The sequence below is a fragment of the Aplidium turbinatum genome, chromosome 11, assembly GCF_918807975.1.
Source record: "Aplidium turbinatum chromosome 11, kaAplTurb1.1, whole genome shotgun sequence".
Classification (NCBI taxonomy): domain Eukaryota; kingdom Metazoa; phylum Chordata; class Ascidiacea; order Aplousobranchia; family Polyclinidae; genus Aplidium; species Aplidium turbinatum.
The window spans coordinates 5,733,337-5,874,644 of NC_137482.1; the positions used below are offsets into that span (position 1 = coordinate 5,733,337).

The 141,308-nt window shown below is 38.2% G+C and overlaps 5 protein-coding genes across 5 annotated transcripts; 3 read left to right on the forward strand and 2 right to left on the reverse strand.

Moving 5' to 3' along the window:
- Nucleotides 1-2,106: 2,106 nt before the first annotated feature.
- LOC145779601 (hematopoietic prostaglandin D synthase-like) lies at nt 2,107-16,663 on the forward strand. Its single transcript, XM_082591232.1, has 4 exons — nt 2,107-2,308; nt 5,203-5,405; nt 12,775-12,870; nt 16,317-16,663. The coding sequence occupies exons 1-4, from the start codon at nt 2,176-2,178 to the stop codon at nt 16,476-16,478; spliced, it is 594 nt and encodes a 197-aa protein (XP_082447358.1). The 5' UTR covers nt 2,107-2,175; the 3' UTR covers nt 16,479-16,663.
- A 3,363-nt stretch (nt 16,664-20,026) lies between these two features.
- LOC145779761 (Fanconi anemia group J protein homolog) lies at nt 20,027-23,446 on the reverse strand. The gene has a single exon (XM_082591402.1). It carries the CDS (start codon nt 23,444-23,446, stop codon nt 20,027-20,029), a length of 3,420 nt encoding a protein of 1,139 aa, XP_082447528.1.
- A 38,146-nt stretch (nt 23,447-61,592) lies between these two features.
- Nucleotides 61,593-74,857, forward strand: LOC145779379 (testin-like). The gene is made up of 8 exons (XM_082590956.1): nt 61,593-61,727; nt 64,188-64,273; nt 65,515-66,193; nt 66,857-66,958; nt 67,153-67,383; nt 67,758-67,973; nt 70,087-70,266; nt 73,201-74,857. Exons 1-8 carry the CDS (start codon nt 61,695-61,697, stop codon nt 73,384-73,386), a joined length of 1,713 nt encoding a protein of 570 aa, XP_082447082.1. The 5' UTR covers nt 61,593-61,694; the 3' UTR covers nt 73,387-74,857.
- A 7,134-nt stretch (nt 74,858-81,991) lies between these two features.
- LOC145779730 (uncharacterized) lies at nt 81,992-105,195 on the forward strand. Its single transcript, XM_082591367.1, has 14 exons — nt 81,992-82,121; nt 84,512-84,640; nt 84,899-85,018; nt 88,756-88,887; nt 89,382-89,513; nt 90,755-90,874; nt 91,663-91,794; nt 92,098-92,217; nt 93,099-93,341; nt 93,554-93,685; nt 102,588-102,707; nt 102,933-103,064; nt 103,705-103,824; nt 104,499-105,195. The coding sequence occupies exons 1-14, from the start codon at nt 82,028-82,030 to the stop codon at nt 104,618-104,620; spliced, it is 1,848 nt and encodes a 615-aa protein (XP_082447493.1). The 5' UTR covers nt 81,992-82,027; the 3' UTR covers nt 104,621-105,195.
- A 1,015-nt stretch (nt 105,196-106,210) lies between these two features.
- LOC145779493 (spermine oxidase-like) lies at nt 106,211-118,336 on the reverse strand. Its single transcript, XM_082591096.1, has 6 exons — nt 118,124-118,336; nt 110,573-110,672; nt 109,594-110,304; nt 109,136-109,319; nt 108,197-108,290; nt 106,211-107,834 (listed from the first exon to the last, which is right to left on the reverse strand). The coding sequence occupies exons 1-6, from the start codon at nt 118,290-118,292 to the stop codon at nt 107,554-107,556; spliced, it is 1,539 nt and encodes a 512-aa protein (XP_082447222.1). The 5' UTR covers nt 118,293-118,336; the 3' UTR covers nt 106,211-107,553.
- Between the last annotated feature and the right edge of the window lie 22,972 nt (nt 118,337-141,308).

A 141,308-nucleotide genomic window follows, 5' to 3' on the forward strand; every position in this document is an offset into this window, starting at 1 on the left:
ACTCATCCAAAATGTCTTGAAAAATATCATTGTTGTAGCCTACAAATGGTTTAAATTTGTCTCACATGCCCGCAACTGCACAACAGACATACGATGAAATTTTTATGGAACTTCAAACTCATCGACGATATGTTTGAGTTTGTTGATACATTTGTCAATTCCAACAACTATCGAATCCTTTGCAATGTAGGACGGTAGAATACATTTCCTTCGAATGATTCAGCTAGTTAAGTGGAGTTATAAAAGCGTTCTGTCCTCAGGAAAAGAAAATCATTTTATTTTAAATTTATAATTGCCACTGCAACTTTAGCTTGCGAGTAGTAGCCTACTCTTCTCAGCTTTCTCTTACTTAGATTACATCTTCCTTTAATTTCATTAAACTCATCAATGAATCTTGTTTAGGACCGTAATCCACATAATGCAAAGCAGTCACAAATTTAAAACTGCTAGTTGTAGGCTACTTTAGCATTGACTCAGCTTCCGATCAAGCTCTTGTTGGTTCCAACTTGATGCATTTAAGAAACGTCTTTAGAGCTTCAATTGCAAAAGGGTAATGTAAAGCATTGGGTATGACTGCACCACGCCTTGATTACCCTCTCGAAGTCAATTTTCTTTGCAAGATGATAGGACAGCTTACTTTAGATTTTTCAGAATTTTTCCTCTGACTGGGCTATAACTTTAAAGATGTCACAAGCTTACAGATAATCAATTACTCCAAAAATGATAAGACATTGGAACAACGCTGTCTGTAGGCAACATTATGCATTCCAACTAGACTTAGCCTAAGCAACAACATCCATATACAAAAAAACTCAAATAAAGCAAAACTCACTACCTTCCAAAATCACATCATGAGAAGCATGACTAACAAAAGTTTTAAAACTGTTCGGCCACACTAAAAGATCATAATTCGGAATCAGCAAAGTTTGCACAGAAGGAAAAGTAGAAGGAAAAAGAAAAACGTGGCAGACAACCAAAACGATGGCAAGACAACATCCAATCATGGACCGGACTTAACTTGGCGACACTGGGCGAGCTGGCTCAAAATCGCCACTCTTGGAAGCAAATAACTCATGTTGATGCGCAATCTGCTGCAGGCGGAGATGATGACTGATGATGATCCATAAACAAAAAAATACGGGATTTACTTTCTTTAATCGTGCTTGGACCGATACCTTTAACTTTCCCTGATAACTTATGTTGGATACAACATCCTATGCCTGGTCAAAGCAGATTTTGAAGTTAAGGTTCAGTTGTCGAGCAAAAATAGTTCTCGCTTAGCTAAAACAGCACCAGTTTTCAAGTTGAAACTATCAGCACAATCGAAACCGTTCAGTGATGCAGAAATTATTTCAGCTTCAGATTTTACGTCTTGAAGCTGTTCAACATCGCCTACCTTAACACGAAAATGATTTGTTCTTGATGAGAAGCATTGGGAGTGACATTTACAATGATTGAGAAATACTTGGAACTACGCACTTCATTTAAGAATTTGTTGATTATTTAGTTGGTACATTTTTACTTTAGTACTAAAAATGGGCCCCCCTCAAAAGTGCAAAAACAAAAAACTACTCGTTTTTTCCTTTACAATGTTTTGCTAGGGGGGAAACTGGCCCGACTTCCCCCCCCTCTCAGAGCCACTGGCCAGGAGCAGCAAAAAGACCATTTGGTTATCTAATCAGCAGCTGCTGCTTCCAACTGGTCATATTATTCAAACAAAAATAGAAAGAAGAAAGCACTCGAATTTATTGTGACGAAAAAAATAAGAAAATTGTGAACCGTGAAGGGCTATTTTGCAGCGCATTGACGTAACATTTAAATAAGATTGTTTTATGATTTTGCAATAACTTTTAGCCTACTCTAACCGAAGTACGGTAACAAAAACAATTGATAATTGGCCCGCCCTTACGTGCACTGCTCCGCTCCAAGCCATTTGCAATAAATCAAATGGTTCGTGTCCATGACAGAATGAAAAAAAAGCGTTTCGGCAGCACAAGCTAAAGCACACAAAAAATTATTTTGTACATGTAAAATGACGTAATGTTGGTTTACAGCTAGGCTACTGATTGTCGTACGACCGTATGTTTCCTTTAGTCAGCAGTTAGATTTGTTGCATAAGGGAGCAGACTTGATTTCATTACAACGCTGGTAAAAGTACACATAGCCTACTTAAGAATGCCATCTTATAAATTGTATTATTTTGATGCTAAAGGCCGGGCAGAAGTGGCTCGCATTCTGTTTGCTTACGCCGGTGTTGAATTTGAAGATGTTCGATTTCCAAAAGAAAAATGGCCTGAACATAAAAATGGTAAGCTATGTTATAAGCGGAATAGGGCTGATTAGCTATGGCAAAAAGCAAGGACTCCGAGAAATTTGACCTAATAACCTAGGCTATATCACATTTCACAGACTGTTTGTATCGATCTGACTAAAATGATTTAAAAATAAGTTTTCTGTACATTGTTCAAAACCAGGTAGGCCTACCGTATCAGCAATTCATGAAATTTTATTAGTAAACTTGTAGCCATTGGTTTTGTCTTGATTCTTATGTTTAGTTTGTTGGTGCATCAACAGCTGATCGTTTAAGACATTAGGCCAGGGCTAATCAACTGGCGGACCGCGGTCCGAATCCGGACCTTCTGGGTGTTGAAAGTGGACCTCGGGCTTCCAGAAGCATAACTTCATTGCCACATTTTAGGGCCTCTTAAAACAGATTTCCATTAGGGAAAAGCAATTTTTTGTGATTATTCAAGGAGCTGGAGGCTTCGCCCCCAGATCCCCAATGCTTTGCCGTCTTCTCTGATGTGCGATCCACACAGCTACAGTAGCCTACAAGAAAACACAATACATTTTTCTCTTTTTTATTTGTTTGTGTCAGACAAAAATCCAAGTTCGTGTTACATACTACCTGAAAAGTGTTCGGTGCTCGTACTAGTTGTTTAGTTTTTGTGGTTGCATGTGAAATATGCACCAAATTAAGCCGCAAAGCATGGAGCATCACCAACAACCTCTCTGGGCGCTCAGCAAACTCCCCTTGTCAGTGCCCCATTTCTGCTAATGCTATAGCTTCCCAGCTAGTGCAGAACGGGGTCTACAAGACAAAGGACCGCAAGGCATCCCGCCTTGTTGCTAAGGAAGTATCTGCCCTTTGGCGAGTGGAAACACCACAAGAGGAAGCAATCTCTGGAGACTTCACTCCAGAGGACTTCGCCACCGCCCTCCTCCTAGTGAAACCACACAAGTCTCCAGGGCCGGATAAGATCTGCCCTAAGCTTGTGCTCCATGCTGGCCATGCCCTAAAGTTCTGGTTACGTAGATTCCTCTCTTCCTGCCTGCACCACCTCACAATCCCAAAAATCTGGAGAAGAGCTTTAGTAGTTGCGATCCCTAAGCCTCACAAGCCACCAGAGGACCCAAGGAGTTATCGTCCGATATCCCTCCTCTGTGTTCCTTTCAAGATCCTCGAAAGACTGATCTACGCAATCATCGACCCGCTCCTTCCAAAAGAGCAAGCTGGGTTTCGGCGCGGAAAATCCACCGTAGATCAGGTCACACTCTTAACCCAAGACATCGAGGATTGCTTTAAGGCAAAAAAGAAGGCTGGCGCTGTCTTTCTAGATCTTACAGCTGCCTATGACACCGTATGGCATCGCGGCCTGACTTGCAAGCTGCTTCGCCTGCTTCCTGACCGACATATGGTTTATATGATTATGGAACTTGTCAGGAATCGAAGCTTCACTCTCACCACCGGTAGCTCACAGCGAAGCAGACTGAGACGCCTGAAAAACGGCGTCCCACAGGGATCGGTCCTGGTTCCACTTCATTTCAACATCTACACCCACGACCTGCCAACTACGGTCTCCGCAAAATATGCTTATGCGGACGACCTGGCAATTCTCCACTCCACAACGTCGTGGGAAAATCTAGAAAACACCTTGAGCCAGGACATGAAAACTTTCTCAGCCTATCTCCAGAACTGGCGACTGAAACTCAGCGAAACCAAAACTGTGGCAGCAGCTTTCCACCTTCATAATCGGGAAGCTGATCGTGAGCTACACGTCCAGAACAACGGAAAATCTCTGTCCTTCTGCCCGGAACCAAGATATCTTGGGGTGACATTGGACAGATCGCTCACATACCGCCACCATTCGGTGTCACTGCGCAAGAAACTCACATCCCGCGCTGCGCTACTCAAGCGCCTGGCAGGCTCTAGCTGGGGGGCGAGGGCTGACATTTTGCGTATGGCAGCCTTAGCCCTTTTCTACTCTTCAGCAGAGTACTGTGGACCGATTTGGTGCCGCAGTGCTCACTGCCATAACATCGACAATGCCATAAACAGCGCACTGCGCACAGTGACCGGATGCCTGCGTCCCACACCATTGGACAATCTCCCCATTCTCGCTGGCATCCAACCCGCTGAGCTTCGTCGCGAAGAAGCCACTCTGTCCCTCGGTCGACGGGCGCTGGAGCCTAACCACCTTCTCTACCACAAGATCTCTGCTCTCCCAAACGAGCACCCCGGTCGACTGAAATCAAGACACCCATTCGTGCCAGCCGCCCAACTTCTGATCAACAAAGCTGATGTACAAGACATCTCTGCGGCTGTTTGGGCGCACCATAAATGGAGTTCTGAATGGAAGTCAACCGCCACCAGACTCTATTCGTTCATCCCCGACGCCGACACTCGCCCCATCGGTCTAACACTACCAAGACAGGCATGGGTGCGCCTCAACCGTCTCCGTACGGGCGTCGGGCTTTTTCGCTCAACCATGCACCAACGGGGAATGGCCTCTTTCTCCTCCTGTGAATGTGGTGCCGAGGAACAGACCGCAGACCACATCATCAATGACTGCTCCATCTTCAAGCCACCTAACGGAGTGGAAAGTCTGCGTGTCATGGATGATGAAACCAAAGACTGGCTGATCTCTACTAGCCTTCCAGTGTAGTCCGGGAACATCGTAAATCTGGAGTGGTAAAAGGATAGACCCTCGGCCCCAGACGCTCACACGACGACGACGACGACCGGACTGCAAAAATATTCAACTTGTCAAAATGGACCTTTGCTAACATTAGTTGAGTAGCCTTGCATTAGGCTAACCATCATCTTATTAGATAGTTAATCGAAAATCAGTTGATGCGACAAAAGGTTTCATTGCTAACGTTTTTTGCTAAAATGAACGATAGCCTACTCTTGTTTTTCAGAAATGCCTTACAAACAAGTTCCTGTTCTTGAAATCGACGGCAAAAAGTTGTGCCAGTCCGGTACAATCGTTAGATATTTGGCTCGAGAATTTGATCTTTACGGGAAATCTAACTTTGAAGCTGCCAAAGCCGACGAATTTGCCGACACATGCTATGATATTATGACGCAGATTCCTTTCGGTGAAAAAGACGAAGAAAAATTTGTAAGTTAATTTGATTTATTTCTCAGGTTGCTCACCAAAATGTGCACAGCAGACCCTGGTTGAGACTGCTGAAGGACCACTCTAGTCAAGTCATTTTATTTTGTTTCAACAGCACCATATATTAACAAACAATCAGAGTAAATGTAATTGTCAAAACAATGCATTGTACAACAGAACTGTTGGTTTGATTATGGCGCAATCAGGATGGTAGCGAAAGACCATAAGCAGTCATCTAGTCAGCCAACACCCCATCACAGTAAATCTAACTACACACACATTGGTGTGCAGAGGCTAGTGTTAACCACCATCTCCATCAAATTAGAAAATAATCTAAAAAAATCTTCGTTTTGTTTTTATAACCTATAGGCAGGGTTGCCATCGACATGGACCCAAAAATAAGGACAGCCGAATGTATTTATACGAGCCGTGTCATATCATATTCCATACTTTTTGCCTGAAACAATCTGCTCCAGCAACTCCTTGTTATTAGAAATTGCTTTATGGATCTCACGGCAACTCAGGTATAGGTTTATCTTTACTTGTAGCTGGGATTTGACTGTCATTTCACTAAGTCTGTTCCCTTCCTTGGTCCACTGCGCCGAAACAAGAGAGAACACTCTTTCCACAAACGCATTGCTGACCGGAAACGAGAAAATGATGCTAACCGGCATGCAGAGCAGCGGAAACGAGTTATTTCCGGTAAAGATCTGCATCCACTTGACCTCAGGTTCATCCTTGCTGAACAGATCATCTGGAATCTTCTTGAGCAGAGCGTAAACAGCCGAGACCTCATCGAAAGCTCATCTTTCATTGCTATTAGTGGATCAACTTGCTTCGCCAACCCCTTGACTTCCTCGTACTCGATTGCTTGATCTTTCAGCAGGGTCCAGTTGATGTGCGTTGGATGCTTCTCAAATCGATACCACTTGTTGATATATTCCTAGGTAATGGTGTAGAACTCCTGGAAGCTCACTTTGAGAACCTTAGCATGCTCTTCATCGACTGTTCTTGGTAGTTCGTCTGTTGTTGCCACTTGTAACATAACTTGTAACCAAAATGCCTATGGCATTTGCTTACATGACATCTCTGATCATTTACCTATTTTCTTATGTGTTAAAAATAAAAATGTAGTGTGTAATTCACCCACTAAAAAAATTCGAAGCTTAAAAAACTTTTGTCTTGACAGCTTCTTATGCGATTTAGAGTCTAATTTGAATGAAGTAAATACTGATTGTGATAACGCAGACAACTTGATGCACTCTTTTATTATGCGATTTCAAGCAACACTAGATAAACATGCACCACTTAGAAACATGTCGAGAACTGAAATTAAGCTCTCTAACAAACCATGGATAACAAAAGGCACTCATAAATCTATTAAAACAAAAAACAGACTATTTAGATATTGGATAAAAAATAAAAATGAATCAGCAAAGAGGAAATACAAAGCATATTGCAATAAGCTGAATCATTTGAAACAATCACTGAAAAATCAACATTATAAAAAAAAGTTTGAAGAAACAAAAAGTGACTCCAAGAAAACATGGAAGATCATTCATGAGATGATAGAGGGGAAAAGAAATTCGAATAATAAAAAGCTTCCTTCAACTATGACTATAAATGATAAAAGCTATAAAACAGATTCTATTGAATTCATTAATTTATTAAATAATTACTTCACAAATATTGGAACTTCAATGGCAGCTAAAATTCCAAATTCAAATGTAAATTTTGAATCTTTCATATTAAACAGAAAATGTTCTTCTTTTGGCTTTCCTGATATAAATGAGATAGAAGTATCTGATGCTATAAGGAGCCTCAAAGCAAATAAAGCTTCAGGCATTTTTGAAATACCTTCTAAATTTATTAAAATGGCTAATGTAATTATATGCCCTTTTTTAACAAAAGTACTGAATAAATGTGTCTTGCAAGAAATTTTTCCTGATGTACTCAAAAAGAGTCTGATAATACCTGTACCAAAAATTAGTTCACCTTTACACTTTACAGATTTGCGACCAATTTCTTTATTGCCAACTTTTGCCAAAATTTTCGAAAAAATTCTATATAAACGGATGATGAATTTTATTGACAAATATAATATTTTAACCCCAGCTCAACATGGTTTTCGTGAAAATGATTCAACAAGCTTAGCATTGACAAAAATTTATGATGATTTACTTTCTAACTTGAATGATCATAAATACACATGCTCGGTTTTTGTTGATTTAAGTAAAGCTTTCGATACAGTTGATCATGGCATACTTTTAAAAAAACTTCACCATTATGGCTTTCGTGGCAAGTTTTTAAACGTTTTAACATCTTATCTAACAAATAGAATTCAAAGTACAAAGATTAACGGTAAGAATTCTAATTTCAATGTTGTTAAATGTGGTGTCCCACAGGGGTCAATCCTTGGTCCCTTGCTTTTTCTTCTTTATGTGAATGATCTTCCAAATGCATCTTCTTTTTCAACTACACTTTTTGCTGATGACTCAAACTTTCATATGTCAGATAAATGCCTGTCATCTCTCCAAAAAAATGTCAATAGAGAAATAGAAAAAATTGATGTGTGGATGAAATCCAATAAACTTTCATTAAATTATAGTAAAACTACTTATATGATCCTCTGCAACAGAAAAAGTGCAGCAGAAAATTTTAGTCTGTCCATTAGTGGCCGATCCATCGAAAGGAAGAAATGTATAAACTATCTAGGTGTAACTTTGGATGAGCGATTGACATGGGATAGTCATATTATTAATCTTAGAAAGCAGCTTGCAAAGGTCGGCGGCATAGCATTTAAGCTGAGATACATTGCCCCTTTAACAGTATTACGGGCTTTATATTATGCTTTGTTTCAATCCAAGATCCAATACTCGATTATAAATTGGGGACGAGCTAACTCTACATTGCTTGCTCCACTACAAGTGTTACAAAACAAGTTCATTCGATCCTGCTTATTTTTGCCGAGGTCAACAAATACAACTGTTCTTTATCACCAATTTAATGTGCTCAGAATTGACGATATTATTAAATTAGAAACTGCAAAATTTATGTACAAATATGTGCACAAAATGCTGCCCCGGGCCTTTGCTGGCTGCTTTATTTTTGTAAATGAAATTCACCATCATAAAACCCGTCAGAACCAAAAAAATGATTTATATTTGCCTTCTACAACGTCAAACTCTGGTAAAAAGATGCTATGTTTTAATGGAGTGAAACTATGGAATCAAGTACCAAAAGAAATAAAAGAAAAGTCTTACAATGTTTTTAAATTTAAATATAAATGTTTATTAAAGAATTTTGTACAATGATCACTCCTGAAACGTATCATCCGCTTATTTCTCTTCACAATATTTTTTTATGTTGCCCTGTGTTATTCCATTGTTAATGTATTGTTAATTCCATTGTTAATTTTTACAAATTAAAGTGCTGGTATTGTGCTATTTATTATATACCGTATGTGTTAATGTTCTTAATTTTGGGTCTTTTGTTTAAATGTTTGGGTGGCAGCTGACTTTGGTGACCTTTTGGTCTTTCGCTGCCATCCTTGTTGCGCGACTTATTTGTGTTTATTGTGTTTTTGCTTTTTGTGTCTTTCTTTTTCGCCAACAAAACAAAAAATAAACTGAACTGAACTGTTGCTCCGAAAAACCCTGAACGCTGGCGTTGCAATATTTTGATCTTGAAAGGTTCAATTATCTCAGCTGGTTCTGGAAACAATGCAGTTGACTTTGCGGGAGTAACAGTAGTTTATTGAAGAGCAAGAGTGCGCTGTGGAGGAATGATACGATGATCAGTGACTCTTCTGATTTAAAGAAGTCCTCCAATATTCTTGGTGGATGTTTCAGCGAAAGAAAATGCGCTTTGAGTGGTTCCCAGAGATCGATCATTTGCTCGAGTACAGCATCAAGTGTGGTCTATCGAGTCGGCGTGTGTGTTGGTAGAGTCGAGTAGTTGCTATCAAGCTCCTCACAGAAAAGCTTGAGCCTCAACTTTCTACCAGTTTGGCTTTTGAAGTGGCTACCAATCTTCAGTACGATTGTTTCTACTGTATCATGTCAAGTGTGAGGCGCTCTGATCCCTTCTCTGCTGCATTATGCAAAATATGAGCAGGGCAGCCGACTGGGATCAGATGCAATGTTTGCTCTTTGAGAAGAGAGAAGACGTGGTTTTTTCCACTATACTTTGATCCTCCAAAATTCACTGGTGCATTATCGGCACAAAGGGATGACAGCTGTTTCATGTCTAGGCCATTCTCTTGAATAGAGGAGAGAATAAATTTCGTGATCTGTGCCGAGGTCTAGCTTGGCATCGATCGCAGGTCAAGAAGATGCACTCGCACTCCAACTTTGGCGTTGAAAAATTCTGATGACTAGACTAAAGGAAACTAATTAGACTAAATTTAGATTAATGCAACACCGGATACCAGAAAAAAACGATCGAAGTTCTGTAATTGTTGAAAATAAGACAAAATGAGGACGCAAGTCGAAAATAAGGACATTTCTTAGAAATAAGGACATTTAAGTTTTCCAAGACCGGACCTTTCAAAATAAGGACAAATCTTAGAAATAAGGATGGTATGGCAACCCTGCCTATGGGTTACTACGAGGCATTGTTACTTTTGTATTTTTTTGATCTCAGAAAACCGTTTTCAGCAGGTGAATATTAATAGAAAGGAGGTGACTAACACAGCCGTTTTGAAGTTAAACATTAATTCTTTCAAAACCACCCTAGTTTCTTGAACAGCCTAAAGCAGTGGTTCTTAACCGGGGGGGGGGGCGTGAAGCATTTCTCAAGGGGGGCGCGAGTTCTACAACAATTTTAATTTTTTTAATTAGGCCTACTTTAATGTTCTAGGGCCTATGATGTTCGTCATATTTTGTATTTTGTCTTATTTTATATTGTATTCAGTAATTCTTGCTTTATTAGTTAGACTAGAACTTCACAAAACTATTTTGCGCTAAACTCCTTCAGATTTATATCATTTTCAACGCTGCTTCATTTTTACTTTTTTGTTCAAATTGCTTTTTTACAGCTTTATTTACTTAATACTTAATGCTTAAACTTTAAGGGAAAAAAAATCAACATCATTAAGCATTATGACAACATTCGAACTTTTATAGCCAAACTCGATCTCTGGAAGAGTCGAAGTGAACAAGGAAATCCAGCGAGCTTCAGTGTCACAATCAATGTGCAAAGCCTCGCGTCGGGCTGCTTTGCGTCTTGACAGAATGTGCTGTTTTCATTATGGAATCTTGAGCGATGTGTTATTATCGGGTATTGACCTAAAGTAACCTCTGATGACGAAATCTGTATTATGTAACATGTTTTCTACAACCTTCGGTCCTACGTGACATTCTAGAGACTTCTGTTGTTTACATTTAAATGCTGCTTGATAGAACAATGGTTCTTTATGATGTAACCTCACGTAACCTTCTCGAAGTTACTGGACTGAACAACCAACTATAAATAGTGGTGTAGTTTGTGTAATTATTATTCTGAGAATTATGATGATTATTATTGAGTTGGTTATGAGAGTTGTGCTATGAGTTGTGGATTGGTAGTTGATGCAGAAATTAGAGTTATTTGAGGAGCCGTTCGTTAAAGTTTTTCAAGAAGTCAGATTATCATTTCACTAGTAGAATTATTCGACATTTAATTGACTGCTTTTCGGTTTGACCCATTAAACTATGTCATTGAACCTTTCCAAGTCTTTTTCCTGGTAAGAGATAGAAAGAAATCGTGACATTCAATAACTTGGATTCTGCCGCAGTTCATCAAATACTTTCCAGATCTGGATGAGAAGCGTGAAACCTTGAAGTTCATCAGAAACCCGTTTCAATGCGAAGTAGTTGATATTTTCGAAGAAGGACAAGAGGAGTTTCTTGAGATGAAGTTCAACTCCACACTCCACAGCTAAAGAAGATTTCAAAGAACTGGAACTTGAGACGTTCTGGGCCAATTACTTTCCTGTTTACCCTCTTATCGCAACTCGGGCTCTTCGAATTCTAACAATGTTTGGATCCACGTATCTTTTGTGAAGCTGCATTTTCTGCTCTCTTTGCTATCAAGACCAAGTACAGAAACAGGCTGAGAGTTGAAGGAGACTTACGTGGTTCACTCTCTGGAGTTAAACCTCGCATTAAAAATCTAGCCGATAAAAAGCAGTGTCAAGTATCTCACTGATGTGTACAATAAAGAGACAAAAATGCAATTTTTTTGGTATGATACTTATTTAAAATCTAGGGGGGCGCGAGCAGTGCTGGTCTTTGGGGTGTGCAAACCGTGCGATCGCACAGGGCCCGCAAATTAGGGGGCCCGCAATTTACTCAGAAAATGCAGTAATTTTGTCATTTCCAATTGAAAAATTCAACAAGTGAATTCAACAAAGGAATTAGCAACAAGAAAACATAGAAACTCAACGGTTGCAACCTATTTCGTCCCCTGAACATTTCGTACCCTGAAAAGATCGAGAAAAAAAAAACTACATAGCCGAAGTTGCTGATCGGAGTTGCCGCAAACGTTTCAAATTTCTCTCGATCTTTTCAGGGGACGAAATAGGTCGAAGTTTGATTTTGTTACTCCGATTTCAGGGTATGAAATCGGGGTACGAAGTTTTTAGGGGACGAAATAGGTTGCATCCAGACTCAGCATAGCTTTATTTCCGAAAAATGCCAAAGAATGCATGACCTTATCCTTATGCTATGCCACCAGACAGCACCATTTTACAGAATATTCATACCCAAATTTTGAACATGCTCTCAAAATGGCCCAAATTTAAAGTAATTTTTCAAAATTTTCTGGGAGAGGCCCCCCACACCCCCCGCCGCTGGGTGTCGCCTTCGGCGACCACGCCATCAGGCTTCACCTGCCGACCGTCAAACCACTCCCTCCCCTTTCAAAATACCTAGCTACGCAACTGAATTGGATCACTGTCATTGGGGCCCGCAAAGCATATTCCGCACAGGGCCCGAAATACCCTAAGACCGGCACTGGGCGCGAGACACATGACCATTATTGAAGGGGGGCTTGATAGAAAAAAGGTTAAGAACCACTGGCCTAAAGCATCTTTACTCTGTTTAGACATTTACATTGCGACGACATTTTGAATGATCTGCAGTAGCCTACTTCTTTCTTACTGGAACAAACCAAAGACTTTACCAGTAGGCCTATGCCTTTATAGGCTGCTGCGCTATTACAACTTCTACGTAAGGGCAATGAAAACTCATGTTGATATTTATCAGGGTGGTTCAACAAATTCGTTTAGAATGATTTTTCACATAGTTTAAATAAGCTATGATGATGCACGTAGCATCACCCCAAGCATCATCTATTTTATACCGGTAGCCTAAACAATCTTTTTTTCCAGAAAGAGTTAGTCTCCATTACTATCAAAGAGAAAATAATTTCCGGATTAGGACTGCTCGAAGCTAACATGGGAGGGAATTATTGCGCAGGTGACAAGGTGAGTCATGCCCACTGGACATAATCAATGGGTGAGCCAGGCTCAGAGGTGTTTTTGCTGTTGTGCGAAAAGCTTACACTAGCCCAGGGCTACTCAATTAATGTTAGTAAAGGTCCATTTTGACAAGTTAAATATTTTTGCTGTCCGGTGAATATTTTATATGCAACCACGAAAATTAAACAACCAGTAGCCTACGAGCACCGAAATACTTTTCGGGTAGTAGTCTATGTAACGCGACTTGAATTTTTGTCTGACACAAATAAAGAAATAAAAAAGGAAAAAATGGATTGTATTTCTTTGTAGTGTAGCTGTGTGGATCGCACATCAGAGAAGACAGCAAAGCGTTGGGGGTCTGGGGGCAAAGACCCCAGTCCCTTGGATAATAACAAAAAATTGCTTTTCCCTAATGGAAATCTGTTTAAAGAGGCCCTAAAATGTGGCAATGAAGTTATTCTTCCAAAAGCCCGAGGTCCACATTCAACACCCAGAAGGTCCGGATTCGGACCGCGGTCCGCCAGTTGAGTAGCCCTGCACTAGCTTCTAAACTAAAGTAGGCCATAAGTCCCCATAACACATTCCAGTTTCACGTAACTTTATTAGGCCTACCGTAGTCTATGTTGAATAATGGTGCGCGGAATTGTATGCGATACAGTACCGGACGTTTTTCTTTTCCTACTAACAGCTACAAGGGCAAACGCAACTTCAAACTTGTGAGCCGGGTCTGTGCCTCTGTTGAAGGCTTGGGCATTGGATAAATACTGGGCATATTGCACCATTAGGCTTAATACTTCCTACCTTCGAAGACTACCTATGTTTCTTCAATAAATGTTTTGTTTCGTGTCCACGTGACAAGTCGTGTAGGCTCCCATTGGCCTATATTTCTTTTTAAAGTGCCTGCAGCAGCCCAATATCAAATAATATTCAATTCACCTACTGGATGGAACACGACAACTAGAACTAGTGGTTGGGATTAGTCTAGTTAAGAACAAAAACAACACCAAAAAATTCAAGCGGGTGAAGCGAATGATATTTGATATTGGGCTGCTGCTACTTAAGTAGCCTGTGACACTGCTAGGATGAATTTCTAAAGAGGCTTTCTCAGCTCTCTATCCGAGGATAAAGGCTCCTACAGTGAATCTATACTAGGGATTTTAGATCATAGGGATGCGAAACTTCATCCGCTTTTGACTTATCCGCAACACTAGAAGGGTTACGTTTTTTTGTAATTTACAAAATACTTTACTTTTTATGGGTTATATAAGAAGATGAACGAATAGAGTCTGGTGGCGGTTGACTTCCATTCAGAACTTCATTTATGGTCCGTCCAAGCAGCTGCAGAGATGTCTTGTACATCAGCTTCGTTGATAAGAAGTTGAGCGGCTGGCACGAATGGGTGTCTTGATTTCAGTCGACGGGAGTGCTCGTTTGGGAGAGCAGAGATCTTGTGGTGGAGAACAGGGCCGGATTTAGCTGATGGGGGGCCCGGGGCACTTTTAGATCCGGAGGCCCCCTGCAAAAAAAATTTTCGCGCCACGGAGCGCGAAAAACCACCTCTGCGTCTACAGTAGCATCAATCCAGCACTGCACAGCATTTTGCAGAAATTTCAAAGGCTGAAAGGAAGAAAAAAATAACACAAAATCACATTTTTTCCACGTAGGGGGGCTCTTCAAAAGTCGGGGGCCCGGGGAACCTGCCCCCTCTGCCCCCCCTAAATCCGGGCCTGGAGGAGAAGGTGGTTAGGCTCCAGCGCCCGTCGACCGAGGGACAGAGTGGCTTCTTCGCGACGAAGCTCAGCGGGTTGGATGCCAGCGAGAATTGGGAGATTGTCCAATGGTGTGGGACGCAGGCATCCGGTCACTGTGCGCAGGGCGCTGTTTATGGCAGTGTCATTGTTATGGCAGTGAGCACTGCGGCACCAAACAGGTGTACAGCACTCTGTTGAAGAGTAGACAAGGGCTAAGGCTGCCATACGCAAAGTGTCAGCCCTCGCCCCCCAGCTAGAGCCTGCCAGGCGCTTGAGTAGCGCAGCGCGGGATGTGAGTTTCTTGCGCAGTGACACCGAATGGTGGCGGTATGTGAGCGATCTGTCGAGTGTCACCCCAAGATATCTTGGTTCCGGGCAGAAGGACAGAGATTTTCCGTTGTTCTGGACGTGTAGCTCACGATCAGCTTCCTGATTATGGAGGTGGAAAGCTGCTGCCACAGTTTTGGTTTCGCTGAGTTTCAGTCGCCAGTTCTGGAGATAGGCTGAGAGAGTTTTCATGTCCTGGCTCAAGGTGTTTTCTAAATTTTTCCACGACTTTGTGGAATGGAGAATTGCCAGGTCGTTCGCAAAAGCATATTTTGCGGAGACCGTAGTTGGCAGGTCGTGGGTGTAGATGTTGAAATGAAGTGGAACCAGGACCGATCCCTGTGGGACGCCGTTTTTCAGGCGTCTCAGTCTGCTTCGCCGTGAGCTACCGGTGGTGAGGGTGAAGCTTCGATTCCTGACAAGTTCCATAATCATATGAACCATATGTCGGTCAGGAAGCAGGCGAAGCAGCTTGCAAGTAAGGCCGCGATGCTATACGGTGTCATAGGCAGCTGTAAGATCTAGAAAGACAGCGCCGGCCTTCTTTTTTGCCTCAAAGCAATCCTCGATGTCTTGGGTTAAGAGTGTGACCTGATCTACGGTGGATTTTCCGCGCCGAAACCCAGCTTGCACTTTTGGAAGGAGCGGGTCGATGATTGGGTTGACACGTGCGTAGATCAGTCTTTCGAGGATCTTGAAAGGAACACAGAGGAGGGATATCGGACGATAACTCCTTGGGTCCTCTGGTGGCTTGTGAGGCTTAGGGATCGCAACTACTAAAGCTCTTCTCCAGATTTTTGGGATTGTGGGGTGGTGCAGGCAGGAAGAGAGGAATCTACGTAACCAGAACTTTAGGGCATGGCCAGCATGGAGCACAAGCTCAGGGCAGATCTTATCCGGACCTGAAGACTTGTGTGGTTTCACTAGGAGGAGGGCGGTGGCGAAGTCCTCTGGAGTTAAGTCTCCAGAGATTGCTTCCTCTTGTTGTGTTTCCACTCGCCAAAGGGCAGATACTTCCTTAGCAACAAGGCGGAATGCCTTGCGGTCCTTTGTCTTGTAGACCCCGTTCTACACTAGCTGGGAAGCTATGGCATTAGCAGAAATGGGGCACTGACGAGGGGAGTTTGCTGAGCGCCCAGAGAGGTTGTTGATGATGCTCCATGCTTTGCGGCTTGAGTGTGAGAAGTCGATGGTTTGGACAGCTTCGTTCCATCGGGGAGTCTCTAAGTCATCCATAGGGGAGTCTTAAAATCTTATTTGAGCAAAGAATCTCTGTTCTTTAATCTAGGTACCGTACTGTATAATAGGCCTATCTGTAACAGGGTAGTTTAATTTTTTTGTGCTCACTTCATAATAGCCTTTGGTTTTCTGCAGTTGACGTACGCCGATATTGGCTTTTCTGTGGCAGCGGAATTTTTATTGGGGTTTTCTCCTACAATACTGGACGCAACTCCGAAATTGAAAGCAAACTTCGAGAAACTGATCGCACTTCCAAACATCGCCAAGTACCTGCAGAAAAGTAAAACAGCTTTGTAACCACTTTGCAAGCGGAGGAACACGTCAATTTCTCTTACCGTTATTAGTTTTAACAACCGTAGTTTATTAATCTCATGTTTCATTATATTTAGCAGACATTTTCAGATACTTTAGGTGGACTAGCCTACTGTATTTTGATTGTACTGAACAACAATCTGGCTTACAGTTGCAATAAAAACTAAATACCGTACGGAAGCAATTTATTGTTTTTTGGTGGTGACAATGTAAGTAATCTTGCGGCCTGCTTTACATTCTAAGGATATTTAGTCGAGTTACTAAGCCCGGCGTTTCACTTAAGGCAGACACTAAACCAAAAGTAGCCTATCCAACACAAAGGCGGCCCCGTTAGCTTAGTGGTTAAGCGCCCGACTTAAGATCACGCGATGTTGGTTCGGCTCTCGAGGTGTTAGCTTGAGCAACGTATTTCACGACTGCTTTCCCTTCAGTTGCAGTTAATGGATGGAATAATTCTCCAGCAACAACACTTCAACAAGAAAATACTTCACTCGCGATAGGCTTACAAGTTTACAGACAAATGAGTAGGCTATGCGTTATTCTCGTGATTAAAAGTCGTTTTATTATTGCACAAGTTAAAAATTGCAGGGATAACCAGTAGCCTACGTTTGTAAGAGAGTGAGATTATTGTGTGTTTGGCCTGATGTGAGTTACTTAACTAAATTAAAATGACATCATGAAAGCTAGGGCGATCGCATTTACTTTTCACACAGGGCTCTCTGATGGTGTGCAAAACCTGCGAGGTTATGAAGCCATTTACAGAAGACACTCGCGAGTGCTGTCACGCAGGCCACCTTGAGATAGGCGACTATTGTCATCTTACTCACAATCAACTAGTCGACAAGCAGTAACGTTGGCAGGGGATAGACTACTTTTGTACTCCGTGTGATTTCAGGGGTCTGAAGTATTTCGGAGGGTTGTGTAGTTGAATGGAATTAAGCCACACGTTGTTTTGATGCACAATAATAGAGCATTTGCATCAAGTCTACTTTATTCTAAAGAACTTCGGACTTTTGAGAGAAAACTATCTGCTTCCTCAAAGATTTTACTGGTGTTTCCCTTTTTCACTTGTTTTTTTTTAGCCGTGTCTTGTTTTGAGAGCATGGCTTTAGAGATGGATCATATTACTATCCGGACACATTTGCTGCTGTAGGAAAGAGCTGCTGTCGTGAATTATTAAACAACAGTGGTCTAAAGACGTCAAAGCATCCAGATTTTGTAAGGTTGTACCAGGTTTTGGGAAGCATTTTACCCAAGTAGGCCTATAAGCAAAATGATCGATCTCATAATCTACACACTATAGGAGGGATTCTTAACCAGGGTTCACGCGCCACTATGGGGTACGACTACGAGACCTGATCTTTGGGGATGCGCGGATGCTGAATCATTAGGATTAGTTATAATATGACGCAAGAAGCAATGTTTTTTGTCAGGTTTTAACAAAAATGTTGAACTATAGGCGATTACTTTTCAGCCATTCTAAGAGGGGGTGCGAGAACCCGTTCGTGATTTTAAGGGTTGCCAACAAGGTTAAGACCCACTGCATAGGCAAGATTATCAAATGTTTTATTTAACAATTTTAATCTGAAACTTGGGAAATCGATCAATAACACGATGACATAACAATATTAGACTATTTCGATGCAGTGCGAGCATCTTTGAAGTTGCAAATATAGCAAACACATCAAATATATTCTAAAAAAGCTAACATCAAATGAATTACAAACGCAAGTGCAACGAACTCAAGACTATGCTTTACAGAGAAAATATAAACTGCATCAAGATACTAGAAATGGAAACAGCGACGTTTGAATCAGTGAGTCGCAGATTGGACATAGTTTGGTTGACCGTGGGAATCTTTAATTCAGGATAGCAGTGACATCAACACAATTAGACTACCAGGTAGCGATAATACATGATGGCTGAAAACTGAACAATGTAAACAGCTGTTTAACATTATATGCACGCTACAAACATTGCACATAAACTGAAGTAAACAAAGATTCAAGTAAAAAGGTCTATATAGGTCATTATACTTTTATAACACCATGATATAGCCCACTTTAGGCCTACAATTTGAATATAACATATAAACAAAAGTAAGCAGCCTACTCAGGTGGGTTATGAATCGACACCCAACATAAAAAATTTACGCGAAGATTGCCATTGTACAGTATGTCTTAGGCAATTACAAAAATAAGCTGGTCGCAGTTTTTATTGAACTTTTTTATTTCATACCACCGTTGAAGAAAAACTTCATATTTGGGAGTAAAAAAGCAATGATATGACGTCATGGCATTTGAACAGCTCAAAGTTTATTTGGATTTACTTTTGTGACAATGGAAATTGTAAGTAGACGTATTTCAAGTGTGGTCGTAATAGCAGCAAATATATTCTCACAGATGATAAGAATTACATCGAATACAACAGCTGCACTTGCAAATGTTCAACCTAAAAATAACCACTGGGAAATTTTCAGAGAACATTTTCGTTTTCATAAAACACTTTTTAAAACAAAACAGTATGAGATAGCTGCATCATGGAAGCCTGCAAAGCGATTTACACTTACAGAGAAGTAAACTGACATAATTTGGTTGAATATCGACGTTTTTCATCAGGTGTAGTATTTGAGTGACATCCAGTTTTTGGTTTCATGATATTAGGCTGGTCTCAAGCTACAAGACAAAAGTGTATTTTAAGAATATCATTTGCAATCACAAAACCCGCATAATTTGTTGCAACCATTTTATGAACAGCATAGCCGGTTGCATAGCCGAGTGGTGAGAGCCCTGGAACGGCATTCGAAAGGGCGGCGGTTCGATACCGCTTAAGAGCATGCGGCTGTGTCTTTGGCAGGACACTTTATGGCATGCTTAAAGGAGGACACGAAGATTGGCTTCCTTGCCTTCCCGTCTACTAAATCTTCAACTACCAGGTTTAAGCCTGGATACGACAACAACAACATAGCCTGTGTAAGTGCGTGTGTGTTAAGTCATAGTCCAAATTTCACAACACAATGGCATATTGTATCATGTGACTACTAAGATCATTTGAAAGTTCGCTTTGGTAAAAACAAACAAGATCTTTTTTTTGTGTACATAGCAACTTGATATACATATACATTACTACATGTTCAGTCATTTTTGTACACAATATTTACGACGAAATAAAACTCATTTTAATATAAACATGATAGTACATTGCAAATAGGCCGATTTCAATACAAAGTCACCATATGGCATGAAAAAAATGTGGCGAAATATAAAATGGCACAGAAGAATCATTCTCATACATTTGATAAGAGCTCAATGTCTCTTTTAAAGCTTAAAAGTAGCAAACTGTTTCTGGGGACAAAAACAAACCACCAGTAACAATTGTACAACAAAACAGTAACAAGAAATTATAGAAGGAGAAGGATGGATAAAAAAGCGTGTGCAGTACACCACTATAATATCTCAAAAATACGCCTAAGTGACACCTTCGACACAAACCAATATCTAGCCGAGTGGCAAGAGTCGTTTCATTTATTACTCTTAAAGCTGAACTTGCTGAACATTTTCCGAATGTTCATTGGTTTTCGCAGCCACACGGTCAACTGAAATTCCAGATGATAATACAAAAAACTCGGAAGAAATATTGAAATTCAGTGGATGAAATGCAATTGGAGATTTACATTTTGTACAATGATAAAACTGAAGAGCGATGTTATCACTATTACTCCACACTGCATCAAGCGTTATCCCATATTCAGTTTTTACTGTTTTCTCAAGTTTACAATGCTTTGGTAATTCTGACAAAACAAGTAAAGCACGGGCATTTGGAAAAGCAGTATTTATGTAAACAAAGTTCCAGTCAAATATCCATGTTGCTTTCTTAACGCAAAACAACTGTCCCGCACACGATTCACAGCTCACAACGTGAATCATTTCATTTTCTGCTACATCAATAGCTTGAGGATCTTGTAACAAATCTTCTAGAATTAGTAATTCGTGTGATTCATCAGCGAAATAGTTCTGGTCTATTTCTTTCTTCGATCGGCCTGAGACTTGCTCAGCCAGTGGGGTATAGTCTAAAGATTTTTTCAACTTTTTTGAAAAGTTTTGATCAAATGTAGGGTTTTCCTTTGACACATTGTTGACTTTACGCTTTGATGGAGTAACTACTTCATCATCAACATCCGAGGTTTCTGGAGTATCAGAGATACGGATTACATCTGACACTGCATCCGATACCAATAACACGGAGGCATCATCTGATACAATGCCAGTCTTCTGCATGGCTGTACCCTGCTCTACTACAGATGCCAAGTCTGTAGAAGCAGTTGTGTTTGCTGCAAGTTCGTGACTTTTAGTTGTTCTTCTTTCAAGAATAGTTCGGTTTGGAGAAGCATTAAAGAACACATCTGCTGAAGATAAATTATCGTTATGGGATGTACACAACAAATCATTTAGAAAAGACTCGTTTTCATCTTCTGGCCATCCCATCTCGTTACTTTCACTGGTCTGGGGTTTTGAAATATTGACAGAGCTGTTAAACGATGACGACGAAATACTTTCAGGTGTTAAAACTGTGAGGTCAGAATTTGATTGGGACAATTTAAAAGAGACGTCAGAAGTGGATGTTGTATTCATCTGTTCTGGAAGAGGTAAAGTTCCATGAGCATCTGTTTCGGTGATACATTTCTGATTTCCAATCTTCTGAAAAAATAAGTTCAAAGAGTCAACGACTGGCTGAAAACCAAAATGTGACGTCACTTTCTGCCGTACCCATTTTGAAAGACCTTTGCAGTACCTTTTTGGGTTTTTACAAAAACGGTCATCAACAATGATTAAAGCACCCCAATCATTTTTATGTCTGATGCAGCGACCCAAAGCTTGATTTAGTGCACGAAAAGCTTGAATGTTATACCAGTCACTTCCCGATAACAAGCCACGATCTCTGCAGTGCTTATCATTATACTGACGTTTCAACTCCACCTGTGGGTCTTTGTAATTGGGAAAAGGAATTCCAACTGTTAAGACTGCTCTGGCATTGTTGTCTGAAAAGTCAAGACCTTCACTTACTTTCCCCCGACATACAGCCAATAGGATTGCACCATTTGGGGATTCATCATGTTTGTTGGAAACACATTCATAAAAAGCTTGCAAAACTCCTTCAAAATTTGATTTGTTTTTCCCGTGTGGTTCACGAAAAATTGTTTTCTTTCTATTAATGTCATTCCATGAACCAGTGGATTTCCAGCGTTGACACATTTTTTCCATCATTTTGTAACTTGAAAAAAAGCATAATACTCCAAATGGGATTATGTTACATACCGACAGTATGACATGACCTAATTCATCTTGAAAATCATGCGCATTGGTGTTCTGGTAAGTTGCTTGTAAAGTTTGGTCATTAGGTCCACACCCAACAGTTCCAACCCAAACTTGTGAATCCGAAACCACGTGAGAGGCTTCAAGCTGAATTGGAAAAGGTAAGCCCAGCTCAGATGAAAATGATGTCATTGGCGACAGTGTTCCAGATGTTAAAATAATGCTATGAGAAGATGATAAATCTGAAAATGCCACTGCAGGATTTAAGCACCAAAAGTGAAGATTAACCAAAAAGTACTTAGATGCTCCTTTGTTTATTGCCACCCGGCCATTTTTTGTTCTATTCTGAGGAGGAACGCCATATTCTGACTTACGAATTATTACAACACGATAATCATCGCTATACTTCTGTTTACCAAACAACAAATTGCTTAAAACATGAAACAAACCTCCAAGAAGCTCTTGACTTGCAGAGTGCAAATTTTTTTGATTTTCTTTTCTTTCACCAACTTTGTCATTATCTACAGCTTCATTGTAGCATTTTTGCAAAATCTGCAGTGAATCTGCAGTTACTCCCCATTCATTCAAACATGCAATGAACTCTTTGCCAGACCAAACCTTCGTCCATGTTTCCTTTTCAGTCTCAATGAGATTAGCAGACGATTGTTGCAACCAACGTCCCATTTTAGTGCACAGAAGATGAAGTTGCTGATGTTGGTGCGTTTTAACACCTTCTGCTATTAAATGGTCCAAGTCGGCAACAGTATTCATCAGCTCAACTTCATTCACAGTATCACTTGCAGCTTCACGAGCACTGTCTTCAATATTATGAGCTTCATCAAAGATAATAACTTGTCCACGCACATCTATGCCCATTTGATTTCTTATTCCACGATCTATCAAATAGTTGTAAGGACAAAATATTATAGAAGCTCCTTGCTTCAGCTCTCTGGCACCATAATATGGGCACGCCTTCAGTTTTTTACCAAGATTTACCAAATCTTCTAAATCCCATGCTGAAGTAAGGTCATGGGAATGAAGACTGCCATGAGTTCGCATATTCTGTACATTTTGGTAAAAAATGCACTGACTACCTAAAAGATCTGGGTGTGTACCTTTAAGGAGATCACGACACCCATCAGTTTTTGTTTTTGATCTTTCATTGATGGGGTGTATGCAAGAGTGTTCTCGGCTAGAAAGAATGGTCATATTCACATTTTTATATTCAGTTCTGGCTAATTCATGGGTAATTTGATATATCTGCTTGTGAGTCCTAGTTCCAAACCAGATTGTAGGAGCTTGAATATCATTTAAAGTACCAATATCAAAGTCACCACAAATAGAACTGTCTTCAACTGTATGATCAGTGCTTTTGCATTGATGATCGGCTATGTCAAAAGGCACAGCAGCACCTTGCTGAATTTTTCTTTGTACTTCTTCCTGCCAAGCTAATGTCGAACACAACAAGGCAAGAGTCTTTCCACTTCCAGTAGGGCTTTCCAACAAGCAATGACTACCACTCTGCAATCCCTTTATTATTCTGCTCATCATTGATAGCTGAGACGGATAAGGTTTGCATGGGAACTTTACATTAATTCCACCAATCATGAGGTTTTTTCCAGACTCTGTTGGTGCTTCCATACTGGTAATAACTCGATACAAACTGCGCGGATAGGTGTAGTAAAATGGGTAATATCATATAAACATAAAATTAAAAGAATGCTGTCTGCTCGCACCTACATGCTTGAATCTGATGAAAACAAATATGCAATGTTAACCCATTAGTGCCCGCGCGTCCTTACAAGGACGTGAAAAGTGGGTATTTTAAATTCCGAATTGCTTTCTTCAAATTGCTGATTTTTTTCAACTTTTTTTTTCTTCGGTTAGAATAACATTATAGCTATAGAAACAGCGCAAGAGGATTTTCGTAAATAAGTTTTAGTGTTCACTATGCAACGTTCAATGTGGACCTTTTGTGAAATATGGAGCCAGCACATGGTACACGAACTGTGACCTGCAAAATCGAGGTATATAACATTGTTTTTAATCACCTTTGTTTTTTGATAAATTTATTAATATGTATAGCTATGTGCCCAAAGCGAAATATTTTATTTTTCTCTTATTACTTTTTCTGAATATAAGTTAGAAGTTAGGTGAGTCCTTGTAGGGACGCTTGGGCACTGGCGCGGACGCTTTATTGCCAAACTGTAGACATATACCGTATATAGGCAGGTTCGCCTAATGCTATATAGGATTTCGTATGTTTTCATGTTTGGGCGAAAACGAATGTTATTTGTAACGCGCTAATATTCAATTTGAAAAACTGGACGTTTTAGTTGGGGTAGTAGGTTAGGTCATCACTATCGTGTGCGGACGGTGGTGCTTCAGAATCTAGGAGTAGGCGCTTTCACTGTTTTTGTACTGTAAATTGAGGTCTTGTTATGAATGTTCATGTATCTTTAATTTATCTTTATTTTTAAAAGGAGTTCATGTATAATTAAACTTTTGCACTTTTTATAGGGAAATTCGTTTCACTGTTCAAGAAATTTTGGAAGAGTCTCCACCCAAGGAGCCCACAGATATTGTAATTTTTCCTCCTGATGAATCCGGCAACGTGAGCGATGAGGACAGTGCAAATGAAGATGAGGGTGTCAAAGACGTTAACAATGTTGGAAAAGGAATCCTGAACCAGAAAGGCGAAATAGTGATTCTTCACAAAGATAGGCTACTCAGGACATGGATTTTGTTAGAAGCCTACATTTGATAACGATAAGCCTACATTTGATAACGATGAGACAGAGGCGCTACCGGACCATTCAAAGCCAACCCATTGCGTTGGAACCCAAGAAGAAACGTAAAAAAATTACTGGCAATACAAGAAAGTGGGTCAACGCCCGTTGCCTTACATGACCTAGAAGAAGAATTATCGTACAACAAACCTGCCAAGAGACAGTTTACAGAATTACCCAGACTAATTGGAAAAGTCACACTTGCAACTAAAAAAAGGAAGTGCCGTCCTTGAAAAAGTTCTGTGTTTCCTAACTCATCATCAAGTAAAGAAGAGTTAACAGAAGAAAAGATACCACCTGTATGCGTCAGAAACAAAGATAAGATCCAGTCTACAGCCAAAAATCAACTGGGGAAAAAATTCCTCCTTTTCCTGAAGCTGAGAAGCCATGATAATTTACCCATTCATCCTGATAACGTGAAAACGTCATATGATGTTATGAAACCAGGCCTCGAAATTCGTTTTTGTTGACGGTGGACAAACGTGTCCGGTTTGAGCAGCTATCTCGGCGGACAAATTAAGTCTCACGGCGGACACACCAGTTTTAGAGTCGATCGTCATGCTTAATCACTTTATCTTGATAATTCTTCACCATTTGAGAACTATAGCTACGGTTTAGAAGGCTTGTTAAAATTGCAGTGAAGTCACTCTGAAAGGCTTTCATCAGACCAACGACGTGCGCTGGAAGAATCAAAGCGCCCTGTAGCTGCTTGATACCCGCATAACTGATTAACTTCCACGAAACGAGGTCCTGTGGCTTCTTGCGTCACAATGCTTTGGGCACGAGTAGGAAAACATCTACACTAACGCTACTATTTTCTGCTGTGCAAGGTTTCACTAGGCTTTATTCTTTAGGTTTATTTTTGCGCGTCATGTTAACAAAAGAGAATTTTCCCTGGGCCTTTTCTTTCTTACAGTAATATCAAAGCTTAACAAATTTTGTAACCAACCTTGCCTTATCAATATTACTCGGAGATCATAGCCAGACATTGTGACGTAAGACTTAAACTAAGTTGCGCGTGAATAGTGTAGAAGTACCCATACTCCCATCGATTCTTGGCGAAGAATTCACCTATGTTACGCTGATTCAATGTCATCAATCAAAGCAACGTAAAAATCGAAAGTTTTCCTGCTTGAATGGAAACTAAGCGATACGATACAATATTAACATTTTCTATATGCGTGCTAGAATGCGCGGGAAATTACATTCTCGCAAAAATTGTTCGTGCCATGACGATTTGTATCGCTAGTTCCTGTGTTATTTCTCGGCGGACAAATATGACCGATCTAGGTGGTACTTCCCGCGGACAACAAATGTTGTGACGGCGGACATGTCCGCAGTGAATTTCGAGGCCTGTGAAACTCTTCATCTCTGACTGATGGTTTTGTGAACAAAGTAGTGAGAGAGACCCAGAGGTATGCAGCACAACAAAACCAATTGGCCTTCCAGTCAAAGATGGATAATTCCTTAATAAGAGCAAGTCATGCAATAATGTTTATGGCAGGATACATCACCCCTTTCACACGCAGGAAGTATTGGGAGAGGAGAGATGATACAAGCAATGTGATGGCAAGAAAAGCCATGTCGAAGAATCTTTTTGATGAGGTAATGCGCTATAGCCATTTTTCCAACTTAAACTACCTCAAAGACGACCCACTTGAGGCATTCTATTATAATTCAACAAATTTTAGTAAGAAATGTAACCACTAGGTTTCAAAAGGTGTTGGTTTTGATATATTTTGTTGTTTACAAAATTTCAACTTCAGCAAAAAAAAATTTGAAAATCGGACAAGCGGTTTTCGAGATATCGCGTTTTGAAATTTTGTGGCTGTCACTAGGTGGCGCTGTTGATGTTTCCAATGTTTTTTTATTTTAGGGTTATATTTCAGGTAGAAAGTCGGTTGAAGTGTCTATTCCACCATTCTTCATGATGCAGAATTCAAAAATGGTGTCAATTTTAGTCTGCAAAAATCAGCTAAGGAGTTATGGGGCATTTAAAAAAATTGGGGGACCAAATGCCAACCCTCAAATTGTCATGTAGGTAACGAGATATCTTTTCTTATGAGACTTTTGTCCTTTTTGCACAATGCAACCTTTTATCAAAGACATGCAAAAGAAGTTATATGATCTATTAATGCAATATTTGAATGATGTTTGCTTATGATGTTACAATATCAAATTACAGATTTCACCAAAAAACATTTTTTTTCATTGTGACATCATCATGATTCCAACCTACATTCAGATTAATGCAATGTTTGAATGATTTTGTTTATCATTGCCTTTGACTGCCGTGTTCCGCATATAATTTATTTTCTTTGCCGTAATTTGTCACAACGCTACATTGGCAGGCTTTGCTCATCGCTCTTTCATCATTTCTAGTTTATAATTTATATTTGATACGTAATTTACTTTACTGCCGGCTTGGTTTGGTTTTCATTCAGCATTTTTTCAATATTTACGCTTTTGCTTTTTCAATTTTTTACGCTCATGTTTTGGCATTATTGCGTCACTGTAATGTTGTTTAAAACATTACTTGTAGGTTTTAACTGCCCTTTATCAGAACTGACGATGCACTGAATAAGTGCGAAATATATTTTCTGTAACATCTACTGACAACTGATCCCTGTTACCTTAGCAATTGAGGTTTTAGCTTTCTAGATATGGAACAGGGATCGTTTCAGAATAAGACTAGGTCAGAAAGCGAGGCAGACTCCGAAGAAGCTCAGCATCAGCCAAGAGCAGTTAGCTATGTTTGAATGATGCTTGCTTATGATGTCACAATAACATATTATAAATTTCCCAAAAAAACTTTTTTTTCATTATGACATCATTATGTTTCCAACCTACTCATGTTTTATAAAAGTTGTGGCAGTTTAAGGTTGTTCAATTGTTTAAGAAGGTTAGATAGCTTTTCAAACAAATGCCCTTCTGACAATCATACCTGGTTATTTTAACGCAGGACATTATTTTGGGGTTGCAACTTGCAAGTGGGTTTTATAATGCTTGACTCAATAGGTTATTATCGTACTTAAATATGTATCATACAGTTATGGTATCGCAGATATACACCACGACTAACTTTTAAAATTAAATAAAAAATACAAAAGTCTCATAAAAAAATGTTATATTATCATGAAGTATAGGCAAGAAACTTTCAAGAACAAAAAAAAATTTTGGGATATCTGGTTACCTACATGGAAATTTGAGGGTTGGCATTTGGTCCTCCAAGTTTTTAAAAAATGCTTCACAACTCCTTAGCTAATGCTTGTAGACTAAAATTGATACCATTTTTGAATAGACACTTTAACCGAATTTCTAACTCAAATATAACCCTAAAATCAAAAAACATTGGAAACATCAACAGCGCCACCTAGTGACAGCCATAAAATTTCAAAACGCGATATCTCGAAAACCGCTTGTCTGATTTTTAAAATTTTTTTTTGTCGAGATGCATTTTTCACATACTATAACATATTATGCTTTAGGCATCAAAATTGAAAACTTCGTGGTTATTTGGATTAGTTGAGTTATAATGAAATGCCTCATTTTGGAAAGTTGCCCTTCTTTTAGAGACTTTGAATGAGACAGCAGCCAAATTTGTTGAGTACGCAGCTGTAGACGAATCAATGATCTGTTATTTTGGTCCTCACCCTCTCAAGTAATTCATGAAGGGCAAACCAACAAGTTTCGAGTTTAAAATTTTGTCTATGTGCATCCCCTCTGGAGAGCTAATCCAATGTGTCCCCTATGCTGGAGCAAAAACAAACATCTTCAAGTATGGATAGAGTCAGGGGCCTAAAGTTATTTATGGCCTTGTGGAAAGTGCTCGACTGATTCTTGGTTCAAAGGTTGTGTGCGACAATCTTTTCAAGAGCCTGGATTTGATAGATCATTTGCGTAAGAAAGGGATAGGTGTTTTGGGGACAATGAGGTGAAATCAAATGAACAATCTATCTTTACTACCAAAGAAAGAGAGCAATGACATGAAGAAGGGAGATATGAAGCAACTTTACCTTGGAGATGATCAAACCATTGTTGTGTGGAAAGATTCTTGAACACGGTACTGTTTTTCAGTTATAGTAGGTAATCATTTTATCAAATTTTAGATACTCTCGTGATTCAATAAAGGAACTGGACATGGATCAGCCTTACTCACTCAAGGTCTACAATAACAACATGGGAGATGTGGAGTGTGGACCTGTTGGACAATCTCAGTACCTGTTATTCCATCCGCTCAAGAAACCGCAACTGGTACAGGGGTGTGTACAATTGGATTCTAAATATCAGTATGGTGCAAGCTTGGAGGTTTTATAGAAAAAATTGGGGCAATCACGGAGGAGAGAGAGATATGGAAAAGATTAGTCTCCTTGAATTTATCCGATCATGTGTAGAAATGACAATTATGATCAATGGGAACAAGACATTTTCTCTCTTACCATCGACGCATGCACTTGCCAACCGTGAAGAGATCAGAAGGGACCAGGGTAATCACCTGATCATCAAAACGAACAAAAAGGTGTCTGCAAATACTGTCACAAAATGCACGTCATACAGATACGGTCGGTGTTATGTTCGACTGCACCCAGATTGCTTCGAAATGTATCATAACTGAAAGGAATTTGTAATATTATCTGTTTAGATCGAGTTTCGTTTCTCAATAAATCTAATGAAAAAGCGCTGCATTTTTATTAGACATTTATTTTTAACGCATCTTAGACTTAGAGCAGTAGTATTGCTTTTTACGACTTCAAAAATACCATTACTGGAAAATGCTAATTTTGTTTATTTTACATCAAGCCTTCGTACGAATGCCCAAGCGTCCATAGAGGGATGTACCATTTTCTGTATTCCTGGTACAGATATCAGAAAAATTTCTTTTGAATATTCATATTCAACTCATAAGGACCTTACATGAAACTTTTTGTAAAAATATTCCGACTAGAACGATGACCGGGCACTAATGGGTTAAACTAAAATTAGAATTTTAGCTTGATAGCTAAGTGGAGAAACATACCGTAGTGAGTGATGCTTTAGTAAGGTCTAATAACAATGGTTTAAATCTAAACATTAGCAGTCAAGTAGTCAACTAATGCATGGTAAGAACAGCTGTGACACTATCAGTGAAAAGTTTAGAATGCCAGCCTCAATGAGGTTTGTATCAGTACGGTACCATAGTTCAAAATCTCAAAAGCTTGTGGTTGGGTCACAATCACAAGGAAACATTCAATAGGCTAGTATATTGAGTTCATATCTGAGGTGATAACCTTGGTGCAACACTCAAAAGGAGTTGGTTTAACACCAGTTAGGAGCGTACAACTGTGTCTTTGTCATGCCACTAAGTATTTAGTCCAAAGCTTAGACATCTTCGGAAACAAAGGTCAAGCATCATAACAAATGACATGCCTGAAGAATGAAGATGGACATGGAAAATGGCTGCCTTGTTTTTCAACCTAGAGATGTAATCCTCAATGTGTGTAATTTTATCATGTCAACTATATATAAACTTTAAGTTTGCAAAATTAATCAAAAAAAGTTCATACTAAAACTAATATTCAAAGTACTTGGAATTACTATTTGAAAAAAATTTTCAAAGCTTGAAGAATAAAGATGCGTTTACGAAATAGCTTATGATGAATAAATGCAAATTGATTAGATGTCTTGGTCAATGGTTTTAATTGATTTCAGTTTGCATTCACTACTGAGTAGCCTTCTGAGAGCATCAGCCCAAGACTCAAAAGTGTGGTTTGATGTGAACACGTTATTGTATCGTATGCACTTAAAGCTTGGCTTAAATTAGACATGAAATTGCCTTAGCTCATTTAGGCAACCAAAGTTATTTGACTACCATGCAAAAACCTAGTTATGAAAAAAGAAAGTCAAAATTTTTCAAACTCTCTGATAATTTTCAATTACAAAACCAAGGTGGTTGATGAGATAGTCATGGACGCTGAGCTACTAAGTATAAATCTAATAAGACATACGGTATACACTGAAAAAGGGGATGGCAGCTTTAAGAGGTACTGTAGTCTCTGCTTATTAAGCCCGGACGGTTAATAGGTCCAACACTTATTAAACCCAATTTGGTCTGGTCCGGAATAACTGAATGTGTACAGTATGAGTGGCTGTGTAAAAGTGTACAGTATGAGTGGCTGTGTAGCGGCATCCAATGAATAGAATAATTTCCCAGCAACAACACTTCAACAACCCAAAACTCAACCTGTCAATCTCGGTGTACAGGTCTGCGTCAGTGATTCAAAGCATCTACATTCTACAAATATGCACAACTGCCAAGATTAAGCTCTCTAAAAAGCTTTCCCAGTTCGAGGATAAAGATTCATCAATCAATCTGTGAAAAGCAATATCTCTACAATGACAGCAACAAAACAAATACAATAAACTAAACATAAACAGCATCAAGCTCAGGGTACTCATTAATTTGACATTCTAATGAGTTAAAATGTTCAATCGTTTTATACTTTTGATGGTATATACAAATGTAGATTATTATTATTTGAAGGCATTGCAACTGTGAAGCTGTTGCAACCATGCCAATTTTTTAACTTATAATAATTATCATTGTCACGATTTCTTTCTATCTCTTACCAGGAAAAAGACTTGGAAAGGTTCAATGACGTAGTTTAATGGGTCAAACCGAAAAGCAGTCAATTAAATGTCGAATAATTCTACTAGTGAAATGATAATCTGACTTCTTGAAGAACTTTAACGAACGGCTTCTCAAATAACTCTAATTTCGAACACAATTTATATCAGCACCAATTCTCATCTACTTGTATTCAATTACTTCAAGTCTCAATCACCAATAATTTCTGCATCAACTACCAATCCACAACTCATAACACAACTCTCATAACCAACTCAATAATAATCATCATAATCATTACACAAACTACACCACTATTTATAGTTGGTTGTTCAGTCCAGTAACTTCGAGAAGGTTACGTAAGGTTACATCATAAAGAACCATTGTTCTATCAAGCAGCATTTAAATGTAAACAACAGAAGTCTCTAGAATGTCACGTAGGAAAAATGATTCCAGAAAACACATTTTACATAATACAGATTTCGTAATCAGAGGTTACTTAAGGTCATAACCGATAATAACACATCGCACCAGAATTCTACAACCAAAACAACACGCTCGTTGAAGATACAAAGCAAGCCATCGCGAGGCATTGCACCTTGATTGTGACAATCATCATCATCATTAAGTTCCTTTTTCTCATCAAAGGTTAGAAGCAATAAATCGCCAAGTTTTCTGTTCTGAGGTTTTTCTTTTGCAGTTTTATAATCAGGTTTTGACTAGCCTATTCTTTAAGGCTGTGGCTATATTTACACTATATAGTGTAATATAACCTCAATGGTGTTGCCAGATAAGGAATTCTGCCCTGATTTGAGAAAAGTTTAAAGTTGATGAAAACAAAAACTTGTATTTTTAATTTTTTTTTTAGTCCTAAGATCAAAACCCTAATCTTATTCCTAACTCTAACCATTACCTTAACCCTTCCTAACTTTAATCCTAACTCTGGCAACACCTGATTGTAACCATGGCATTAAGTGTGAAAAAATAGCCACTTCCATTCTTAATATCATTAATCCAAATTCTTGGTGGTCTGCCTCTATTTTGTTTCCCATTCACTTTTCCTCCGAGTAGTTGTCTGCTTGTCTTTGATTAGAATTATTGCGAATCATTTCATATATATGGCCAAAATACTTCATTTTTTTGTTTTAATTGTTTGTAGAATAAAATTAATAACAGAAACAAAACAACTGAATTAAATTAAAAAGGAAGTGGCTATTTTTCCACACTTAATGCCATGTTAACAATCAGATGTTACAATGAAAATCAATTGCAATCAGACTCTAAATGAAAATCTTTCATGGAAACCACACGTATGCAATATTTGCTGCAAAAGGTTCGAAGAAATTTTGGCATAATTACCAAGATTAGACCCTGTCTTAATTTGTCAAATTTGATCTGCTTATATGTACCATCCTTTAATTGAAAGCAACCTGAGGTATTGCATTATAATAATAATAACAATAATAAATATGTGATGTTGAAAGCACCGAGGTGCTTTTTCATCATTCTGATATACATAACGCATTTGCTGTTAATTAGGTTAACAGCTCGTTTAATAACTAATAACTCTAACCGTCAATAACATCTGATAAGTGATAACATATATAAACTTTTAGAAGACTTTTAGAAGACATTATGACTTGGAAATATGGCAACGAAGGACTTATACAAAAACTTCACAAAATCTGTGACAAATTTTATCATATTTTCCGTCCCAACAATGATAGTTGTAGCAAAATCCTAATATCAATTGAGCAATTGTTCAAACTGGAAATTGGTGTTTTCGTGTTTAAATTTCACAACAATTTACTACCAGGTTGCTTCTCCAACCTTTTTAAATATATAAGTCAAAGAGGTTCACAGCCTGTCTACAAGAAACCAGGGTAATGATTCTCTAAACATTCCACACTTCTCAAAAATGCTTACTTAGGATTCAATAGAATTCACAGGTGCAAAAACATGGAACGAATTTCCTTTTTCAATTAGAAAGACTGATACAAAGTCACTTTTTATTCACAAACTAAAACAACAGAATAGAAAGACAACATAGAAAGGCTTTCTTGCATTCTTGTGAAGATTTTAGTGGAATTCCGAAATAATTTACAAAAGATTAAGCCTACCCAACAATAATATCGATTGCTTGTGCTGTACTTTTATGTTTGTAGATATTAACAGCTAATGCAACACTCCATAATCAACACGACATGTCGCAAAAGGGGAGGAGAGCTTCATCAACACCATTAGAACATCATCATCCACCAGCTCATCCATTCCATCACCCACCAGGACAAGAAACAATAACTTAAACTGGAGCTCAAACCTCAATCGTCTTAGGCTACTGTGTGATGTGCAGTCTGACCATAGAAAGAGCTCAACACATGCTCTCCTGGGCCACATCGAAACGTGCTTTTGCCTGAGGATGGGTTTCTTTTATGTCCTGTTTTCTTTCTCCATCCTATTATTATTATTATGACTGCTCATCCACATCAATATTGCAACTGGCAAATTCAATCCACAACACTTTTCATTAGGCTGTCATTCATTACTACATGTGTGCTTCTTTCTGTTTTTGTTTTATTTTTTGCTATATATTTGTTTTTTGGGTTTTGTGGCCGTGCTAACTACCGTACTGATATATATATAGCCTAGGCCTACTACATAATTTTTCATTCAGGCACGTTTTAAACCTTTCAAGGTTTTGCCACCTTTTCCCGTTCATTAACGTACTGGTTGGTCTATATCGATTTTTGTAGTTAATATCTTTTTCATCCAGGACGCATTAATGACGAAAAATAAAATCATTGATGATTGATTGATTGCCAGAGTTAGGATTAAAGTTAGGAAGGGTTAAGGAACTTAAGGTAAGGATTAGAGTTAATAAGATTAGGGTTTTGATCTTAGCCCTGGACTAAAAAAATTTCCAAAATACAAGTTTTTATTTTCATGAGCTTTAAACTTTTCTCAAATTAGGGTAGAATTCCTTATCTGGCAACACCATTGAGGCTATTGTTACACTATATAGTGTAAATATAGCTACAGCCAATTAAAAAACTACGGTACTAAATAATTATTGATTATTTGACCAGCGCCGCCTGATCTTGAAGCTGGGTTTTTTTTCGGTCATTTATCGGTCATTGACCAATTTTTTAGCCAAATGTCCGAAAAAATATAGTCAATTCGGTCAAAATGTCCGAAAAATTATATAGCCAATTTGGTCAAAATGTCCGAAAAATTTTTGGTTTGTATTTGCTACTTGATGGAAATATTTTCATCGGAAAAAATGACCAAAATAAAAAAAAAATGACCAAATTTTTTCAAGTTATTTCGGACAAATGATCGAAAGGTTTCAGCGAAAAAAAAAACAGTCTTGAAGCCTCTTCGTTCCAGAAGTGACGCGCTAACCAATTGAACTAGCTAAGACTAGAACAATCGCCCCGGTAGCTCAATTGGTTAGCACGTCACTTCTGGAACGAAGAAGCTTCAAAATCAACCGGCGCTAGTTCGACTCTCGGGGTATGCGCTTGAGCAACGCACGTTAAGGACTGCTCTCCATTCAGCGGCATCTAATGGATGGAATAGTTCCCCGGCAACAAGACGTCAACAATCGGAAACTTCACTCTGTCAATCTCGGTGACTGGGCCTGCGTCAGTGATTCAAAGCCTCTACTCTACAAGTACGGTATGCGAAACTGCCAGGATTAAGCTCTGCAAGAAGCTTTCCCAGTCTGAGGATAAAGATTCAATCAAACAATCTAAAGTAAAAACAAACACCTCACTATCTCCTCAGCAAGCCAAAGCAAAGTTTTCAAATGTTGACCGGCCGCAGTGATTAAAATGTTGAAAGCCACTAACTGATCTAGAATAAGTCGGGCGGGTTAGCTCCTTGTTGGATATTATTCAGAATAAAATGGAAATGAAATTTCTACTTAGGGATTTTTGTGATTTTGTGTTTCTAAAAATAATTAAAAAATTGCGGGAATCTATTTCGCTGGACTGAAAGCTTTTTTGAAAGCTTTATGGCAGTTTCGTTTTCGTGTAGGCCTAGGGGAGATAGCCCAACAGTGCCCAGTTTTTCTGAATATTTGAAATTTTTCCTCAAAAGCTTGTCAATAATATTCACTTTTCTACGCTATGTCTTGGTACTATCTTTATGCTATTTATTGATAGTTTAGTTTAAATTCTACGATAAGCAGTATTTGCATAATAGCAATATAAAAATGCTTAAAAAAAGTGGGCACTGTAGGACACGAATGCCTAACACTGCCCATGTAGGGTTCCCACAGTGCGCACTTTCTGTAAACACATTGAAGAACACGTCAATAGCAATTCCAATACTGTCGAAACCGATCTTTCTTTTTGTGAGCAGTCTACTAACTACTAACTAGCATGAAAAACCGGAACCATTGCTTTCCAGAAGTTTTATTTTCGTTCCAGCAACATTTCGGCATTTTTTTATTATATTTTACAGCAAGTTCGAATGCCAGTAACCTATTTTAGCTGTCTTGGTCCTGTAGCCAAAGTGATGCTTTGCGCGTCTTGAAGATATTCACAAAGCTTCCTCTCTTCTTCGTTGGAGAATATTTTGTTAACAGTAGGCCTATAGGCCTAGTTCGGTTGAACGTTTTTCAGTGCTAAAGTTTCTAACTCATTGTTGATGCACGTTTCTAAATAACGCCTCAGTGTCCTGCGAGGAATGCCGAATTCTTTGGAAACAGAACTGATAGACTTTCTATCGGTACGGACTTCTTTGCAAGCTCTTTTCATGATTTCCGGAGAATGTTGGACCATTTTCTTAGCCATTTTTCTAGATCACTCTGCAACAATAGGCAATTAAGTTATACGTAGCCAGTAGCCTATACACATATGTAGTCAAGGGAGAAAACTGAAAATGGAGAACCGTAAAACGTTTGATAATGTAGTTTTGATCAAGCTAATAGCCTACAGACTATCTATCCTACCGAGTTGTCAGCTGACAATTTTATTCTGCAAGGTTCCAACAGTGCCCACCCTGAGTACTGTTGGAACTATCGTTGGTGGGCACTGTTGGCACCGACATCATTTTGAACAAAACAAGCTGTAACTTCCTAATTGCTGCAGTTATGTCTTGCCAAAACGTAGGCTAACATATAAGACTATAGGTTACCTATTCACAATGGCATTGTTAAATATCTGATATAGTTAATGATGATTTGATGAGCACGGTTTTCCTTTTTATGTAAAATAATAATAATTTCCTTCAAATTTGACATCCTTTCGCAGCTAGCTGCCTGTCTTTAGGTAAGTTTTCAAGTTGTGACTGGGATATCATTGGTCACGTGGCAATATCTCAAACTCGTTAAAGCGTTAAATCAGAATGCATTGCCGCCAAAAACGGAGGTTGAGCACTGTAGGACACTGGGCACTGTTGGACAGTGGCGTAGCTAGGGGGGGCGGGGGGCGGACCGCCCCGGGCGGCACGTCTGAGGGGCGGCACTTTCAGACAGGACGTTTTTTTTTATAATGCAAAAGTACACAAAAAATAAAAGCAAACAGAATAGCAACGTTCAAAACACAGGGCCGGATTTAGCCTAAGCGCTGCCCTAGGCAGATACGAAAAGTGCCGCCCCCTAAAAAAAATTTTCGATGGTGCGCTACGATTTATATTTTCAATTCCTTACAAAAAAGTTATTTGCACAGTTTATTTGAATACATCAATGAATGTCATTGCATAATGAACTAATTGTTCAAAATCGCTTGCGGCGGGCTTTCTCTCTTGCAAACAAATCACTAATTTCTTCAAAGTCTGTAGAAACAAGTAAAGATGAGTTAATCCTCAAAAATGTGAGATCATTCAAGCGATCATTCATGGTTTACATACTTTAAGCATCAAGGTAAGTACACAAAATAGCCTGCAACTTTTCCATCAACCTAACATTGACTAAAAACATTTTTTCTAGGCTCCTTTAAATTTACTAACAGTGAAACAAACCGAACAAAGATTAATAAAAATTGCACAGACAAACCCTATAGTCCTCCATACTAAGCGAGACAGAAAAATAAAACAAGCGCTAAGCAGCACATATTGTTGAAAACCAATCAAACGTGAAGTAGCCTACTCTAGGTACGATAACTTGCCATAGCCTACATGACTTGCCGCACTGTTTATAAATGTGTGTGATGTGATAAAATATTTATTAATTCCTATATATCTGTTGTTAATTATTATATTCACGTACAGTATTATCATTTATCAATGTAATATATTCGTATATTTTGCCGCCCCCAATAGTTTGCCGCCCTAAGCAGCTGCCTACTCTGCCTACTGCTAAATCCGGCCCTGTCAAAACATCTTAAATATCTAAAAACGTTTCAAATTTTCATGAATTTTTCTGCCGTTATGTTTTTAATACGTTACAAAATTCCTATACTAGCCTTTATTAAGCAGAGGCGGAAACATGCTCATCAAATTTGGGTAGCCTTGTAAAAGGTTACAAATTGATTATTTTAATTCTGCAGCAGTTTTTGTGCTTTTGCATTCAGTATATTACTAAATTATAGCGGTCAGTGGCGTAACCAAAGGGGGGGGAGGGTTGGGGGTTTCAACCCCCCCTTTTGAGAAAAACTAAATGGAGAAAACTGAATCACTTTTTGAATTTTACGAAGCAGATCTGCCGTGTATAAACGCCCTTGCTATTATATCTGAACTGCGTATATGTGGTATCCAGGGGCGGCTCGCTAGTGTGTGCTGCGGTGCTGCAGCTAGAGATGTAAATGCAAAAAAAACGAACCGTTTTTTTTAAAAAAAAACGTGTTTTTTTTCAAAAAAAACTTGAGCCAAAAAAAACACTCGTTTTTTGGTTTTTTTTGGTTTTTTTGTTTTTTTTCATATTTTTCTGGAAAAGTTGCAATTTTTTTGCAATTTACAGCTTAGTTTCATTATAGTGCTCTTGAAACACATTAAATTACTAAAAATAGTTTTATTGGTGTGCTGAAATTCCTAAGTGTTTGTGTTTGGCAGCATATGTTCTTGCATAGTCCTATGAGGACCTATGTTGTTTCGCTTTCTTCTTCATTCTCTGGCATGTTTGTGGCAGTAGACCTGACAAACATTGAATTAATGAAATTTGATACATGACATAATGTAGATGAGTTAATTTCTTTTTCCTTTTATGGAAGTTAGCCTATGATGTTAGTATACTGTGGTACTGGTTATTCTTGTACACACTCAATGGGTTGACGAAATTTTGACAAAACAAGGTGGCAGTATTCAGTACACACATTTACCTTGTTTGTGGACATGGTAATTTACTAATGCAAGCTATTGCCAATAGCTTGTTTAAACATGTTTTGTAACTGATAGCTTGCCAACGATGTATATGCTTTATAAATGTTGAAACAGAAGTATTCTTTTCGTGTGTTGTAAGATCTTGGATTGGACACTTCGTCATTGATGCTTCTTGCAGATTATTCGGGACATATAATGCAAGAGACCTTATCACTGATATTTTTAGCTGTCAAAAGTTAGTGCATTTGTCAGAAAAGGTTTAGGTTAATGTTCCTTTCAAATGCCCACCACCCATGTTGACTATTGCTAGTAACTACCATTCTACCAACCTTGAATGAAGAAATTTTTCCTTTAAAGTGGAGTTTTTCAGCACTGCTCAATGCTCAGTGTTCACATAGTGAATAAATGCTTTATAATGCTTTTCCTGACAAGAATAAAGTTTTACCCATATTCCCACAATGCAGGATAAAGATACAAAACAAACATCAAAGATGAAAACTTATTTTATTTGAGAACTAGGCCTACTGTTTTTTGAGATAAAAAGAAATTGACCTCTTGTCGTTACGCACCAATAAAACCATGATGCAAACTTTAATTTTTTTTATTGGGCAGAGGAAAGATTGACGAAAAGTTAGGCAAAAACAAAAAAAGTGCTAAAGTCTCAAAGTTCTGCAAACTAGTTCAAATTGGATGGATTAAGTGCAACCAATAACCATACTTCTTTTAAACATGTCTATGACAGCACAATGGTGTGATTAAGGGAAAACAAACATGACTATGACGTCACAAAGGATTATAGAATCTCTTCAGGGAAAATAAAAAAACATCAAAACGTTTCCATCTTTCACTACATTTAAATGTGATTTGGACTAAAAGTTGGGACTTTAGCACTACACTGCTTTTGCCAAACTTGTCATCAATCTTTCTTCTACCCAATTATTTATTTTTTTAATTTACGCACCATGGTTTTATTGGTGCGTAACGACAAGAGGTTAATTTCTTTTTAGCTCAAAAAGTAGTAGCCAAAACTTGTTTTAATATTCATAAACAGATAGCCCACCCCATAAAACATGGGGGTAGAGCTAAAACTTATGTAAATATGTTGAGCGGTTCTTGAGATATGGCCGTTTTTCTATTGCTCCTTATCTATAAAGCCACTTAGTGGCTAAGGTTATTTCACTTATAACTCGAGAACCGCTTGTGTGATTTTCATCACGTTTGCACCAAATGCACATCAACTGGAACAATCTCTTGACGTTGTACTGGTAATGGTGTGGTGTGCTGGTGAAAAGTGCCTTTGTGAAGTAGAGAAACAGGACACTGACCACCTGGTCTTAACGTAACATGCCCATTAACCAAAATCCCAGGTGGCTTCGAAACTGTACACGAGTGTGGTACTGCATTTAACAACTGGCTGAACCAAATTACAGACAATACTGGAGATGTGCCAACCATAGGACACTGTGTTACTATTTGAGACGATGAGAAACCTTTATGGCTCGTGTGTTGAGACTTGAGAGACATATTGTCTCATTTGAAAGATGTTATACGAGTTATGAGACTATTTTTTTGTTGAAAGAGACGCTATTGCAATGAGTTTACCCTAATTGCTGCATATTGTGACATTTAATAAAAAAATAGGTAAAAAAAACAAAAAAAACAAAAAAAACGAATAAAAAACAAAAAAAACGATAAAAAACAAAAAAAACGAGCTCGTTTTTTTTAAAAACAAAAAAAACCGTTTTTTTACATCTCTAGCTGCAGCACTCCCATAAAAGTTTTCACAAAAAGTTTCTCAAATATCTTAGCGTTTTTTCTGCCCAAAATGTATTTTTTGTTCTCTGTTCACAGAATTGCTGACTGTTATAAGTGTAAATTATATTTCGAAACTCTGCGTGCTAGGAAATATGTGCTGTTTTGAAACAGCACACCAGCATAACGTCGTAGAGGCATCGACTGTGACGTCGTAGAGCCGCCTGTTTTCTTGAATTGCCTGTACAAGCGAATTGCAAAGCGGTGTGCTGTCTTCGGAACAGCACACACGGCAGAACGAGAAAAAAGGAAAAAAGACACAGAGTGAAAAGTCGATCCACTTTGTCTGGCTTCGTGGTGACGTCAAAAGTGGTTTACAACGCAATAGGCAATAGTGACACCAGTTTGAATCCACCTTCACGTTGTGAAATTACGCATTGTTAAATATTACGCAATGAACCAATTAGTAGTTTACATTTTCGCTGATTAGTATTACGGTAGTCTTAGTTAAAGAAGAACGCAAATACGGAGGCACTAGAAAAACTGATACTTTTTAGGATAGGTCTACTTCCCATCCTTAGCAAAAACTGCTTAAATTTAATATGTCATGCAACAAGCAACGTATCTACATCCAAAATGTAAAGTGACATAGGCCACGGGAGAATTTTTTGTCGAGTAGGTAATGAAAATAAACAAGCGTTTTCTCTTTAAATCATTAAGAACGTGATATTCACATATGTTTGTTGATCGTCCCATTCAAAATATTACACATTTGCAAAGCTTATAAGCCAAGTTTTACATTAAACATTTATCACAATTTAGAGCTAAAATATGCTCAGAATGCACCAAATCAAATGTAATTTTCTGAAGGAGACCCCCCTCCCCCCACTGTTGTATTCGCCTTCGCGGCCACAGCACCCCCATTTCTAGGACTCACCAGCCGCCACTGGTGGTATCGATGTCTTTTCAATTCTTCCCAAACCAGTTTGCCAAAAAGTGCTGTAAGTGCATTGCCATTTTGCTCGCAGTCAACGTTTCCAAACATTAATATTTTACTCCGCATTCTGGCTACTCTTCCAGTTAGCCTACCACTTGCACCAATGAAAGATCTTTTTCTGCTCTTCGAAGACTTAAACTTATTTAAGAAATTCAACCTCTGAAAACCGATTAAACGGTTTGGCTTTGGTTAATCTGTATAGAAAATTGGTCCCAACTGTTGAGGATGTCATTAACAAGATGTGTGAAAAGGTTCGTCGACTTCCTTTTTCTTTTTGGTTTCATCAGTAGGCCTATCAATGATTTTTTGCATTCTTATTGCTTGTGTTGATGATTTTTTCATAGCTGTTAGCTGTAAGCATGATTCTACTAATTCGACATGTTAAAGCAATTCTGGTGCTTTATCTTTTAAAATGAGTAAGAACTTGTGTGTCATATTATGCTTTATAATTCGAATGACCTTTCATAATTCATATAGCAGGGTGCAGTGACGTGCGGTGAGGTTCCTAGATGGTGAGGCACTAATTTTTTCAAGTCACTTTTACAATAAAATTTTTTAACAACAAAAATGGTATCATAACTTACTAATCAAAAAAATTAGCAGCATGCATTCACATTTATTAAAAATAAAATCCATGCTCCTATCCTTTTGGACTTAAACATTTGTGACTTTGTTGTATACTTCTTTTTTGAGCAGCAATCTCTTTGAAAGTTGCAAGTTATTTTTTTTTTTGTTCAGTCGTCTGATCCAAACCTTATAAATTTAGAGCCGGTCTTCCTTTACTTCAACTTCAGACTTCAACTTTGGATTGAAAGTTTATTGTTTTAAAATCTCTCAGATTTGATACTAAGTCTTCCTCCATTTTTTAGTTAAATTTTATAACAAACAATCCTTTACAGTTTAGTTTATACTGCAAGAAGTCACATACCACGTACTATGCGGCATTCCAGCTTGATGAAAAAGGTTTCATAGCAGTGACGTCACACTTGAGGCAAGCCTCAAATCGTAGCTAAATCGTTCATGATGATTGCTGGGCGACTTTGCGAAAGAAAAAGGCACGCATAATGCAGTGTATGGAAGTTTTTTGATCTGAAGTGAGGCAAGGCTTGGCGTCGCCTCTCCTCGCGTATTTCAACGATTTTGACCACGTGAACGCTCGATATGAATATCGCCACAGAAAAAGAAAAAATTAAAGCACAGTTTGGGTGTAGAAACGTAAAATTTGAGGGAAAGGGGCAGTAGCGCACCCAGCATGAGGCTAAGGGGGCTCAAGCCCCCCCCAAACTCGCCACAAAAAATAAAGTTTTTGTAAGTTCCCTATATGTATACCTTTTGCTTACAGGTTAGATATGAATAAGACACAACAATACAACAGGGCCGAGCATTATAACAATATATTTTACATATTTGCAAATAGTTTTCACAGTCGAGCGTTTTCGGCTTAATTTTAAGCCCTAATCAAGAATCAGAAAATAATTAATAAATGCCATAAATTTTAACTTCTTGAAGGTAAATTTACATTAGGAAAAGGCAACTACATAAATAACTACAAAAAAATTTGCACCACAGGGAACGTGATACATCAAGTAAATGTTGAGGAGAATGGACGCACCTCCAGCAAATAATTATTTGTTTAAATTTGGGTTTAGCGTTAACAGTGCTTGTAAACAGTTAACAGTGCAGTAACAGTGCGTTAACAGTGCAGTAACAGTTGTAGCGTATAGCGTTAACAGTGCTTCCTGAATTTTGGTGTCAAATTGGGATGGCTTTTGCTTAAAATTATAAATGAATCAGCAGAGAATTTTTGATCTGTGCATAAAGAACGCTCCATGATATGGTCTTTGATGGCACCTTTCTTTAACTCCCTATAAAGTTCAAATGCTCCCGTACTCTCGTGGTCAAATGCCTGGTGGACAACTGGACATACCAATGTACCATACCGTCATACGTCAATGCCGAATCACCCGGACATGTAAAACTGTATATGCCTACGACATTTGAGCAGAGAAACGAAAGCATCTGGGACTTTAATTGAAAATACGAACTAATTTTGAATGTTTTGTAAATAGGAAAAACGTCCACATCAAATTTAGTCTACTGTTTACAAAATTAGTGTTTTGTTTCAAACTGTTTTCGTGCTAGTTGTTGGTTTCGCACTTATCTGTGTTGGCAAACGGAAAGCTAATTTTATCTTGTCATGACGAAAAGTCGAGATCTATAGAAGATTGCGAGAGTGGTCGTAGGGATGAGAGTGTTGATGGTTCTAATAGCTTAGGGTTCACTAGGCCAACTTCTAATCTGATTTGAGAGAACAAAAATTTTGAAAAATTGCTTTGACTTTGGGGCAATTTGAGAGCATGTTTAACAAAAGTTTAGGTATGAATATTACTGTAATATGGTGCTGTCCGGTGGCATAGCAAAAGAATAAGATCATGCTTTCCTCAGCACTTTTCGGAAATATAAAGCTATGTCTCTATGTTGATTTGGATGCAACTTATTTCGTCCCCTAAAAAATTCTTACCCCGATTCCGTACCCTGAAATTGGAGTAACAAAATCAAATTTCGACCAAATTCGTCCCCTGAAAAGATCAAGAGAAATTTTGAAATGTTTGCTGCAACTCCGATCAGCGACTTCGGCTCTGTTGTTTTTTTTCTCGATCTTTTCAGGGTACGAAATGTTCAGGGGACAAAATAGGTTGCACCCGTTGAGTCTCTATGTTTTCTTGTTGCTAATTCCTTTGTTGAATTCACTTTGTTGAATTTTTCCATTGGAAATAACAAAATTACTGCATTTTTTGAGTAAATTGCGGGCCCTGTGCGATCGCACGGTTTGCACACCCCAAAGACCGGCACTGATGGCCGGTGATGGGCATTGGCCTACTGTCACTATTGTCGCAAATCACTCGGCCGAAATTTCTGAATTAGCCCCCCCCTAAAAAATTTTCTGGGTGCGCTACTGGAAAGGGGGCACGACTACAGCAATTCACACAAATGAAAGCACCTAAAAACGTGCAATATTTACTACTTTTTAACAAATAATATTTATTCTGTGATAACCATATCTTTGATATAAATTTTGCTTTGCCAGATGTTGGCAGGTGAGGCATTGCCTTACCTGCCTCCCCTGACTGCACGTCTCTGGCAGGGTGTGACCGCTCTACAACGGTTCATTATCCATGGTATCCAGCTAACTCGTGCAGTCGATGGAAACACCGCAATATCTACAGCTGTGAAAAATTGCACTAACCTTTTATAGCCTATACCCGATTCCAGTGAATCGTTATACAAAACTTGAATATATCAGAAATAAAGTAACTTTTTTGTCTCAAAGCTTTTTGTCTGACACTCATTAAGATGTATGACGTTACATTTTTTAAACTTCGGGTCAACTTTAAAACATAAAAGTTAATGACTTACCGGAATAAGATCGTTTTTTGGATCAACTAAGGAGAAAATTGATATATAATAAAACTGTAATAATCTCGCAAAAAAAAGCAATCAACCTATGTCTCTAAAAAAAGGTTTGCCTAATTTTAAACGAAACTGCATTAAAAGAGCTAGTTTTGCCAATACCAAACATTCAAATATCTCAGTCAGGAATTAGCAACAAGAAAACATAAAGACTTCAGCTTTATTTTCGAAAAATGCCGAAGAAAACATGACCATTTTACAGGAATATTCATACCCACATTTTTGTTGAAAATGCTCTCAGAATGCACCAAATTCAAAGTAGTTTTTCAAAATTTTCTGGGGGAGGCTCCCCAGACCCCCCGCCGATAAGTGTCGTCTTCGGCGAGTACGCCGTCGGGCTTCGCCCGCCGGCCGTCAAAACCTCTCCCTTTCACAATTTCTGGCTACGCTACTGATAATGGTACGTTTGTCTGACTGTACACCGCAAATTCAAAATAGCACGTTGCGTATTGCAGTGCTGATAAAAAAACGCATTTCATTTTCACATGCTTTTTCTTGAAGGGGCGGCAAAATCTGAATCCGCCCCGGGCGGCACATTCCCTAGCTACGCCACTGCTGTTGGAGGATCTCCCCTATTTGTAAAAACTTTAAACCAGTGCCACAGACCCGGGAAGCGAGATTAGGGGCTCCGAAAGGGGGAAAGTCGGGCAATTTAACCAATTTTCCGTAACATTGTAAAGGAAAGACGAGTAGTTTTTCGTTTTTTCACGTTTGAGGGAGCCCATTTTTGCCACTATAATAATAGTGTAAGCCTATCAACTTAAACAAATATTTTTGAATGAAATAGGCAATTCCAAGTATTTTTCAATCATGGTAGATGCTACTTCAAATGTTTCTCATCAAGAACAAATCATTCTCGTATTAAGGTAGGCTATGTTAAATTGCTTCAAGACATAAAATTTGATGCTGTTAAGCCTACTGATTTCTACATCATTAAAGGGTTTTTATTGTTTTAACCTAATACCATATACTGATCAATTGTTTTAACCTTTAACCATATACTGATCACATCACAAATGCAGAAGTTTTGAACCAAGTACATCAAGATAAGGAACTATTGAACAACATAACTCAAAGGCAACTCAAATTTCTGGGTCACATTATCAGAAAGGAAGATTTCGAAAATCTCTGTCTAAGCGGCCGCCTTCTCGGGAAACGTGCTCGTGGCAGACAAAGAACAACATTTATATCCAATTTCAATACATCAATCAGCCAACCAAGAACACTTTGGGACACTGCGCGACAAAGGGAACACTGGAAAAATTTACGAACTGAGCATCTAGTTCATCAAAGGCCGCATCGGCTATGATACTGTTGATGATGATGATTGTTTTAACTTAAAAACTGGCGCTGCTTCGTTTGGACAAGCGTGTAGCCTACTATTTTTGCTTGACCAACTGAACCTTGACTTCAAAAACCACGTTGGCCAGGCATAAGTCCGCCCCGTTATCTCAGTGTTTACGCGCCCGGCTCAAGATCATGCAGCGCTGGTTTGACTCTCGGAGTTGTACCATTTTGGAGTAATTGATAGCAGGCCCGGATTTAGGGGGGGGGCAGAGGGGGCAGTTGCCCCGGGACCCCCGACTTTTGAAGGGCCCCCCTATGTGGAAAAAAATGTGATTTTATGTTATTTTATTCCTTTTGACCTTTAAAGTCTCTGCAAAATGCTGTGCAGTAATGGACTGATGCTACTGTAGACGTAGAGATGGTTTTTACGCGCCGTAGGCTTGAAAAATTTTTTTGCACGGGGCCCCCCGATCTAAAAGTGCCCCGGGCCCCCCATCAGCTAAATCCGGCCCTGATTGATAGTCTGTAAGCTTGTGTCATTTTTAAGTGTAACCCGGCCATAATAGGAAATTCTAACATAAAATAACGCTGTCTCATTCAAGCAGCCTACTTGAGCAGTTTCGAATCCATGCTTCTCTGCATTTGTCCAGGCAACAATTCTAAACAATATTTACCTGAATAATCTATTCATACAGCGATAAAGAACTGTTCAATGGATAGTTAGCCTACATGTTCAATGGATAGATGATGTCCGCCCGGATAACTCAGTTGGTTAGCGCGTGTGACTTCGTGAACGAAGAAGTTTCAAGATCATGCGGCGCTATAGCCTAGGCCTAGTCCAACTCTCTGAGTGTGCGCTTCAACAACTCATTCAATCAATCAATCAATTTATTTTTCGTCATTAACGCGTCCGGGACGAAAAAAATACTAACTACGAAAATCGATATAGACCTACCAGCAAGTAGCCTACGTTAAAAGTAACGGGAAAAGGTGGCAAAACCTTGAAAAGTTTAAAACGTGCCTGAATGAAAAATCATGTACCGTGCTAACTACTGATAGCCTACTATAGTAGGCTATCAGTAGTTAGCACGGTCACAAAACCCAATTCTGAGGTCTGCTCTCCATTCAGCGGCACCTAATGGATGGAATAATTCCCCGCCAACAACACTTCACTAATCGGAAACTTCACTCTATCAATCTCGGTAACCGGCCCTGCGTCAAAAGCCTCTACAACTACAAGTGTGCGAAACTACCAGTAATAGGCCTAACATATTCAAGGTTTTGTAAGTCCAAGGATAAAGATTCAAAACCAAACTAACCACTCAATAATTAGCTTATAAAAATGTAGGCTAATCAAAGTTAAGGGAAGCTAGGAAGAGTGGGTTAAGCCAGTGGTTCCCAACTCATAGGTCGCGACCCTGATAATTTTTTTGGGTCGCTTGTTTTTCAGGCATATTGTGTCTTGGGCGAAAAAAATAACAATAAAAAAAATTTAAAACGTGAAGAGATCGATCACAAAACTGGAAAATATAAACACCAGTCATGAAGCGTTTCATGTCGAGACATCGGAAAGCTTTGTAGCATGATCGTGGTGCAAGAAGTTTTAACAATTATCGCTTTTATTATTGTTTGTTTGTTTATCTTTATCCTGCATTGCGGGAAAGCGGACTTGAGCGCTATGCATCGGTGTACGCCTTCCGACATACACCTGACCCACGCTGCAGCCGACGGCAATGTATGTTTCCGGTTGTCTACTCTACTTATGACGTGAATTTGGTACTACCCATTACTCGAAATCGATCACTAGGTAGAGGCAATTATCGTAAAGTTTCTTGCCCAGAGAAACAACAGCAAGTGCGGGTGGCTGGAGTCGAACATGCAGGCTCTCGACTGCGAGCCCAACGCGCTAACCACTCAACGCGCTAACCAACTTATTATTATTATTAGGCTAAATGTAAACCCAACAAAAATTTCAGTCTCAAACATAAATTAACTTGACAAAGTTACGGGATATATATTGTAACGTGCACTAGCCTATATGTCACGAATACTCACGAACGCTATGTCGGACAAACTATGACAAAGTTTTCCACGTTGGACCACGCATAGTCTGGTGTGGTAAAACGCATCAAAGACAAAGCCCCAAGTGCTGTATGGACTTATTGCTTTCTCCACAGAGAGGCCTTTGCTGCAAAAAAGCTGTCTCAAGAGCTGCACGAAGTGTTGAATGATGTGAAGTGTGTAAACTTCATCAAAACAAGTCCACTAAATCGGCATTTGTTTTCGTCTTTGTGGATTCTGATTATTATCAAGCATTGCTGTTGCACACAGAAGTGCGATAGTTGTCACGAGGTCGTGTCCTGAAGCGAGTTTGTAATTTGCGGGAGGAGATTGCTATCTTCCTGAGGCAACAGAACTGTGTGAGATTAGCCGAGAAGTTTTTGCAAGGTTTCAAGGCAACAGTTGCTTACCTTGCCGATATATTTGACTCTCTGAATTCTCTAAATTTATATATGCAAGGCAACGGTTTTACGGTGATTGATCGCGCCGCAAAAGTTTCTGCTTAACACAAAAACTCATATTCTGGAAAAGTAATGTCACCAGAGATGAGTACGATATATTTCCTCAGTTAACGTAATATATCTGTGGAAATGAAGTTGATATTAAGCAAACGATAATTAGACACCTGGAACAGTTTGCCAAAAATTTTGTGCACTACTATGGAGAATCTCTAACACTTAATAACCAAAATGATTGGATAATTGATCCATTTGTTGAAAAAGATCTGCCTCAACTTTTCATCCATGTTGCTGAACAGTTTATGGACATAACGACAGAAGTAGCAAACCGTATCTCTTTTGCGTCCTTCAAAGACAAATACCCCAAAGATTCTGCAAACATCCACTTTTGGGCTTCCATGTACAAAGTGTATCCCACAGTTTCACAATTAGGAATTCAAAAACAAATTCCATTTGCAACAACTTGGCTTTGTAAGATTGGATTTAGCGCCATGTATGTATTGAAAACTGAACAGCGAAACCGGCTGGAAGTTAAAGCCGACATGCGCTATGCCTAAGCAAAATAACGCCTCGATTTCAAAAACTTACTGACACCAAGCCAACACAGCTATCTCATTAGTGATTTGATAAACATATTATTTTCGAAAAAAGTTACTGCTTTTGTAGTGCTGTTTGTTTGCAACACAATCTTGTATGGCTTTTAATATATTACGACAATTTGCTTGGGTCGCAAGATTTTACCAAACTGAATTTTTTAAAAACATGGGTCGCCTTAAAAACGAGTTGGCAACCACTGGGTTAAGCTATTCGCAAGCCTAAGTTGTTATTACAGGAAATATGAGTTGAAAATAAAAATATAGGCCTATGGTTTTTCTAGGGATCGACAACTCCGCTTCACCAGCTCAATTATGCAAACAAAATTTATTCAACTGTATGTTGTAACATATTCGCTGGTTGTTGATAGTCAACAACTATGTAGGCTAAACAAACTCAAAACATATCATCGATAAGTTTGACGATCTATGGAAATTTCATCGTACCGATATGTTTGATGTGCAGCTGCGGGCATGTGGAACAAATTTAAACAAGACAGTTGCGGCTACAATAATGACATTTTGGATGAGTTGGTACTTTTGATGAAAAGCTGCACAACAAAAGTATGTCATACTGCTGTATATCCAACACTAGCTTTGGTGACTGGGCAATCCTTGACCAGCCGATCGACGTCCTGAATGATGGATTCGCAGTGTGGGCATCCAGGACTGTTGAAAGTACCCTGCCTATGTAGTGTTTAAGCAGTGCGGGCGTGTTTGCTGATGATCCTGATATACACTTTTGCCAGTTTGTTGAGTGGAATCTTGGAAGAGCCGTTGTTGGGTCGGTGATGACGTTTCCTCTCTTTGACAAGTCTTCATGCTATAGTAACCTATTCGTTCCAATCATGATGCGAATCGACCTTATTGTAGCTGGTTGTGTAGATGTTGATATATGACAGATTGACAGTAGGCCTATATAGCCTATGTATTTATGTGACAACATTTTTAAACACTGGTCGAATGTACCAAAGGCACCGCGTATGAGATGCGCAAAACATACGAGTCTATAATTTTTTTAAACAAAATAGCGAACAACCGTAGCAATATTGCTGCAAATGCAGTTGAGTGATTTTTGTTGATTTTCATATTATTGAAATTAGTTCTTTTTTCATATTGATACGTTGTTAAAATCTAAACTTAAAAGTAATTTAATTTCACGCTGAGGAAAGTAGGCCAAGTTCAGCTTTAAACATATGATGCAACGCATGATACAAATTCGTTGCTTTTACTTTTGTTGAAAAAAAAATCTGGGGCTCATTTTACGTATTGTTTCCCGACCGGTCCTGATTTCTCTACCTGGCCCTGACCGAGATCAACAGATAAGTTTCAGTTGTCTTTTTGTTCTCCGTAAATTATTTCATGCAATAGTTGCCGGCTCCCGCTACATGGAAAACTGTGCTTGAAAATTTCAATTTTTTGTTGCTGAAAGTGACAGCCAAAAGTGAACCAGAGTCATGCTGATCTAGAGCCTGTGACAAAAGTGAAAGGACACTTCCCAAAAACCAAAAATGTAGCTGCTTGTATCTCGATAAGTAATGGGTACTTTTGCTTCACATGCATAATTATTTTATTAGTTTAATGTAGAATCTGTGTAACTTTTGCACTGTGTATATTACTGTACGGTACTTGCATTTTTCAAACATGTACCTATTTTCCTGTTACTGACAAATAAAACATTGATTGATTGATTTGTACATAAAATTACAAAGCAGGTGTAGTTTAGCAAAACTGCTGTTGGTTGGTTTTGAATCTTTATTCTCGGACACAAAGCCTTGATTCACACAAAGCGCAGGGCCGGTTACCGAGAATAGGTTTTCGGTTACACGGCCGGTTGCCAGTTACAGGGCCGGTTGCACATATTCTTTTCGAAGTTCGAGTGTTCTGTAGGCTTCCACAGTTTTTTTTTAAGATATCTGTTTAGAGGCTTGTTGAATCAACCTATGAACAAAACTACACCACCTAACTGCAAAACATGCAGCTTAGGTAGCTAGCCTAAATAATTTGAGAAGTAGATATAGGCTAATGTTCTCAATGGGGACAGCTAGACTTTTTTTTCGCCAAAGAGCTACCAGGAATGATAAAAATATGTAAATTTGTTAAAGAGCAAGCTTGCACTGCATAGGAGAGTCAATAACTGTAAAATTTTCATGAATGATGGTGCTTCATGCCATCGAAGCAAGATGGCAAAGAAAATCTTGGAGCAAAAACTATCCAAATGTTGGAGTGGATCAAGGAACACTCCGGATTTCTATCGCGTAGAAAAACTCACGGAACCCTATCAAAAAGAAAGTTTCAAGAAAGCATCCCTGAAGCCTTGATGCACTTTCAACAGCAATAAACGAAGTTTGGAAAAGAGAAATCTCTTCAAATTGTTGCTACAAACATAGCCTACTGAGAGAATGCTGCGTTGCTTGCAACAAGTAGGCTAATCAAAAACAAGGGCGGTCACTTTTTCAATTCTATGTAAGCTTATTGTATTTTTATTTACTCTAAGTAACTAATAAACCACGAAAAAGTTATGTGAAAATAGTGGGTGAAATAAAAGTTATGGCGGTTTGCACACAGAAATTGTGACCTTCTTCTTTTGTCATAAACTCTAGATTCTGGAATGATCTGGATCTTACTATTTCTATTCTGTTTGAATTTCCCATTATATAAATATTTAGAAACGCATAAATGAAATGAAATATATAAATGAAAATTGAAATTATTTCCTGAAAATACTTAGGCTACATTTAATTTGATAGGCTACAAACGTTATTTGGGTCTTTAAAATCTAAAACATTGCTATAATTTAAAAAGCTTCACCAAGTTAAAATGAAAAAATCTCTAGTCTACGAGTAGGCCTATGCCATAAAATCGCACAAGAAAGATGTTCAATTTGTTTTTATTTCTGACCATCACAACGAAAAACAATATAACAAACATAATAAAGGTCTAGAAAAGGTACATTTTCCAACATCAAAAGCATTCGATGATAAATTAAAATTGCTTTATTTAAAAACGATAACAAAATAAACTCCCTACATGAAAACTAATCACTTCTGGTCAGATACAGGCTGTTAAAGACAATTAAATCGCACAACCGTCAGTCGGTCACCGATAGTCTACGATGAAATACAACCATCCGTTAAATTGTGCTAGCACCGCTTTTGGAAAACTTCGCTCACGAATATTGGACAACCATAACATACGAAAAAGTACAAAGCTCGCCGTCTACAATGTAGTAGTTATCACAACACTACTACATGCTTCCGAAACCTGGACCACCTACCGAAACCACATTACAACTCTTGAAAGATTTCAACAATGCTGCCTGCCCAAAATTCTGAGTATTAACAAGGAAGAGAAAAGAACAAATTTGAGCGTGCTAGAAGAGGCTGAAACAACAAGCATTGAGTGCCGCATAATTCAAAACCAACTCAGATGGTGCGGGCATGTAGTGCGAACGCCAGATCAGCGTCTCCCTAAGCAAATGTTTTATTCGGAATTGGCTAAAGGTAAACGTTCAGTAGGTGGACAAAAGAAGCGGTATAAAAACTCACTGAAGAGTAATCTTAAAATGTGTAACATCAATTACATAAACTGGGAGGAAACCGCAGAGGATAGGCTGCTTTGGAGATCTGCCACTCATGAAAGTGTTGCCACATAGGCAAGAGAAGGTGCTGCCAAATACAAAGAAGGTGTTGGCAAAGGTGTTGATACAGACAAGACAAGTTGTTGATACAAGACAAGTTGTTGATACAGACAAGGTGTTGCCAAATACAGAGAAGAGCAGATCTCAAAGGTCAAAAGAAAAAAGAATGCAAAGAAAAGAACGACAATCACACCCACAACCAACTCTTCCTAAGGATCTTGAATGTACCAAATGTAACCAAACTTTTAAAGCCAGGATTGGACTCATTAGCCGTGAACTCACCGTTAGCTTTTATTTTATTGCGAAGGCCATCATTCTCGAAGACGAGGGATAGCCGCCACATCGTAGCCTATTAGCCTATTTGTTGCGACCAGCTAATAGGCCTACTAGTGTTTTTTTCTCACCATTTTTTGTATTTACATACGTTGCTAATTCCTGTATTAGAATAGTAGCCTATGACCAGTTGAGAGCAGCTGATTAGACGATCAAAAAGTTCCCTTCTAATCACATTGAATTGTTTAACACTCAGCGTAGGCTAGGTTAAGGCTACCAAAGTGTTTCTCAAGGCTACTAAAGTGAATTGAATGTTATTGTGATGTAAGATTACTGTATTGTGTAGGCCTGCTAATATAGAATCTGGTCGGCAATATCTAATTGCTTCACACTCACAAAGCACTGACAATGGTAGATAACTTTAACAGGCTGTTTCGTTCTTTTTGGAATCATCAAAAGGTTCTTATTCAAATAGAAGCTTCAAATTAAACATTTTTTTAATAAAAATAATAAAAAAAAATAGTAAAAATAAATAATCAAATATCGAATATTTTATATCAAAAATCTTCTTATTCGAATCAAATAAGCTCTAGACGCCGAGGCAGTCCTCCTATATTCAATGTTAGTCTATAAAGTTATATAAGCTTACTATATATTTATAAAATTAACCAATGAATAGTGACAAAACTACAGGTAAAATTGCGTAGAGAGGTTACTTTTTTAAACAGAAACAGACCGAACTAAGCAACAACACTACATTTAACACTTTAAAACAAAAAACAATAAGCGAACGGTTTTGCTTATTCATATAACCCTTTTAAAGCCTATAAAAGAAAAGATTGTTAAAACAATACTAAAGAATAAAAGAATCATACTGTATCAACCAAAAATATGGTTAAATTTAAACATTTGAGAAACTGCTTAACTTTCTTCACAAATTATTCCTTATGAAATCTATCCAGACAAGAATTCATTTGTGTTAAGTATTTTGGATACAGCATATTTTCAAATTGATTCGATGTTTACAAATGTCGATTCAACGTAAACAAATATTTTTATGATCTCGGCTATTGGGATAATGGGAGGCCTTATCAAGTTTACACGGTCCGACAGAGGGATGTTTATAACGTTTTTTCTTTTCTTTTTGTGTTAGAAACGAAACAAAATTCTTTATAGCCAAAACATTAGAATTCGAAAGAAAATCAGGCAAAAAAATTTGTGCTAAACATTTTTACACTTGTGACCTTCAGATACGGTAACTGATAATTTTTTTTTTTTTTGAAATTTTTGAAATGTTTTGTTTCTTCCGAAATAAAACCAAGAGGCCTACGAAGAATTTTATGTTGAAACAAATCAAAAAATTTCACAAACTTTAAAATATCTTTGAAATATATTTTAACAGCCGTACTCGCTTGAGATGTTTATATCTAGTTTGTTTATGTTACACACCAGTTTGGTACAAATAAAACTTATAAGCAATAGATTTAGCGGCGTTAGCAAAACCGTTAAATCTATTGCTTTTGCATTGTACCAAACTGGGAATCAAACCCAAGTAGAACCGAAGCGGTGTTGATAATCCTTCAGTCACTAAGCGAGTTCAATAATAACAATCTGTATAACAGTAGTTGGGTGCTTGTGTGATGATCGAGATGCGGGCAATCGTAAACAATTCGTGATACCAGCGCGCGGTTTCAAAGCAGCCGAAGCACAGGAAAAAGGTTCGTGTATGTGCCGTACAAAATGTCTATATATGGCATCTGTAAAAGCAGATTACCTCAGCAGTTCACGGCATACCGCCGTCTATGTCTAGGCATACTAGCGCAATGTGTTCAAGAAGTTGTCTGCAGTAATTTTTGGGCGGTTTTCGCATAACAGTTTTACGTTTGGCTACCTGCTTTATATGAACAAGCAAATCGAGCAGAAATTGAATGATTTTTTATGAATAATTAGAGAATATTTTCCAACTGCCATGTTGCAAGACAATTCATTCAAGAAACAACACATTAAACAGTCCTAACCAGCAAAAGTTTCCTTTTTCGCATGCTTTCAACGTAAAATGATGTGAAAAACGGCTTTTTTTGCTGGCTGGGTGATGACTTCAGTGAGTGTTGAAGTATTACTTATGTTTTCTCATCACAACTACACCGAATCGAGTTTTGTAGTGTAGTCAAACAGTAGCAGGCTGTTTCATCAAGTTTATCGATTTCAACGATCTATGAGATTTCAGTCATGTCGAAAGGTTTAATGCACTGCAAACGTAGCCGAAGGTTAGCTTAATGAGTTAAAAATCGTTGAAACTACTTTTAATTACACTTTATACTTGTGAATATCAGATGAAAGAAAAACCATTTGATCTTAGCCGGTAAATGGAATTGTTTAAAAGATAGGTATTGTTAGCTTCTGCGGTACCATCATGTAGAGTTGCAGTAGAGAAAACTTTAATCTTCACTTCAATTCATACGGTACTGGCATTTCTAAAACTCGTTTTTTTTCGACTGATGAAAACCAAGCAGTAGGAGTAACTGTGAGATTTGTGTGAATACGAAAGCGCAAGGTGTTGCCAAAATACTGTAACTTCGGCTACAGTAAGTAGCCCACAGCCTGTTATACTGTTGGCTGGTCAACAAGTCACGATAATTAATACAATTAATCTACGTAATTACGATTCAATTATCGTGACGTCACACACTTGTCAAAGAGGATTATTTAGAATGATAGAGCTCACAGCCCTCCTGACAACGCTACTATTACATGTTTTAAAGTTTCTGCTTTGATTAAAAAGTAAGATGACGAGAAATCAAGACATAGAAAGAAAGTGGCAGGTGGCTTTGATAGCATAGCCACCTTTTGTTTTTCACCTTTTGCTGTCTGATATTGTATCCAAACCTTTACGTCGCCTGCAGAGAGACTTCGAAGCAGAAGTTCGAACTAACAAAATGTAATTCTTGTAAAAAGTGACAAATCAACATTTATAACAAAGATGAAGAAGTAGGATGTGGCAATATGATTCTTCTTGCATGAAGATGTCAGTTTTGTGACTAATAAAACACGTACAAGTATGTCGTTGGCTAGCACAGGTCAGTTTTGCCTTTTGTTTTCTTGTCATATTTGCAGGAGTTTAACTGGTAGGAGTGTTTTCCATCCCCAATAGAACCCAAATCGGATATGTTTATTCCTTTGATAGCCTACAGAATTGAAACTTTATCACTGTGCATTTCAGAATTATAAACTGCTGCTACGTTCTCAAGAAGCCAGCAAACAGCACAGAAAAGTCAGCAAAAATTTCAATTGGAAAGCTTTTCTCCTTTGGTCTGGAGTCTGAACCACAGGCACTTGCAGTCGACAATGGATTTTCTCCACATGTAGGCGTTGACGGTATTTAATTGACATATTTATGCCATGATGTTTGTCGAACACACACGGTGCTTTGAATAGGACGTATGACAAGGCTGACGAATCTCTCTCACTTGACTAAGTGTTCAAAAGGTGACGTCACTACTTCCGCTTTCAAAAACCCTATTTGAACATTAGGTTTGAGCATTGCGAAGACCAATACGAGACAAATACTTGTCTAAAAGTATTGATAAAGAATAAATCCGAAATAAAACGCGTATGCTTTATAAACGCTTTCATTCATTTGCCACCTGTTACCACATAGGCTATAAATTTTGGCATATATTTACAATACAACTCAACAAACCGTAGCCTATATATTTCCATATCACTTCAAGATTAGGCTGTTGTAAAAAAGGCAGTGAAGAAATGTATGTTGTTACAGTAACGTGAAGGCTTTAGTCTCTATGAAGCAAATTTTTGGTGACAAAATGTTACAAACGAGATTGGTGAAGGGACAGACAATCAGACATGATGTACATTCTACTGTAGCACAACTTAAGAGAGTTACAGCACAAATTAAGAGAGTTAACATCTACATTAGTGACATGCCAGAGACTACGTCACGCCAGTACGGCTATGCTGATGATCTGGCACTACTCAATTCTGACAAGTCCTGGCATGTGGTAGAGGAAGCACTTACAGATGATATGGCCCAAATCCAGAGGTGGGCAGTAACTAGTTACAAAAGTAACTAGTTACTGTAACTAGTTACTTTTTGAGTAACTGTAACGGTAACTTCGTTACTATTTTCCAAAAGTAACGAAACGCGGTAACTAGTTCCTAGTTTAACACTTTTTCAACAGTTACAAGTTACTTTTGTATTGAAATTTTAGTTTTTAATTGCCGTTTATTTCTCTGCACGTGTTTGTGTCTTGCTTAGTGCGTGTTTGCTGCGTTTTGCGCAATAATGCATTTTTTTCGCAGATGTATCGGCGCAGCACTGCGCATGCGCGGTTCTACTTTTGTTTTGTTGTCTGGTGGAGAAGGGTTGCCATATTGGCGAATTGATCGCCAAAGTCCAGAAATCTGGCGATTTTTTAAGACGTTTAGCTTCATATTTATGATTTAGCTCTTTTTTGGCGATTTTTTTATAACTGATTTGGCTAAATTAGTTGTTTTTGGCGATTAATCAATATGTACCAAAGACAGGCAAGACACAACAATGCAACAGGGTTGAGCATTATACTAATAAATTTTACATATTTACAAATGAATTTAACAGTCAAACGTTTTCGGTTTAACTTAAGCCCTCATCAGGAACCTGAAAATATTTATAAAAATGCAGTAAATTTCAACTTCTTGAAGGTAACTAACTAACTGACTTTAAGCATCAAGAAACACGCAGCGATTAAAAGAAATTTGTTGATGCTTATAGTCAGTTAGTTATAGTTACCTTCAAGAAGTTGAAACTTATTGCATTTAGTGTAACGCTTGCAATGCCTCTAAAAAGATTGTCGGACATTAAAACCAGCAACAGCATTGCTGTTTGCTTGCCGTTGGTGGACGTTCTTGTGGAAGCAATACAAACCAGATTTGGTCATTGGTTCGAGGACAGCGACTGCATTCCACCTGCAATTTAGACTTATCTGTGTTTAATGCCTGATCATTAAGCGACACTGCTGAATTGAAGACAAAAATAAAACAGAACATGCTTCAAGCAATTGAAGAAGCAAACTGGTCTGCTGAAGAGGGGAGCAGCAGCGACGCTGAAGTGGATGGTGGTAGGTAGAGCCACGGAGGACTTTTGCACCACTTTACGCAAATACCTAGAAAAGAAAGCAATGCGCGTTGAATCTGTTACAGGAGTATTTGGAAGCGGACCCTGAGGACAAGTTAAGCGGATCCAGATTCACAATTGGACCGATGAAAAAACTGTTTTAAAAACATAACACTCCCATTCCGTCAAGTGCTGCAGTAGAAATATTGTTTTCATTGCAGCACTTGTTCATCACCAGACTATTCGTTCATCCCCGACGCCGACACACGCTCCATCGACCTGACACTACCAAGACAGGCATGGGTGCGCCTCAACCGTCTCCGTACGGGCGTCGGGCTTTTCCGCTCAACCATGCACCAATGGGAAATGGCCTCTTCCTCCTGTGAATGTGGTGCCGAGGAACAGACCGCAGACCACATCATTGATTGATTGATTAAATCTTTATCCTCGGACTGGGAAAGCTTCTTGCAGAACTTAATCCTGGCAGTTTCGCATACTTGTAGAGGCTTTAAATCACTGACGCAGGCCCGGTCACCGAGATTGACAGAGTGAAGTTTCCGATTGTTGAAGTCTTGTTGCCGGGAAATTATTCCATCTATTAGATGCCGCTAAATAGAGAGGAGTCCTTAACGTGTGTTGCTCAAGCGCATGCCCTGAGAGTCGAACCAGTGCCGCTTGATCTTGAAGCTTTTTCGTTCCAGAAGTGACGCGCTAACCAATTGAACTATCGGGGCGGACATCATCGATGACTGTAACATCTTCAAGCCACCTAACGGAGTGGAAGGTCTGCGTCATGGATGATGAAACCAAAGACTGGCTGCTCTCTAGTAGCCTTCCAGTGTAGTCCGGGAACATCGTGAATCTGGGGCGGTAAAAGGATAGACTTTCGGCCCCAGGGGCTCACACAACGACGACGATTGGGCAAGGATGGACATTTTAAAGCCCAAAAGGGCAGGCCTGAGTGACGAGCACTTTGAAATGCTCGTATTTCTCAAAGGAAATAAACATATAAGCCACTGAGTATTTTTTTTAAATAAAACCTTGTTGGTTTTGTACTTGTGCTGTTATGTTAGCATGGATGGCTCTAACACTATATATCAAACATTGCGGTTAAACTGGGCTTGCATGCAGAGCTGGCCAGGTGCAGAATTTTATGTTCAGATTTGTGAGTAACTGAAAGTAACTAGTAACTGTAACTAGTAACGGTAACTAGTTACTTTTTAAAATTGGTAACTGTAACGGTAACTCAGTTACTATTTTGGCCAAGTAACTGTAACTGTAACTCAGTTACTTTTGAAAGTAACTTTGCCCACCTCTGCCAAATCGCAGACTACCTGAAGCTGTGGATGTTGAAACTGAGCCTGGCAAAGACCACCGTCACACCTTTTCACCTTTGCAACATGGAATCTATGCGCCAATTGTCAGTCTCTCTCAATGGAAACCTACTCCCACACAACCCGTGTCCCACCTACCTAGGAGTGAAGCTCGACCGACAATTAACCTACAAACACCATGCTGAGTGAAGCCCTCCATGCTAAGCTATCAGCACGCAACAACTTGCTGAGATGCCTAGCTGGAACATCCTGGGGTGCTAGTACATCCACACTCCGTACAAGTGCTCTTGCACTTGTTTACAGCACCTCCGAATATGCTTCCCTCACTTGGTGCCGCAGCGTACACACTTCCAAAATTGACACTGCCCTCAACACCACCATGAGAATAATCACCGGTTGCCTGCTTCCAACTCCCACTGACTTTCTGCCGGTACTATCAGGCATCGCCCCAGGTAGACTTCGTAGGGAAAACCACGTACATAGTCTGGTCCTACAAGCTATGTCAAGGGATGACCACCTCCTCAACCAGATTGTCCTGAACTCGCACTCCCAAAAGCCCCAGCGCTTGAAATCTCGACGCCGGTTCTCCCGACATGCTGCAGCTATCTGCAAATCGAACTTCCACATTTCCGAAGTTTGGAACCGTGAATGGAGAGTAGTTGCGAGACCAACCCAATTCACAGTCCTTCCCAATACCAACACCCCACCTGGAGCAGAACTACCCCGGAAGGAATGGGTGAAGCTCAATCGCCTGCGGACTGGAGTGGGCCGTTTCAGCAGCAACATGTTCCAGTGGGGCCTCGCCGATTCACCATCATGCGTGTAGCTCAGATTTTCAAACTGCACACCACATTATCTATCAATGTCCTGTATACCGACCACAAGATAGACATGTGGACCTAACAACGCTCGATGAATACACAATCCATTGGCTGCTGCGCCTGGATGTAACAACGTGATCTGTGGCGGCCTCAAACGCAAGAAGAAGAAGAAGAAGAAGAGTTTAAGTTGTTTGATTTGTTTGTTTGAGTTGATGTTTGAGTTGATTTGTTTGTTTGAGTTTGAGTTGTTTGAGTTGTTTGTTTGATTAAGAAGAAGAAGAAGAGTTTAAGTTTTTTCAAACTGCCCTGGTTTAAGTTAAGCAAAAGTTGTTTCGCAAAATTGTTCTCAACTAGACCAGCAGATGCAGTTAGTGAGACCCGATAAAGATTACGTTTTGAAAGGGGACACTTTGTTTGTTTGTTTACGTGTTCTACGGAGACTACTACGGTAGGAATGATTTTTTTTTCTTTTCGTGATATTAACAGTTTGTTGTTCCATTTTTGATGTCATATAAGAAACATAATTAGACCACTTTTTTACATTTAGCCTACATTAGTTGGAGGCTACAGCACATAGTCCAGTTGTCACCCTCAAGGATAGTAGTTAACTTGTCACTTTTTTACAAAAATATATTGTAGTCTACAAAATATGTTCAATTGTTCAAGCAGCCTATTTCAAGACAAAAGAAATTTGTCCTTGCATGCATAATCAGTTAATTACTCACAGCTAATCGGGATTCGACATTTCTGTGAATAGGAAACTTGTCTCCATTGATAATTTGGTGACAAATGTTTGCGACGACAAAGCTAAGCACACAAACTATCCTCAGTAAAATCAGTTGTGCAAATATTGGTGACGATTAGTGTACGGCTATTGACGAAACATTCCATCAAAAGTGAAGACGTTTTCAAAACACATTTATTGGCTGATGTGAATCTTTATCCTCAGACTGCAAGCCTCTCTGATATCGAAAGGTTAATTCTGGAAGTTTCGCATACTTGTAGATGTAAAGGCTTTGATTTTTGAATTACTGACGTAAACCCAGTTGCAGAGATTGGCAGGGGGAACTTTGCACTGCACTGTTCATTGAGCGTATGTACTTTAGGCTATGGCAGTAATACAGTGTATACAAAGTTACAAACAATTGTAATGTGTCTTGATAACTATTTTAAAAAGCAAGTAAGATTTGTATGGTTAGATTCTGTACTTTGCAAAGAGTTCCCAACAAGTTTTGTGGGATATGTACTATGTACTTTTGTAGCCTACAATATTTTGAGTTGACGCTTTTACAAAGTAACCCTATAGAAGACTGATGTTTTCTATTGTCAACAGGTCAATAGCTGAAACTTTAAGATTCTAAACATTGACTGGTGTTGATTGAATTACAAGGACCAACCACACAACGCTCAGGCTGACTTCTGCAGTCAACGAAATGTCAAGCCAAATCGTATCAGGCGTGACAGAGGTGAGCTCCCAAACAGCAAGCCATCTTTGTTACATTGATTCAACGTGTGCAGACGTTAAATCAACAAAAAAAGGCTGGTTTGCTCGCTAGGTTTCTTATTATAAGGGATATGTACCCAGTCAACAAAATCTGTCATTTTTACATTGATTCAATCTCTGCAGACACGGAATCAATGTAAAAATGACGGATTTACTGTCTGGGAACAGTCAGTTTAGAAGGAACTTTTGAACTCAGGCCCGAATTTATTGGGTCTGGAGCCTTTTCAGCCGACCCAAAATGCTATATATACCGCACAGGCGCACACCGTTTTGTTATAATGCAGTTGTAGTAAGTTGATTTTTTCATTGGGCAACTCTTGGATTTTGAAAGTAAAAAACTTTATCTGCGTGATTTTACTGATATTTCTCCTCCTTCTGGTGTGCCTTAAGTTAACTTAAGAAGTGTTGTGTTTTTATAGCAGTGCCCAAATTAGCTTCACAACGTTATTACATTTTGCCGCTCCTTTAAAAATTGTGTAAGCTGTACAATACATTTTATACAAGGTCAAAATTCACAGTCAACGTATAATCAAACGAACAAGCTAGAACTAAGCTAATACAACGATAACAATGAAGATTTTATTTTTATCTGCCAATATAATCTGTCAACCCGGAGGTTAATTGCAGTGTCATTGATCTAATTTATTGCCTAGAACTTCTAATTATGCTTCAGGCGCTTGCCAGCGAATCGCAAAATTTACTTTAAAAGCTAGAATCATCTTGGATTGAACTAACGCTGACCTTTGTCTTACCCAAACTAAATAGAAACGCGATTTTAGCAAGGTTTTCAGACAAAATATGCACTTCTGCATTTCTTTTGATTTTAAAATATAAAAGCATTAACCATCAACTTGAAAACTTTACATTTTTAATGCAAGAAAACTGCTTTTAGCTATCTGTTACATGATTCCATTAAAAGTCTGTAACGTTTCGCAGAATTCTCAAGCCGATAAAAACTAAAGATTGTAAATTGTCAGTAAAGGATTATGTAATATGTATTGCCATGAAAGGACCAAATGGTACGCATGGTTGCTTTCAATTGCAATGCTTGACATCAGGGCCGGATTTAGCTGATGGGGGGCCCGGGGCACTTTTAGATCGGGGGGCCCCCCTTGCAAAAAAAATTTTCAAGCCTACGGCGCGAAAAACCATCTCTACGTTTACAGTAGCATCAGTCCAGTACTGCACAGCATTTTGCAGAAACTTTAAAGGCCAAAAGGAAAAACATAACACAAAATCACATTTTTTCCACATAGGGGGGCCCTTCAAAAGTCGGGGGGCCCGGAGCAACTGCCTCCTTTGCCCCCCCCCCCCCCCCTAAATCCGGGCCTGCTTGACATGATACCATGTTAAGAGTAGCTCATCGAGAGAGGTATCAAAACTATTATGAAAAATATCAACTGCTCTAGGTTTTGAGCAATTTTAGATCTATAAGCATTAAGCACCACTTTCACTGAAGAAAGTTTTAAAACATACACTTCGTGTATTGATTTCAAAGGTGTTTTGTTTATATCATTCTTAGTCTTTGCGCTTCAAATAGTTATTCCGTATTTGGAACTGTCTGCACTGCGCCGTCACCGCTGCGCTTGACTGGTTTTGTCAAATCACCTGGTTATTGTTATTCGTCACTTCCTGTTTCTTTGCTCAAATCTAACTCCGCAACGGTGTGGGGATTATTCATACAGCTCTTCGTGCTTATCTTGATAAAATTTGACCCCAAAACTACTAAAACGTTTTACTACGAGAATTACCATTGGTGTTAATTGGCCTTTGGCTTCAGTTGGCCATCACGGGAAATGTTAGAAATAGCAGCAATGTTTTTTTATCTCTTTCATAGAAATTCTTTCGGAAAGATTAGTTTTGTCTCCAGTGACTTCACACCTTTTTGATTGCTTTTATTGCGCATGCGCGGTAGTACTGACCTTCTGTGTAGTCACTTGATCCTAGTTTCAAATCGCTGAAAAATTGTATCTTGAAGTAAGGTGATAAAGATAGTCCCATACTGAGTTTCGGAGAATGAAAAAATAAAGTTCTCATCATACTAAGCTTTCGGTACAAACGAGAGCAGGGTGGACAATTCCATTCTCCCGGATGCTTTTTCTTTGTAAAGTGCATCATTGAAATATTTGTAGACTAATACCGGTACAGTAGGCTATATTTCTTATTTTGATGATGATTATGTGCCTGATATGATACAGACGTTGGCGATCATGGTCTTCCAAACTTCTCTGGCATTTGCCATTTCTTAAACTATTGTAGCTTATAAAGGTGTTCCAAGTATACCTTTTTTGTCCCATCTTTACTTGCGTTCTTGTCTGTTACGTTTAATGCCAGTAAAATGTTACAATTTACGATGTACGTAAAACGTTTTATAATTTACGATTCAAGTCCAAAAGTCAAATAAACTTGCTGTATGTTTTAGAAAGTCTTAACTCACGAGGTTGGTGCGGGAGCTCCCTGTTTGAAATGCGGTGACAAGTGCCCTGGTCTTGATTTACATTTCTGGAGGTTAGTTTCTGACATTTTGAGTAATTGATGGAAAGTAAGTAAAACATTGCAACAGACCGTCGACCAGGTTCAAGTCGTGTTCTCGTGCAAATGACGTCATTTCCGCTTTCGTAAACTGTTGTCTCTGTGATGAGAGACAACAACCTAAGTTGCGAGCAAATTTGACGAACAGCAAACTGCGGTATGCGAAGCCAATGACATTTTGCTGCCGATGAGGAAGCAGATATAACACTAATGTTGGAAGACTAGTTGCTTGGTATCAGATACACCACTTGCATACAATAACAAGTTTGTCACGCTCAGATGAGTAGGCCAGCATGTGATGAAACACTTGCCGTTACTTGTGTAATGATTCTAATCGAACAAACTAAAATGTAACCGTTTGAATGCATGAAATTCAGAACGCTTTCCAGTAGATGATATTCTAACCAAGTTATCTTTCAGATACTCAGTGTGTTCATGCAGGGGCGCCGGAACGACTTTTGACTGGGGGGCAGGATTATGAAAAAAGGGCACTTTTATTGCTGAAAGGCCATTTTTTAAAGTTTTAAGATAAAATAAGTTATAGCTATAATGCTCATCTATCAGCTCATTATCGAGTAATGATACAAGTGTCCGTTATACAAAAAACAATGGCACGGAAAGGCATCAAGCTATGTTATAATGATATAACGGTAACCTACTGTGATACAGAATTTTGTGTCGTGAATAGGCCTATTTTTTGAAGTCAAAAATGAAAAATTATAATTAGGCTAAAATCCAATAGCAGAAATATTGCAAAATGTCCAGTAGCTTACATAACCTTAAAAGGGCATCACTGCCCCCTCATCCACAGAAAAATTGAGGGCAAGAGGGGCATTCGCCCCCCCTGCCCCCCCGCTTCCGGCGCCCCTGTGTTCATGTCTAGCTAAAACACAAAAGGTTGCAATCTTTATGGCTGCATAACTAAACTGTAAGAGCTCTGGTACGGCATTCGAAAGGGCGCCGGTTTTACGCCATTCAAGAGCATGCGGTTATGTCTTTGGCAAACCACTTATAGACATGCCTGAAGGTGGACACGAACATTAACTTCCCTTCTTTTCCGTCCACTTAATCTAACTCTCCAACTACCAGGCGTGGCCTTGACACGACAAAAATAGCTACAAAGTTACGAACCAAATGCAATATGACATTGCAGTAAAGTGCAGCCCAAAAGTTTCAGTCACAAATTAGAAATAAGCAGCTTCTTTTATATTTTGCAGGAAAATATGCCGCAATTGCAAATGCAAACAGGAGAATCATGACGTAACAGCGAGTGTGTCGAGCAAAGGTATTGACAACATTGGAAAACTATTGATGCAAGATAGCGGAGACACATTACCGAGACCAGAAAAGAAAAAAGAGTCCCCCAGACGGTCACCAGCAAAGCAACCAGCGAAACAAATCACTACAAAAATATCTACAGCTCCACCAGCAGCACCTAAGCCAGAAAAGCATGTATCAAGCATCACGCATACGGTAAATCAAACATCTACGCCAAGCGAGCCTAAATACAATGGCAATGCTACGGTGGACAAAAACACTGATTTCAATGTTACTGTTGACATCGGAGGGAAGCAACATAAACTTGATTTTGGAATTGATAAAGCACATGGCGACCAGGACTCTTTTCCGGCTCCTCCTCCTACTACGGACGATCTTCCCCCTCCGTCTTTTGATGACTTGCCATCTCCTCCACCTTCATCAAATCAACAATCTTCCAGTGATGAGTTTCCTCCTTCCATTCCCCCTCTTCCACAAGAATTTCAAGAGACCGTCATGATATCAGAAGAACCTACAAAATCATCTTATGTATCTCCTCCTGCTCATGAATCTCCGAAGAAAGCCGCCCAGACTGCTAATGATTCAGCATACGACATAGATACATTTCCTCCACCAGCGGTTAGTGACTGTTGTTGTTTTACTTTCTTGTTTAGGCTTTAAAAGTGTAATTTGTAAACACTACATTATTTTCTTAAATTTTTATCCTGGCGTTCTACTGTTAATGTGGAACTTCTGTTATCTAATTACTTCATATCCAATGCTTAGTATTTTTAACCATTGACAGATTGTTTTTTAGACAAACTAGGCTACATCTTCAAAACTTATACGTGGTTTGTTCCTGTGTTTTCGTATGCCAGACAGGTACTCACTACCTGGTCGAGCTCCCTGAAGGAGTCGGTCGTGCCTGATTGACGAAACGTCAGAATAAAAGCAGATTGTCACTTTATACATCTTGTGATAACAGCTTAATTTGCACCAGTAGAACGCATCATGATATTGAACTAAATGCCTGGTAAACAGTGTCATTCAATTTTCAAAACTTATGCTTAGTATTACTTAGCAAGTTAGTTCAATGTATGGTTCAACAAGGAAACCTCTTCACTAAAATGATTTTGTAGCCTACAACGTTCTTCTAATCACGATTAAATTGTAGTGAGAGCATAAAATATGAATATGCCCGATTGACCGATTATTGCAAGGTAACTCTGAAGATACTGCTATTAACCACTCTTTATCTAATTACCGTTAGTTGATTGGTTTCATTTTGCAATTTTCTAATAGAATGTAGATAACCGTTACAAGACTGGAGATACGCCGCCATCATCCAGTGATGAAGAGAGCACGGAGTATGAATGGAATCCTTCTGTATCGGACTCCAAATTGGTAAACACTTGACAAATTTTGTAATTCTCTTTTAACTTGAGATAACCGTGATCTTGATTAAAGTAATCATTAGGTACTTGCTGTGGTATTGATCAGAAATTTAAAATTTTGGTCGTTTAGCTGTTGTGGGCCACTGATGCTTTGTAAATCATCTTTTGCGTAATTTATCGAATTATTTAAGCATGTCTTACCAGATTCAAGACTACATTGGAGCATTGCCAAAAGAGAAACAGCCAATTGTTGGAACAGAGGGAGCAAAGTATAGAAAGAAGCAGTTAATGCGACAACTTCCTGCACACGACCAAGAGCCAAGTGAATGTCATGACCTCACACCACAAGAGACTAATGAAATGCAACTGTTCGTCAAACAGTATCGTGAGAAGGCCTTAGGAGAAGCAAAAGTGGAAGAAGGAGGAAAAGCAAAAGTAAAGCAGCATTTCTCATTGAATTGCAAGTTGCTCCTTAGCGAAAATAATGTTTTGTATTTGATAGTATGCATCTTACTTTGATAAATGCAACTGGGTGTAGCTAGGTTACCTTTTCATTTTTACTCTTCGACTTGCTGCTATTAAGATTACTTGTATTGTGGATAAATTTCAATGTGGTGTAAGAGGGCTGAGGAAAATATCATTAATTTAACCGATTAAGAAAGATGCTGTTTTATATCACAAGAAAAAATACATGATGAAATTGCTTAGAAAGGATTAGTAAAGTTAAGTGTTAAACTAAAGCTAAAATCATCATACCTCTGAACTTAAATCACATTTCAATATTTCACTCAATTTTAATTTTTTACCAGTCATGTGCGGAATGTCGAGAGCCAATAAAGGTTGGTGACCCTATCGTGTGGGCAGAAAGGGCGGGAAGTGAAAAGCACTGGCATCCGGGATGTTTCATTTGTGCGGAATGCAAGGAGTTGTTGGTTGATCTTATATACTTCTACAATGAAGACAAAATTTACTGTGGCAGACACTACTGCGAACTCCACAAACCAAGATGTGCTGCTTGTGATGAGGTTAGCATCTTACTGTGTGTTCGGCGTGCTTCTCTTTGTCGGTTAACTCAGTGTTTTTCAACCTTTTTTGAGCCACGAAACACTTTATGCATTGAATCTTGCGTAACACTAAATAAAATTTAATGATGATATAATAAAATAAACGACACAACAACAATTTATTCACTTTTAGTTTTTCTCAGTGAGATATCCTTGTTTGTTTGGATTTGGCCTGTTACAAGCACAAAGTTGATATTCGGGGAGAAAGACAAACGTGAAGCTCTAGTGATTTTAACTTTCAACTGGTGTTCCATGGAACACTAGTCAAACTAACAAATTTCCTGCGGAACATCTTCATAAAACGCTAGTGTTCCGCGGAACACCGGTGGTAATTCACCGAACCAACTGCTTGTTTAATTCACCGAACCAACACCGAACCAACTTGTTGTTTTGACGCCTGCCAAGAGCACGTGCTTGTATATTGTGGAAGACATTTACCAGCATACTTGAAAGTGGGCACAGATTGTCCTCTTAGCACTGAAATCTTACCATTAACCACAAACCTAGACTCATAGTCACCTCAAAAACATGCTAGTTCAAATATATCGCAGTACCGTATCTTGGTTAGGCTTAGAAAATAAGCAAAAAGGTAAAATAGTTTACGTACTTTTTATTTCCATTATCTAGTGAGCGTTGCAAAAAAGATTGTTATCCACCCTTTGATAAGCCTAAATGATGCAAAGATCAGGTTTACATTTACTAATATTTATTCACCCGTTCCAACCCCGTAAAAGCTGATGACATGACCAGCCTCAACACTCAGCAATTAATTCTTGTCATTGGACGTTAATTACCAAAATTGCTACGTGTAAAGTCAAAATAACAGCTCAGTGCTTCTCAACGGAAGCCTGTTGACATGACAGCCTTCTGCAGGTTATCTTGCAAATCACGTTTTCTGTTACATTGCCTTGGTTCATTTGAAAAAACAGTTTTGTTCTTACGTTGATAAGTGGATACGTTGATAAGAAGTTTTCTCAACCGTAAATCCCATACCCTTAGGTCTTTTCGTATTGGCTAATGCACATGCGTTTACGTTTACACAATGTTTGAAATTTTCAAGCATCAGCTGTATTTTATACAGTGTTGCACATTTGCAGCTATTTTATGGCTTTTGATATGCGGGTAAACTCGTTGCTCTTGCTTTAAGTATTAAAAGTGGTTGATAGATTTTGAAGTTTCGTAGTTTTCAAGTCACCATACTTGCAAAGTTGCCTTTCATGATGGCAGTTGTTTAGCTAGCTTAAGCCTGGCTTCAAGTTTACTGCCACTATGCAAGTGCATTATTATCCTCTTAGAGACTTTGACAAATCGGTAAAAAATTATTTGTACAAATGCGTTATATGACGATAAAAATCAGCAGCTTTGTGCCTCAAAAACGATCTTGGTTGAATAAATATCGCCAATTAGGCTGCAAGGCTATAGATGCAATACATTTATGCCGCCATTACACAATGTCAGCTAGTAAGTTGGCTGTAGCCTACAGGATAAATGGCACGTCCAGTTTTAAAACACGTTTCATTACTCATTTTGTTATCCGCATGTCATGAGTGCAATTTCATTGAAGGCTCTATGATAGAAGCCGCTTGTCTCTTTCAAGTTTTGACGGTATGTGCGGGAAGCTTATATGACCTCATTTCCGGTACGGCAACACTGCAAAGAAACCAGTAGCAGTAGTACTGTAGTAACTGGTTTTACCCAAATTAAGTTTCAAAGTTTGACAAGAAAGTGTTTCAAATGTTTCTTGTCTGGAGTTCAGCTTATGAAATGTATTCCTCTAATCATCATTCTAACGTTAAGATTTGGAAAAGGTCAACGGATCACTTTTAGCAATGTTTTCTCTTCCAATACCAACATGAGGTAATGTTCAAACTGATTCTTTTTCGCTTCCACCTTTTTTAAACACTTTTTCCTACCAAATCCATCACACTTATACTAACCAAGCTAAACTACAAGTGAAAACAATATCAGTCTCATGGGCGATCATTACTAGCCTACTCCAATATGTCTTTTTTTTTAATAAGAACTCGTAATAATGATTTAAGACCTTAACTTAACAATGCACATTCATTTTCAGCTTATTTTCGCTCCGGAGTATACACAAGCAGAAGATTCGTATTGGCACTTAAAGCATTTCTGTTGCTGGCATTGCGATCAACCTCTTGGTGGGAAGAATTACGTTCCTCATGACAACCAGCCAGTCTGCATCCCTTGCTATGAAAAGTCGTTTGCTCACACTTGCTCAACCTGCAAAGAAGTAAGAAAGGTCTTGTGTTCAATTGCCAGCTCTTGTAAAAATATTTTAGTTCGAATCTTCTGCGTTTATCCTGAAAACTTATCATGTCAGTTTCCAGTCATTTGCACATTCCGGAGGATGGAAGTTATCCTAATCTATCGTCATCTTGTTTTTATTTGACGATTGAACGATTTTAACTAAATCATGCGTTCCTCCTAGTCCTATGCTACTGCTTCAAATGGAAAATAGCACCCAATACCGTTTTTACACTAATGCCACAGAAGTGCACTACTTGAAGGAGCAAATACATTTTAAAGGCCTGCTAAATCTACTCCTTGCCTAAATAGAGGCCATTAAATTCGGTATCATTCAAGATTACGAATAGGTTACTAATAGAAATGGAAAGTTCAGGGCCAGAAACAACAATAGAAATAAGCTACGCATCAGTTTGTCATTGACCTAATCCTAGAGAATCTAAATTAAAATGCTGTTGGCCAGGTTGCTTCTTTGGGATGTCATTGTTTATGAAAGCTGTATGCAAGCCACTAACGCAAAATAGAATATTCGCCTCCCGACAGAAAGATACGTCTACGCCACATGCAGAATTTGTAGTTTCAACAAAAGCGGCTTGACTGCATAAAAATAGCATGCAACACAACTTGTGATCACACTTTTATGGGCGTGTACGGTTGATTGATAAAAAGGTTATTTTGGTGTGCATGATTTAATAACCACGATTTCGTTTTTCTCTTCTCTGCAGGCTTTTTGTTGGTGTAGTAGAATAAGCAAATCAAAAACCAGCTCTCTTCAGCTTCAATTGCACTTTATTTGGATTAGTGGTTACTTTACCAAATTGGTATGTAATTGCAGAAAGGGTATCTCGGTGTGGGGCGTTTTCTTCCACTTAATTTTTTGTTTTTCGATCTTTTTCCACTAATGTCTCACCATCACCCATTTGTCTCATCTTTAGTAGATGAGACGTACAGCTTGTTCCATTACGGGGGTACGCCAGTTTTTGCAGCCTTTTTTCCATGCTTTCCGGGTGTTGGAGTTGCCTCTATCCAGGTTCTTTAAAGGGCGGGGAAACCCAAATTCACTTTTTGCGAGTTTTTTGTTTCAGCGTGATGTCATTGTGTACAACATGCGTTTTAGCAAAAAAAAAATCCAAATTTTGTTGCCCTCGTCTCGCTAAGGCCGCTTTTGTTTGATACCCGTTTGCGAGGTCTCGCGCGCATCAAGCTGTGATTCTGTTCGCTGTGACGTCACAAGGTACATATAGTTGTGGCCAAAAGTTTAAGACCAGACTTGATTTATGACGATTTTTGCATTACTTCAAAATACTGCATCATATATTGTTTCAGTTGCATCATCTTTATGCATCATCTTATATCTGATGCAGTATTTTGAAGTAATGCAAAAATCGTCATAAATCAAGTCTGGTCTTAAACTTTTGGTCACAACTATATGTACCTTGTGACGTCACAGCGAACAGAATCACAGCTTGATGCGCAACGAGACCTCGCAAACGGGTATCAAACAAAAGCGGCCTTAGCGAGACGAGGGCAACAAAATTTGGATTTTTTTATTGCTAAAACTCATGTTGTACACAATGACATCACGCTGAAACAAAAAATTCGCAAAGTTAATTTGGGTTTCCCCGCCCTTTAAACTCACGTCTTTTCTCACCAACTCTAGTCTTACTTTTTGGTCTATTTTTTTTTTAATCTGGTTGCTGCACCATACCAATGTTTTCATGCTGAAGTTATTTAGAAATGAGACAACGTTTTGCAATGCGTTTTTTTTTTTGAAAAAACTTTATTTTCTCAGCATTGGTTTATGTATTCTTAAAGGATACCAATGGCCAAATAGCAAATAACTGTCAATTATTTATGAACTGCTATTGTAAATGTGTATATCGCTTTGTTGAAAGGAAATAGTTAAGTAAGTCTCTTTAGCTTGACCTTCTTGACATCCATCTATTTGGCTTCATTTGTAGAAAACTGAAATACCAAGCATTGGCGTAGGCACGAAAGAACAAAGGAAACACCATTTAAATAAAATGACATTGTCATTGACTCAAAACAAAAATTGTCTGTAAAATTTAGTATAGTGCTTAATTTTCTAAAAAAAATCCAGAAGGTCAGGTCATGCCTGTTGTGTTTTTGTCCATTCTACTGGAAGCACTGGCTGATGCTGCATAGCAGGGATCGGGAACCCATGACTTGCGAGCCATATACTGTATTAATTTGTATATGGCTCTTACGATGACGTCATTTGGCTCGCAGATAAATCTAACCTTAGAATGCGAAAGTTTTATTTTAACTTTCCATTACAATTCAGGGCTGAAAATACGCTCAGAATGCACCAAGTTAAAGTAATTTTTTCAAATTTTTGCAACAGCTGTTATATAGCAACACCCGCTGTGTTTCACCAGGATTTGTGGATTTTTTTTTTTAATAGCAAGCTGTATTTTCTGACCTAAAAGTGTGAAAATATGAAAGATAAATGCAAAACAGAAAACTTATGAGCTTTTTTTAAGCAGTTGAGTAACCGCTATAAAGCGGTATTTTAAAACTAAAACTTTGGGTATTACCAATAAAAAAAGACATTCGTTTTTCTTATTTTACAAAAAAGAAAAAAATCCCCTTGTTTCTTACTTCCTTTTATCTCGTTTTTTTTTCCAAAAATGTTATGAAAATAAGCGACTTGAAACACGTAGGCCTACAGGGTATACAGTAGTACATTTTATGTAAATGTCCTGTTCTAATGCACAATGCAAGCAGGTGAGATAACAATTTCATATTTTAGCTTCATTAGTAGCCGAGTAGTGCCAGGCTTACACCTTTTTCTTCGTTATTTAAGGTCTTGATTGTGAGGACAATGTTTCAGTTGTCTACAATCTACACTGCTTCTCGCAAAATCACAACCAAATCTTAATTGCATTGTTTTATTCAGATTATCGCTCCAAACACTGAGTGGGTCACATTTGAAGAACACCACTGGCACGCCAACCCAGAATGTTTCAAGTGCACGCAGTGTGATCAATCGCTGGTTGGAAAACCCTGCATTCCAAAGGGGGATATGGTGTTTTGCTGCAGCAAGTGCAAGAGAGAAAGATTTCCGCCTGCCACAGCCCAGTAAACCACTAGACTGCCTTATTCCAGCGAATCTGTTCCGTATTCTGATAGATGCAGAAAAAATTAAAGCATGCAGTACAACATACATTTTGAAGCGTGGGATATGTCGTTTGAATGCATGGTTCTCCTAAATATCACGTTTTTCCACAGATTTTGTGTGAAATTTTTGCATAGCGATCTGATCTAAATTTTAAAACTGCATTAAAATGAACAGCTCTACACTAGACACAAATCCGCACCGTTATTACAGTAGGCCTACACATTGGTTTGTTTGGGCTGGTAATTTTAGAATGAACGTGGCCTTAGTTGTTTTATTTTTGTCAATCAGAGCTGTAAGCGAATCTTGTTTCACAGGCTTGATTCCCAACAAAATTTTTGAAATTAGCACCAATGACTTTCTGAATGAATCAAAACAGTCAAAGCAAGCTGACTTGTTTGAAGATCTACGAAATGTAAAAACATCCAAGTCCAAATGCCCGCCAAACCTGGTTCGAACCCGAAAAAACTTGGCTTGCTAATCTGTAGAAAATCATTGATAAAATGTAATATTATCATCAGCTAACAGTGAAACAATTCTGTCTGTATTTCATAGTTTGCCAACATTGTTTATGGCGTGAGTTGTTTTTTTTAATCGGCCAGTTGACTGCATCTATTTTGTTTTTCTCCTCCACTAATTTATCAATTTTTTTTTCATATGCTATAACCAAACATCTGTGCGATAAATTCGAAAACAGTATTTGTACAGGACTTTATTCCGAAGATGAGTGTTTACTGTTTATTGTATTCCACGAATCGTTGGCAAAGCAATAGCGCTCTACCATTTATTGTCACTAGCAATTTTTCATCACCAAGTAAGCATTCCTACAAAAGAAATTATGCCAATAAACTTCCAGTGTGTTCAGTGTTCGTTTTACTGTATTTGATTACATCGCCGTATAGTAGATGGCGATTTTTCCTGATACACCCATATCATGCGTGATAAGCTTATGTGTGCAGTATTACATTTGTGAAGATTATGACAAGTACAATATACGAGATATTATTATTACTGATGGACTGTAGCCTAGTACATCAATCGTATTTTAAAAAATGATCTTTAAACTTTTGTAAAACCAAAGAAGTACGTAGAGCATAAGTTTTCAGGTTGTAACAGTTGACCGCTTAGGTGTTTTTGTTTTGCAAAATAATTCGTAACTCGTACACATATTCTACGATTTTATTTTCTTAGCTGTTTTGCTGTTGCCAGTGCAACAATTCCATGTAGCCTACGGTTGATCCCGCTTTGTGTTGATGTAGGCTGCTTTTTCTTGAGTGAGCTTTTTACACGTCAGAATGTCGCTGAAATTTGTAACAAACGTTGAAAAAGATGCCTGTTTCAATTATGTTTTCGTATTATAATCCATGCTATGTACCCAACCGACTAATGATGGTAAACGATTTGATGTAACTTAATAAACTAACGAGACTAAAGTGTATGTAAACGCAAATGCTGTTATAACTAACAACCAAAATCTGGACACCATTCTTTAGTCTCTATGACATATTTTGTTTCTAATTGGTTAACCAATAAGCTAGGCTGCATGTAACAGCAAGGCGACCGACAATAATACAGCATGTTGAAAGTGAATGAAAGTCTAGAAACTTCTTTGTTATACAGGTTTTTTAGATGGAGATATATCATAAATTTTTAAATAGGACATTCACAAAACTCCGAATATTTCAAGCCACAACAGGAGTGAAAAAAAAACATTCTTAGAAAAACTCAGACGTAGAACAGCTGGACATAATCTGCATCGAGCGTCTGTGCAATCGGTAGTGATATTGACATGGTGGCCTATTGAAGTTATTCAACGGTCGTTACTTAACTCAACAAAAAATTAAACACTTCCTCCTGGTATACACGGATTTTTCCCAGCGCATCACTCAAGCACTGGCTCTTTTGTTGAACACGGCCACATCTTGACTGACTGAAGGAGTTTTTACCCTCGGGTTAATAAAGCTTCTTTGAGAGCTTAATCCTGGCAGTTACCAGCAGGGCCACTGCAGGGTCGGTTACCGAGTTTGACAGAGTGAAGTTTCCTTTTGTTGAAGTGTTGTTGTGTGTGAACCATTCCATCAGCGGCATCTCCTAGACGCCGCTGAATGGACAGTTGTCCTCGAAAATGCGTTGCTCAAACGCAAACCGTGAGATTCGAACCATTTTTGCTTAATCTTGCATTTTTTTTTCTTTCCTAAAGTCGGGCGCTCAACCAACTGAGCCAACGGAACGGGCGTCTTCTGGAATAGGCAAGACACAAACATACAACAGGATTGAGCATTATAACAATATATTTTACATATTGACAAATAGTTTTAACAATCGAACGTTTTCGGCTTAACTGATGCCCTTGTCAGAAATCTGAAAATATTTATAAAAATGCAATAAATTTCAACTTTTTGAAGGTAGCTTAATTAGCTAACTGACTGTAAGCATTAAGAAATACGCAGCGATTAAAACCAACAGTGTGGAAAACAGACGGAAAACAAATTACCGGTACATTAGGAAAAGGCAACTACGTAGCTACAAAAGAATTTGCACCACCACAGGATATGTGATACATCTAGTAAATGTTGAGGAGAATGGAGGCGCCTCCCGCAAATAATTATTGGTTTAAATTTGGGTTGTCGCGTTTGATTAACAGCGCTTCCTGAATTTTTGTGTCAAATTGGGATTTGCCTTTGCGTAAAATTTTAAATGAGTCAGTAGAGAATTTTCCATCTGTACAAAACAAACAATCCATGATATGGTCTTTGACGGCACTTCTTTAAGTCTCTAAAGTACGGGAGCATCTCAAGCCTGAGCAACGTCTTTCGAGCCTGCTTTACATTCAGCGGCACCTAGTGGATGGAATAAATCACAGACATCAGCAAGTGGAAACTTCGCTCAGTCAATCTTGGTAACCCCCTGCGCCAATAGTTCAGAGCCTCTACAAGTATGGGAAACTACCAGGAATAGCCAATAAGGTGCTTTGTTAGTCCGAAACAAACCAACATGTAGCCTACGCATGAAAAGCTCAAAATGAGAAAGGTGATCGTTCGTTTCACAAAACCTAGTGGAAAATATTAACTATTTTTCCTCCAACTGGTGTCACTGCTGTGCGGTTAGCACCTTATTTAGGTTTAGCATGTTTAGCCTTCACAATTTCACATTTAAAATTTACCAAGAAGAAGAAGTTCTTTTATTTTGTAACACCAAATGATCAAACCTCATGTGTTATTTAAAATGAAGAAAATCACAACATTCAACGTTGCGAGTGTGCAAGCTATAGCCTACCCAAAATGTTTATTGTTAATATAATACTTTTCAACCGTATTCCGTAAAAAAGCATGTGGTGTTTTATGACAAAAGAAATGTGAATAATTTATAGTTTAAACTTAGCCGGGTTGTAGGTTAAACGTTAACAATCTACGCTTTACTTTAGCAACGACAAAAAAAGTCTTACTTCCTACAGGAAAAACAACACAAAATTACAAAATTGTGGTTAAGTTTATTGTTTTACTACAACAGTTCAATTTTTTTTAGTTTTATTCTGTGTTTCGCAAGATCTTTTAAACACAAAAATATTTTTTAGTTACTCCAAACAGCTTGAAAAACACATTGGTAAACGGCAATATTTTTCAGGATAAATTCCATCATTTCGTCTTTGGGCTACTGCAAACAACGCTTGGTCAGTAGCAACGGAATTTAAACATTACGCAGCACCGATAGCTCAGTTGGTTAGCACGTGACTTTGTGAACGAAGAAGCTTCAAGATCAAGCGCCACTGGTTCGACTCTCGGGGTGTGCGCTTGAGCAACGCACGTTAAGGACTGCTGTCCACTCAGTGGCATCTTATGGATGGAATAATTTCTCGGCAACAAGACTTCAACAATAGAGACTTCACTTTGTCAATCTCGTAACGGGCCCTGCGTCAAAAGCCTCTACAGTCTACAAGTAGGCCTATGCAAAACTACCAGAAATAACCCATCGAGGATTCGTCAGTCCGAAGATAAAGATTCAAACCAAACCATTATTGAGCATATTTGACAAGATTATAGAATGGAAAACCGGGGACGTGGAAAACATTAACAACATCACCACGCTACCTCAGGAAAATGTCCGTCGATGCAAACATGACTACTTTTATCAGTTTGTAGCCTGCCAAATCAATAAAATATAGATGAGAAGTTTTTGTTTATTTTTACAGTTGGTTTAAAAATAAAACCACTATAATTATTGTCTTCTCGATATGAGTAAAACCATTAAGCAATGCACAGCAAATGTTTAGTTCTGGCACTGGACGTGCAGCTTGTCATTTCTATTTCAGACTTGTAGCCTACTCAGGATTAGCCTAACCAGTTCTCCAATCATCACACCACAAGTTTGTCAGACTTTGACTTGCTTGAAAATTTCTAACCGCTCTGGTCCTGTGGCTACACTTTCAAAATTATACACAAGTAGGCTAAACAGGAAATGCAACATTATGAAAAAGTGTCATGATACGACTAGGAACTGTTTAAAACATTTTGCTTTCACAAAAACATCTAATTTTTGTATGATTGGTTGGTTTTGAATCTTTATGCTCGGACTGACATAGCCTAATAGGTTATTCCTGGTAGTTTCGCATACTTGTAGATGCTTTTGACGCAGGGCCGGTTACTGAGGTTAACAAAGTGAAGTTTCCGATTGTTGAAATGTTGTTGCCGAGGAATTATTCCATTCACTTGTGCCGCTGAATGGAGAGCATTCCTAAAATGCGTTGCTCAAGCGCACACCCCGAGAGCCGAACCAGCGCCGCGTGGTCTTGAGTTGAGCGCGTAACCATTGAGTGATTGAAGGCTTAGGTTGAATAATGAATATACGGGAAGGTAAGTTAGTTTATTTTTGTGTATACCTTTAAGCCTACTCTGCAATTCAACCTTGTCTTGCCAAACGCAGCAGCATGTCACAAAACGCAGCAACACGAAGTGCCTGAAGCATATGTTATTTTAAACGGCATTTGGTGATGCAATCTTAGGCAGACATTGTTATTAATCGCATATGCGTTTTCTCCTACTTGCTTACGTGAGATATCTGCAAACAAGCTGTGCCTGAAGTAAGGATATTATTAAAAAAATTTCCGATTACTCTAGTGTACAAAACAAAACTAAAAATTTTTCTTACAGAAATATATTTGTTACTTTCACAAACAATACTCATATTTAAAGCGTTATCGGCCGGGAAGTTTTCGCAAAGTTAAGCCTACAGCCCATGCAACGGAAAACCCAGGTCAGAATTCTGTCATTCATTGACAGCACGATGGCGTCATCCATTCAGTTGGTGAAAGTGTGTATTCATGTAGCACTCTATCTATCGCAGATTTATGTTGTTCAAAACGTTTTACAAAGCAGACAATCAGAATATAATGCGACAAAAAAAAGAGAAATTTGTTGCTTTTTTCATATAACCTCTTATTAATATATTATTATGAAAAATACACACCAGAAGATATGTTAACAGTGAAGCTGAAAAGCTAAAGCAAATATTTGGGGAAAAACACCCTCTCTATGGATAAACTGCTGCACAGACCAGGTTGAAATCAAGAAAAAGCTTCTAACACACGTTCAGCCACAAATCTCAACAAAAAATGAAACAAGTTTTGTGCAATGGAAACAACAATTCAAAAGTGACCCATCATACGCGGAAATGACGGCTACACCATCAGAGTCTCTTCTCCCAGGAGCAAACGACCCTGGGCAAAGTGAAAAACCTTGAATCGGCTCTTCACTATTTCAAGAAGGCAAAAGGGGTCTGCCAGAAAGGAAAGTTTGAGAACCACAGCTCTGAATTTTAAAATTATAGAGTAAGCAAGCTTTTGCAACACCTCATCGATTCACAGGTGACGAAGTAACGGATATTCAGTGATATTACTTATAGGACGTAACACGTCGTACCTGCACTTGAACATTTACAAATAGCGCAAAACTTATATATCAGAAAACATGATTTAGGTCAATATCGGATTGGCCAAAGTTGCCTGCAAAGCATCAAATTATTTGCTACAGAGGTTAAACATCGGCTACGAGTTGCTACAAAGAAGAAACAAACAAAATGTGCAATTTTTGATTCCGCCTACATGCAGCCTGCTGCCAATCTTTATTTACATGGACTACTTTTTTGCATTTACTGTAAAAATATCAAAACCTCACATAAAAGCCAAAACAACAGTTTTGCAAAACCATAAAGTTTATATCTTTTGCTTAAAGATTTAGCCTATACATAAAAAAATTGAATCGAGCATGAAAACATATATCAGTTCCTTCCAAATGTATGTGAGCATGCTTCCGATTTGCTTTCAGTTGCAGTGTGAGCTGTTCCCGCTCATTTTCACCTACCATGAAGCAACAAGATGTTGTCCCTTGAAAGTTACGAACCGTTTTATTTCGATCCAGTTTCCAGTGAAATATTTTTTTATTCACATGCAAATACGGTCACGAAGTGTACGTTCTATGTTTTTGAAACCACAAAAACATGTTGTTCAAGCGAGTAGGTATATCATGACACTGCTGCAGATAAATCTCTTCTCTGCCGAAGATCAACTTCAACCTCACGACAGTGTGGGTAATCTGTACATCTCTTGTTAGAGCTTATCACGATACGTTTTGTGAGTTGTGTGAAAGTTCAAAACTGTTAGATGGAAATCCCTGGTTATATGTTAGTAGGCTATCTGTACAAAATATCACCAACTATAGATAGATGAAGATATTAGTGATCAAATGGATAGCATTTCTAACAGTATTTATGGTGGGTCTTAAAAGTGATATTAACATCTTACTTGTCTGAAGATACGTGGACAAAGCGAGATGGAAATGTGCAAAGGTAGCTACAGCTAAAGGGCATTATGAGATAGAAAGCGTTTGAGTGCTGCTTTCCCTGGACTGCTAAAACGGTCTTACTTTTATTTTTTAGTTAATGGGCAATAAATAAACTATGACAAATGTTGAATGCTGGCAATAGGAAACAACAAAATCTTGCTTGTCAGGCTTTGGCGGACAGACAACGGCACAGTCATGAAGAAACCAATATGACGTTTTTTGGTCGATATTTATTGGAAGTCATATGAAGAGAAGAACATGATAAATTACAGTCTAAACTCATTTGATTATGCAAACCACGGAATTTGTTGCCACTGGTGAAACTTAAAAGTTGGTGTTTGCTACTCTGGCAATATTGGTGGATATGAAGATCTAAAATGCAAATCTGAGGCAAGAATTTAATTAAAAGTTGGTATTCCATGATGGTTTGTATTGTATCCTATAGCCAATGTTTGTGGTAGTACAACTAACCTTAATCATAGAGAAATAAAACATAGTAACTTTAGCGGGTTTAGCATACTTTATTTCACACAAAATATAACATAATTAAAAAAAAATAAACTCAAACGTTTTCGACACGTACGTGTGTCCGCATCAGGAATTAAATCTGCAATACATAAAATGAAAAATTGTAAGATAAATTTGACTATGCACTATAACTGTAATGACACTCTGGACTGAAAGCACAAACTGAACAAATGATACGAGAATGATTGCGAGTAACTTATGCGGTGGGAAACAGATCAGTTACAATGTTTTATTTCTCTATGGTTCAACAAAGCAAACTCTCTACCAAAGCTTTAACCTTAATCAAGCTCACAAAAACATCACAAGTTACAAATATTCTAATAAAAAGATACGCTGCACTACGATAGGATGCATTTTGATATGATTTCCTCATATTTATCTGTCCAACTTGTAGGCTACTGAATCAACTCAACGAAATCAAACCTCGAGTTTCTCCAGTCTCAATTCATTTTGTGGTTTAGCATTGTTGCCTGCAGCTTACAAAAATTAATAACGCTAAACTTTTCTTGAACTATTTTAAGAGCGAATCTTTTAAATTCGTGCACGAGGCAAATTCGATCTTCTATTGTGACGCATGGAGATTATTTCCATAATTTGAAAAAGAGAGTCAACATATTTCATCAGAAGTCCTCGCTTTTGAACAATGTCGTGTTAGTTAAAACATTATAAATAGACAAATGATACGATATGTAGAAGTGCGACTTCTTGCTATTTTAAGTTCTGCTTGGTAAATGTGCAATTTAAATGAGATACTTCTTAGTATTTGCATGTCTGGTTTGACATCTGTAGTCTTGTGTAAAACGCTTTTTACGGAGTTTTTAGACTGAGTCTAGAAAATTAACTCATGCTCTTGTATTTCATTGTCTTCAGTATTATGTTAACTGCCAATCAAACGCGCAACAATTGTAGCCTACATACAAAACTAGATCTTTTGAACTTTAAATTCAGCTTTGACTATATCCAGTGTAACCCATCGTTGCCTCAGGTCGGTTTTATGCAGACGGTTTCAGTGCAACTGCATTGAGGGCTAAGCTTAATCATATCCAAAATTTATCAGATGCTGAGCGCAAACTAGGAATAATATTCTCTTTTCTGCAGAACGAACGAAAAGGTTAGAACAGAAAAAGTTACAACGGGCAGGTAGATTATTGTTATTTTCACAGTAGGCTTATAAAAGAATCTTACGCAGTGGTTTTGGATTAAACTTTCATGTGCTTCAGCAGTGACTAGTTCAAAGTTTTACGATGTTTTGCGGATACTTAAGACTTACACTTTTAAGCTTGGCATTTACTTGCATTGCTTGTACACCAAGGAATAGCAATTTACTTCAATCTGAAGGTAAGACAGTACAAACTGTAGCATATAGACTGGCAAAAGCGAGGATGAAAGAAAATGTATGAATAGTCTACAACTTAAATAAAGACTTTTTTGATAAAGTGTGCACCTAATCGTCATTTGCAAAGTCACTATATAGTTCTAAAAGATATTATTTGGTTAACATTCTACTTAAAAATCATTTAACTTACACCTGCACATCATAGGCTATGCTACGATTTAAAAGCCTACTGCTAAACCAGAGTTCTTTGCATGGACTAAATATTTCTTTTGTGTTTAACATGATTTGTGTAACTTAGATTATTTAAGCAATGGGACAAACTAATGATTTAATAAAATTACATGCCATTCTTCGCAGCTGAATGTCTAAAATCTACCTTTCTAGAATGTCCCAACCAAGGGCTTGTCCAAATATTACATCAGACATTGTCTTTCTTTTCGTCACCCCCCTTATCCCTACCCAATGAGATGCCATTACAGCGTTTGTCTCATAAAACTTTTATGAAGCTAAATCTAACTTTCAAAACAAATTTTCACAACATTATGTTGTTGTTTTAAATTCACGTCAGTCGATTTTGACGTAGATTGAACGCCGCAGATCATGAGTTGGAAAGAAAGAAAAACATGATTTGCAGGCTAGGACATATCCCTCCGCGTTACGAAGCGCAGTAGGCTACTGATTTGAGACACTGATGTGAAGTGGTAGTCAATTTAAACAACACTCAACAGTCTCAACACTATTTCTTATTGTAGCGTAGCTGTTACCTTTATCCCTATCTGTAGCGACACGGGGCTTTTTGAGGACCCCCCACTCTAGTGGTAAAAAATTTCACAGAAGGAAATATGCTTGAAATGTGAAATTGCTTAACTTTTAGTTTTTATTCTTTGCGTATTTTCTAAACCTAAACTGGTCATTTTTCTACCTTCCTGCCCTTCACAATAAGCATTTTGTCTCAGGTGGCTAGACATTTTCGTGCAATGCTAGATATATATAATTTAATGTTAGTGCAATATAAATGTTAGTGCAATTACTTTGGAATGCAAAAACGCCCAAAAATGCCTTATAGGCTATTGATGAGAAAAAGTAATTTTTTGTTTAGTTTAGCATTACTCTATGTTATATTTCAAACATTTCAATTTTGAAGCTATTTTTGGGAATTTAGAATAAAAACCGACTTTCTGACGTTTTTTGATCTCAAACAATTTATTTCAATAAATTTGTTGGGTAAAAATTTAATTCATACATGCACAATACACATGGCTATTATCTTGTAAAATATTTTGGCTCTGTGATTCCCGTTATTACCGATTAATTGGCACGGGGCTAAGATAGCCGTGACGTGCTTTCCGCGTACGAAAACAGCTTGTATTAAGATAGGGTTATTGATGATTATATCTTAGCTAAAATATTGGAAAATAAATTTTCTATTTGCTGTTTTTGGTTATAATCTAAAGCTGATTTTTCATAATTATAACACTTTTCGATTGGGTAGTTTCAAAAAATTAATTGCCTAAGACTTTCCAAAACGTAATCAATCTTCAAGTGGTTTTTCATGAAAAGTAACCTCAAAACCAGTTTTGTTGTGTAACCTACTGTAGGAAAGTTTCTTTCAGGAGGAGAGAAAGGTTCAAAAGGAGCAATGAACAAACAAGAAAGATTGGTTTGTGCTTAACCGCTGCATAAACACGAAAGGTTGTCTGCCAGTTTTTATGGAGCCAAATGACAACCTAGTATTTGGCGGTTTTGTGAATAAAATCCGCGGTTTTACTAAAATTGTCGAGCAGCACTGATGCTAAGTACAGATAGAATAATTGAAAAAAAGTTTTGATGTCGCCTTCACCCAAGTGTCCGGTATAAGAATTCTTACATGTCCATGATGTAAAGTTTTTTAAACCATCTTGACGTACATGGTCCCTGTAGGCCAGGGGTGAGCAACGTGCGGCCCGAGGGCCGCATACGGCCCATTTCTATTTTTTGTGCGGCCCTTCATCTTCTTCCAGCTATTTTTCCCCAAATAAGGCTATCGTATTTAAATTAAGGCTATTTTTATCTCGATTCACCCAATTTCGAAGCTTAAGAAGTGATATGGCCTTCTTTTTACTCCCCTGTACCTGTGAAATAAGTTTTGCGCCTGAAGAAATCCAGTTTGAATTGAATTCACTGCAGGAGGATGACATTCTTGTACAAAATTTCAATAAGATAAACTCCATTGCTGAAAGTATGAATTAGAATTAGTGTTTATTTGATGTGCGGCCCTTCTGTAAGCATCATTTTCCTAACTGGCCCTTGTGTTAAAAACGTCGCCTACCCTTGCTGTAAGCTATAATAGACAATCGGCAGCATCTTTCAAGAAACATACCATCGACGCAATCTTATTATAAATTATTTCCAGAAAATACCCTGTCATGCGATGGAAGATGCTTTGAGAGCTATAACTCCAACAAAACTTGTCAGTGCGACAGTTTGTGCCGAAGGTATGGAAACTGCTGTGATGGATTCATTCCAACCTGTGCCAATGAAAGTAAGTTTTTCTTTGGAACCTAATAAGTAAAAGCATTTGAACCAAAAGTGTGTCGAAACTATTTTTAAACAAGTGGGTTTGTTTCAACACAAAATAGTTTATTAATTTTATTTTGATTTAAAATTTATTTCGGTTTCAATTTCAGGGGAGAACCTATGTCCATAGATTAACATTTAATTTTGTAAATTTAATATGAAGTTCTGTTGTTTCAAATCTGAATCAAAGTTTGTTAAAATTACCTAAAATAATTCCCCACAGGTTCCTGCATGAACCGATGTGAAGAAAGACTTGACAACACCTTGCCTTGCCAATGCAACGTCGCTTGTCTTCGGTATGGCGATTGCTGTGTTGATTTCAAAGCTTTTTGCCCGGAGATAGGTGAGTAATGCAAGATATTGACAAGCGTGACCATTCAAGATCACATTTCATGTAAACAAAACTCATCAGAAACTCATCAAGATAAAGGATTTTTTTTTCACGTAGTGTAGTCCGGTATTGCTTTTAGTTTGCGCTTCTGCATCTATGGGTGTAATGGCAGATTGGCAGATGCATCATAAATCTTAGGTAGGCTACTGGAAGTCATTGGAGTTTTTTCTTCAAATTTTGTTTATTACGTAAACACAAGACCCAAAGCGATACATAATCGCACTCGTGGTGATTGTGTAAGGCGTCGTCTTTCATATTCATTGAAATAGTTTTATCTCCACATTAAAGCCATCACTCTGCTTTTATCGGACAAAGAAAAACACATATAACGTTGTTTTTTTTTTTACCGAATGTTTTTGTAATGTTTTTTGTTTCAATAACTGTTTGGATTATTATGACAAAATCAGGCCACGTTGAGTTGATTCATCATAAACTGTTGACAAAATAATAAAATTATCTTCTGAAAGACGTAACAACAGGTTAAAAACATAAGACCGCTATCTAATTCACCAAATGTGGAAGTGGACTTTTTACTTGGTGTGCGTCATAGGTCAAGTTAGCACGTTATAAGAAAAATCGTTTTACTTAAATTCCTGTAGAGATAATGAATAAAAATGTTTTCTTGAAATGTGCCGATTTAGCCTAATACGTAAATCAACCAGTCACGTGACTCGACCGGGCACGATCTGTAAGCACTTAGAAATTTGCAAAACAATTCATTCGCTGTTTAACCTATCATGTGCACAGTTAGATTCCTCTGTTTGTCCTTTTATAATCGTGGCAGTGCTTCACTGGAACAATAACTTTTCTTAAACATAAAAGTACTACAGGCCTGATATCTTTTACAGTATATCAAAACGAAATCATTCAATGACCATCAAATAACTTTCAGTCAATCCATGTGCTTTAATTAAGCGGAAGTAACTAGCATACTGTAGTGCGAGGCCAAGGCATTAGTTAATAAGCTAACTCAACTAGAAAAAAACACTGGGAGCACCACGATTTGTTTAAAGCAATATCACATCAAGGGAAATAAGAAACATAATCCACAGCTTGTCTCATGAAAACGGATCTTAAGGGGAGTCTGGAAAGTGTAGATCCTGCTTCACTAAATTGGAGCAAACTTGAAAAAATATTTATTTCTTGGAGATTAAAGGAGTGCCTTTAAAAAACTTTAAGTGAGTGAAATAATCAAGCACCCGTCTCAGTCTTCTATCAAGCTTACTTTCAATCTTGTTGCAAAGGCTAGCCTACTGTTTTATTTTCTTATGCCGCCTTCTTACAAGTTCAAAAGAAAGTAAAGATTCGCATTTCTTGATTGCTTTCAATACTTTTAATGTTTGATTGTAATATGGACCATCTTGAGTCTGATGCAAATAAATAAATAAAAAAGTAGACTGGTTATTATCAATGTACAGCGGTAGACTCCGAACTGTGAAGGCGTATTTGTTTCAATGGTACAACTTCAAATACTACGTTTTCTATTTGTTATTGAATTTATCATATGTTCATATTTTGTTGATCATGGCACAAGGTACGGTATGTTTTTAAAAAGGAAATAGACTAACACAACAAGCTGTTCTGTAATTCTTCATGATTATTGTGATTATTATCATTAAAGTTTCAAGAAATCTCAATAGTGTCTACTATAAATATATAGTAGTAGTACAAACAAATATATACTTTTTGACTAGCAAAAAAATATAGTAGCAGTGAAACTATAAGACACAATAGGCCATCCATAAGCTACATAGCTAGCTTACTATACCAGTTGAAGTTAAGCGATTTTAGCGTTTGTGCTACTATAATAGCCATTCAAAGCACATAGCCTACTGTCTGGAAAAGCTGAGTAACAGTTTGTCCCCATTTTATTTTCATTGCGTTGATTGTTTTTCTAAGAAAAAAGTGAGAAAATTTGTAATTGCGTTAATTGTTTCTCTAAGAAAATAATGTCAAATAATCTTAGCAGTCGAACTGTGTAGGACGTAGGTCTATCACAAATAACAGGGGAAATTAAGTAAAGGTCGGACTTCTTTGTTACAATGTTTGAACGATGGTGCTGATAGGCCAAAGGTTTTCAACCGGTGTTTCGAGGAACACTAGTGTATCGTGAAAGATCGTCAGGTGTTCCGCAGGAAAGTTGTTAGCTTGACTTGTGTTCCATGAAACACCAGTCGAAATGAAAATCACAAAAGCTTCGCCTTTTGTCTTTCTGAAATTCCTGTCAAAATATTGTATTTGTGCTCATCCAAACAGGCCCAGATATCGCACCGAGAAAAACTTTGAGGAAGTAAATAATCAAGCACCCGTAATCTTCTATCGTACCCATAGCCGTACGAGACCAAACCATTTTGGGGGGGCAGAACTTAAATTTGCCCAAATCTGCACGCTTTCATAAAAATTGCCCAAATATAATGTATGCGGTGCATGATAACAGTGAAAAACTAACATAACAAGATCACCAGCTAGCTAGAATTTCTTACCCAAGTAATCAAGATAGAACAACTGAATTCATCTTTGAATATAGCCTACCTTGCTTGCGCATTGCTCGATGCTTCTGCACTTTGGCATGGTTAGTAGGAGTAACATTTAGGAGTATTATATACTTCAGCAGTAGCATTTTAAATGTTGGTGAAATTAACATGACACAGTTGCACCTACAATCTAAATATTTATTTTTTATTTTGGGGCGCAACTGCATCATTTTAATTTGGGTAGTTTTATAAAAGTAAACAAGCTAAGCAACACCACAACATTAACATTACATTTAACAGGTACAGTATAACATTTTTTCGTTACATGTTGTGGTGTTGCTTAGCTATGTCCGTGTATGGTTGAAAAAGTACTGTAACCTCTCCATCCGAATTGTTTTATAAAAGTATTCACCAGATTTATATAAATTCATATTTTGTAGTTGCCCAAATCAAGATGATGCATTTATAGATACTGATAGGCCTATGAAAAAAATTAAAGACTTTGTAAAGTTTGATGCCGAGGCAACTGCCATCATGCCAATTTGGGCAGTTTTATAAAGAGACTATGATCAGATAATTTCATATTTTTTAGTTGCCCAAATCTAAACGATACAGTTATGTAAATGGGAAAAATTAATGAATTTGTTCATTTTGGGGAAACTGCCTCACGCTAATTTGGGCAGTTGCATAAACAGACTAATCAGATAACGTCATGTTTTCAGCTGCCCAAATCAACACGATGCATTTGTGAAAATTAATAAAATTAGCTATATAGCAAATTTTGTGTTTTGATTTGGGCAGATTCATAAAAGTATTAGAGACATATTTGGGTGGCTGCCCAAATTGGCATGATGCAGTTGGTTAAATGCATTTCGTACTACAGTTTGATCACCATACAGTAGCCTACATCAATACGGGTGTGCCAAATGAAAATTTTGTGGCATATTTCTTGTGCAAATAAGAGGCTGTACCGTACTTAGTTTGATAGGTAAAAGATATTAATTTGTAGTTTTTCTTAATTCATGCAATTTTGAAGCTTTTCATATAGCAATTTTTGCCCTAATAATTGCAAGATTTTGCCCGAATTCGCGACGTTTTGAAACAACAGGAGAGGCAGCTGCCCCCCCTGCCCCCCTGGCTCGTACGGCTATGATCGTACCGATATAATTGTTTGTTTCATAGTGCATATATCTATGACTAGCTTTTTACTTTCAGCAAATCAAACTCTGTCGTGCCAGAACAGATGCCAGGAAAGTTACAACCGAAACAAAGCGTGCCAATGCAATGACAGATGCTTGGAATACGGAAATTGTTGCGATGATTTTGCTGAACAGTGCCCCGCTTTGGGTAAACATAGGAGTGAAGCTGCGTAGCCGTAGGCTATGTCTATAGCCTACACCAGGGCTTCCCAACCCTTTACGAGGTCGTACAACAAATTTTAAAAGCTGCAAATAACGATTTTAAAACTTAAAAGGGATGGCAAATCAAACATTTTGGAAGCCCCAGCCTATACAACAAAAAATTTCACTTATTCATATTTTGCTTTGTAGTTGTGTCAGAAAATACAATGTAGCCTAACTACTGTATATTATTCTTAACTGGTTTTGTACAAATCTTGCGAGCTAAAGTTTCCATAAAAGACCTTGCAACTTTCATGAACTTTGCTTGAGGCATTAAAGAAAATGAAAGCCTTAGTCTACAATTTACGGAAACATTTTACCTGAAATCAATGTAGCTTATGAGTTGCTTAAGAATTGTTTTATTTAGTCAGAACTGAGTTTTGTTCCAGCAGCGTTTTTTAGTTATTTTGAATTTTCTAACTATTTATCTATCATCTTCAGCTGCCTTGTCTGTATCTTGTGATGGAAGATGTGGTGAAGCATATAACTCAACTAATTTATGCCACTGCAACAGCTTATGTAAAAATTATGGAAACTGCTGTGAAGATTTTACACCACTGTGCATCGAAGAAGGTAGACTAGCATGCTAGTTTTACGGTATAACATGTTTATGACCGGTAATTTTCTAAAAACCGTAAGCCTAATGGAGTAGCCTATGTGTAGCTTACCTTTGTTCAGCTTGTGAAAGCAAAGTTTTAAAGTGGTCAATGAATTATGTAGCTTAAAGTGTTTATGTTTCAAAAAAGAAGAGTTTATGAAAAACATTAAGCGCAACAAATTGTTTTCTAAATCTTTTTTATTACTTCATGGTAGTGTTTTTACAACAATACCATAGAAAAAAAAAAGATTGTAAAACTCAATCCGTTTGAATTTCGCACTGTGCATCGAAGAAGGTAGACTAACATGCTAGTTTTACGGTATAACATGTTCATGATTGACAATTTTCTAAAAACCGTAAGCCTAGTGGAGTAGCCTATGCGTCGCTTACCGTTGTTCAGCTTGTGAAATCAAAGTTTAAAAATGGTTTGTGAATTATGTAAACATAACGGTTGTGAGTTTATGTTTCAAATGAGGAGAGTTTATGAAAAACATTAAACGCAACAAATTATTTTCTAAATCCTTTTTATTACTTTATGGTAGTGTTTTTACAGCAATACCATAGAAAAAAAAAGATTGTAAAACTTACTCCGTTTGAATTTCGCAACCGACCCCCCTACCTCCCCTTTGCTGTGTGCTGACACTGTTGTACTGCATGACACTGTTTTATAATCTTGTTCCGCTTCTTATAAGTTTAAAAAAAAGAATATATTCAACTATTTTATTATAGCTTTCAAGTTATACTGGCCATCAATCTACAGTAGTAGATTCTAAATTGTGACGTCGCATTGGTTCAGTGACGTAACTAGAAAGAAAATTTCAGGGGGGCAAACGCAACTGTTGGGGGAAACATCGTTTCGCATAAATTACAATGGCATAAAAACGTCGTAAGTAAATAGTATTGAAAAATATTTTTGGGGGCAAGATAACACTTTGAGAGGGCGACTGCTCCCCGTGGCTACGTCCCTGTGTTAGTTGCAATGGTTCAGCTTCAATCACTTCGTTTTCTATTTGTTGTTGATATTTTCTGAACCGGAATGTTTATATTTTGTTGATCATGGCAAGGTAGGCTATTAATGTTCTAAAAAAAGGAAATAGATTAGCACAACAAGATGTCCTTCATTTCTTCATGATCGTTGTGATGTATGATAACACCGTAGGCTACCGTATTACATTACATTACAATTACAAAAATATATATTTATCCCAACTTGCAGACTCTTGCTCAAACCGCTGCGGTGAGAGATTTAATAGCAGTGCACTGTGCCATTGCAACAGCGCCTGTGTTCGGTATGGTGATTGCTGTGAAGACTTTAATGAGGAATGCTTTTCTTTAGGTGAGCATTAAAGTATCAACGAATTTCTATAAGTGTCAACTATAAATACCTACTGTAAAGTAAACGATATCACACCAAATCAGAACAATCAATTTATTGATATATAAAGCTTTCGCCACACAAGTGTGGCTTCTTCAGTATAGTCGTATTCAAATAGAATTTTGAATTTTGTTTCTGTTCTAGAATTTCTTTCCATTTGAATAAGACTATACTGAAAAAGTGGTTTATGCTGAACAGTGTCCTGCTTTCGGGAAATATAGGAGTGAAGCTACGTATGTCTATGGCCTATACAACCAACACCAGGGCTTCCCAAACTAGGAGTCGTGACCCTTTACGAGGTCGCACAACAAATTTTAGGAGCTGCAAATAACAATTTTAGAACTAAACAGGGTGGCAACGCAAAAATTTTTGGAAGCCCTAGCCTACACAACAAAACATTTCAGTCATTTATATTTTGCTTTATTTGTAGTTGTGCCAGCAAATACAATTTAATTAACGCGATGTACGTTATTGCAAAATCTAATACGTAACGTAACTATATAATTCTTAACTGGTTTTGTACAAATCTTGCAAGCTAAAGTTTCCATAAAAGACCTTGCGGCCTCTCATGAAATTTGCTTGAGGCATTAAAAAAAATTGAAGTCAGCAATTTACGGAAACATTTTACCTGAAATCAATGTAGCTTATGAGTTGCTTAAGAATTGCCTTATTTGGTCAGAACTGAGTTTTGTTCCAGCAGCGTTTTTTGGTTATTTTGAATTTTCTAACTATTTATCTTTCATCTTCAGCTGCCTTGTCTGTATCTTGTGATGGAAGATGTGGCGAAGCATATAACTCAACTAATTTATGCCACTGCAACAGCTTATGTAAAAATTATGGAAACTGCTGTGAAGATTTTACACCACTGTGCATCGAAGAAGGTAGACTAGAATGCTAGTTTTACGGAATAACATGTTTATGACTGCCGACTGGCAATTTTCTAAAAACCGTAAGCCTAGTGGTGCAGCCTATGTGTAGCTTACCGTTGTGCAGCTTGTGAAATCAAAGTGTAAAAGTGGTTTATGAATTATGTCAACATAACGGTTGTTATGTTTATGTTTGAAAAGAAAAGAATTTATTAAAAAAATAAACTCTGCAAAAAATTGTAAAACCAACTCCGTTTAAATTTCACACAATTTAAAACCGGCAGTTTGAAGAAAAAAAATATTTATTTTAACTTGCAGACTCTTGCTCAAACCGCTGCGGTGAGAGATTTAATAGCAGTGCACTGTGCCATTGCAACAGCGCCTGTGTTCGGTATGGTGATTGCTGTGAAGACTTTAATGAGGAATGCTTTTCTTTAGGTGAGCATTAAAGTATCAACGAATTTCTATAAGTGCCAACTATAAATATACAGTAGATATACAAACAAGACAGTTGAGAAAATAATTTGGGCTGATACCAATAATGAGCATCTTACGGGTCCTAAATCAAGTCACTTGAAAAACGTACATTATCCAAAGAATATAAGTTACGACATTTATTCAAGTTTGCAGGCCACTTAGAAAACTTATGCGCCCCCAAAGTCATCATGGACCCGAGTTTAAAAGTAACTCCTGGGCTTTCCTGCCAACGCTACAAGTAGGCTGGTAAAAGGCAGAGCCCCAAGGGTGGTAAAAGGCAGAGCCCCTCGACCCTTGAAGTGGCGAAGAACAAGGTTCAAACGAAGAAGAAGAAGAAGTAGGCTATTAGTAGATAGGCCTAGTAGATAGGCCACCTACAAGTAGATAAGCCTATACGCTTTTTAATTAGCAAAACATACAGTAGCACTAAAACTATTATAAAACACAGTAGGCTATGTATAAGCATCTGGTATAAGTCACGAAGCTGCTAGCCGGTGGAAGTTCAACGACTTTAACGATTGTGTTATAGCCTACCGTACGTAACTTTTCATAATAGTCCTTCAAAGAACAAACTATATGCAAAAGCTTCGTAACATTTTATCCCCATATTATTTTAATTGCGCTAATTGTGTTTCTAAGAAAATAAGTGAGAAAATGTTAGCATTCGAATTGTGTACAGTAGATCTATCACAAATAACAGATGAGGTTAGGCATGGCACCTAAAGATAGGTGGCCATGCCTAACCTCATCTCCAGGCGGCCATGGGTTAGGCAAAGGTCGGACATCTTTGTCAAAATGTTTGAGCGATGCTGGCTGTATGGACAATGTAATCTTTTGTTTAGCAACGATTTCAACATCTTGTGAGGAAAGATGTTCAGAAGACTTCAATCCTTCTGATTTGTGCCATTGTGACGATGATTGCATGTTTCATGGCAACTGCTGCAACGATTACATCTCTCAGTGTGCTTCCTGCTCCGATAGATGCGGAGAGCCTTACAACAGCAGCTTGACGTGCCAATGCAACAGCGTGTGCTTGATGCATGAAGACTGTTGCAATGATTTTCAAGATTCTTGTCAAGAAATGAGTACGAAAGCTTGTAATTTTGAAAGTTATTTCGAGTTTCTAGTAGTTTTTTGTGTGTGATATCATGTAGCCTATGATATGAACAAATCAGGCCTTTTTACAAGTGAAATCCTACTTTGATAAGAAAACAACCGATTTGTTTGCTTGGACTGACGTCATCAACTCTAAAATGCTTGCAGCAAAAAGCTAATTACTTTTTTCTCGTGTTTTTAGCATCTTTGTCTGGATCGTGTCTTGGGAGATGCTTACAAGATTATAGTTCGTCGGACAGTTGCCACTGCGACGCTCAATGCCAGGAGTACGGAAATTGCTGTTATGATTACATGAACTTCTGTGCTTTGGAAGGTAGAAGTACTTTGTTAAATGTCAACAGACGTTTTGAAATACTTACCTGTTTTTTTGTTTTGTTTTTTTATTTAACTCAAAGTCTAGTAGCCTAACGCAATCAGATTTAACATATTTACCTCACGTTTATATCTAACTCACACAGAAAAAAACACATGAAAACAACTTTTATATCAAACGTTTTCGACATCACATGTCCTTTTCAGGAATAACAATTATACAGCAATTTTATTTGACTAGCTGTTTTACTTATTTTATTCTACTATTTCGTTATTCTGCATTGTGTTTTTATGATAGGCTACTGGTCACAGCGGTAAACCATAATTCTTCGTGGGAAAATTGTAACATAAAGTTCCCGGATCCGTTTGTCTGTACGTAATGACCGAAAAATAAACACACCTTCGAAACGTCTATTCAAAGTGTATTCCAGTAAAATTAGCCCGCGGCTATCGAAATGGGGTTGCAACTCCTTGCACCTCTAAAACTGTCACTACGATACAGATTACTTGGATAAAAGACGGAGAATTTGTCCAGCTAGCAAGCACCAAATAAACCAGTTAAATGTGCGACCGACTTCCAACAAACAACTTCGAGAATGAATCAGAAAAATTTGTGATAACTCAAAGGCACGCCAGCAGTAGCGCGACGCAACATTTCATGTTTAAACCGGTCTCAAACTGAAACAGGTTTAAACCGGTCTGACACGAGTCTTACGGACGATGGTGCAATTTTGGCTCATGTTTTAGGAATTTCCATGACGTAATATTCAGTAGACCCGAACGGTTTCTACATGACGTTTGACCAGGCGAACAACCGTCTGTAACATAGCGGCCCCTAGTTATGACAGTCTGACATGGCATAACTAAAAAAGAATTGACGACAATTGTGAGCCAATGAATAAAAACACATGATACACAAATTGTTTGAATCACTCACGTTTAAGTTAATACGCAAATACAAAGGGCATGCAAAGAATGAACAGCAATAAGAATAAACACGACGATACATGAAATTGGTACCATAGGTAGTAGGTACACGCAAAAAATGACGCTATATACCATGGTTGCGATAATAACCGACTGTTCTGGGCTCAGACAAGTGTCGGCCACCGCAGACAAAACCAGGCTCAAACCCTAACACTTAGGTGTTCTTTACGGGGGCGAGGCACGAAATATCCCTCAACACATAGTCTACTTTCACTTTCCCCGTACTCTCATCATAGTTGCAGACGGCAACTTTAGCTCTACGAACCACAGGCTTCCCTTTCCTAATTTGTGGAACTACCTCATGCACCCTCCCAAGTTGATACTTCCCACGTTTACCAATGTCCTGGAGAGAACCTACCACTACAAGTTGACCAGGCTCCAAATTCTCGGCCATTTTTAACCATTTTTTCCGGCCCTGAAGACCTGGCAAGTAAAAATTGATCCATTTACTCCAAAACTGATGAGAAAGTGACAAATTGAACCGATAATCCCTTCTTAATTGGTCACGATCATGTGGTTGCCCAACAGCACAGTATGGGTCTAAGTATGGGGTCAAAAGTGAGGCAGGGGTGATGACAGTAAAATCCCTAGGGTCGTCACTCAAAGGTACCAAAGGGCGTTCGTTCACGATCCGAACGGCACTGCCTGTGTACGTAAGCAGTTCAATAAAACTGGGCTTACGTATTGAAGAGTCCAAAATGCGAAAAAATGCGATTTTAAATTGTTTAACCATTGCCTCCCAGGCGCCACCTTGCGCCGGAGCATACGGAGGTATAAATTCCCAGTTTATCTCTCTCTGTCTCAGGGCGTTGTGAAATTCAGCTGATCCTATCAACTCGGGTAACTTCTTAGATGCTGCCTGAAAGGTACTTCCATTGTCGGAATAGATAGCATTAACCTGCCCACGTAAATCTGTAAACCTTGTAAAGGCAAGTAAAAAATCACTCAGCGACAATGACGTAACCAGCTCAACATGAATAGCGCGAGATGCCATACATGTGAACAAGAGTCCCCAAGCTTTTTTGTGACTTCTACCTTCAATGAAAGTTAAAGGTCCAAGATAGTCTAAGCCGCAATCAAAAAAGGGTTTCCTATGCGCAGTTGTGCGAGACAAAGGTAAATCAGACATGAGCTGCCTTATAGGTCGAGCTTTCTCAATCGCGCATACACCACAGTCATTAAGATACCTCTTCACGGAGGCATTACCATTAGCGATCCAAAACTTCTGTCGCGTAGACAACAAAGTGTGCTGTACTCCACAGTGCGCATTTCCATTATGATGCGACAGTACAACAAGCCTAGTGAAGGGGTGCTTCGAAGGCAAAACAATCGGATGCTTTGCTTCAAGAGAGATCTCGGGAGAATTACTTAAGCGCCCTTCAATGCGGATTACACCAGCGTCATCTACACAAGGTCTGTACTTTTTAAGTGAACGTAATTCTTTCAACCGTTCCTTCTCACGTTGCGAAGCGCCAACACTACCTCGCTTTATCACTTCCTCAAGGGCATCCGGCGATCGTTTGGTCATTAAATGTACCACATCGCCATACACGCTCTTCTGAACAAACTTCACAGCCAACTCTGAAGCACTGTTAAGATAAGATGCATCCAGTTTTGGCTTCACAAAGCTACGCTTTCTCGTTTTACAGCACAAAAATTCAACAAAAGCAACCAAATAAGCGATTCTCTTTTTCATAACATACAAAGAAGGTGCGGCCTCGATCAATCTGTGAAGACCACCCTGTCCAACGTCAAGCGACTCCTCTTCGTCACGAAGATATAGGCTATGGACAGGTACTGGAGTGGCATTTTCTACAGATGGAATTTCCTCACACTGGTAGAGAAGACTAGAACCATTTAACCACAACTCTCGAAATTCTTTCTTTGTAATAAGATTTGGCCTTGTGCCAACATCAGCTGGGTTCATATCGGTAGGGCAAAAACGCCAATCCTGGGCTCCAGACAACAATAAAATATGCTCAACTCGACGCGTAATAAACTTATTCAAACGTAAATCAGGGTTTTTAACCCACTGCAACACAGTACGAGAATCACACCAAAAATACTTAAGGCAGTCTGGCATCTTCAATGCCTCGTAGGCCTGCTTCACGAGTCTGGCTGTATTCAAAGCGGCAACAAGCTCTTTCCTAGCTATCGGCCAAGAAAACTGATTTTTTACAACAATGGTAGATTTACCCAGAACGAAAGACACACTCGGAACTCCGTTAACCAGTCTACGTAAGTAAACAACAGAAGAGAAAGCTTGATTCGAAGCATCACTAAACCCATGCAATTGATATGAAACAATATCATCCGGACTGCACACACCAGAGTTTGCAAAATACCATCTCGGTAACGAAAAATCCTTAAGCAGGTCCAAAGAGCGAAGCCACGACTCCCACTCTTTAACAAAGCTATCAGGGACCTCGGTGTCCCAATCAAACTTGTCTATCGCCAATTGCTGAAGTATAAGGCGTGCTTTTAGAAAAAATGGCGCTCCAAAGCCTAGCGGATCAAAATTTTGTCCAAGCTGACTGAGCATACTTCGGCGCGTGTGTTTAGCTAAGGGCTAGGAACATGCGATACGCATCTCGTCAGACTCGGTTTGCCACACACAACCCAATGTCTTCGCTGATGGCAAAGTCATATTTTCAGTCTGAAAGTCAATGTCACGAATCAAAGGTGAAAGCATCTCATTATCCAAATTTGACAAGACAATCATAGCCTCCTTGTTAGCACTCCACTTACCAAGTTTAAACCCACGGCTATCAAACAAAGCAATTGATTCATGAGTGATTTGCTGAGCTTCCTCTAAGCTATCAGCCGAAAATATAAAATCATCCATGTACATATTATTTGCAATATTGCAGAGAGTCAATTCACCAGCACTGCTGGGATTCTGCTCGATCATTTTCTTTATAGCCAAGCAAGCGATATACGGGCTACTCTTTATTCCCCAAGGGTGTACACAAAAACGAAATGGTACCATCCTACCATTTTCAAGGTCATCATCTTCAAACCACAATATACGAAACAAATCCCTTTGCGACTCAGGTAACTTTATTTGAAAGAAGCATTTAGTCACATCAGCCATGAGACCAAATCTACCAAGCCGAAATCTAGCCAAGACATCTACCAGAGGGTTTAACAAGTCAGGACCCGAAAACATTACATCATTAACACAAGTTCCTCGAAATTCAGACTTGCCATCGTAAACAATGCGCTTTTTTAATTGTGACGTAACAAAGTATGGTAAATACCATTCAAATCCCTTGACATTTCCTGCTTCACCAGTACGCTCAATATAGCCATTTGATTTAAGATCTTTCATCGTGTCAGTAAGGAAATCACGAAGTTCAGGTTGTTTTAAAGCTTTCTTTCTTAAAGCAGCAGCTCTATCTGACGCCAACACAAAATTGTTAGGTAGATCAATATCTTCCTTCAACGGAACAGGTATCTCAAATCGACCATCTTTCAACTCAATATTCGGTTCGACAAGTTCTCTAGCCAAATTATCATTGCGAGACAATTCACAGGTTTCATTTTGCAACGTCAAATCCTGAATGACTTTATTCAGGTCTGCTATTTCCATATCGCGAGACTCAATTTTACGCTGAAAGCCAGAGATTACATCCGACTCTGAAGACGTCTGCACTCTGCACACTTTAGCAACGCTTTCATCTAAGGGTGACTTACCACCACAAGCCAACCAACCGAGAGGAGTGAGCAAAGCATGTGGTTCACTACGATTTTCACCAACACGCTCTTTTTTTGCACACATCAAATAAGCGTTGTCGTTGCCAATCAGTACATCTACAGTACTACAATCATTCAAATGAAACATATTCACGTCATGAAAATGACGGAAACCATTTAAATCTTGTTTATGCGGTAAAGTTTTAACATCGTCAGCCCAAGCTGGGTTAACCACCGAAGTTATATCACAAAACAGTTCATCTGTCTCTAACGACTGGATGTTGAGTTTGACAAGGTCAGCACAAGTAGCTTTCTGACCAGCCAGGGTATCCATTTTAAACGACGCTTTATTGTACGGTTTAAGATCAAGTTCACACACCAAATCACTCGAAACAAACGTCAACTGCGAACCAGGATCATGCTGACAATACACCAACTTCGATTTGCCAGTCATTGGATTCAAAACACGAGCAGCAGTAACGCGGTTAAAGGCTGCTTTAACATTTCCAATCTTAACATTACGCACAGGGACTCTGGCACGAGCATCATCTTTACCGACCGAATCCAGAGAATCACGTGACGTCACATAAAAATCATGCAGAAGAAAATAGTGTTTCCTATCGTTGTTAGGCCCACACTTACGACAGTTGTTTGCATGAACGCAATCCCTAACCATATGCTGGCGCAAACAATTCAAGCATTTGCCAGCTTTCACAATGACATCTCTCCGATCTTTAGGTGTCAAGCGCAAAAATTCTTTACAATTAGACAAAAAATGATATTCAACTTGACCACGTGACGAACAACAAATGCATGCCGGTAGGTTTTTACGTCTGGCTTCACCACCGCGCGGTGCGCCAACAACAGTCGAGTACTGCGAACTCCCTGACATCACATCATCGTGGGGTTTTACGGACGTCTGCCTAACCGGACATGAAGGCAATTTTCCTTTGCCAAACTTTTTAAATTGCTGCGACTCACCAGAATCGCCCATTAGCATAATGCTAAAATCAGTCGACTTACGCGTTTCCTCCCGTACTATAAATTCAAACAAACTCTGAAAGGTAGGCTCATCAGTGCCACCATACTGATCACCTAAAAAGTCAAGATAACGCTGCTTAGCGTCAAACGGGAGTCGCTTAGCCAAATCCAAAACAAAACGTCCTTCTAATTTATCACGCTGACCATAAGCTTGCGCATAAAGCAAACACTGCGATAATTCATCTTTAAACTCTTTCAGATCACTGGAAGAGGTCGAAGTCAATTTGCTACCATAGCGATACTTTCTAATTTCTGGTTCTGCGAAAAGACCTCCACGAACCCCAAAACGCTGGGACAAGCGAGCTAACGACATTTCTATCCTGTCTTCCTCTGACAAGCCAGGGGTGTCAGAAACCAAATTAGCAATCGTTTGCGCAGCTGTCCTAACACAAGCTGCTTGTAACAAAGTCAAACGAGTCCCCTTAAAGGGCGAAGCTGCCATTAAGGCCGTAACACGATTTTTAAAGAAGATAAATGGCATATTATTACCATCGTAACCAATCAAGGCCGCCTTATCGAAAAACGTCCTACTATTTTGGTATTCAAAAAAGCAATCCTGCTGTTGAGAACTCGATTTAGCGGGAGAAGACAAGCTATATCTCTTAAGGGCCTGAGTGGGCTCAGTCACATGCACAGCCCGATCACGATCCTCACACACGTTAAAATCAGGAGACGCGATACGCCTCTCACAACCACCCAAATTACGTGTAGCTGGGCGATCAAAACCTAGCGGCGCAGAAAACTGTGAAGGGGGCAAACCATTACTAATGGCGGCCCCGTGACCTGTACGCTCTGGGGGAGGAGTTCGGTTGTAATTCGCAGGCCTTGGCTCTACAGCATTCGGAAGACCCTTAGCCGCGGCCCCGAGACCTCCTGAAACAGCTGGAAAACGTGTGGATTGCCCTGGTCCACTCACAGGTTGAACGGGCGTTTGGAAAAGGTTATGTAAATTAAACTGCGATTGATGTTCATTTCTGGAATGCCTAGAAGAGCCCTTCTTAGAGCTACGCCGAGAGCCCACCTCTGATCGATATTCAGCTAAAATTACCTCTTTACGTTGTTCGGCCCTCAACTGAGCGTCTTTGAGTGCGAACTCAGCAGCTCTCGCGGCAGCCTCAGTTCGTATGGCCTCAGCTCTCGCGGCAGCCTCAGCAGCTCTCGCTTCGGCCTCAGCTCTCGCGGCAGCCTCAGCTCGAATGGCCTCAGCTCTCGCGGCAGCCTCAGCAGCTCTCGCTTCGGCCTCAGCTCTCGCGGCAGCCTCAGCTCGAATGGCCTCAGCTTGTATCTGGAGCTCCTCTCGTCTTAGCTGCAGGTTAATTTGTGCCACTATCCGAGACGAAGTCCTAGACATCCCAGTGCTTACATTTGAGGCGCTATCCTCAGGATGTATGTCAGCATCCAACATATCTGAGAACTCAATTTCTTTTTGTTCAAAGTTATTTTTTAACGAGTTAAATTCGGGATCTACCCTATCACGAAGTTCTGCCAAGATTGCAGAGTTAAAGATTTTAGTCAAAAGAGCATGGAAATGCCGTAATTCCTCTTCTAAAGTAGATAACTTAGATCTAAAAATTAACAGTTCCTGCTTATCACTCAAAGAACCTAGGGCTACAGAAAGTTTCCCAATTTGAGTCAAAATATCCCGTCTAAGATGCCGGGCCTCTCGAACTGACTTAGCCTCATCGTTATTGGGTCCCTCCCCAGAATGGCCTGCCCGACCGCAAAGAACATCATCAGGCTTAAACTCAGTCGAGTCTACGGCGGTCGAGTCCTTGTCGCCACCGAGTGTAGACATATTAAATGTTGGGGCTAAATTTAACAATTAAAAAAATTAAGTTACACAAACACACAAAATTATTAGGCTACAGTAGTTATAAAAAACTTAACTGCAAAGACCGTAAAAATACAAAAAAGAATTTAAATGCACGATACCGTAGCTGTACGGGTATGAAGTCCTAAAGTCCACAAAACTTGCTTGGATTCTTCCACTTGAATCTACAAGCACAGATGGATTGTCTTTTAATCTTCTTTCTTGCCAATGAATGTCAAAGTTATTTTTCTTCTGTACCAAACTGAGAAGAAATGTCTTTACTTTTCTTTGCTTCTGTAAGAGTGTAGACTACCAACCAACAAATCTTCTTTTATTATTTCTTGTACTTCTAAGTAGTTCTTCTGCACTAGCTGACAACAAACACGTCGTTTATTTTTTTTGCTTTAATTTCTTCTTGACCTACCAACTGACAAGAACTCGTCTTTTATTTTTTATGGTCACAGCGGTAAACCATAATTCTTCGTGGGAAAATTGTAACATAAAGTTCCCGGATCCGTTTGTCTGTACGTAATGACCGAAAAATAAACACACCTTCGAAACGTCTATTCAAAGTGTATTCCAGTAAAATTAGCCCGCGGCTATCGAAATGGGGTTGCAACTCCTTGCACCTCTAAAACTGTCACTACGATACAGATTACTTGGATAAAAGACGGAGAATTTGTCCAGCTAGCAAGCACCAAATAAACCAGTTAAATGTGCGACCGACTTCCAACAAACAACTTCGAGAATGAATCAGAAAAATTTGTGATAACTCAAAGGCACGCCAGCAGTAGCGCGACGCAACATTTCATGTTTAAACCGGTCTCAAACTGAAACAGGTTTAAACCGGTCTGACACGAGTCTTACGGACGATGGTGCAATTTTGGCTCATGTTTTAGGAATTTCCATGACGTAATATTCAGTAGACCCGAACGGTTTCTACATGACGTTTGACCAGGCGAACAACCGTCTGTAACAGCTACAAATCACTGTGGGATGGCGCAACGGATAAGTCGTTGGCTTTCCAATTATGCGAACCTGGTTCGACACTCGGCAAGCTGGTTGTTGACAAACACGCTCACCTCTACCCAGGGTGTAATAAATTGGGTGGACATAGTTGCTGAAGGAAAGGAATCCGATAGAAAGGAACGGACCACCCTACTCTCATTAGAGTCATTAGTGCCAAAGGCTTAGTGTGATGAGAACCTTATCTTCTCATTCCCCAAAGCTCAGTAACTGAGTGTGGGACTTTACAACTAGCTACAAGAGAAACTCTCTACAGAAGCTGTAACAGCTTTCATAAATTTAAGGAAAAGTTGTCCAGTTACAAGTTTGTTAAGATATCATCGAAAGTAATTCTTTTGTTCAGATTCTTGTATGAATCGATGCCAGGAGCAATATCAGGACAATCTTTCGTGCCATTGTGATGGCTCGTGTCTCAAGCATCAAAACTGTTGCGCTGATTTCTTTCAAGCGTGTCCTGTTTTGGGTAAGGTTCCAAGGAGTTCCTAGGTTCAGAAAAAAATAAAACAAACAAAAGAAAGCAAACAAATGATAACTTTGAAGACGTGTTAAAAAAGCCTACTTTAAGCAGTTGATAGCAATTTGAACATCGTGATATCGTACAATTCAGTAAAATTTCTTTAAACAAGCCCCTATTACGCAGTGGCTATAGACTATAGCCTACTGTAGAATAAAATTTCTTTGTTTTTAGGCCAGCAAGTCTTGTCTTGCGAAGGACGATGCTCAGATGCCTATGACCCAAATGATGTCTGCCATTGTGACGAAAGATGTAAAATGTTTGGGAATTGCTGTGAAGATTTAGATGAGCTTTGTATTGTAGAAGGTAAAAAGTAAACCTTTTGCCTAGTGTGATTAGCTGAAACTGCCACTGAACTAGCTAACAAAGCCCGGTGGAAGAACTGCCATGCCTTCAACTGTAGGCTACTGTTTTCAACTTTTAATTTGCTGCAAAAATTTTTGAATCCCGCCCTGATCCTACTTTTATGCGATGTCCGCTCCGTTAGCTCAGTGGTTACACGCCCAACTCAAAATCACGCGGCGCTGGTTCGGCTCTCGGGGTATGCGCTTGAGCAACGCATTTCAGGACTGCTCCCCCACCTAGTGAATGAAATAATCTCCCCGCAACAACAGTCGGAAAAACTTCACTCTGCCAATCTCGGTAACCAGCCCTGGGTCAAGAGCCCCTAGAAATAGGCCTATGTGAAACTACCAGGAATAACCTATCAAGGCTTTGTCTGTCTGAAGATAAAGATTCAAAACCAACCAATCCAAATCAAGATCCTGTCCTGATTCTACAATTTTTTTATGATCCTGCAGGATCCACAACTCATAACGATCTCTGACAAACACCTGTGGTTAAAATCCCATCAAATTTGTTTAGACTGTGTAGACTGATCTTTCACAAAGAATCAACCAGCCGGTCACACTCTAGCTTTTAAAAAAACAGTTCTTTTCTATTGCAGATTCGTGTTCAAGCCGATGTGGAGAGCCGTACCATAGCAATGACACCTGTCATTGCAACAAAGCATGTGTGAGGCATTCCGATTGTTGCGGTGACTATACGGAAGTTTGTGAACCAATTAGTAAGTAGCTCGCCCTATATGCTAAAGGCGACAGTGGAATTAAATTGGCTATAATTTACGCCAAATTTAATCTTTAATCGTTATTCTACGAATTCAGGATTCGAATTTCTAGAGCTTATGTTCGAATTCAAAATATATTTGCATGTTGATGGGGCTGTAAAGATGATATTTTGGGCCAAGGCCCAAAAAGCAAGAAGATATCCAGGTCTCAAAAACAGCAAAATGAGATATTTAATAACAAATCTCAACGGAAGGAGAAACACTAGTAGCCTAAAGGAGGATTAAGAAATAAATAATGAAATTAATTATGAAATTAGTGAGGAAAGAGGTGATTTACCATCAAAAAGCAAGGATTGAAACAAGACAATGAAATAAATGGGATTTAAATGCATTACCGTAGGTCTATCGCAAAAGAATAAGCCTACGAGTTAATTTATTGAAAATCCTGGGCTCCCTGAAAAGGTTTCGAAAATCATCTCAGCATAAGGTGTGCGTACTGCGTAAGCTATGTTTTCCTATGAACCCTATAGCATGAGTAGGCTAAGTTTTCCTATGAACCCTTGTCAAAGCTACTGCATGTTGAGTTTAGTGACTTTAATATGATATTTAGGAAAAAGTTTAGGAGATCTAGGCTATTAACATAAATTTTTATGTGGTGTATTTTTTATGCGCAGCTACTTGCGAATTTCGATGCAACGAACTGGTCAAGCCATCCAATGCCAAATGTCACTGCGACGACACTTGCAGACAAAACGGGAACTGCTGTGACGACTATCAAGATTTTTGCATTCGATAAAATGTAGTATAATGTGGTTGATAAAATGTAGTAGCCTAGTAGGCTATTATGCTGTTATTTTGCTGACATGCTTAGGCCTAAGGTATGTTACCTATCAATTCCTTTAAATGAAACCTGAATCTTTGTGAAAAATTTTATTTGCCAAAGCGACTACTCATAGGCTCACTCTTTTTTTCCAAATGATTAACGTCAGCGAGTCTATGTAGCCTACCCATGATTATGATTTCACATACGTTGTAAAATTTTCAACTCTTCATTGAGTTGGGCTAAATTATGGCTTAGGCTATAACCTAGCTCGGCCCCTATAGGCCTACCTACCGTTTCAAGGCAAGCTTCTACTGGGTTAACAGCCATAAGTCTAACCTAAGACACTATGTAAATTGACCATTCGTAACATTTCAATGAAGCCGAATTTCAGAAAGACTGAGATCCGACCTAATGTTCAACCTTCATGCTTTCAGTTTTGATTTTCTATATGCATAGGCCAAGCCTACGCTTGTCATGTATTTTACTGTGCATGTGTAGTCGTTATACAGGAAACGTAAATCTGAAATAAACTTCTAAACATGCCCGGACATTGTAAGATACGTTAGAATAGATTATGTTGCATTGTAAGATCTTTTTTCTTTGCTACTGTACAAACAAAATTGCAGGAAATTTAGCCTATTATGCAGCATTTAGTTGGGCCAATCCTTTCACACAAAATCGTATCCGAATCTTTATCTACAACCGACAGTTTTCCTAGACCTACATTAGCCAGAAGTACCAATTAAGCTAAAAAACACCTACTGTCAAGGCCTACGGCACCACAACTAGTCTAGAGCGGAATTGAGCCTCTGAAACTGATTATTGTTGACAGATAGCAGACGCTACAGCGGAGGTAAAAGCTTTTTTTTTCGTGTATTTTGCTTGCAATGTTGGTGTCACTCTTGTCGGTACCAGCGTGGCTCGATATTTACCGCAATAGCCGAATGATTTCTGTATTAGTTTTTCACGTATTGTTTCCATAAGAAATCTCAAAAACGATTCTTTTTTACTTTTTAGGCTATTGGAAAGCAGCGGGTAGCGAGAGTGCGACTGAAAGCAATGTAGCGCCTCTCCACTACATTGAAACAAAAGTAGCGCAGCTACTGCAGCCGCTACTCCAACAAAAATGTAGCAGCGCTACCACTGCCAAAAAAGCACAGTACTGTCCAGTCTTTCCGGTACCGCGGTGAAGATTTTTCTCCGCTAGAAAAGACGTTTTGTAGTCAAATCGGGCAGGACTCAGCGACTCGCATTTTGAAATGTTCGTGTTGTTGAAACCGACTTAACAATAAATTTCACGTACAGTAGAACATGTTTTTCATATCGACGTTGAAATAACAGTGTAAACGAATATCATTTGTTATTTTGACGTCACAAAGTTAAGACAAAAGTAGCTGAAGCGCACAACCTTAAACCAGTAGTGCTAGCGACCTACTTTTTAAACAGCGGATGCCCATCTCTGCCAATAGCCTACAGACAAGCCAGTCTCGTAAGTGACGCAAGCGTGTCTAATTTTGACAGAGTCTCTACAATTCTCAAGTTTTCTTCACAACGTCATAAACAGTAAGCAGTTTTCTTTATTTTCAATCGCAGTGTATTAGTTAAATTCAGCTTGCAATGATTAGAAAACAAGAAAAAAAATCGGACAAAACAAATGGCATGACACTGGATCTTCTGTACAAACGAGAAAACCTCACAGTCTGCTAAAAAATGTTGGCTGAGATTAAAACATTACAGACATAGTAGAAAAATACAACGTGAAAAGTAAAATCATTGCATAACAGATTTGATGAAATAGTTTCTTATTGTAGGCCTAGACTACAATGAAACGTAAAAACATAACGAAGTATGCCAAAATCAACCATACAAAAAAGCGAAATCAAGTTAACCACTTTTACCGCAGGTGCTCGGCATAAACTGCCAATTAAATCATAAACCTTGCTGACACGTCATAAAGAGAGGTACAACAAGAATGGCACAATTTACAAAGACAAATCAACAAAGCGACCTTAGAATTGGTGCCAAATCAATTTATTCGTTTATGAAGACGGTTAGGAAAGAATAGATAATAGCCTACGCAGAAAGATCCAACAAAGATGCAGAATTTAAGGGGTAAGCGACAACCTTAGACAAATCGAAGAGATGTCGAAAAATCACTTATTTCATTATCTAAAAAAACGCACGCCAATCGCTACAAGAACAAATCTTATGCTGGAAAAAGCCTAGACGGATGAATACCATATAGTAATGACAATTGCGAAACGACTAAACGATGATTTTAAAACACATAAGCACTTCAGGCAGTTACAGTTGAGTACTAAAAACTGGATAGGCGTAAGTAAGCGTACTTCTAAAATCTAAACGAATGGGAATTCACTGTGTAAATAGTTAACTAAATCCTTGATGACTTTAAAAGGCGCTCATTGGATGATGCGTTGTGGTAAATACGTTACCACAATAAAACAAACAAGACAAAATCTTCCGAATTAAAGCACAAGATACAATTCTTTCGATCATTGTCCTCTCTTGGCGTTCCCATTTTCACCAAACACAACAAATCGATACCAGAAAGATGTTGGCAAACGTTGTTATGGTTTACCCCAAGGCACAGGATAAGGAAATAAACTGGTAGGCTAGAAGTAGCGAGTGCTAAATCACGTATTGCTTGAAACGCTTGCGCAACACCAAAAGGTAAACACGTTTTCGGAATGTCAGCTTAAAATTGCACAAAACGTAACAGTTAAAAATCAATGACAAAATAATTTTTGACACATTAATGTACCAACATGCTTGAAATAATGAGGCTAAATTGAAGCGTTATAATCGTAAAAGTTGATTGCTTAAAATCAAGAATGAAAGCTAAAAAGATCAGGTGAAAACGTTAAAAGTACCCAAAGGCGTACACATCAATCCATTTGAGCGTAGTGACGGATGATTCTTTCAGCTTCCCTCTCCCCTGCAGCGAAACCGCCATGGACTGTACTGAAAAATTCGATGTGAGTCGCCTCTCCTCCAAAGAGAAGCTGAAGAGGACACGAATCGTCATCGGAGGAAAGAGGCTCCGACAATACTGCCACGTCATCGCGAGAATTCGATTTTGTCAAGTAGGTATACGATCCTAAGGAGTAAGGATCTTTGAAGAAACTGCTCCTGTGGATGTGGATTGGGTCCGGGATTTCAGTGTTTTCTACAAAGAATGCAGTTGTAAATCAAACATGCGTTAGTTTCCAACTTGTAATATAAACAAACGTAACTCAGCAACAACACTACATTTAACATTATAAAAACAAAAAGCGAACGTTTTCGGCTAGTCATATAGGCCTTTTCAAGCCTATAAGAAAAATACATTTTTAAAAGAAATGCTAAAGAATCATATAGTATCACAGCAAAAATATGTAACAAACTTGTAATATAGCCTACCTCACATTCTCATTCCCTGAACTTACAAATTATATAACAATCAACGTGTATACAGTGGGTAGTAGGTATATTCAGTGAACAAAGCAAACTAATTCGAGATAATTGGTTTACAAAAACTGCAAAATATACTTAGAAACTTGCGGAGAACATCAGTACAACAATTTCCAACTTCTTCATTGCTCAAAGCGGAGACGGTTTTGCAATCTTTTCCAACAAGATATGTCTGAACACACAAAAACAACTGCAACGTTTCGTTGACTGAACGATGTTACTTTACGTGTTGCCATAACCCGCTCTAGTTTAATGTTCTACGACGCAAGCTTAAGTGGCTTACTGTACGTAATTTACAGCTCCCCTATACATTCCTTGCTTTTGTCAATCGCTTTTCACGAGTGCTTTACCCTGAAGCAGATTCCGTTTTGTCATTTTATGTTCTTGTGACCCACCTTCCTGTGTTGTTGAACAGTAACACAGCTCAAAGAGCGGTTACTGTTGTCTATGTATTCTTTTAATGACAAGATGTCAAAAACTTTTTACAGAATTGACATTTGGAACAAGATGACTTTCTATTTGACAATAATATTGATTAATTGAATCTTTATCCTCGGACCGGGGAAGCTTCTTGCAGAGCTAATCCTGGTAGTTTCGCATACTTGTAGAGGCTTTGAACCACTGACGCAGGCCTGGTCACTGAGATTGACAGAGTGAAGTTTCCGATTGCTGTTGAAGTGTAGTCTGCGAACTATCCCATCCACTTGATACCGCTGAATGGAGCAGTCCTTGAAATGGATTGCTCAAGCGCACACCCTGAGAGTCGAACCAGGGTCGCTTGATCTTGAGCAGGGCGCTTAACCACTGAACTAACCGGGCAGGAAAATTCTTGCAACGAAACCGTTTGCCGCCTGCCTCCGAGCAACGAGACTCATTGGCAACTACATGAAACAATGTTTACAACTTATAAATACTGACTATTAACTATACGTAGCCTATCTTCAATCAAAGCAATATTATATTTATAAAAAAGATCCAGTTCTTGAAGCAAGAGTCTAAAATAAATGTGCTACTCACTTCAAGCCGGAATTTATTGCTATTTGGTTCTCTTAGAATGTCAAATTGGCCCAAATTTCGTCTCCAGTCTTCAGATAGTACACTTTCTTCTGGTTGCCACAGAAAAAATAAATACTCCACTTTGTCATCAACAAAAGGCTTGTCGTACATTAAAATAATCTTTTCCACATTACAAAACCCGGTGCTGCGACAACACAAGATGAAACCTTACATGAGCAACATATTTAAAAAAATTTCTTCGGATACAACTTTATGTGATAATGTTAAATTCATAAATGTAACTAAGTGACATGATCGTTGGAATCTCGCATTGTAGCAAAAATAAATTCGTAACTTTAATAATCTACATGAAGTGTACAGCGTAAGTACTATCTGTTCATCTGTTACAAAGACAGCACGCTTAGTCAACCTAGATTATGAATGTGTTTCAATTGGTGAATCACAAAATTCTAACTCACTTTTGTATTGCTGCAATCTTGTTTTTAGGTAGGCGAGGAGTGAATAACTTTTCATGATTTGCTTTTAAGCATCCAAGTGGAATAGTGACTACCACATGATCAGCATGCATTTTCTGCATATTTCTATCCTTGTCGCTATATTTGATGACTACAGGCTTTCCATCAGGATTCCCATTTTGTAAATTTCCCCTTTCTTTCAAGCTCCAATCAATTTCTTTTACTTCACAGCTAAGATGGAGTCTTTCTGAGGGTATTCTAGCAAGCAATGGTTGTAGAATGCGGTTGTAGCTGCCTTCAAGCCGAGTATGTTCTCCTGCTAAATTCCAATATTGATCGAATGACCAAATTGGGCTGTCACTTAAAGTTGGCGTTCCTTCAAAGTTATGCTCAGCCAATACACAGAGCCTGTAAAATAAACGAAGCAACACGTCCACATGCTGTTGTAGTATATCAATGTTACAAAAGGACTTCCTTGCTTTCTCGATAATAATTTTGAGCCATCTTGTTAAATATTCCAAGTGATTGCTAGGGCCCATTCCATACTCCCTAAACTTAGCTAAAATCGTATCCTGAGGAAACTCTTCATATCCGGCCCAGGCATCACATAGAACTTCCGCAATGTCACGCTTTAATCTCCCATCAACATTTGCTGGAGGGTTTGGATGATCAGGATCTATATACCAAGCACATTTTTCAGCGTCCTCGCCATCACTGAAATACCAATGTTAACACAAATTGAAATATCTAAAAAAAAAAACTTTATGATGGGTCGCTTAAAAAGGATTTATTGTAGACATTTATATTTCTCAAACTGAACAACAAAATTATTTCTAAGAAACAAGTATCTAATAAAAAAGTGCTTATACCTATCACAAAAGACTGACTTATGGCCAAAAAAAATTCAGTGTAATACAGTACAAGTATTATTCACAGGGATCACAGCATAATCAAATTGTGTCAAATTTACTTATATTTATACCTAACTTTCCATTTTAATTGCACTTCTTGCATTAGCGGATTAAGTGGATTGTCGGTCGTTCCATGTACGAATGTGGCCCCTTCTTCAAACTTGATGCCATCTGTTACAGATTTATAACATTACGCTATCGATTAAATCAAATTGTGTTGAAAACACTTTTAAAAGATCATATTTGGAACAACTTGAATCAACATTGAAAGTTTGTCATATACCGTACACTAAAAAATCATCAATCAGCAACTAGTTAGATTTTTTTATGTTATTTATGGCACAATTTATACCACTAAAAGCTAACTGCAAAGCATCATGAGGTATCAAGTGATTTTTTAACATTGATAAGACATGGTTCTTGATTCATTATATCAATTTTATTGGAATATAAACTTGCATAAATATAACCATATCAAAGTTTATAAACAACTGTTTCAGATAGTGTTGCATAGTAATGTAATCATATCTTGGTCGATTCTAGTCTTTGACGTATATTCACATCATAGCATTTACGCCCAGGGTGGAAATTTGTAAACCAGCTCCAGATAGCCATGCTATAGCTAAGCATTTTAGATGCATTGTGTATAGGCTGAATATGATTTAGTGGTATGACAATATGTTGCACTGTTCAGTGCATAACAGCATGGCATCATTATCAAGATATAATTGCATAACTATGCAATAGAATCGACCAAGACATATTATATTATAGGGTGAAGTGTATGAATAACAAAGCAAAAACAAAAAACATGGTGGTTAGTCGATTTCAATGTATGAGATTGTGGTATTTTTAACCAGGGCAGAGACTTGTACACCAGCTCTGGCTATCCCAGAATTAGAAAAATGCATTTCACATTTGCATTTGCAAATGACTTGATAATATGTTGAAAACACAGCTAGAACATAATCCTATATGGCAGCCTACCAGTATATTATATACTTCAAAAATGCATTTTTGTTATATGTATATTAGGGTGTACCTTTTTTTTATATGTACTGTGCACCTGTTTGGTGCCGCAGTGCTCAATGCCACAACATCGACACTGCCATAAACAGCGCCCTGCGCACAGTGATGAGGTGCCTGCGTACCACACCATTGGACAATCTCCCCATTCTCGCTGGCATCCAACCCACTGAGCTTCGTCGCAAAGAAGCCACTCTGTCCCTCGGTCAACGGGCACTGGAGCCTAACCACCTTCTCCACCACAAGATCTCTGCTCTCCCAAACGAGCACCCCCGTCGACTGAAATCAAGACACCCATTCGTGCCAGCCACTCAACTTCTTATCAACAAAGCTGATGTACAAGACATCTCTGCGGCTACTTGGGCGGACCATGAATGGAGTTCTGAATGGAAGTCAAACGCCACCACCACCAGACTCCATTCGTTCATCCCGACGCCGACACACGCCCCATCGGCCTAACACTACCTAGACAGGCATGGGTGCGCCTCAACCGTCTTCGTACGGGCGCCGGGCTTTTCCGCTCAACCATGCACCAATGGGGAATGGCCTCTTCCTCCTCCTGTGAATGTGGTGCCGAGGAACAGACCGCAGACCACATTATCAATGAATGTTCCATCTTCAAGGCACCCAGCGGAGTGGAAGGTCTGCGTGTCATGGATGATGAAACCAAAGACTGGCTGCTCTCTAGTAGCCTTCCAGTGTAGTCCTGGAACATCGTGAATCTGGGGTGGTAAAAGGATAGGCTCTCGGCCCCAGAGGCTCACACGACGACGACGAGGGTGTAGATTAAAAAAAAAGTTGGATAATTTATGCTCTCACCTCCTACATTTGTGCCATTTGACCTAAAAACAAGGTCTGTTAAATTTGAGACAGATCCATTAATATTTAGAGGTCAACCTGGAACTTTGAATTTTTATACTATAATGTCATATATAACCATGTATATTGTATATACAAAGTAAATTGTGACAATACAATTAATATGCACAAAATTCTTTGCAAAGAATGGTTTTTAAAAGTATAAACCTATTTAGGTACTTCCCTGTTATTGCCCCACCAGACCATATTTTCTTTTTGACTACTCCAGCTCAGAGCCTCCGGCTCAAACCCCCTACATAGAGTTAAGGGGCAGATATGTAAAAAACGTTAGAACAATACAAGATTTATTGAGGTAGAGGGGTACTGGGTGGTGGGGTGATAGCAGGAATGTATCCCTATTTAGCTAGAAAATACTTCTGATATAATCAGGATTAAATGGTTTAAATATTAACTATCATCTGTAATTTCATCTTTTTTAAATATTTTGTCACAGAATTGCCAGTCTTATTATCTTTTTTTCTCTTTCAGATATTTGATTTTAACTATGACTACTACTAAAAGAAAGGTGTATCTTGTAAAAATTTATGAAAATGAACTGATGGGATCAAAGCTTCCTAGCAATGGACAGGTAATTGGACATTTTCTTCACTTCCACCAGAACATGAAGAAACGATAAGAAAATCAGCAGCTAAAGTTATCAATGAGGTGAATGGATTTAGGTTAAAAGCTCATATTCCAGTGAAGGCTCCCTAGCACTCAAAAAAGAAGGTGGAGAAGCTGTTCGAGGAATGGAGGAGTCTCAAAGAGTCACAGAATGAGGACTACAGCTGGGCACAAAGAGAAGGAACAGACATTTGTCAACAGTTTAGAAGACTTGTTTGACATTGCCCAAGCTGATGCATTGACCACAATGAGAATTCAAGAGAACATCGAATTTCTTCATGCACAACGGGAGAAAGGGCAACGAGGTTGCATGGGCTCATTGGACAAAGTATTTGCCAAGAAAGAAGAACGTGTTAACAGGAGAAGGAACAGAGACTACAATCGATTGAAAAAGAAGGGGGGCAAAAAAGAGGCAAGTACCAGCCAAGTTGTTCTGACCAGCAGCAGTAGCAGCACCAGTGCCAGTGAAGACAGTGATAATGACATCATGCCACGTGCAGAGAAAGGAACTCCTCATCATAACACAAGGGAACACAATTTTTGTTGACTTCGATCTAACAATTGTTTTTGACTAACTTTTGTGCGCTGAATCCAAAAATGACATCAGTTTTTTTCTATCACGTCACGTTTTTGAGCTAGGCACCCACCACTTTGTCTCATAACCCACAAAAAGTACAACGTTTAAGACATCTGCGTTTATTGTATAAAACGTTTTAAGAACTACAAGCAACCGAAAGTAACTCCATGGTTTTCAAATAAACATTTGTACAGCTATATTCTATTTCTTAAAACGGATATTGCTTCTGCAGGACAAATAAAGAGCGACTTTTAGGGCAAAATTTACGCTTGTAGCTTTTCCTGGCATGTTCAAGCTATGGGCAGTCTCGCTTAATACTCCAGCAATAGTCAGCCAGCATATGCAAGTTTCATCTTCCCTGATATCTTTCCTCCATCACCTTCAGATCTTGGTGGAATCTTTCTCCTTGCCCATCGCTGACCGCACCAAGGTTTTCCGGGAAATTAGCAAGATGGCTATGCAAAAAATGCATCTTGATGCTCATGTTGTAGCCGAGTTCTTTGTAGCTTTCCAATAGCTTCTGAATAATTTCGATATAATTCTCTGCCCGTGTATTCCCAAGAAACCCCTTGGCAAAGTTTTTAAATGATAACCACGCATTTTCTTCCAATTCTGACATTGAACCACTGAAACGTTCATCTTTGATCAGTTGCCGAATTTGTGGACCATCAAATACACCAGTCTTAATTTTTTGTGCTGACCGGCCAGGAAAAGCCAAAACGAAGTAATTGAAACAGTTGCTTTCACTTTCAGTTGGCGATGCTTCAACGAATCGCTTCATTAGGCCGAGCTTTACATGGAGAGGTGGGAAAATAATTTTCTCTCTGTCAACAAGTGGCTCATGTAGAATATTGAGATCACCAGGTTTAAGGTCAGATCTCGGTAACAAAGCTGCTGTCACTTCGAAAGTACGGTAAAAACGCACTTTCTTTCGATCGAATGTATGATACCTTCGCTCTTTTTCAAAGTAAATTTTTCTCATTTAACTTAATCTGGATGCTAAGAGTTCCAAAGCTTTTTTTCCTAGTTCTAAATCTCGTGCCAAATCATTCAACTCATGTTGATGTAATACACCACGTTCTGAATCGTCTTCAATTTCAAAATCTTCATCATTAGGCCTGCCATCACTAAAACAATACATATATTGATTTCCATTTAGGATAGGCTAGGGGATCTCCAGACTAAGAAGCAGCAGGCCAGCGATTCTCCATCAAGTATCAATTAATCATTCTTTAGTACAAAATACATGGAAAATCAGCAGAGCCCTATTGGCATATGCATTTCGCTCTAACTGTAGAGCATCATTAGTGCCTTATTCAAATAGATTTTATTTGAATAAAGCACTAATGATGCTCTACAGTTAGAGTTTAGTTTAGTTTCTATTACATATTATTATTATTATATTATTTATTGTTGTTATTGTATTAGTTACAGTTACAGTTTAGTTTCTATTTGAATAAGGCACTAATGAGTAATGATGCTCCACAGTTAGAGCGAAATGCATATGCCCATTGGGCTCTGCTGATTTTCCATATATTTTTGTAATAAAGAATGCTTGATTCATCAGTAAAACATTCATCATGATCCAAATCTTCGAGCGTAGGTGTTTGAACAAAAACTGGAACTAGGATTTCAACTGAATGAGGCACTGGACATATAGCTGATGGAAGACTTGAATACTCAATTTTACGTTTGTTTTTCTTTTTATACCCTGAAGTTTGCACCAAGCAAAAGTAATTGTGTAGACTAATGATCTTTGGGCTCTCGCCACAAACCATGGGTCTACCGAATGCCAATTTGTCACGTGTTCCCTTGGTCTACATCCGCAAACTCTCGATACACTGCTTGCATACCTTGTGGGGTGCCCAAGACTTATTTTGATCACCAAGTTTTATTTTTAAAATATGTGAAGTAGGCTTGTTTAACAAATGACGTCTTTTCTTTGGCTAAAAATAGTAAAACTGCTGCAAATATAGCAAAAGGAATCCGGATTATTTAGACACTGACGACGAGAAACAGCAGACGCAGACAAGATAGTATTCTAACAAACAAACATGTAGATTGTAGTACATACATGGTTGAAAGTGGAAAGCAACTAACTTCAATTTTACCACGGTAATCTAGTTTCGTTGGATGATTGCATCCTCCTACCAAAAATGGGGAAATAGCCTAGCATCCACCTAAATCGATGCATGTGCCTTTTTTACTTAATAATTCAGTTGAACCTCCTTGTATATAACTTACTATATGATTAGCTTGTGCATTCCTTTTACGTATGGAAAAGCAACACGGCTAAACTCGTGAAAAGTTGCATATTTTGAATGTATGCTGTAGAGCAAAAACTTGACGTGATAGAAGAAAACTGGTGGCATTTTTGAAATCAGCACGCCGGAATTAGCCTAAATCAAGTGCAAAATCAAAGTCAACAAAAAAAAATTTCAAAATTGTTCCCCAGTGATAATCCATCGTCGGTTTGTTCCGCACTAGTGGAGGTGGCCGATTGTTTCCGCGCAGCAATTGTTTTAATCCCTATTGAACTCCTCCTTCATCTCATCCTAAACGGGCAATAACTAATATTGTAAGCCCTGGACTGGCTGCAGCTCTGGACCGTACAAAGGTGTCATCCAGGAGTGCCACCTTCATACTTATAGAAGCTGCTCAAAGCTTTGGACATAATGTTGCAGAGTTTAATATCAACCACATGTCAATTCATCGCAGGCGAGAAGAACATCGCGCACAGGTGGTACATAATTTACAGAAAGAGTTCAAGGGAGATGAGGCACTTATTGTCCACTGGGATGGAAAGTTAATGAAAGATCTAACAACAAACGAGTATGTTGACCGCCTCCCAGTTCTTGTTTCTGGTGGAGGAGAGATTCAACTCCTTGGTGTCCCAAAGATGGGGTCAGGAACAGGAGAAGCACAAGCTTCAGCAGTATTGTCTTGTCTTAATGACTGGGGTATATGTGACCGTGTCCAGGGTCTATGCTTTAATACCACTGCATCCAACACTGGGAATCGTGCTGGTGCATGTGTTCTCCTGGAACAGAAGTTGGATCGGGATCTGCTGTTTCTTGCTTGTCGACACCATGTTTTTGAATTGGTTATTGGTAGTGCCTTTGAGAAGACATTTGGGGCTTCTTCTGGTCCATCCGTTTTACTTTTCCAAAGGTTTCAAAAGCAGTGGGAATATATCGAAAAGAAAATTTTTCAAGCTGCCAATACAGATGAATTTGTGGCTAATGCAGTCTCCTTAAAGAAAACACAGCTTCTTACCTTTGCAAAATCTCATCTCATGTCAGTGCAGCCTCGAGATGATTACCGTGAATTCCTTGAGCTTGCCATCATTTTTCTTGGAGAATCTCCTGACCGAGGGGTTCATTTCATGGCCCCAGGGGCAATGCAGGTAGATGGCAAAGGTCATCTACGTGATAAAACTCTGGTTATTTCGTGCTCAATTCAAGTTGACCAACAAGGAGCTTCAAGACATTCGTGACTTAACTCTTTTTGCTGTCCTGGTTCATCTCAAAGGAACACTGCCCAGGTAGCAGTGGCTGCTCCATGGAATGATCTCCAACTTTTGAGTGAACTTTTCAATTACCCACACCACAAGAAAATCGCCACTGCTACAAGCAAGAAGATGGCAAACCATACCTCGTACCTGTCAGAAGAGTTGGTGGAATGGTGGGTCTGGCATTCTTTGACCCCTCTGTCCCATACTCAACAAGAAAAAGATGGTTCTGCGTCTTCAGGAGGAAGGTAGTGAGTATATTTTGAAGCGGCCAAAGGTGGATGTTACATCTTTGGGTGGTTTGGAATCCTTTGTAACTTCCAACACCAGAGGCCTTTTTATGAAATTAAAGATTGCGACTGATTTCATAGAAGACCTGGATCCAGAAAGTTGGGATGTCTGCCCCAGTTTCAAGTCAGCACAGGCCAAGTTGAAAAACCTTGCAGTAGTGAATGACCATGCAGAACGTGGGGTTGCCCTCATCCAGGAATTCAATAGGCATTTGACAAAGGGGGAAGAACAACTCCAATTCCTCCTTCAAGTCATTTCTGAACATCGAAAGAAGTTTCCCGATACCAGGAAGGAAACCTTGATGGTGGCAACCAAACCTGGCAACAAAGAGTAGACTGGCATCTATGCGACCCCTGCCCATGAGCAGATAATACCTATTCCTATAGGGAAGCCTGGGGCCCTGGTGTCATCTAAAAATGATAAATATTGTCAACAAAGATCTACCTTAAATGTACAATCGAAGATATGTGTAGGCCTAAACCTATTGTATTAATGGCAAACATTTACTCAATGCTAATATTGGTGAAACTTCAAACTCAGAGGTTGACCTCTAAACCTTGTTCAATTTGTCTGAAACTTTTGTTTTCAGGTAAAATAGCACAAGGATTTGTTTTTAGGTAAAATAGCACAAATGTAGGGGGTGAGAGCTGCAACTTTCCAAATTTTTTTCCCCTATGTAGCCAAGGTACACCCTAATGCATATAACAACAAAACAAACTATTTATTTTTACATACCTATCGTTACAGCAGATAGTCTACCACCAGTGCGACTTCTTGCTTCAAGGATATCTACATTTTTGAATCCTGCAGTTATTAAATTTGCTGCTGTGGTGAGTCCACTAATGCCAGCTCCAATTACAACAACTGTAGGTTGAAATTTAGTAAGCTTTACTTCATTAGCCATTGGGTTAAATTTTAGGTGCTGGTTTAGGATCGGCCGCCTTGGTTAGTGACGTCACAAAAATCTGTGACGTCATGCAAAAAAACGCAACTACTTGTAGGAAGGGTGCAAAAACGCGGAATAGAAGTAAAAGCGGAAAGCCTATTGATTTTTAAATATTTGTAGGCATTATTATTGATCTAGCGCTAACTTAAACTGTTACTATTTTGTACCAATTGTCAGCAATTGAATTTTTACAATAAAAATACTTGCTTTATTAACGTAACAAGTTTCACGTTTATATGTTATCTACAAAACGAGCAATCGTGGTTCAGTATAAGCCGCCCACAGTTTGCTGTGATCGATGAATACTGCCTCCACCAAATATGCTGTAGCTTTCTCATTTCTGCTTGGATTCTAACAATTTTACTATCGTTGGATGGCATTATGATTCATCTACTCGAATGGATTAATTGCCAGTCTAAAGTAGGCATTACATTTATGTAGCGCTAACTTAAACTTTACTATTTTGTACCAATTCTCAGCAATTCATTTTTTACAATAAAAATACCAAACCAACACAAATTAAAAGAGTATGTCTTGGTTTATTCATATGTTAACTTTCACATTTATATCTAATCCACAAAACGAGCAATCGTTGTTCAAACGTAACCGCTCGACGAAGCTTTTTACCAAAACAATGCAAACACAAAGCGATCAGTTTCGAGTGTTCATTACAAGCCGCCCACAGTTTCACGCGATCGGTGAATAGTGCCTCCACCAAATATGCTGTAGCTTTCTCATTTCTGCTCGGATTTTAACAATTTTACTATCGTTGCATGGCATTATGCTTCATCTACCCGAATGGATTAATTGCCAATCTAAAGTAGGCACTATAATTATGTAGCGTTAACTTAAACTTTACTATTTTGTACCAATTCTCAGCAATTCAATTTTTACAATAAAAATACCAAACCAACACAAATTAAAAGAGTATGTCTTGTTTTATTAACCTAACAACTTTCACGTTTATATGTTATCTACAAAACGAGAAATCGTTGTTCAAACGTAACCGCTCGACGAAGCTTTTTTCCAATGCATTTTTCAAGGCGATTCGATCGTGGTTCAGTATAAGCCGCCCACAGTTTGCTGTGATCGATGAATACTGCCTCCACCAAATATGCTGTAGCTTTCTCATTTCTGCTCGGATTCTAACAATTTTACTATCGTTGGATGGCATTATGCTTCATCTACTCGAATGGATTAATTGCCAATCTAAAGTAGGCATTACATTTATGTAGCGCTAACTTAAACTTTACTATTTTGTACCAATTCTCAGCAATTCATTTTTTACAATAAAAATACCAAACCAACACAAATTAAAAGAGTATGTCTTGGTTTATTCATATGTTAACTTTCACATTTATATCTAATACACAAAACGAGCAATCGTTGTTCAAACGTAACCGCTCGACGAAGCTTTTTTCCAATGCATTTTTCAAGGCGATTCGATCGAGGTTCAGTATAAGCCGCCCACAGTTTCATGTGATCGATGAATACTGCCTCCACCAAATATGCTGTAGCTTTCTCATTTCTGCTCGGATTCTAACAATTTTACTATCGTTGGATGGTATTATGCTTCATCTACCCGAATGGATTAATTGCCAATCCAAAGTAGGCATTATATGTATGTAGCGTTAACTTAAACTTTACTATTTTGTACCAATTCTCCGCAATTCATTTTTTACAATAAAAATACCAAACCAAAGTATTTTAAAAACTCTGAAAGAGGCCAGTGACACCCCTTTTTGGGGTTGGCAATGAGCATGTCTTGAAAAAAGATTACTGCTTATAGTTTTTTTAAAACACTGGAGTGAAAACCACTTATAGTTTTTTTTTTTTTTTAAACTCTACGCATGGACCAAATGACTTCAAACTTGGTAACATGTAAGGGCTCTTGATAGCCCTCAATATGGGTAAACTAAAGTTTTCTCCCAGAACCATTGTAAAATTAAAGTAAGCGGTGTCTCATAACTGGACCAAAGTCACCCCATTCTACTTCTCGTATTAAGATAGGCGATGTTAAACTGCTTCAAGACGTAAAATTTGATGCTGTTAAGACTACTGATTTCTGCATCATTAAAGGGTTTCTATTGTTCAATCTTGAAAAGTGGTGCTGCTGCGTTTTAGTTCAGGTCCTTAGGGGAATCTTTAGGCTAAACGTGTTACACGTTGTTTTTTTGCATATTTTTGCAGTTGATCAACCCAACTTTGATTTTAGTGGGTGCCGCAACTTTTTGGGTCACGTGATCACCCCCAAATCGGGGATTTCCCCAGAAATCACGTTTCAGCTCTTTTTACGTCATTTTTGTGCAATTACATATTCGATTTTTGTATATTTTAACTTAAAAAGCACATACTAATAAGTGAGACAAAATAAACACAAAATAATTTAATTGATGACGTCATTGTGACGTCATCAAATACTTTTTTTTTGCTTTTTTAACCTATTTTGGTCGTTTGCTGTTGGTTTTAGTTGGAGTACCGGTTACTAAAACCATTTCACAATTCCTAAAAGTAGTTTCGTCATGATTGCGTCTTTTATGACGTCATCATTACATTATTAAAACTAGACAACTTCAAATTCAGGAACCAAAGGTAAGTTTATTCCGAAAAAAGCGATCAAATACTCTCATTATTAGTTTTGCAAATGCTTAAAATTTTACAATTGCAAGCAATAACAATAATTCCAGTACAGTATGACGCAATAACGACGTCATCAAGGGAATAACCAGAAGAGCAGCTACCAGGGGTGAATTTCCCTTTTGGTCATGCCACTTTAAAATTTAAAATAATTATGTAGCCCTAATTATGATCTACAAATCCAATTAATACACGACCCCAGATGATGCAATGTCAGAGTCTTAACACTGTTAATTCAAGATGAAAAAACTAGCGGTTTTCGATGTTAAATTCCTACCATACGTAATTTGATATTAAAAAAAATCGTGTACGACAAGTTTTTTCAAGTTACAAGATAGAGTTTAGAAAGTCAAAAGCATTTCTTGAATGATGATTGTGGATTGGAGATGAAACGTCAATGTGGATTGAAGATGAAACATCAGAGAGGATTGGATATTTTGTGGTCGAATTGCATGTTTCGTACTCGCATGAACAAAGATTTGTGCATTTTATGGATTTTTTCTTACAGGGACATCGAGAGCCACAAGTAGACTGACAAAACGGAACAAGCTGATTTGCATCATTATGTTTCCAACCCCAAGCTAAAGGAGAAGGTAGTTGCTGAACATTTACGAGGCTTGATTTCCGTATTTCAGCTTGATGTATCGCTCTGCGTGTATGTTGCATCAAAGCAGCTGACGTTGGTGGCAGCTTTTCAATAGTGCAACCATTGGTAAACATCATATAACGGCATTCGTCTACATCCGTGATAGTAGGACCATTGCCATAAAGAGCTATGACATACTTTTGTAAGTCATTTATAGAACTAGGTGAGCTTGAGAAATTCAGAGAGTTAAATAAGCCACACATTGCGGTAAGATTAAGCATCCAACAATCCCAAGCCTTTTTTTCCGAAGACGAAACAGTATCACAGATTGTGATAGCATAAAACAAAGGTAAAGAAGCGCAAGTCATCTGAGATTGAGGTGAAGATGAAACAATATCATGGATTGGAATGAAGCGAGTTTTTTCTCCAACTCCAAATTCAACCCATAGTTTACAGATTTCTAACTTGTCAAAACACGAAATTGCAATAATTACCACATCAGTATCTACTGTTTTGACTATGGCATCGGATTTTCCATGTTTCACATGGAGAAACATACGGGTGTCTGCCTCTTCGTGATCACATGGGGAAACATCAGACATGTCCAATGTTTGATTGTTAAGAGCTGTATCTAATGATGTTACAACAATCGTAAACAAGTTTGGATCGACTGAAGTTATCACAGCTTGTTGAACCAGTTGATATAACGCAGTTTTGTTGCTGTCATTTCCCAAAAACTCAGACCAGTTGAGAGGAAGACGAGTATTACTTGTGACAGCTACGTAACATCCAGACCCTGTTTCTTGCAGAAGATAAGCCTCAGATAGCTACTGCCATCACAGAACATGCCAGCAGTGTGATGTCAGCCGATTATGAAGTAGTGAAAGAATCTGCCTCGAAAACCGATCACTACGTCCTTGATGGAGGGTTCTTGTTGCATCGAGTGCCATGGAAACTGGAGACAGTTATGGGTCTATTGCACAGTCGTATGCAGATTTTACCATTCGTCATTATCGCTTAGCAACGGTGGTCTTTGATGGATATGGTGGTCCGTCTATCAAAGACAATACCCATCAAAGACGCGGCATGAACGTCCACCCGGTTGTTCACTTTACTGTAGACACCCAGTTCATTGGAAAGAAGGAGCAGTTCTTGCCTCGAGCTTCCAACAAGGAAGGATTAATTTCTGCTCAACTGAGGAATAGAAGCTGCAATGTGATGAACGCTCCAGGTGATGCAGATGTTGACATCGTCAAGACGGCAGATGGACAGCCCTCATCGACATAGTACGGCTTTAATTGGTGAAGACACGGACCTTTTAATATTGATACTACGCTATGCTGACACTGACCCAGACATTAAAGACCTCTACTTCCGCTCCGAAAAGGCTTACGCAACCAAAATACACGACATCAACAAACTTAAAGCAATCATCGGACCAGACATAATTATGCTTACAGCTCCTCTTCATTCATTCATTCACCGGTTGTGATTCAACGTCAAGGATATTTGGTATCGGGAAGAAGACGCTTTCAAGAAACTAGTGAAAAGTCAACCAATAATCAAAGAATGTGCAAATTGCTTTATTCTCCCAAATCAGACAGACCACATCATTAAGGATCTTGGAAACAAAGCTATGACCGTTATGTTTGGCAACGATGGCAGTAGTAACCTAGAAACACAGCGATACAATACATTGGTCAAGAAAATTAAAACAGCCAAATCCTTTGTTCACCCTGAACGCTTGCCACCTACATCATCCTTTACCAAATTCCACTGCCTCAGAGTTTACTACCAGATTATGGTCAGGATGGGTAGGCTACTGACGATGGTATGGATGCTCTAGACTGGGGATGGAAAGTAGACAATAATCAGATGGTTCCAATCATGACGAACATGAAAGCTGCCCCGGACAACCTACTGAAAGTGATCACTGCAATTGCGAATCGTGTTCACCTCACTGTAGTTGCCGGAGATATGTGCTACCATACCATGCTGGATGTGGACCATGCCAAACTGGTTCATGTGTCCATACAGCAATCACATAATTACAGACGATGACATCGAGAGTCACAGCGATGAGCATTAGTAATACTTGATCCATTTGCTTTCTTTACGCTGATTATGTCAAGAGTCTACATGACCACATCGTATGAGCTCTTTATGCCTGCTCAGTTAACCCAAATACATATAGAAATTTACCGGGTTTATTAATAAACAATACATTGTTATTGTACATTTTTAATTGTTTTGGCAGCCATCTTGGATTGCCATATTGAATTTATAGGTTATCAGATAATTTAACAATTCTGAGAATGGTCTCATTGACTTCACAAGGTATAAAAACCTAGATATAGACACCAAAACTACACGTTTTGGTCATATGATAACCTAGTTATGGTCAATTTACTGTCATTTTAATGGTTTGGCAGCCATCTTGGTTTGCCATATTGAATTTATAGGCTATCAGATAATTCAACAATTCTGACAATAGTCTCATTGACTTCACAGGGTATACAAACCTAGATATAGACATCAAAACTACATGTTTTGGTCATATGATGACCTAGTTATGTTCAATTTACTATGTTATTTTAATGGTTTAGCGGCCATCTTGGATTGCCATATTGAATTTATAGGCTATCAGATGAATTAACAATTCTGAGAATGGTTTCATTGACTTTACAGGGTATAAAAACCTAGATATAGACACCAAAACTACATGTTTTGGTCATATGATGACCTAGTTATGGTCAATTTACTATTATTTTAATGGTTTGGCGGCCATCTTGGATGGCCATATTGAATTTATAGGCTATCAGATAATTCAACAATTCTGAGAATAGTCTCATTGACTTCACAGGGTATAAAAACCTAGATATAGACACCAAAACTACATGTTTTGGTCATATGATGACCTAGTTATGGTCAATTTACTATGTTATTTTAATGGTTTAGCGGCCATCTTGGATTGCCATGTTGAATTTATAGGCTATCAGATGAATTAACAATTCTGAGAATGGTTTCATTGACTTTACAGGGTATAAAACCTAGATATAGACACCAAAACTACATGTTTTGGTCATATGATGACCGAGTTATGGTCAATTTACTGTTATTTTAATGGTTTGGCGGCCATCTTGGATGGCCATATTGAATTTATAGGCTATCAGATAATTCAACAATTCTGAGAATAGTCTCATTGACTTCACAGGGTATAAAAACCTAGATACAGACACCAAAACTACATGTTTTGGTCATATGATGGCCGAGTTATGGTCAATTTACTGTTTTGTTCAATGGTTTAGCGGCCATCTTGAAAATAACCACTTTCCGGAAGTTGGATTCCTTAAGATTTTGAATATGTTAGTACTGACACTCAATACTAATCAAATCAGTTGAAAAACCATTGGTAACTTATTGTAACCAAAAAAGTAACACCAACAACAAACAAGCGACTACAATAAGAAAAAAACAAGCAAAAAATTAATACATGACGTCACAATGACGTCATTAATAACATAATTTTGTGCGATTTTTATCTCGTGTATTTTGTAGTGGCAGTCAGTCCAAATGTAAAAAAAATAACGTATCTAATTGCATAAAAATGCCGTGAAAAGAGCTCAAAATTGACTTGGGGGGAATCCCCGATTTGGGGGTGATCACGTGACCCAAAAAGTTGCGGCACCCACTAAAATTGAAGTTAGATTCATCAGCTACAAAAAAATGCAAAAAAACAACGTGTAACACGTTTAGCCTAAAGATGCTCATTTTTGCCCCTAAGGGCCTGAACTATTTGGCTAAATGTGTAGCCTACTATTTTTGCTTGACCAACTGAATCTTGACTTCAAAAACTGCGTAGGCCAAGCACATTCATCCAACATGTCTGGAATAATTAAAAATGTTCAAGCAAGATTCAATTAAAGGGAATTAGTAAACACTTTTTGCCTATTGTCTGCTTATGGATATCATAGCTTAAGTCTGTTTGGAGTTCATGGTGTTGTCCAAATGTCATAGGCCTATCACTTTTGGAGTAATTGATGTTTTAATAGTAAAGTTTAAATTAGCGTTAGATAAATGTAGGCTACTGTATACCTTGGACATGCAACCAATTGATTCGGGTAGATGCAGTATCGTGCTTTTCAACGATGGTAAAATTGTCAAAAAAGCTTCGTCGAGCGGCTACGTTTGAACAACGATTTCTCGTTTTTTAGATATAATATAAACGTGAAAGTTGTTAGGTTAATAAACCAAGACATACTCTTTTAATTTGTGTTGGTTTGGTATTTTTATTGTAAAAAATAAATTGCGGAGAATTGGTACAAAATAGTAAAGTTTAAGTTAATGCTACATAAATATAATGCCTACTTTAGATTGGCAATTAATCCATTCGGGTAGATGAAGCATAATGCCATCCAACGATAGTAAAATTGTTAGAATCCGAGCAGAAATGAGAAAGCTACAGCATATTTGGTGGAGGCAGTATTCATCGATCACAGCAAACTGTGGGCGGCTTATACTGAACCACGATCGAATCGCCTTGAAAAATGCATTGGAAAAAAGCTTCGTCGAGCGGTTACGTTTGAACAACGATTGCTCGTTTTGTTGATTAGATATAAATGTGAAAGTTAACATATGAATAAACCAAGACATACTCTTTTAATTTGTGTTGGTTTGGTACTTTTATTGTAAAAAATTGAATTGCTTAGAATTGGTACAAAATAGTAAAGTTTAAGTTAGCGCTAGATCAATATAATGCCTACTTTAAACTTGCAACCAATTAATTCGGATAGATGCAGTATCGTGCTTTCCAACGATGGTAAAACTGTTAAAGTCCGAGCAGAAATGAGAAAGCTACAGCATATTTGGTGGAGGCAGTATTCATCGATCACAGCAAACTGTGGGCGGCTCATACTGAACCACGATCGAATCGATTTGAAAAATGCATTGGAAAAAAGCTTCGTCGAGCGGTTACGTTTGAACAACGATTGCTCGTTTTGTGGATTAGATATAAATGTGAAAGTTAACATATGAATAAACCAAGACATACTCTTTTAATTTGTGTTGGTTTGGTATTTTTATTGTAAAAAATGAATTGCGGAGAGTTGGTACAAAATAGTAAAGTTTAAGTTAACGCTACATACATATAATGCCTACTTTGGATTGGCAATTAATCCATTCGGGTAGATGAAGCATAATGCCATCCAACGATAGTAAAATTATTAAAATCCGAGCAGAAATAAGAAAGCTACAGCATATTTGGTGGAGGCAGTGTTCATCGATCACAGCAAACTGTGGGCGGCTCATACTGAACCACGATCGAATCGATTTGAAAAATGCATTGGAAAAAAGCTTCGTCGAGCGGTTGCGTTTGAACAACGATTGCTCGTTTTGTTGATTAGATATAAATGTGAAAGTTAACATATGAATAAACCAAGACATACTCTTTTAATTTGTGTTGGTTTGGTACTTTTATTGTAAAAAATGAATTGCTAAGAATTGGTACAAAATAGTAAAGTTTAAGTTAGCGCTAGATCAATATAATGCCTACTTTAAACTTGCAACCAATTAATTCGGATAGATGCAGTATCGTGCTTTCCAACGATGGTAAAACTGTTAAAGTCCGAGCAGAAATGAGAAAGCTACAACACATTTGGTGGAGGCAGTATTCATCGATCACTGCAAACAGTGGGCGGCTTATAGGCTACTGAACCACGATCGAATCGCCTTGAAAAATGCATTGGAAAAAAGCTTCGTCGAGCGGTTACGTTTGAACAACGATTGCTCGTTTTGTGGATTAGATATAAATGTGAAAGTTAACATATGAATAAACCAAGACATACTCTTTTAATTTGTGTTGGTTTGGTATTTTTATTGTAAAAAATGAATTGCGGAGAGTTGGTACAAAATAGTAAAGTTTAAGTTAACGCTACATACATATAATGCCTACTTTGGATTGGCAATTAATCCATTCGGGTAGATGAAGCATAATACCATCCAACGATAGTAAAATTGTTAGAATCCGAGCAGAAATGAGAAAGCTACAGCATATTTGGTGGAGGCAGTATTCATCGATCACAGCAAACTGTGGGCGGCTCATACTGAACCACGATCGAATCGATTTGAAAAATGCATTGGAAAAAAGCTTCGTCGAGCGGTTACGTTTGAACAACGATTGCTCGTTTTGTGGATTAGATATAAATGTGAAAGTTAACATATGAATAAACCAAGACATAATCTTTTAATTTGTGTTGGTTTGGTATTTTTATTGTAAAAAATGAATTGCGGAGAATTGGTACAAAATAGTAAAGTTTAAGTTAGCGCTACATAAATGTAATGCCTACTTTAGACTGACAATTAATCCATTCGGGTAGATGAGGCATTATGCTTTCCAACGATAGGAAAATTGTTAAAGTCCGAGCAGAAATGAGAATGCTAGGAGGCACTATTCACTACAAATATTAAAAAATCAATAGCCTTTCCGCTTTTACTTCTGTTCCGCGTTTTTGCACCCTTTTTAAAAGTAGTTGCGTTTTTTTGCATGACGTCACACATTTTAATGACGTCACTGACCAAGGCGGCCGATGCTAAACCAGCACCAAATTTTATTACTGATATAGCAAACAGAATTTTGAAACAGATTCAAATCCCTAGATATCCTAATCCTTTAAAATAATGTACAGGTAGGGAGTAGATGTGATTTACAAGTCATACAATAACACCACTCATGCAAGATGCCAATTACAATTATCGTACTTTTCAGGAAAATTATTAAACTTTCAGTAAAAATAAGCTAGACTGCATCTGGGCAATCATTTAGAGCAGTGGTTTTCTGGAAGTCGCTAGGTGATTGAAATTTTAGTACGGTATATCGTTTTCAATTCTTTTTGCAGTCATAAGCAAAAACAATTCTTTTCTGCCAGAAAAGACTAAAAACTAGTTTTCTTTCGCAATCAACCATTCCTCAACCTGAAGTTGTCTACCATTTAAGCTTTCAGACATTTTAAAGGCTTTAAAAATAGGAAAGCTTTCGATATCTTTCACCTATTTTTTGTATATAGGTATGTTACAAAAAAGAAATGTATATATCTACAATGCTACTGTATGTTAAATATGGATTTTTCAGAATTGTTTCCAACGGCATTGAAAAAGTTGAAAGTGTAGGCTATTCTCTTTCAGCAACAGTTCCATATATTGACAAGTTTGCAAAAAGGATGCAACACCAACCGTCTCACTGAAACTGATTTCAATAAATTGCAATAAATTCAATCGGTGAAAATGTAGCCTTTCTTTATTTTTTTATCTTATTATACCTGGCAGATACTGTAGATCAGTTAGTTAGCGCATGATTTCTGGAACAAAGAAGCATTAAGATCAAGCGACGCTGGTTTGAATCTCGGGGTGTGCACTTGAGCTGCAATGCATATTAAGGACCGCTCTCCATTCAGCGGTGTCAAGGGATGGAATAATTTCTCGCAACATGACTTCAACAATCAGAAACTTCACTGTCAATTTCGGTGACTGGGCCTGTGTCAGTGATTCAATGCCTCTACAAGTATGCAAAACTGCCGGGATTAAGCTTTGCAAGAAGCTTTTCCAGTCCGAGGATAAAGATTCAATCAATCAAGAGACTCCAACCAAATCAATTTTAAACATGTACCGTAGGCTTAGCTTAAGATTACATTTTTTATTGACTCCCAGCCAGTCACTCACGATGAGCATTTTTACAACATGCACGGCGAAGAACAGCAAACAATACTCCATGGCATAAAGTTCTACTATACTACTGCAACCTGAGACAGGCAAAACCCAAGTCTCAGGTTGATTTGGTTTTGAATCTATTTCCTCGGACTTTTTTAACCTTACTGGCATTATCTCTCAGACTGAAAATTTTCCCAAATTAATCATCTGCCCCGAAAATCTTCAAGTTTCCCCAAAGAGACATAATTTCCAATTTAGCAACAGTGGGCCTAGCTTTCATTACACCTCACCAATTCTATGACCTGCACCCGCTGCACGCACTGACTGACACTACAAACGTTAGAAACGTACAAATACCAAGCATAGCGCTCTCTCCTGTTACACATTCTTACTAATAAGTGGTCACTGGAGAGAGTAAGAGATTAATCAATCACAACAAAGATTTCTTCATTCCTTCTTGCTACAATCGGCTACTGAGAAACATAAAGGTTTCTTCAATTGGGCTAAATTTTATTTTTCATTGTGGCACGAACATGTGGAGAATGACAAAAGATTACATTTACAGTATATTTTCCTGTTACTGACAAATAAAACATTGATTGATTGATATTTACATTTCAGATCACTGTGTGGTCTTCCAATTTACCCTATTGGAAAAAGGTGTAAGACTAGGAATCCTGTCCCATGTCGGTTAAACTTCACTTTTATCAGGCTTGGATTTTTCTAAAAATCAATCTAACATCGGCGTCCTGACTATAGTTACCACAATAGCGTACAAGGTGACGGATAAAATTTTGGATGCTAATTTAATATTCACAAACATTAGGCCTACATCTGTGAATCCAGTTGAATACTTTTGTTGATGCTAATTTTTGAAGCTGAACTCATGTGGATTGAAAATTAAAAGAGATTCGGATTACACCACAAACTTTTGTATCTCCACAATATTTCAAATCAACATAAACTTGAATCCTTTTTAAACAATAGGTCTATGTGTTTATTGTTGGTGTGGAGGTTCTTGACAAAACGTTATATTACCTAGAGTCTAGACCTAGCCTATCATAGGTTGGCTAAGGCATCATAGCTATTCGGTGGGGAGAGTAAAGAAAATGGTGTCGTATCTCCTGCACGTGCCATCCAAACAGATATTACAAGGCGTAATTTAGACTCGTAGCTGAAAAACTGTTAGGCCTATTGCAAAGTCAAATCTTTATTGCAGACAACAGCAGGGTCTTGAGCAAAACTATTTACAATCGATTCTCTTCGGTGACCAAAGTGATTTCATAACGAGCCATGATGAGAATAAAGCGTGACAAAAATTTTAAAATTATTGTGCTTTGAAACAAGTGGCTTAAAAGGCTTGTAATTTAAAAAGCTATGAATGATCTTACACAAACAAAATAGAGTTAGCGGTTGGACAAATTGCAGACCTTCTTTTTTGTTCACGCAAATGTGGGCAAAAATCAAGATTTCTTTCATAAGTTAAGAAAATATGTGAATGCGCAATTGCCATGTTGTATACGTAGCGTACATGAGGACAAACTATTTCGTACCAAGAACTGATCGTAGAAGCGTGTTCTTCCGAAGCGTGTAAACAGGCCTTTTAGAGCATGAATATTACGGTAGGACCTACATTCAATTTGAATACCAAAGCCTATACATTTAATCATGTAGAAGCAAAAAACATCATTGAAGCGAAATTGTGTAGGCCTATGTATCAACATGCATGTATCAACAGTATCAACTGTATCAAATGTATCAACAGTAGGTGTATCTTAACCAAAATTTTGCCCTGAAAAAAAAAAGAAAACGCATTAGTATGCAGCAGGCAGGAGCTCTCGTACATTTCTAGGCGTGGGAGCATTTTGCTGTTTATGAGTCGTGATCGGTCTTCCTTTACACATTGAATAGCCTATTATTTGTTCTTGCATTTCAATTTTGTTTAAAATTGTAAAACCGCAAGCAACAGAACGATTTTGTATGGTTACTACAAGTAGCATCAATACACTGCAACTTATTTCACACGCTCAACTGTAGCCTAGTTGGCCTGAAAAATAACTTTTTCAAGATGTTCATGCAAAATTACATCTACTGCACATACGAGTAGCTACCTAAATATGTTCATTATTACAAAAATAAGCAGTCACACAAACAAAAAATGGAACCTAAACAATAATAAACACAATAAGTTAAACAATAGTGTTACGACAATCTTTTTGTGTTTAGTTGCATTTTTAGTTAGCCTACTGAAACACTCGAAAGCTTTTGAGTAAAAGACTCATTTCACCTCCTATAAATAAGTTAGCTTTTAATTTATGACCAACCTAAGATGCAAGACTATGTCACTGTTACAAATAACGAAATGTACAAAAATAACTACAGAAATTATTTTTATAGAATTTTGAGATTTTGCATGGTGTTTATTTAAGCTACTTTTGTATAAAGAACTAAATTTATAAACACTGAGAAGAAAACTGTTTTTTACCACCTGGTTTCTACTATTTAAAATCGGAGAAAGTATCACATAGGCTAAGCACAACTTTGTATTACTGTTAAAATATTTTGAAAGCAAGATTATAATTTTAAACCCAGTGCAATTGACTTGAAAAAATAAACTAACAATACCGACGTCTATCATTTATTCAAACCTAGTGACAAAACTTCTTAAAATAACTTATAATCTGCCTGTTTAATCAATAAGCTTAAGATAAAAGTTAAACACAAAAATCTTGTTAATAATAATAGTCATGGTTTACGCATACATCATATAAAATAATCATGCGTTTACCGTACTGTAAAATTCGAAAATAGAAAACAACTTTTGTTGAAACACCAAACCAGAAGCGAGGCTCTGTATGCAAGAAACTCAATACCACAACGCAAGCAACAGCAGATTGGATAACATTTCTAAAGTGTCTGTTAGTCATGCGATATATCTCGCACATTGAAACAAAGAACAAGTTTTTCCCCAACTTTTACCAACTGGGTTAAGGTTAAACAATTTTTTAGTAGAGATAATCCATAGGGCTCCAGTTACTTGAACGTTCATTAGACTGCTGAGATGGCGCAAGAGCAAAATTATAAAAACATAGATGCTTTTTAGTACACATACGAATAATGTGAGTTCGATATCACATGCCAACACATAGGGTGCATGCGCAAAACTTTAATAACTTGTATCAGACATTCAACAATGACACGTTGCTATTTTAATCATTGCTTGCCATCGGTAATCTTGTAATGTTTTGATTTAATCAATGTAGAAGGAAAAACAATGCCTGATAGAAAATTTTACGATGAATTGCGTTCAAAAAGTTTTTTCATAGGCATTAAGATTTTGCAGCTGGTGCACATGCAACAAACTATTCGAATCGTAAGTCATCTCTAGCCTGAGCATTTCGTAGGTCCTTCACAAACTAGCGCCCAAGAAAAAAAGAGAAGTTTTTAGAATTTGTTTGTTAAAAGGTGTGGTAGAACTAACACAGAATATTTACTTGTACAACTTGCTGCATATTTGCAACATTGGGCTATATGGGGCAATTTAAAGTTTTTTTTTTGTTTCATTTTCTTCACAAATATTTATTGCACTCTCTCAAAGTCATGTATTTTCCCTTTCTTGTTGCATATAATGCAACATAGAACGCTATGAAGTTTTGACAGCAAGTTTTGCAGTCTTGGAGATTAGACATTTTTATCCCAACGCATTCTTTCGCTACCGGAAAGGAGAAAATTTCAAAAACATGGAACAATGGGCGTTTGTGAAATTGAGGCACAGTATTCTACGTCATTCTTCTGTTCCTAAAAGATAATTAATTTATAAAATTAGTGACAGCGGTTTTGAATGTGAAATGATTTCATTCATCCGTCTTTCCTGCTGAAGATTGTTATCCACTATTACTCATACACACTCTCGATCAAGTTTCTATCTGGTAGGGCTTTTTGATAGTCATAATTCAAAACAACCTGAAAATTGCATTTACCTTGCATCTATGCAACATCAATTGGAAGCCGCACACGTCATCGAAATTTGCATTGTTTAGTAATTTATTGTTTTGCACGTGAAGTGCGCATAGCAACAATTAAAGCTGCTGCTTGTTTCATACACAAGGATTGTCATACTTGTCAAGCTACTTTATGATCAATACCTAGATTTAGCGTCACAAATTTTATGACTCAACACATTACGACAGACCCATAATGACAATGCATTAATTGCTTTGTAATATAATATACCTGTTTGAAACAAAAATGTTTAAATACTTGGTTTCTTTTTAGACCAAAAGTTTTCTATTAAAAAAAAAGTAAGTTAGTATTGTTGTGAATTTAAAATAAAACAATCCAACCCATAATTCAAGGTTATGACTGTTTAAAGCAACATTGTTACAAAACTATCACCACTAACAACTCAACGCATATCTATCTTGCAGCTGTTTTTAATTGCGTCTATGCTGGTGAGAGCTTAAGAAGATTATACTTGTACAAATTAACTAACATGGTTCAAAATGCAAAGTTGTCACCTTACTAGGTGATTTCAACTGTCCACCTCATAAACAAACCCTGATCACAAACACAATTTCCTATCAGCAAGCATCCATCACAGAAAACAGTTGTTAATTTATAGCAAAGGTTACCAGAATGTTTTTGACAGGTATTTCACACTTTCTATTTTTTAAATCAACAGCAACAATGAAGTCACTGCACGAGGAAAGTTTCTGATGAGATGTCTTGTGTTTATATTGAAAACACGGCATTGTGGCTTGCTATGAAAGACTTAAGACATTAAAATTAAAACGAAACACTATTTTTAGTGCTTCAAATAGGTTGTTTGATAAAGTGTTTGCTATTAGCCTGTAATTTCAGCCTGACTAGTTTATCCACAGGGTGTGACCTTGTTGAATTGTTTAAACATCACTTTGCAACAATAACACGGCAAGTCAGGGTACACCATTGGCACTGGTGTTGCTGTGACGTCATAAATGAACAGATCACCAGAAAACTTTCACGTTCTATCTGAATTAAATCCGAGCTAGTTTCAAAAACAAAGCAAGAAATTTAATTCGAAATACTTAGATAGTACCAGGAATTACGAGATACGCGATACGTTACAATATGATATGTAATACAATACAAAAACCGGTTTGCACGAACGGGTTAAATCTGAGCACTGAGAGAGTGCGTTAAGGGGGCATAGTTGTATATCTAGCTGGACCTAATAGTTGAAGGCCCAGTACAGTTTAGTTACAATTCCATTCAGATACCTTACCGCTTTTTTATAGATTTCAATCTTTTCGAATTACTCAGGAATTTGGGAATTGTCATGCTGTCTTAGGCGAACTAGGCTTTGCAAAGTAATTTGATTTCAAACCTCCTTATTATACTAAATATGAAGTTAAAATAGATATGATTGCACCTTTACACAAGTCTTTATGCTTTTTTACCTGTAGTCCTAAAGGGCACTGTGGTAGCGGTTCGAAGTATCTTCAACTTTTTTAAATTTTCAATTTTTCTGTAGACTATTAGCAGTCAATAACCTGTCTATAAACAGTACAAATATGATATTCATTGCCCTCTCATTTCCCACACATTTATCTTCAATATCTTGGGCCATTAAATACGTAGTTGATGCAAATCAAAGTTTCGTTTCACTTACATTTTGCTTCACAAAGATATTTGTAGAATCCATTAAATTTCATTCTAATGAAGATTAATTTGGAGGTGTATTTTCATTAGATTTATCATTTTAGCCCAATAAGACGCTTTATACCGGCCAAACAAAAAAGAGTTTTAGTTTATATTTAAATATAACAAAATAAAATAATTTAAACATTAATATAAAGCAATTTAGGTCTTAATGAATTTAAATGAATTGTTTGCGACTTTTAGTTAAAATATGTGAACCTATGTGTTGTGATCGCATGATATGTGTTTTGTGAGTATTAGCCTATGTTGATATAATAGGCTAAACAATATCACCAATATTCACCATTTGGTATTTATTTCTATTCATTTGTCTACTAAAGTAGAAGACGTTTTTCATGAAACCTTGTTTGTTTGTTATATGTTTGTTATCAAATTTTCATGTTCACGAACGGATGTTTGAAATAAATCTTAATAATAAAATACTTTCGTGTTGTTTAATGATAAACATTTAAAAGCTTTAAAAGTTTTCATTTGGCGATCACTTATGAGGGATGACGGCTTGTAAGATAAGTTTAGAACTCCAAGTACAAAGCATAAACAACTTTGTGACTTCATAGTTTTTTCGACCAGTTGTAGAGGAGAGTTTGAGTCAACATTACAAAACCGCTGCAGTAAGTCATGTCACCACATCAGCCACCATTCTTCTCGTGAAAATGAGTTTATACCACGTTGAACAACTAAGAGTTAAAGCTGAAATTGTACACCAGGAAGTTAAAGCGTGGTGCCTACGTTCTTAGTTTGATTTGTGAAGAAAAAAAACGCACTTTAGGATGCTTTTGAATTTACGTTGGAATAGATGCAAATTTAGGCCTACCACTTACGGTGTCACATTTTGTGATGTCAATTATTTGGTTTACAGCATGGGAGCAAAGCCTGTCATGATTTCATATTTAGCTCAAGCTTAAACATGCTGAAAAGGCATTGTATGGTTTTAACGTTTGGTGTTTTCAAGTTAGTGATAATAATAGCAACTTTCGCTGACTGTGGTGGTCAAAAAAAGATCAGCAAATTTCTTTTGTTTCCGTGTTGCATGTCTAGGTCAGCAAATCAGTCAGTTTGTAGCCTATGCTGCGTCTGCAGACGTTGAATCAATATAAAAAGTGACTGACTTGTTGGCTGATTGATGATGCAACAGAAGAAAATAATGTAATTTCATTAAAAATTCCCACTTATGTTCGCATTCGGTTTAATTTTATCAGCGGAATCTAAAAATCCTTTTAGTGCCCATATTTCTTTGAGCAGATACCGCTGACAGACTGATGTGATGAACTGCAATCTGCACCGGCGACCCCAGTTGAAGTGGGAATAAAGCTCGAAAAAGAAGAATACGCGAGTGTGAATCATGTTGCATTCTGTTAAAGTCTTTTCTGATTAAATTTATTTCAATATTTTTCTCGAGTAGTAAAACTTTATGGCTCATGTTTTGCTCACTTCTTTCATACCGATAAGCTTGTTGCTTAAAGTCAAATCTTATTTGTTGTAATCTGTTTATGGTAATCTCATTTGCACTTTCTAAGTATGATAAGCTAACATGTACTGGGATAAACATAAAAAAATGTCAAAATCTTCCATCGTAAAACTACGACATGAGAAAGTCCGTCTTTTGTTCTCCTCAGTTCAACTGCTAAGCATCTAATTTAAGGAAGGCTATGTTTCTTCTGGTGCAAACTGCAAAGTAAGCTGAATCTACCACAAGGTGTTGCAATAAATCAATTTGGGTTTTCACTTGCAACATCTTGGGTGGATTTAATTTATTTTGCATCAGAAGGACAAGTCAGATTGAAATAAAAGTTTCTTCCAAAAAACATTCGACTTGAGAGTTGGTTGACCGCCCAGTTAGCTCAGTTGTTCCGCGCTCGACTCAAGATCACGCGACACTGGTTCGACTCCCAGGTTGTACGCTTGAGCAACGCATTTCTGGACTGCTTTCCATTTAGAGGCAACTAGTGGATTTGTTTGTTTGTTTGTTTGTTTGTTTGTTTGTTTGCCATATCTTTATCCTGCATTGCGGGAAAGCGGACTTGAGCGCTATGCATCGGTGTACGCCTTCCGACGTACACCTGACCCACGCTGCAGCCGACGGCAATATCTATTTCCAGTTGTCTACTCTACTTATGACTTAAATTTGGTACTACCCATTACTCAAAATCGATCACTGGGTAGAGGCAATTATCGTAAAGTTTCTTGCCCAGAGAAACAACAGCAAGTGCGGGTGGCTGGAGTCGAACATGCAGGCTCTCGACTGCGAGCCCAACGCGCTAACCACTCGATAGATGGAAAGAAAATAAAAATGGATGGAATTATTTCCCGGCAACAGCATTTCCACAATCTGAAGCTAGCCGGGGGATAGCATCAGAAAGAATTATCCACTATGTACGTGGCTTTGCCCGTTATTTAGCAACCTGCTAATACTATTATAATTGTTTACAACTACAATGACAGTTGATAATACATGGTTAATGATGCTGACTTTCCCGAAAAGCCGTGCGTGAGCTGATTCATGTCAGCTTTGACCACTTCCAGAAGTTTCGGTGTCTTTATGAGGTCGCTTGCTTAACTGCCAAGCAATTAGCTGACACCATGTTATTACCATTTCAGCTGACTCAGACTTTCAATTTCGATGTAAATATTCAGCAAAACTAATTGATTTTTAAAGTTGCCTTAACATTACGAGACGGTGCAGAACTGTCCAAAACGCCAATTTGATGGTTCGCGTTGCTACCATGGAAAGCGCTGGCGATCTTGCTACCTTTGTACTCTATCCATTGGTCATTGTTCGGTGTTTCGATAACAATTTCGTGAAACGTATTAAAAGATCTTTCCAAATTGCAAATGGTGACATGCGGTGCCTTCAACAGACAAGCGAGTAACGTCAGTGAAGCATTGATGCAGAATGGCGTCCAGTTAACAGCCACTGCTGAAAAACTAACTCAATCCTGATATCAAACTTTTCAATATTTAGGCCTAACTTTGTTGCAGCGTAGTTTTGACTGATTGCTGACCCGTGTGATTGAACACAAAAAATACAACACGCAAATCCGCCGATAGAAAGTAAGAAATAATTCAACGCTAAACAAGAGGAATCTGCCAAAGGCGATAACGATAGTGGCATCATATTTCACTTTCAATTAAAATTTCCTCTTTTTTAAACTGAAAAATTTACTTTGGTAACTATTAACGTAATTCTTCTGCTTCACTTTCTTATGAATGACGTCAAATGAAAAAAAAATGTCTTCCACGAACGGAACCTGAAGCGCCAGAGTGACTCAAGCAAAACAAAGTTTGAACTCAGCATTGTGAAAGGACTGAAAACATGATTGTGTCCCACATCTCGAAGTTTTGAGTTCAACAAAGTTCGATGATCTATAACCTCATTTACATAATCAAAACCTATTCAAAATGTTCGACTCTCTTTGCCACTTTCATCTCGTGTTTTTGCCACAATGAGGTAAACAGAACTTGCGCATTTCTACATCAGCTATGACGTCAAACTGGACAGCCACAACTGGCCATCGTTCATCATTAAAATGACCAATCGTTTTATTCAAAAGCACCAAACAAAATGTTTTCCTTCATTGGCATAGCAGTTGGTTAGCGTAAAAGCGACGTAAGAAATATGCAGTATTTACAAGTGGAATGGAACAGTTTATATTGGGAGAAAAGCAAGGCTTTCAATCATTAATTAATCATCGAAAATTTGCAGCAAAACAAATTTGAAAACTTTCTTCTGTGACTTTGTATGGTGAATCAAAATTTTCGTCAAGGTTGGAAAATTTGCAACCGCTCTGGTTTTGTAATTAGAATTACCGGAAATTGTCGAGAAAAAACAGACAATTCACGCCACAGCGAAACAAAAGAAAAAGGTGCTGAAAATAAAAGTTTCAAAACCAATCAAAAGTATTGGAAGCCACGATAACTCGCCAACAAATTCCCAGACAACAAAATCCGTCAAAAATGATGGATTTTGCTGTTTGGGTACAAATTATTGAACAACGCCAACAACACTTTAGTCATAAGCGTACTGGCAACACTTTTTTATGTAAAGTGATGTAATTGATGACGTCTCAAAATTGTATGCAGGTGCTTAAAGCGGTTGATTGTCTCTTTCATTGGCAGCTGCTGTTTCTGACTAAGGTAAACAAATGATTTCAAATACAAACTGCTGCACATTATGCTCTGGCAAAATTATAGCTTTAGATTAAACTTTACAAAACTTCGCAATCGTTTACCTTATCTTTTGGACTACCTGTTCAGCCACTCTCTGGTCTCCTGCAGTAATAGGCTAATTCTTCTTTAATTTTTGGGAAATGTCATGACATCTGCGCAACTCTTTCGACTTGATTCAGACTTTTAAATAATGCCAGAATGCAAATTAGTTTCAACAGAAGCATTTAACCAGTCATCAAATACCCATCCACAAGCTGTAGAGTCTTCATTTTAAATCGATTTTTACTTCGTAAGGAGATTTTAAAAGAGCTAGGCATGCAAATAGGGTCGGTTCGACAACTTTCTTTGTTTTGGGATTGGGCTGGGTCGACAAAAAAATGACATTTATGTTTTTTTTGAATAATGTACTGTAATTTGCGAATGAACATGCAAAACTGGTTTTGCACGTCGGAACGAAGTTTTGTGTTAAATAGCAAATAAGCAAATAACGTTACGTAATGGTCTTAACGTTACTCACTTGCAACAATACGTTTGGTTCTTATTCAGTTTTACGGGTTTTCCAGATTTAAAGTTTAGTGTCAACATAAAGCAATTAAGGTTTGTCATTAAGTGGATCCGGTAATCGTTGTACCACATGAACATGATAAATATCCGTTAAAACGTAGTTCGCGGTTATCCTTTTATAATTATCGGATAAATTGACAAGCCATGCAGAATGTCAATGTAATATTTCTCAATAATTCTATCAAACTATTGCAACTAGGGCCACAGAAAATAATTTAGGCCCGGTAAGCCGACCAATGAGAACCTCGGGCCCATATTCGAGACTTTTTAAGAAAAACATTAAATAAGCGGGGATTTCTTAAAACCCCTGGGCCTCTTGGAAAGGTTATCGGCTTCAAAAATCATGTCGAGCCCGCATGGGCTCTATCCAAGGGGGGTGAAGGGGGTGATCACTTCCCACTCATTGGAGCGGTTAGAATGACTAAGAGAAGTTGAAAGTTGTTGCTTAAATGACTATGACGATTTTAGCCCACTGTCCAACCCCCCCCCCCCCGAGTTCTTAAAGTGGATAGAACCCCTGCGAGCTCGGGTTTAAAAGTAGCCCCTGGACCCCTGTCAACGCCATTGATCGCAAATTTACTCTTTTGAAGTTGCAGCAAAGAAGACTCAAGTTATTGATGTCAAATGGACATATTTCCTGGAAAATCCATAACCACAAAGCAATTGGATTATCCATAATAATGTTCAGTGTGCGTTGGTGAACGCAATAGATTATCATATTTAACTGCTTTTTAAAACAACTTGTTGCTTTTTAAGAGAATGTTGAAAAATTGCTCAATGTTTTGCTGCACGAAGCTAAGCTTGAAAAATAATCTGTTCAGTGAAATTCTGTTGTTTCATTTTTAGGTTTAGGTGAATTCGATATGCACATTTTATGCGATAAGCGGATTGCAGTGGCTTTGTGCATGAAATCAACAAAGTCCTCAATTTTCGGCTTCTTGTTTGTTTGGCTTGTTTCACACTTTCGAAAGTGTTAAAGCATGGTTAAAGTAACAAAAGGGAGTGTTAGATTGGTAAAAAGATGGCTTATTTTGAAAGAATGTGTTTCATCTGATGAGCTGTTGTGTTGTTGTCGATTGTTGTATCAGAAAAAGCAGCGAGATGTCGCAGGCGAATATTTCCAAAGTTAAATGGGTTTGTTTTTTGGGTTATGTACAAAATATGGAAAATTCCCTAGTGGTTTGGTTTCAATGCTTCTCAGGTAAAAACAAAATCAAAAACAAATCTCGGCAAAGTACATGTAGATGTGCTTTGCGTTATATCACTCAAACAATAAATTAATTAGGCGCATTTTACCTCTCTGAAAAAGGACCGTAGATTTTTGATAAACCCTTTAGCAAATAAGAAGTTCATCTCTTCTCGATCTTATCTACATTGTATACCTCATTTCGAATTAAATTCTTTGTGAATGATTTCATTTCGATCACAAAAAAAAGCTGCTTCGAACAACATTCGATAACACTCCCATGCAGAGTAGGCCACTGTGAGTTGGTATTTTTTAACAATCTTTTTTTGAAAATCAAAGTTGTTTGTTTGAAAACGTAAAATTTCGATACGTTGTCACAAAAGAATAACGGTGGCATTTTAATATTGGTTTTGGGGTGAACTTCGACAGAAGC

What these genes read in the sequence shown, in the direction of transcription:
- LOC145779601 (XM_082591232.1), top strand. Translation starts at nt 2,176, where the DNA reads ATGCCATCTTATAAATTGTATTATTTTGATGCTAAAGGCCGGGCAGAA. An exon ending in ATGGCCTGAACATAAAAATG is followed by an intron (nt 2,309 to 5,202) that starts GTAAGCTATGTT and finishes CTTGTTTTTCAG; the next exon opens with AAATGCCTTACAAACAAGTT. An exon ending in ATTATTGCGCAGGTGACAAG is followed by an intron (nt 12,871 to 16,316) that starts GTGAGTCATGCC and finishes GGTTTTCTGCAG; the next exon opens with TTGACGTACGCCGATATTGG.
- LOC145779761 (XM_082591402.1), bottom strand. Translation starts at nt 23,446, where the DNA reads ATGGAAGCACCAACAGAGTCTGGAAAAAACCTCATGATTGGTGGAATT.
- LOC145779379 (XM_082590956.1), top strand. Translation starts at nt 61,695, where the DNA reads ATGTCAAGCCAAATCGTATCAGGCGTGACAGAG. An exon ending in CTGTATCGGACTCCAAATTG is followed by an intron (nt 66,959 to 67,152) that starts GTAAACACTTGA and finishes ATGTCTTACCAG; the next exon opens with ATTCAAGACTACATTGGAGC. An exon ending in AAGAAGGAGGAAAAGCAAAA is followed by an intron (nt 67,384 to 67,757) that starts GTAAAGCAGCAT and finishes ATTTTTTACCAG; the next exon opens with TCATGTGCGGAATGTCGAGA.
- LOC145779730 (XM_082591367.1), top strand. Translation starts at nt 82,028, where the DNA reads ATGTTTTGCGGATACTTAAGACTTACACTTTTAAGCTTGGCATTTACT. An exon ending in TCCAACCTGTGCCAATGAAA is followed by an intron (nt 84,641 to 84,898) that starts GTAAGTTTTTCT and finishes AATTCCCCACAG; the next exon opens with GTTCCTGCATGAACCGATGT. An exon ending in ACCACTGTGCATCGAAGAAG is followed by an intron (nt 89,514 to 90,754) that starts GTAGACTAGCAT and finishes CCCAACTTGCAG; the next exon opens with ACTCTTGCTCAAACCGCTGC.
- LOC145779493 (XM_082591096.1), bottom strand. Translation starts at nt 118,292, where the DNA reads ATGGCTAATGAAGTAAAGCTTACTAAATTTCAACCTACAGTTGTTGTA. An exon ending in CAATTAAAATGGAAAGTTAG is followed by an intron (nt 110,305 to 110,572) that starts GTATAAATATAA and finishes TTGGTATTTCAG; the next exon opens with TGATGGCGAGGACGCTGAAA. An exon ending in GCAATAAATTCCGGCTTGAA is followed by an intron (nt 108,291 to 109,135) that starts GTGAGTAGCACA and finishes TTGTGTGTTCAG; the next exon opens with ACATATCTTGTTGGAAAAGA.